Source organism: Lytechinus variegatus, chromosome 14 (genome assembly GCF_018143015.1).
Source record: "Lytechinus variegatus isolate NC3 chromosome 14, Lvar_3.0, whole genome shotgun sequence".
NCBI classification, from domain to species: domain Eukaryota; kingdom Metazoa; phylum Echinodermata; class Echinoidea; order Temnopleuroida; family Toxopneustidae; genus Lytechinus; species Lytechinus variegatus.
This window is the reverse complement of record NC_054753.1, coordinates 10,971,118-11,089,624: the sequence shown is the minus strand read 5'-3', so window position 1 is coordinate 11,089,624 and position 118,507 is coordinate 10,971,118. Positions and strand designations below refer to the sequence as shown.

General features: G+C 36.5%; 4 protein-coding genes across 5 annotated transcripts; 3 read left to right on the top strand and 1 right to left on the bottom strand.

Moving 5' to 3' along the window:
• Positions 1-1,345: 1,345 nt before the first annotated feature.
• Positions 1,346-5,469, bottom strand: LOC121427560 (60S ribosomal protein L22). The gene is made up of 4 exons (XM_041624014.1): positions 5,411-5,469; positions 3,178-3,297; positions 2,139-2,260; positions 1,346-1,684 (listed from the first exon to the last, which is right to left on the bottom strand). Exons 1-4 carry the CDS (start codon positions 5,417-5,419, stop codon positions 1,543-1,545), a joined length of 393 nt encoding a protein of 130 aa, XP_041479948.1. The 5' UTR covers positions 5,420-5,469; the 3' UTR covers positions 1,346-1,542.
• A 7,780-nt stretch (positions 5,470-13,249) lies between these two features.
• LOC121427421 (G protein pathway suppressor 2-like) lies at positions 13,250-47,382 on the top strand. Of its 2 annotated transcripts, none has more exons than XM_041623809.1 (12): positions 13,250-13,297; positions 17,201-17,346; positions 18,906-19,012; positions 20,318-20,439; positions 22,282-22,358; positions 23,234-23,325; positions 24,388-24,529; positions 24,898-25,176; positions 32,012-32,139; positions 34,407-34,520; positions 35,970-36,056; positions 47,268-47,382. In XM_041623809.1, the coding sequence occupies exons 2-12, from the start codon at positions 17,253-17,255 to the stop codon at positions 47,361-47,363; spliced, it is 1,338 nt and encodes a 445-aa protein (XP_041479743.1). In that variant the 5' UTR covers positions 13,250-13,297; positions 17,201-17,252; the 3' UTR covers positions 47,364-47,382. The 2 variants fall into 2 exon arrangements, with proteins under 2 accessions (XP_041479743.1, XP_041479742.1); XM_041623808.1 differs by having other exon boundaries at positions 24,385-24,529.
• A 5,934-nt stretch (positions 47,383-53,316) lies between these two features.
• On the top strand, positions 53,317-56,505 carry LOC121427928 (extensin-like). Its single transcript, XM_041624505.1, has 2 exons — positions 53,317-53,354; positions 56,043-56,505. The coding sequence occupies exons 1-2, from the start codon at positions 53,317-53,319 to the stop codon at positions 56,503-56,505; spliced, it is 501 nt and encodes a 166-aa protein (XP_041480439.1).
• A 795-nt stretch (positions 56,506-57,300) lies between these two features.
• Positions 57,301-58,080, top strand: LOC121427533 (agrin-like). The gene has a single exon (XM_041623977.1). It carries the CDS (start codon positions 57,559-57,561, stop codon positions 58,063-58,065), a length of 507 nt encoding a protein of 168 aa, XP_041479911.1. The 5' UTR covers positions 57,301-57,558; the 3' UTR covers positions 58,066-58,080.
• Positions 58,081-118,507: the final 60,427 nt, after the last annotated feature.

Here is a 118,507-nt window from a genome sequence, read left to right as displayed (position 1 = left end):
TATTTATGACAATTTTTGTGACAAAAGTTGATATCCACCAGAATACCAATTTTGTCATATCTCGTGAGAAAAGATAAAATGTGGAGAAAAGACAATGTTCAGAATACCACTCCAACATACTAACAGGAATGACTGACATATTCTTGGTCAAATTTTGCACAAGTCGAACAGATTTCCATGGTCCTAAAATATTTTTGACCTCTGCAAATTCACTGGTCTGTATTCAGTCTGTACATGGAAATCAGATTGATGAATAGAAATTTGCTTTTTCTTTGTATTATTGTGCTCTAATAAGATTTACTTTTTTTATGGAAATCAACTCGACATATGGTGGAGTACCACTTTGTGCCATATATTTACATACAGACATTTGCAACACATGATCATGCTCATCATCCAGCTTTATTGCACCAAAGTTTTCATGACATACTTCTTTTATTTCTACATTCTACATTCATCATACTGTGTCTACTTTTCTCCAGATAAGCAATCCCTATTCCTTGTTCAATCCGACACTATCATCTTGTATAACAGTTCACTTTGAGCGGTTCCATGGTAGAAAATCAGCCATTTTCATATTTTGCATCCTGCTGTCGAATCAAACAAGAACAATTTGTTTTGTGGTAATAATTGACTACAACTGGGAAGTCGTGTAAATAAATAACCAACAAGTCAGGATACGATGTCCACATGTGAATTAGAGGTGGAAATGTTGCATGTCGCACAGGACATTTCTGATATCCTGTACGACACACATTGTCACCTTTATTCACCCACAATCAAACATTTCTTGTTGGTCATCAGTTTTTCACATGACCCCCACTGTAACTTTATCATAGACAAAAAAGAAAATTTTATTGCTCAAGCATTCAGCCAAGACTAGAAATTGTCAAAATTGGTCGTACGACACATATGGAATCGCCCCTTTGTATTCAGTCTTCATCAAATATTTCAAATTTTCAATGAATATTAATCTCTAGGAAAAACATTTTTTTCCCCAGAGCAAATTGATTTGAACACACATCAGATCACCCTTTTCCCCTCCATAGAGTCACCTTTCCTCCATGCCTCACCATTTACCTCATTCAAAATGTTCTTGTCTCTTTATCTCCCTTAGAAGGAAGAAAATAACACATACATAATTTCAATCTGACACATCAAACCATCTTTCCTCCATGCCTCAACATTTTACCTCATTCATTATTCCCTTCACTTTTAACTATCTTCTAAAAGAATAATAATCCTTCCAATTCAATGTGTCTCCACAATCAACCTTTCCAAACATCTACTTCTCAACCCAAATACCAGACATGACAAAAACAAATTAGCAGTCAATGTGAGTTGTTGCCGTGCAAATAAATTCTTTTTATTTACACCTGTCGACCATCACATACGGTAGATCAGAAACTGGATGTCTCGTTTCCATAAGTCACATTGCATAAGTTCATGTGTGCCTGTGCTCCTCCATCCAAGAATTCATGAACGTTCTCTACGGCATGACCAAGGATGTCAGCGATGATCAGGGTGGCGTGGGCATAAGAGTTAGTCGTCCTCTTCTTCCTCATCATCTTGGTTGATCTGGAAGTATCGGAGTTCGTAGCTCTCCTTGTTGGCAGCAACGACACGAAGCCAGTCACGAAGGTTGTTCTTCTTCAGGTATTTCTTGGTCAAGTACTTGAGGTACCTGGTTCAACAATGACAAAAGTAGAATGCCATGGCTTCATTAATATTACACCAAAAACAATTCATCAGATCTGTCTCATTGCAGGTCTAAACTTTAACAAAAATTTAGTGCAAGGCCGCTTTTAATAGGACACTATTTTACACTACAGCACTACTTGAGAAAAGCAAAAAGCCAATGACAAAAGACAATTCACAGCTTATGACCTTTGATGGCCTTGATTAGTTTAGGCTCCGACATTTGTAACAGTTAACAAATATGAAGATGCAAGCAAGATAAGTCTCAAATAGAGTGAATACTAGATCAGTCTTGGTCTCTTTCGCCAGTCTTGCCTTGGCTTATCTAATTTCTAATGAAACTGTTCCTATTTAGAAATTATTCAAATGCATAATTTCTCTTCATCTTTGATTGTATCAAGCCCTGGCTGCAATAAAATTTCAGAGCGTTGGAGACTCACCTCTTGGAGAAAGCAATCTCAGAAGTCACAGCGACCTTGCTCTTCTTGCGCTCAATGACGATGTTGGTCGTCAGGTTCTTGGTCTTGCCGTTGACCTTGATGCGTTCCTGGAGGAACTGTTCCTGTTGTCATGAAAGTGAGACCAGGTCCAGCCCAGAGAGAAGACGAGAGAGATGATGAAGAGGGGAGAGAGAGAAGAGATGCTCCATGTTAGGGAAGATGGCCCTAACAATGATGAGCTCTTTGTTTAGGGAAGATGTCCCTAGGTAGGATCAGGGAATGTCACCCTGAACCGCATTTGTTGAAGTTAATATCGCTCATCTGAATTGCACAAGACAAGAGTTGCACACAATGTAAAGCAAGTACACAATTGTCGTGCTCAGATAGGCTTTGTGACATACAGAAAACTCTGCCTATATCCAACATTTTGAGACCACAGAAATCTGTTTGACTGGAGAAATTCAATTTCAAGAGGTATTTTACGTGTTTTGAATAATCTTGTCTGAAAAACTGCTTCCACTAAATACATGACTTGTGGAAGGTTGTCTTAGGCAGAGTTACCTGTACATTGCTTTTAACAGCTTCATTACTTCATCCCTGCTTAATTCTCCTTCAAAGGCATCCACACATCTGGAAGCCTACATACTATATGAGGACATTAAAACAAGCAGTAAATCAATTTTTCTAGTTTTGTGATAATTTGTTCTTCCATTCTAAAAATTATTCAAGTTTCTGGATTAAGATCAATTTCACAAGCAAGCTAATTCACAAATTAAAAGGGGAACGTATCACATTATCATTGAAATACCACCTGGATAACCAACAAATGTGCAATTATAAGGAACAAGATTACCTACCTCCAATTCCTTCCTTTACAATTATCATCTTCCACATAATTTTCAGAAAGTGGCTAAATGGGAGCTCGTATTACCTTTATTAACTTTTCTCCAAATTCTCGGATGGGTAGAGGCAAAGATAGAAAGGGGGAGTATGTAGAAAGGGAAAGGAAAGAGAGGGAGAGGATGTATCATAAACTTACAAAGTTAGATGCATCCATGATGCCATCTTCCACTGGCAGGGTGCAGTCGATAGTGAACTTCAAAGTCTGCTTCTTCTTCTTGCCCTTTCCGGTGGGGCGGCCACCCTTCTGAGCTGTTTTCTGTAAAATGGAAGAAAAAACGTGAAGAAAATCAGCATTTAGATAACCGTGAATAAGAAATTTGAAAAGCTAGAATTTTACATTTCAATTAAAATTCATATAACAGTTAGGTCTAGACTTTTTTAAGGATCAACTGTCAGATTTAACAGAAAAAAGAGACAATTCATGGCTATTTCCAGCATTTTAGCACACAAATCTGACTGTACTGGTTTCCCTACATGAAGCCTTAACTTGGGTCCAACAATAAAGGAGAATGAAACCTGTGGAACAAGATTGTGTGAAAACAGAAAAATCAAACAGATCAACAAAAGTTTGAGAAAAATCGGACAAATAATGAGAAAGTTATGAGCATTTGAATATTGCAATCACTAATGCTATGGAGATCCTCACATAGGCAATGCGACAAAGATGTGTAATGTCAACTCTCCCCATTACTTTAGTATATATATATATTTCACTTTAACTGCCTCTTCTATCACATCTATGAGTAGATGATGCATTCTTTCTATACAGGGTATGTAATACAGATTTTTAAATACAATATGGATAAAGAGTTTGTATCACCATAAGAGCAAAAAGAGACATTTGGGGGTATTTATAGTCCAAAGGGAAAGTTGTTCACATGTGACATCACACATCCTTGTCGCATTGCCAATTGGAGGATCTCCATGAACAGTGATTGCATCATTCAAATGCTCATAACTTTCTCATTATTTGTCCAATATTTCTCAAACTTTCTTTCTTCTTCTTTGATTTTCTGTTTCGACACAAGCCTACTTGTTCCAAAGCTAAGCAAGGGGTCTAACGTTAGTTTTCAAGACAATAAAATTAAAATTGAATGTCAGTCCAATATAATCCAATCCAATTTGTACCATTTTATGAAACAAATTCAGGAAATAAATGTGGTTTCCTTTTCAATCTTCTCCACAGAGCCTACTGTCAGGAGCTGCTCAAAACTCAATTGATTTCAAAATTCACATGTTGCGCCAGCACAGTCAATAACATCATCCCAGCACACAAGTCATGCATTACCCAACAGAGTCACAACAAGCACAGTCAATCACCGTAACACACATCGAAGTATAGGTGCTATCACTCACCAAAAAACCCGCCGAAATACAAATTTACGTCACTAAAATTGATTTTTCTGCGCCATATTTCCAAAGCATGCGACGGATTAGTTCAGATTTAAGAAGCGGGGTCCCCGAAAATGCACTAAAAATGAAGAAATCCGTGATCTTCCCCGAGTTTGCAAACTTTATTTTCTTGCTAATTTATGATGGTATCTTCAAAATTCCAATAGAAAACCAAATCAGAATTTTTTTCTTTCTTGCAGTTACGGCAATGTCGGACTTTGCAATTGTTTTTGAAGTTGCGAGAGAGATCCCAAAGCAAATGAGAGCAAATCGCTCGCCAATTTTGTGATTTTTTTTCTATTCAGCAGCCATAAAAATAGTAAATACCAAGAAAATTGATGCTGCAATGAAAAAGGGAACATCAAAAAAGGAACATCACGATTTTTTTTTTTTTTAGCCAATTTTTGAAAATAGAAAATATCAAAAATTTCCATGCGGTGGCCAAAATAGATGCGCGTGAAGACGATCAACTACTTTCTTTTTTTACTTGGCCTGGCCTTACATGTCTGTGGTCTCACTCAGATTCACAGAAAATCTCACGCTTAGCTGGTCTTTGAACTTGGCATCTCTGAATTGATAGGTGCGCAGAGTTCAGAACCAACATCATACAACATAAGCTCCAATCATATCACCACATGATCAGGTCATCAGATCAACTGGCACATGTACATGCACAGTACAGGCCAGCCACAGGCACAGCCCACACGGCGCGGCTAGCGCGCCCTTTCCACTCACGGTACACGTCTCCTACGCAATGCATGCCCACACACTACACGCACGGATCACGTTCAGCGGCTTATCATCAGGAGTCGACTGGTTATATTTATCATTATATTACTCTTATTCAACAGTAGATAACAATTATGAGGGAATCATTCTTCTTATATACTATTAACAAAATAAATTTCATTACTTTGAAATCATAATTTTCATCATTAAAGCCAAATTTAAGCGTTTTTAACGCCCTTATTACTTACACCAGGCATGGTTTTAGCAATGCAATTAAAAGAGGCCGATTTGGCAACAAAGATTTTGATTTCAGGTTTCATTTTGTCAAATAAGAATAAAACAGCCAAATAATTTGTGATACATTTTATAATATTTTATGTAATGAAAATAAATTGGAAAATTGAGTAAATTCTAATACTTTTGAAATATAAGATTTAAAATAATAAAAATAAAATAAATTAATGAAAGTAAAGAATTGAAGGTAGCTTCCTTTTGCTCGTCCGGAACCGTTTATTGCATTGCCAGTCTAGTAATCATTATTTTTGTTTGCAGATCCTCCTAAATATTCATTCGTGTACAGAGAGAATCCCCGAAAATGGTAAAGCTAACTTTTGTTAGATCGTAAAGAGTACTTTATACACTGAGCTCGCGTTCATTATCCAAACCATCTCCATCATGGGCATATCGATCCAGGGGGGGGCAGGGCAATCTCCCCTAGTGAAAAGTTTCAGGGCAAAAAAGTTTAAAGGGATGGTCCTTGCCCGGTCCATGCAGGCTGGAAATATTTATATCTCAATAAATAGAGTAAAATTCAAAGAGCAAAACGCTGAAAAAGTGGAGATGTGACATAATTAGCCCACCTCAGGGGTGGATCCAGGATTTTCCAAAGGGGGGGGGCAAATTTTTCGGGGAAAAATTTTGACACGCCAAAGAAAAAGAAGGTTTTCAACCACAAAATGAAGGATAGTTTGTACCCGAAAAAAATTGAGAAGCAAAAAAAAAAAAAGAAAACAAAGGTCTTCGATTTCCAAACAATAGGCGTTTCTGCTGTACAGAAAAGTCACTTTTATTTTCTTAGTTTAGTTTAGTTTAGTTTACTCCAACGATGTTGTAGGACGAAGCCACGAAGCCTGTTCATCGATCAAAGTAGAATTGCTGCTCTCCTTCAGACAAAATTAGATGCGCTACTTATGTTGGCATGGAGGGGTGGCAGGGGTATCGTAGACAGTGAAAAATTCCATGGAAACACACAAGAAACGAAAATTACTCAAAGTCATAGGCAATCTTCTCCCAAAGTATCCAGTCTAGTCTTAAAAGCAATCACTGAACAAGCAGTAACTACATCTTCTGGGAGACTGTTCCGCACAACTATCACTCGATCGGTTAGCCCCGGTTGCGTATTTTTTTTTTACACCACTGCTCCGCCAAAATTCCCAGAAAAACGAAAGAAACGGCTCGCGGGCAAGTCTAATCTGTGCGTTCTTGAAAGCAAAGCTCTCGGAATTCCGCGTGACTGTGAACCCGGTGTATGAACATGAAGTTGAATGACAAAACGGCCACCTGAAATCATCCCGTTACCACATTATTTTCTTAGGGTTATTGTTGATATTACGGAAAAGGGTTCTAAAAAACATTTTAGTTTGTAACTTAGCTGATTTTATATTGAAAATGAATATGTAAAAGATATTGTCTATTTAAAGTCTAGTGGCGAATTGAATTTGCTGAAAGAAAGTGTGAGGGCAATTTTTAGTATTTTTCCTACATTATATAGGCCTCACTAGCGTTCCTATAGGGGGGGGGGCAGGAGAAATAGAGATAAAGGGTGAGAGGAGATACAAGGAGAATGATTTGGAAAAAAATTATATTGTGAGGAAAAAAATGAAAAGAAATGGGCCTTAAGCAAGGGGGGGGTAAAAGAAGACGGTCTATATATACCCAAGCAGAAAAATCAGACGAACAAAACTAAAACGTTCACATTGGACAACTAAATAATTATTTGACCAATCACATGATTTTTTTTTCAGAACTCGAATCAAGTTTACATTTCATTGTTATGTATAGGCCTTTTTAAAATATAATGAACTAAAAATATTGAGCTTGAATATATTTTTATACCTTTAATCACTCAGTTATTATAAATATTGAATCAAATTCATATTTTCAAGGAAATAGAACTTTAAAGTCTGTAATAATGGAAACTATCATCTAGATATCCTGGAATAAGTTTTGAGGTAATCAAAATTTTGTAGTAATGAACTATGGTTAGTCGTGCATGCACCTATGATATCAGCAAGTTGGCAATCGCCTATATAGTGATATTCATTTCATTAGAAATTCATAACATCATTAGTTGTCCGATTTCCCTCATAGCCTTTTCTGTCAATCTGATTTTTCTTGTCCTGTTGAAAAAAAAAGTTATTTCGGGGTAGACTTTCCTTTAAAAAGAATTGAGAAAAAAAGAAAGAATTAATGAGGTGGAGAGAAGATCTTATCTGCCAAATAAGAATAATGATAATGATGATAATAATAATGATAATGATCACAATAATAATATAAAATCATATTTCTAGAACGCATATCAGTGCAGAAGTAGTCCCTATGCTTTGTAAATAACTAGAGAAAAGCAAAGGTATCAAGGTTTGCATATCAATAAATACAGACAAAATTCATCGACAAAATGAGAGGCTAATAAAGGTCTTGCAAAAAGCAAGAGGCAATGCAGAGACCACTGCCGCCCAAATACAGAACGGAGAATGCTGGAGAGAGAGAGGGTGAGTGCTGAAGATCAGAGAGGTGAAAGTTTTAGTCGACGAAGAAAAGAAATCTAGTCTACCTGCAGCTAATTATAAGAACCCTCGCTAGTTCTTTGTTTCATGCATCTGAATGTCTGGAGGTGCCATAACTGCGAACAGAATGCTCATACGGTGTAGAATTAATATGAAATGCAAGCAGATTAGGTCCCTACAAACTAAACGCTTTTAAAAAGCTCCGGAAAAAGCTATATGTCTATATTGAAATCATAAGGTTTGTGACTATTGAACGAAATCAAGATGTGCACGACGAAACGTGTCTGGTCAACGTGTTAGACTCTAGCGCGAGCCGTTTCTGCGGGGTTTTTCAATATTTTGGCGGAGCAGTGGTGTAAAAAAAAAATACGCGCCCCGGTTAGCAAAGAAAAACTTACGCACATCCAGACGCGAATATCTTTTTTCTCTAGCTTTAAGGAATGACTACGTGTTTTACCACCATGTCTCAGATAGAAAAGCTCAGCACTTGAATCATAGTAACCATGCAGATATTTGTACACGTCAATCATGTCACCTCTTTTACGTCTGTGACTGAGTGATGGCAATTTCAGGAGGCGAAGACGTTCAGAGTATGATAGGTGCTTAATACCTGGGATCAAGTTAGTAGCTCTACAGTGCGTATCAAAAAAAGTTTACACTTTGAAAAAATCCTGTAAAATTGATACATTTGTAATATTCTGAAGATTTTTCCTCATTTTAATATTGGTACAGATCCATTTAAGCAAATGACGATATAACTATCGAAAAATATTTCCGCTTGAGTGAGCACCAGTTACTTTTGAAAAGTTAGTGAAAAATGATTTGCGCAGAACTTTGAAATAGCTATGCGAATAAAAGTAAACCTTTATCATGAAGAACACGTAGAATTTAGCAAATAAAATTTATTTGAAGATATATCTTTGACCTCTTTTAACTTGTTTCCTTGCCCAATACACTTCAAAGAGTGCATTGCGCCCCGCCCCACTCCCCGGCCACACACCAAGGCCATCAAGACGATTTACACTGAGCTGTGTTTTACATAACCTGAATTAGGCTTGATTTTCATTTTGTTAATCATTGTTAAACATGGGAAAAGTGTGGAGAAACAAGTATTGAATGAAAAATTAAATGTCAACCCACTTTAAATAATAAAAACTTAGTGAAAAGGTGCTGGAGATTTTTGGTGTAAACTTTTGTTCAGATTCAGTTACGTCCTCAGATCCAGCTGGCACAAAAAGGGTAAAAGTTGTGCTTACTAAGTGTTGAAATTTCAATTTGGGTGGGAAATTTGATTGAAAATGCCTGAATGTATCTGTTTTATCTTAATTGACTAAAAGTGCAAGGGAAATGTAGGAAAAATGTATCGGAGGGTAAATTTGATTTCGCCCTTTTCCCTTGAAACTGGCGTGAAATCGGAGCATTTCTGCGCAAACAGATTTCTGCGAGCTTTACAAAAATGGACAGTGCTCACTCAAGTATAACATTCTGTCAAAACTTTTACTTTCATTGGATAGATGAGACCATAGGCGGCGGAAGCGGGGGGGGGGCGTGTCCCCCCTAAATCTATATATGAAAAAAATACCCACATGTTGTATATTTTTTAATTCCCAGCTAGAGCTTTTTCAAAGTGTAAACTTTTTTTGATACGCACTGTATATACGTTGGACACTCTCTAACCGCCTCTGCTGACCCAGCTATACGGTGACCACGCAGCCTGGCCATACTCTAAGATATGGCGAATAATACCCTTAAACAAAAGCTTAACAGAGATCTTATCCAAATGTACAAAAGTTCTTCTTATAATACCAAGCAGTCTATTAGACTTTGACACCACTTTAGAAACGTGCTCCTCGGAAAGAAAGACATGAGTCTACCTGAACTCCTAAATCTCTCTCACTCTCACATATAAAACAACCGATTGTGAACCTTTGGTCATTATGATACTCAGAGTCAGAACTACTTCTTCCAATCTTCAACACAGAACATTTATCTGGGTGAAAACGCAGTCGCCACTTCTCAGCCCAGGCCTCAAGCTCAGTCAAATCATCTTGCAATTTACCGATGGCCCCTGGAACATCAGAACGAACATCGTCAGCAAACAGTTTGGCTGAAGTCTGCACTGAATCTGGGAGATCATTAACATATACATTAAACAACTTGGACAAAATAGAAGAGCCTTTTCTCTATCAACTACATATAGGAAGAAGTCCTGGCACATCGAAGCCTACCCTCCTGCATGGGCTCTTGAAGTTACCCCACTTCTTTTCCGTACTTTGTCTATTTATTTGAAAATTTACCATTTTGAAGCCCCCATTGAAGCAAAAATGCGTTCCTTATATTTTCTTGAAGCCACTTGGACAGGAAAGAGGAGCTTTTCATATCGCAAAATATCTTGATATCCATCTTTTTCCCCTATATAACCAATACGGTTTCTATGAATAGTTGGAAATTGCAGTGGCGTAGCTAGGATTTTTTTTTCCTGGGGGGGTACTGGCGGGTCCTTGCTTTTTCAGGGAGCACCATTTTTTCCGGTGTGTTTGTATGTGTCACAAGGGTAGATCCGACTTTCGCCAAAAGAGAACGGGGCCCGAAATCATCTTCACCTATATTTTCCTCGATCAGTCACTTCTTAGTTTTATTCTTATAAAACAACATAAACATGAAATAATCTCATAAGCCTTATAAAATGAGTGCGAGCGCGAAGCGCGAGCGATTTTTTTCTACTTTCATGTATTTTGTCCTGAAAATGTTAATATTCTGGGCAATTAATGTTGTGTGATCCTGAACAAGATTCGTAAGCAACTAGATGGTTACCTCGAACACCAAGGGCGAGCAGACATTTTTATCAACTTTCTAACATTATAGAAAAGGGACCTCTTAAGGACTGCTTAAAGTTACCCACGAAAATGGTATATTTCAATCATGCCAGCGCGAAGTGCAAGCAAATTCTTTTTAACATTCCGACCTAAAAATTGTAATTCTAGGCACTTTTTGCATTTATAATAATATATCCGCTTAGATTTTTGATGTAACTTTTTAACCTTTTCAGGACCTTGATGTAAAACAGTGTTTTTATACCGATCTTGTGTTTTTCCTGAGTAAATATATAGCGTGAGCAGACACAATTATTGATATCTAATGTGAACTAGATATTTTAAGTACATTAGATAAAGAACTTGCAGGCTATCGCACATGTTTTAGATTTAGAACTAGAATCGGGCATTCTGAATAAATTTGTTTAATGGAACTTAATGGAACTCACATAGACAATAGGAACTTGGCAAATCAAACAATGTGACCACGCAGCGTGAGCTTAAAATGCTGACTCACATGTCATAAAACAGACATTTTACAGAGCACTTAAATTTGTAAATGAAACAAAAATAATGAAAGCTCGATGTCCGACCTAAAATATATTTTGTATATTGACTTTAAAACTTGCTCAGTATCAGCCTATTGAGCAAGATATGAATCTCATCGAACAGGCAATTCTGGCGCGAAGCTAGATATAGTTACATGAAAGATTGTTTTTTTTGCAAGTCTTCCCCTCACATTATTTCATTCACTCGTCTTCCTCCTCTTACTTTCCTTTTTTTCTGTTTTTTTGTTTTTTTTCCTTTTTTTTCTCTGCCATGGGGGGGGGGGGCACGTGCCCCCAGCCCCCCCCCCCGTAGCAATACGCCACTTAATTGGAAATAGATCAGGTCTTCGGTAATGCAAAGTAAATAACGCTCCCAGCTTCTTTACTGTTATCTTTACAGTCAGTTTATAGTCTGTCTCGTAAAAAATGCACATAAAAAGAAGAAAATTCTGGATTTGAAAAAAAATTGGGACAAAACACCACTGTGGCAGCTGGCAGTGGTCTGTTTCGAGGAGTTTTTAACATTTTTTTTTTTAAATCTCCTCATACACAGACGGCTCGCTATCGTGCAGCCACCATCAGGGGACTTGCAGTGCAAAATTCCCCCGTCAGGGCTCTTCAATTTTTGTCTTTAATGAATAAAAAAATTTGAAAATTAACGCGACCAAAATGCAAATTGATATTCCCTCTTGGCATTAATTGCCAAAAAACGGAGAAAATAAAGTTTAAAGGACCAAAAACAGTGACTTACCTCGGCTGTCTCGCAAATTCACTTCTCCGTTTTATCCGATCTTGAGTATATATACATAAACATATGGCCATTGAGTCCCTGTACAGATCGCGCTAGAATGTCGGTCTCTGTATTAGGTGATGAAGCCAACGGAGTTCAGCTGAACAACCAAAACAACAGAGACCGAAGCTTTTGGTCTACAAACAATGCCGATTCTAACGATGTTGAAATTTGAATGTAGAGGTGAGGGGAAAATACATATAATTCCTCTTGTTCCTAATTATGATTATAAAGCACAAGTCTAATATTAGACTGAATCATTTCTTTTGATTTGATTATTTTTTTTCAAAGTTACTTTTTCTCGAAAAAAATATTTTGGCACATTACTTTTTTTTTTTTTGGGGGGGGATATAATTATGATATAATTATTATATTGGCAATGCGCTGTCTTTTTTATTCACATATTGATTTGTTTTTATTATCAATATAAAAGTTAAAAAGAAGATACATTTCAACACATTAACTGGTATGGATTCCTTTAAGTTTGGATAAAATTGGTAAAAAGAATGGTAGATCTAAGTGATGCATCAGTCAGTCACTTAAAGGGGAAGTTCACCCTGACAAAAAGTTTATTGTAAAAATAGCAGAAAAATTAATAAAAAATATTGCCGAAGGTTTGAGAAAAATTAATCAAATAATTAAAAAGTTATTAGAATTTCAATTATTTGATTTGTGACGTCATATTCGAGCAGCATTCATACATAGCAAATGGTAAAAAATCAAAGAAATGTCATTTTCTCAGTAAATAGAAAATGGTTTTCGCTGTACCTTTTGTATATCAATAGACAAATCATTTCACACCCGATCATGAATAGAACACAAAATTAAGTAATCACGAACCATACAAAATTTGAAATTCATCCATTTTATATTACATAACACATGGGGCAGCTGCTCGTTTTTGACGTACGTCACAGATCCAAAAATTTGAACTCTAACAACTTTCTTACTTTTTAACGGATTTTCCTCAAACCTTCACCAATATTTTTTACTAATTTTTCTGCTATTTTTACAACAAAGTTTTCTTCAGGGTGAACACATTACTTACACTGGTCGTTACGATTTTGACATTCTTCAAATTGACATTCCTGCTTCGTTAATTCCGGTAGATCCTGCATGCCAGCTTCCATTGATGGTATTTGGTAGTAGTGTAGTGTAGTACTGCGGCCGTGTGTACATTCTGGCTTGATTTCCTGTAGTAAGTTGGCACTTTGTTTCTTTTTTCTTCTTATTCTTCTTCGATTCTTTAACATCTTGATGTTGTCACTTTAGATTCCGTGAGCGATTTGATCACGTCTTTACGCCAGCGTGGTAATACCGTACCGTAAGGGCACTAGTATTCAACCCGTTTGGATAGTTTCCTCAAATATATAGAAACATAGAATTTACCTGAATTTCAGACCCGTCTTATTTCTCAGAGCAAATGCTGGTTATTCTTTTTCCGTTATTTTTTTCTTCAACCAGTCGACTGTGTGCGCGGGCGATCGAATTATACGGCGACGGTTTTTTGCACTAGTATTCAACCCGTCTGCCATCTGCACTAGTATTCAACCTAGCGATGAAAGATGGTCCTGTCTCTCAATCTGCCCTTGTCCCATCCGACTATGGACTAGACCATTTGAGATGAGACCAAACAGGGAATTAATCAAAGCCAGATACCTACATAGATCTAGATCTAATTTACCAATATAAACCCTTTTGAGATTTGCTATCTATCCTCACTAGGTTGAATACTAGTGCAATTCAGTGCAAAAGGCCATCGGTGCATAATTCGATCCTACGCGCATACAGTCGACAGATTGATAAAGTAAATACCGACAACAGATTACCCTGGAAATAAAAAAGGTATGAAATTAAGATAGTTTCCATATTTCTTAATATTTTTGGAAATATGTCAAAATCTTTGAATTATGCCGGGTTGAATACTAGTGCCCTTACGGTATTTTATTTGTACGGTACCGTACCAGTGCAGTGCACTCATTCATTCAATGAACAAGGCCAAGGCCAGGTTATGATAACCTAACCCAGGCCCAGGGAACTCAGGCGTATTTTTTTTTTACACCACTGCTCCGCCAAAACATTAAAAAAACCCTTAGAAACGGCTCGCGCAAGAGTCTAACACATTGACCACGCAATACGTCGTGAACATCTCCTTTGAGTTGTTAAAAAAAAATAAGTGTATACAGCCACACGCGTGTGTCTTTACCATCCAGCCACACGCGTGTGGTTATATCCAGAACACTTATCTGTGGATACCGCCACACGCCGCCAGTAATAACAGTAAAACACGTACCGCAGTATGTAGGTCTGACCGTCTATATCACGATCAAAATAACCTCATTTCTTCATTAAATTCTTACATTCTAAACCCCTTTGATTTCTTTAAATCGTTTCAATTTCATTCTCACCGTCTTCTTTCCTTGCTTTTCTTGTCTTGTTACAAAAGGCCGCCTGTTAAATAGCAAATTTCCACACTTTCTACTTGTGTCGATTCTCTACTGAATCTAGGCTATGTGCGCGTACGTACGAAACCCAAACTGTGTATGTCTACTACTGCGCTGCCCTAACGCTGTATGGGTCTGCCACCGCGAAGCGAAGGAAGCCAGAATCGACACAAGTAGAAAAAGAGAATTTGCTGTTAAACAGACGACCGTTTGTAACAAGACAAGAAAAGCAAGGAGAGAAGACGGTGAGAATGAAATTGAAACGATCTAAGGATATCAAAGGGGTTTAGAATGTAAGAATTTAATGAAGAAATGAGGTTGTTTTGATCGTGATATAGACGGTCAGACATACGTGTTTTACTGTTATTACTGGCGTCGTGTGGCGGTATCCAGAGATATGTGTTCTGGATATAACCACACGCGTGTGGCTGGATGGTAAAGACACACGCGTGTGGCTGTATACACTGCCTACAAATAAACTAAAAACTTGTTAAACGCCACAAAACCATTCATTTTGAAATAGTTAAATGATTTAATCGAAAAAGGTTCTACCACGTCAGGCCATCCATAACTGAACTCATATTTGTTGTTTTCAGACCCCTTAACAGTTGGATAAATTCTATCTCTAATTTATGCATATAATTTGTCAAATATCGTATGTTTCGCCTTAAAAATGTTTCGTTAAAACTATATTTTGATGACATTTAGAATCATGAAAGACTGTATAATTATCATTTTATAAAGAAAACCATTATGGTTTACTTTCGTAAACTATTAGAATTGGATATCCCAGGGGTACCCATCTCAACGTCCACATGTGATTTTTTAGTCATGAAATGAATTATTCATAATTTAATTTTCTCTGCAATTGAATGCTCCAGTCTTCATGGTCTAAGTATGTATGATGCATAATTCACGTGTACTAATATTTTGAAAAGATTTATTTCCCAATTTATCACAATATTTGCAATTTTGTCATAATTTTCAATTTTGATAATTATGGTATTTTGTGACTAAGGCTACGTCTCGTCTGCTGTTTTTACCGATAGTATCGATATCAAGGTATTCTAGTTAGGAAGCCTTTCGAGAAACAGGTTTAGTAAGATTGGAACTAACTCCGTGGTTGGTGGATAAAGATATGACAAACTTGTCCATGTGTTGAGAAACGGGTCCCTGCTCAACATGCTCAAAAACCGAAAAGTTCTCTCCTAGTCCTACCCCTGTCTCGATCGGCATTTTGTTAAGAATTGCAACAAAATGGCCGATCGAAAATAAAATTTATGAATTTTTATGAATCAAATCTAGTTTAATTTACAAGTAAGAAGTATTTTTTTTCATGTCAAGAAGTATTACAGGGTCATTTTCGTGGTGCAGTTTGATTGTATTGGGGTACCTGGATATGTATTTCTCCTTGCCGAAATTAAGTGCACTGCAAGAGTGACCCTTTAATTTCATTTTAATCTTAATTCCTATGTTAATACTCTGTATTGCTTATTGTCTTGTAATTGTTTTTATCTGTGATTCGTGTTCATTTCAGTTTGTACTGCGAGACATGATGTTTTTAATAAAATCCATGTATCTATCTATCTTATCTTTATCGATATACAATTGGATATCTCCCTGGATATTATTGGTGATCGATAATGCCAATAAGGTATAAAAGTATACAAGTACATATTCTCAATTTCATATTGGAGAGGCCCGCGTAATTTCGATGTTCTTTCCCCGAACGGCTTCCTCGTGTTCTTGTCAGAGTAAAACTGAAACTGCCAACAGTCTTGAAGATCTTGTTTCAATGGATGATTTGGTATACTTTCTAGGCCTATGCATTTCTTGAGTCTTACTCTCACCATTTCACGTCGTATACAGGCATTTCTCCAAGTTCTGCTTGAAGAGTTCGAAGGGAAGTGCCCCTTTTTGCTCTCGCGCATATGGGCGAGTGCCTGATATTGGCAGGATTTAGGAATATTTTTAACATTTGTGGTTGCAGAGTCATAAGCCTCACATGAATAATCCATGAGAGACTGAATAATTGCCCAGTATACGTGAAGTAGTTCTCCAACATTACTTGTACATGCATTGAAAAGTTATAAATAATAATGTGGAGGTGCCGTGGCTAAGTGGTCTAAGGTGCCTGGCTATACATGAAAAAGTTCGGGGTTCGATCCCCGGCTGTGGCAGCTATGCCTGTGAGCAAGGCATTTAATCTACAATGCTTATCCTGCTCTCAAATAAATGGAAATGCTATGTGCATTATTGGTAACTAGGTGTGAACTTATTTTAAAAAATAAACAATTATAAATAATGATAATAGTGGTACATACTACCCAGGACAGTCACTTCAAGTCTGAAAACTGTTCTCCCAGCAGGCCCTGCTATTATTACCCCGGCTTAAAGTGTTGTGGTTTAGTGGATAAGTCTTCACACATTGAACCACAATGTCTTGGGTTTGAATCTCACTGTAGCACTCATGTCCAATGGCAAGGCATTTATGAATTGCCACTCTCCACCCAGGTGTAGTAAATGGGTACCCAGTAGGAAGAAATTCCTTCAATGCTCGAGCGCCTTCGGTAATAGTATGCAGCACTTAGAAACATATTAAGCACTGTGCTATATAAATGTTGCATTTAACTATTATTTGAATTCTCTTTCCTCAGATTGTTGCCACCCTTTACCGTTGACCTGGCGAACAACCATAACAAAAGCACCATGCCTGCTCTGTTGGAGAGACCCAAACTCAGCAAGGCTATGGCTGCAGCCCTCCGGGTGCATGTCGTCAAAGAGAGGGACAGAAAACGCCAAGGTGAGTCCATTAACCCACTACTCACCCATTGTTTTCCTGGGCATTATGTACCAAAGCTATAAAAATAGAGAATGTCACACTTGATGATTAATGTAAACTTCTGACATGCCTCTTTATCAGATGTAAATATCAAACATGTGGACGCATCATGGTCTAGTGGTTCTGACTCTTGCCTTTCAAACAGAGGGTTGTGGGTCCGAATCCTAGCCATGGCCTGTTTCCTTCAGCAAGAAATTATTCCACACTGCTGCAATCGACCCCGGTTAGATGAATTGGTACCCAGCAGGATCAATTCCTTGCAGCTGAGCGTGGGTTTGGTAGCTCGAGCTAAAGCTGGGTAATATTTGTATAATATTGACTGGCCTTGAGGGGAACATCAAATATATTGCCAGCAAAAGAATCATATTGGCCTGAGTCGTTAGACGAGGCCAATATGGGTCTTTTAAGGGCAATATATTTGATGTTCCCCGAAAGAAGAGCCAGTCAATATTTGTATTATCATCCAAATCAGATATCTAGAGCAAAAATCGTGATAATGGTGATATTTCTTTTTAAAATGGTTATATTGTGTCTTGTTAATATAAGGGTCTAGGCTCTGCACTTTACCATTATGATGTACTTGCAAGCGCTTGGATCCAGTGATGTCTTTATTTTGACGTATATTGTTGGCACGCACATCCTTATGAAGCGTATCTCTTTATATGCATCCTCAAATGCCCGGATGTGAGACCAGGGAAAATACAACTAGGTATATTTTGCGTCGTCTCTGCATGCAAAGTAAATATGCGCATTGAGACCGAGGAAAATACAAATAATATACCTGTCCCTTCCCGATATTTATGAATCTAGGGCAATACGTTTTTGTAAATGACCAGCTCAGATGTCTGATACGGGTGATAATAGCAGTTGTATCTTTGGGCAAAAAGCGCTTTGTATATCCAGCTGTTGTTGTTATCATTATTGTTTATTATGATGATCACTATTATCATTATTCATCATTGTGGTACAGGGATCCAAGACTGTTTAAAGTCATGACCTTGGATGCCGTATTGATTGATCTCTATGCCTATCTCATTGATCTTGGTCATCTTTTGTGCTCTTTTGAAGTTTTCTATTTGTACTGAGAGGTAGAAAGGTGCCCTATATAAGTGGTCCTGCCCTAGAGATATAAAAATTTAAGGCCTGGGGGATTTTTCACAAAGATTTAGGTATGACTTAGAGTTGCACTTTAATAAAAGCCTCGTTGTTTGCAGTATAAAAGGCATGACAGCATTGGTCAGATCATGCAAAGAGGAAGCGCACTACTGCGTATTGATCAATAAGATTGCACATGGCATATCTTGTATGCGTCGGCATTTACGTGCTACCCACGTGTAAGTCATACTTAAAATCACTGTGAAACACCCCCCTGGAATGAAACCAAGTACAAGAGTATTTCCCGAATGGATTATTTTCTCTCCAATGCATGACAGACAAATATCACATTTCTTAGGAATTTTTGATCAGTTGGTAAGGTTTTTATGAGAAGTGATTTGATCGAACAATGTTTTCAATTGCAGAGGAAGAAGAAGCAGACAAGGCGATAGAAAGAAAGAAACAAGAACAGGAGAGATTAAGGAAGAAACAAGAAGCTGAGACATTGTCATTGGAAGAAACAAAGGAACAGGTATATGGTCATACGATTCCAATTTTATGAAACTAATGTTTATTTTTTACCAATGAGAGAGGATCGCAAATAGTTGTAGAGGTCAGGAAAAATTGGAAAAGTCTGGTAATTTGAAAACTCATGGAAAATCATTTACTTGATATATTCCTCTGTACAGACAAAAATGATGTTAGCACTAACAATGCGCTAACAGAGGACCTGTTACAACTGTCAATGTGGCACCGATGCCTCATGTTACAACAATGCTTACTTACACATTGAAATAAAAGTTTTGACCTCACAATCCAAAAGATGTGACTGGGCTTACTGTTAGCGCTCTGTTAGGCTAACAACGTTTTTTGTGTAGCCGACACTGGTGACTTGTGTATTTCTGTGTTTATACCAGACACTGTCGTAAGTGCACAGCAGGGAAAAATTACACAAGGGTTCTAGTTGATTTTTGCCCTAAAAGTGCTCAAAAAAAATTCTGGGAAATATATTTTAAAAAGAGCCTTGGAAAATACTCATCAACTGGAATGTTTAAACTTAGCCAATTCAGAGGGTTTTGCAGATTTAGGCAGTACGTTACAGTGAAAAGTAGCCCAAGGAAATGAAAACAATTATGTATAATTTTCTCCGTGTTGCACAGGGTAGCATTATTTCCTCCAGGGCCAGATCTGCATGCATGATACTTGATAAATCCATAACACCCTTGCAATAATTATATTATATTGGATGACTCTGAAATATTCCAAGAATTTGGGCAAATATTCCACGAATCGCAGATGAGTGAAATATTGGTCTTAACGAGTGGAATATTTCTGGTACTCCATGAAATAAAGCCATCCAATATAATTATTATCATCTATCCCACCCGTAGCAATCAAAAAGAGAGAGAAATTTGATTGAACAAGTCATATCCACTTGTCATAATGGCATCATCACTTCATAAGAATTAAGATCAAATCTGGTCGTTGACATGCGACTTGCTTGTGGTTCATTATGACGTAATTGAGGGTCATTGTGATCGTATGCTGCGCATCGCATTGCTTTCATTGTTCTACGCGTTGTATATTTCACGCAAATTTTGTACAGGAGCCTATGGGATATTCTTCGGATTTTGGTCATTCTAGGGATATGCTCTAATACTGCACAGGCAATTGATGCAAACCAAACTACGTGTTTTTAATGTATGGCTAAAACGCTCTATGTAGATGATAATATGTATTCTTCAGGGATATCTAGTATCAGCTGACTGAAATTTGATACTTATGTTAATATGTTAGTAGTTACTGACCTGTTACATGAAATTTGCCTGATTTTCAGGTGAAGAATTTGGAGGAGAAATTGAAAACACTCCATCAAGAGAAGCACGAGCTCTTTGGACAACTCAAGAAAGTATTGAATGAAGATGAAAATAGGAGAAGACAACAAGAAAGCAAGAAGAAGTAAGTTCTAAATCACTGTCTGGTTTCTACGGGGACAGGACAGGCCTTGGGCTTGGTAGTGTGGTTTGTCGTCAGGTGAGGGATGGAGAGATTTTGAATGGTTTTATTATTCCTTTTATGGTCCAATGGCCACCTGTTACATAGGTCCGTATTCAGGGTCCCGTAACACAAAGGTTAGCGATTGATCGTACGCTTGATATTTACGATTGATTGTACATTGTAGTCAATGGAATCAATCGTAGAAAAATGTGTCCACGATCATTGCTAAGCTTTGTGTTACGGGCCACTGAAGTCAGGTTTAATTTAGACCATGGTCTGTCTCTGAGCTAAAATTATGGGAAGCCAAAAGTGTCAACATTTTTACTAATGCTCTTTCCTGATTATTCAACGGTGAAGACAATCATCTGTTTAGATTTCCTAGACAATTATGAATGATTTGAGAGCCAAATGAGCTGTTTAAGTGATTTATGTAACAATTGGCTATCCATACTTAAACCACAACCTTAAACCTGAGTTTAACTTAGACCTAGTTTCAGAATACGGGCCGTAGAGTGTGGTGGATCTAAATTTATTAAAGAGATCAGATTTTTAGACCAATCACAAAGTTAAATTTGATTGTAATCTATTGAAACTCTTTGTAAAAGGTAGCAGTGTTGGTGTTTTATAGCGCATACATTCGTAATTCCGAAGGTTCGTTATTCGGAAGGTTCGTATTTCCGAAGGTTCGAAATTCGAAGGTTTGAAACTCCCAAGGTTCGAAAACTCAATGAGGTTCGTAATTCCAAAGGTTCTTAAATCCGAAAACGAAATGAGGTTCATAATTCTGAAGTTTCATTAGTCCGAAAACAAAGTGAGGTCCGTAATTCCAAAGGTTTGTTAAATACGAAAACGAAATGAGGTTCATAATTCTGAAGGTTCGTTAATTTGAAAACTTAATGATTAACGAACCTTTTTCGGACTAACGAACCTTCGGAACAGCGAACCTTATTTTTTTTTGCATTATCGAATCTTCGGAATAACGAACTTTCAGAGTAACGCCACAAATGTGCGGATTAACGAACCCTTTTACGTTTTCGGATTAACGAACATCGAGGTTTAGGCAATTTACGTGTTTCGGAATTACGAACCTTCGGAATGAAGAACCTTCGCAATTACAAAGTGTAACCGTTTTATAGATGACGCACGTTTCCTCCGGCGACAATTACTCCAGGCTTCATTTTGTCTAATATATAGGGCTTGGGTTAAGGTTAGCAATTATGATAGGTTTAGGGTTATGTTAAGGATAGAGTATGGTGTCATTAATTCCAGGGTTGAAGTTGGTCTTTCCATTAGCTTGTGGAATTTACATCGCTGGAGTTAATGTAATGGAACTGTTTCATAAAGCTGTTTGTATGTTGTACATAACTTACAAATAACAATCCTTTTCTTTGGGTCTAAGATCCTCAATCATTTCATTTGTCATCACTTACAATCATGCATGTAGGTTAAAATTCATTTCTGTTAGTCATCTGAATGAAAAATTCAATATATTCAATGTTTGGTTATTTGATTGTAGGAAATGCATCCCATTAGATGTGAAAATAATTTGATATCACATTTAGCATGAGAACAAGTGCCAGTTGTTTTACAAGCAACTTTATGAAGTACTGGTTGCACCTGCTGTCCGTATTGGTGAATCAGTGTATAAACATCTCATAAAAATTGAAATATCCCAAGAATGTGAATTAAATCCTTTGTAATAATGTAAGATGTCAATAAAAATATATAGATTTAATTCCTTTTATTGCTCATCTTTTTAAATTTGGATGTTGATTTCCATGTTTATTGATATTTCTTTTTCAGTGAAATGCTTGTAGCTAGCATGAGTCAATCTTATCATCCTGCCATGCAGCTACCAGGCCCTCACATGCTTGTCCAGAGTAAGTCAAGTCTTTTTACATCATTGTCTAAGGAGGAGTTACAAGAAATTTGCAGTCACAAATATATTTTGCAATTGATGGAGCAATTTTAGCTTTGAAAAATCAGTTTACATTCCTTGTTGCAAGAAGCAGATCGCAACAAGACCCATGATTTATTTAGAGACCCCAATTAGGGCTGAGTTAAAACATTTAAACACAATTCAATTGACTGTTTAAAGTATTAATGTTTCCCTATTTTTGACAACAGTTTGTCCACACGGAAGAAAAAAGTCCCAAAAATTAGTTGAAATTTCACATTTTACATCCATGAAATGTCCATCTATTACCCATATTTTCTTTAAATTGTTTATTTATTTGGAAACGATTAAAAAAAGAAGAATATTCCATTCTTTCTTGACTCTGAATGATCCTTTTCAGTTGATGTCACTCATGATCTACTACATGAAAGTCTACATGTGGAACTACAATATTGTACATAATCGGTAATAAGCCATTGAAAGACATTAGTCATAGACAAACCCATGTGTATTATGATCAATGAAACGGGTTCAAAAATGTTGCCATTACCTTGTGTGTCACCAGTTGATGGTTAAATTCTTTATATTCCCTTCACCTGTTAATGGTTTATTTTACACTAGACCTCCAACCATTACTCGTTTCTCAATGTCTTTATTATAAAACAGGAATATTCAAACAAATATCAAGGGTCTTTGAGAGGTAAACATGTATGCAATATTAAATACTATATTTATGATGCAAAGCACATGTTTTCTTTGAAATGTCTGGTACTGTTAGTGTCTTGTTGGACAGGAATGTTTCACACATTGCATAATTTCGGAACAGCAATACTTGTATCTTTCTCTTTCTCTGATTAGGTGGAAGTTTAGCAAGACCAACTTTGTTAGGAGATGGACCCAAAGGTCATTACTATCGAGGAACTCAAACCCCACCTTCACAATCTGTTCAGGTAAGTCATTATCTCTATCTCTTACTGATATATTAGCAAGACCAACTCTGTTAGGAGATGGACCCAAAGGTCATTACTATAGAGGAACCCAAACCCCACCTTCACAATCTGTTCAGGTAAGTCATAGGCCCGTATTCTGAAGTCGGGTTTAACTTAAACTCAGGTTTAAAGTTGTGGTTTAAGTATGGGAAGCCAAAGGTATCAAATTTTTTATTAAATTGTATGTTTCTTATGTTTTCTGTGCTCTTTCCTGATTCATCGATGGTGAAGCCAATAATTGTTTTAGACTTCCTTAACAATTATGAATGATTTAAGAGCCAAATGAGCTGAAGTATGATGTCTCTACTGTTAGTGATTTATGTGACAATTGGCTCGCCATACTTAAACCACAACTTTAAACCTGAGTTTAAGTTAAACCCGACTTCAGAATACGGGCCATTATCTCTATCTCTTACTGATATTTTTTTAGATATCTTTAGTTGGGAGCTCCCATAATTGGAATGGAAGGTAAAGTGGATATATTCTTGCTCTGGTAATGCTGGAGGCTTCAAGGGGAAGTTTACCTTGACGACAAGTTGGTTTCATCAAAAGTAGAAAATTAGAAAAGAAGTACTGGTAAAGGTTCAATGAAAGTCTGTCAAAGAATAACAAGAGTTCTGAATCGGTAAGTGTCGATTTTGTGAGGTTACAGACAAGCAGCTCATATGTCATGTCATGAAAATCCCCAAAATTCCATTTTCACATACAATTGAAAATGATTTTATTTGTGTTGTGGATAATCATTTGACGCAGCATTTTAAAACGAAAAGAAAGTCAATGCTTGTTTCCATTTTGAAGAGCAAAACAGATTAATCCAGACCTAGGTCCCATTTAATAAAACTTTTTATAATGATAACAAATTTAAAGCTGTTGAAGCCTTCAAATTGGTTGGCTGATAGTAAATTTGTTATAGAAATTTTGCAGTACAACAGATCGTTATAAAACTGGACCCCTAGTGAAAGCTATGTTCCTCTACCCATTCCATATTTGATGGATAAATTGTTTTGTTTTCTTCTTTAGCAGAATGTGAAGCGATCGAGAAGTCCATCGCCTCCTGTGGTTGACCTGTATCCCAAACACCACATTCAAGGCAGTCATTATCCTCCGCATGCTGCTTATACACAGAGCCAAGTCAGTCATGCCCACAGCCCATACAGACAACAAGGTATGGTTTAGGAACTCATTTGGGACAAGGAATTATTTAGGAACTAAGTTGTTGAGCATCTTACCTTTTTAAAAATTTGGAATAATATTCTTCTGCAATTTACTTAATTTGACCTTTTTAAGTGTATTATCCACTTGAAAAATTCACAATAGAAATCATACTTTTCTGTCAAAGTCTATGAACTGTGTTTTGTCCCATATATTATTTTTTTGTATGATTCTCCTATAAAGAAACATTTTGGATTGAATGAATAGACTTTTAGTGGGAGCAAAAATTAAGTTTTGGCTGTTGTCATTTTTATCATGAAATTGCTATGATGCATCATGGTAAACATTCCATTTTTTCTGCCCTCACCTCCTAACCCCCAGGCCACATAGCGTACACAACAGCTCAGGCTCCCTCATCAGCCTTCATCAACCAATCAGCAAGCGGCTTTCCTCCGACGCAGCAACCGGTCCATGCCAACTACGCGTCCAGCAGCCAACCGAACCCTAGCAAATACCAGGCGAGGGAGTCGGCATTTAGTTCCTATGGCAACCACTTTGCGACGGCGCAGAAAGGCATCGGAGAGCAGTTCTCTCAGTCGTACCAGCAGCAGCAACAACAACAGCAACAGCAGCAACAACAGCAGCAGCAGCAGCAGCAAAGTGAGTCATTGATTAATATTAAAAGGGGCTGATAACACAAAGTTAAGAGACTTATTTTCCCATTGATTTGTATGCTTGATTGCAAGTAATAATCATTGTACAATGCCTACTTTTTGTACATGTGGGAGGGTGAATGTCAAACATTTGTACCATTACATTGCACACTTACCGTCCAAAGTGTACCATCCATAATGTTTTCAATTTTTTTCAATTTATTATTTTTCATTTTCAACAGAAGAACAAAGTAATGTGATCAAAATAGTTACAATGAACTTATACAGATAAAATAAATTCAGGCATGTACAGTATTTGATATTTATCTATAAAACGAAGTAAAGCAAAACAGAATATATATAAGCAAATATCATAACCATTTTAAAATAAAAATTCTGTGAAAATGGAGGGATCCACTAAAAAGCAGTGCTTGTATTGTGTGGACCCCTCTAAATAATTATTTTGTAACATTGCATGGGTCAGGAAAAGGTGACATTACTACGAAAGTATGATTCAACGTATTGCATGCGCTTTAACAGTAAATGCAGGTGCAAATACACGTAAGGCTGGGCTTACTGGCTGAAATGCACATTGCTGCTGCAGATCAGGGCCCTGTTGTACAAAGAGTTACGATTGATCTGATCAATCTTAACTCTATGGAAATCCATTAGTGTCGTAATTTTTTCTATGAAAATTTGCACAATGTCCTTTTTATGCAAAGAGAAGCGCCATGAATTTTCAGGAAAACAATGAATGCATGAATATACATCACAGATAGAAAATATTTTGCACAAGCATGCATGATAGATGTTGACGTTGCTGGCCATCCATAGTTGCGATTGATTGGAACAATCGTAGCTCTTTGCACAACAGGGTCCAGATGTGCATTTGAAGGATTTTCCTTTTGCTTTCAAAATTTTCATTCTTATTACCATAGATTTATGTAGGAAAAACACAGTAAATGCTTGTATTTTTGCTAACTTCCGAGGCGTTGTACAACACAAAAGCGATCATTCTTATTTGCGCAATAGTATGACATTTTGCATTCAGTGAAAGAGACACCTTATATTAACTCGGCTAGCTCCTTGTTTGATAGAGTATTTTTCTTTCACCCCATGCAAAATCTCACACCATCGCACTCGTGCCTATTTGTTATTTATATAATGTAATCTATTGTAAAAATTAGCCTTACAATCACATGCTTAGATTTGTGTTGTGGGGCATTGGGGCTTTATAAAAAAGGCATATTTTGACCTTCATTTTTTGCAATTCTTTGCAATTCTCTTGTAAAGCCATACTTTATGAATGTCCTTGTGAAACACCCCCACAAGGTCCCATTGAGTTACCATAACAGTTGATCAATGTGGTATTTGTTTGTGTTGATTTTGTTAAAAAAAGAGATGAAAGTTGCCAAAAGTCTGCCCTGAAAAGTTTATTAACCCACAAATTTAATTTGAGTGAATTAGATTATTCAAGGACAACATGCTTTGTGTACAACTTCATCCATCCTGTTTGCAATTGATTTATAGAGGAAATTGCAAATACTAAAAGCTGATGAGACAACAATACCTCTCCATAAAATTCACAACAGTTCTGCATGAGAGTAATAAACAAATTTTCAGCCCCTAGTACCTCAGACTTAATGAAAAATACTGTCTTTTACCCCTCAAATGTAAATCAATAAAAATGTCCAGAAATCTACCTTTTCTGTGTTAACCCTTATTAAACTGGGGGGAGGGGTCAATTTGACCCCCCTCGACAATTTTTTTTGACCACGCTTCTCGCTGACTTTTTAGTCTTGTGCATCTATTGAGACCAAATTTGCAACACCTGGATATGCTGTTGGGAAATTAGTCAACATTTTGTAAATGCATGTCAGACCCGAAGTTGCTCAAAAACGTGATCCCTTGTACAAAGTCAATGCAAACTGTGTTTTTAACCAAAAATCATAAATGTATGATTATTCTTACTTTTGTTGGTTTAAGTGGATTTATTTTTATGATCACAAAATGGTCTCTGACAAAGTTCATCAGAAAAAACAATAAAAAACATAGGTTTGAAAAAACAAAGAAATACATAAGAATTTAAAAAAGAATAAAATACGCAAGAAATTGATAATAGTTTTGTAGTTACTTGTTGGAAATGTAATAATTGATACTCCAACCAAACATTAGCATTCTAATAACTATATAAATTGAGTTAAAAGCAAAAACATACACAAAAAAAAGCAAATTTAAGGAAAATTTCATGTGCTTATTTGCATAATTAATGAAAATATATAAACAATTAATTTTTTGAAAATTTTACTTTACAGTCTTGTAGTTTACATCCGGCTCTACGCACATGCAAATTTTCGTGGTGATTGCGCAATCAGTGGCAGAGATATGAAGGGGGGTTTAAATTGACCCCCCCCTCCAGTATATACTGGTCCAAAATAGCCCAGTTAAGAGAGGGTTAACACTTACGCAAGTGATGAAACGCACACAATTTGGTGGATTTACAATACGGTGCACCATCCATCAGTTGCAGCGAATAGGCCGAAATTCGCAATGCATCATGGGAAAAAATTGATATCTTTTGCGCGTGTTAGTACTAAAAATGAATGCATGCGATTATTCGGTGCTGGCTGACATGGCTCGACCAGATATGCTGTCTATTAGGGTCCAGGAGGTAGGGGAGAAATTTTCCCGCATATTTATTTGCAAAATATACCGTTTTCTGGTGAATTCCTGCCATATGGTTTTCATTTTTGAAGCACTAGCACCATGCCCTGCCTGCGCCTGCACACGATGTTGACCCCAAAGTTAGAAATTTGCCTGTTCACTGTAATCGATAGATGGTGCTCCATAATGTGATTCCACCAAATTCATTGAGCGAGCAAAACATGGAGTGCTTGATATTTTGTACATGTGCTACATGTATAGCAGAGGGTTATAGAAAACCGCCCTGGGAGATGGGGCAGCAGACCTACATGTACATGTAGAATCTACTGCAGTATATTTATAGATGTAGATCACATTGCTTATTTAATTATTTTTCCTGAAGAGATCAACAGCTTAAAATATAAAACAAACAATTTGTAATGAATTAAATGAAATGAAATAAGGAAAGTGAGCAAGGTATCTTGTCCAAAAAAGTAAGAAAGCTTTTAGGTTACCCCATAACCATAAAAGTATGCATACACATTATAGCATAAAGCAGCAAAATCACAGTTACAAAAAAAAAGCAAACAAACCTTGCTGGAGAGAGAGAGAGAACCTGATATAAATCTAGGATTTGGATAATAAAAAGGTTATGCATATTTTTTTTTAAACAGCTACAAGAACGGCTTAACAGAATATGCGTAATGCTGTGCAAAAGTGTTGAATGTAGCTTGTAGAGCAAAATTGATGTCCATTCACACTGTGAGAACAGTAAATGTTCAATAAAACATTTTTAAAATATGAATTTTGATGGAAAAATACTCATTTTGGAGATACAAATTACCAATTTGCTCTTCAAAAGTTGGCAGCTCTGAATACAGGTGTTTTATTGATGAGATTGAAGTCTGTGGTTACACAAGGACTATAAAAAAAAAGAAAACAGGAAGAAGTTGATTGATTATTAGACCCTGTTCTCATTGCCATCCTAAAACTAGTTTATTGGAAACTTGTTTAATGTGTAATGAGAACGGTTGAAGGGGTCTTGGAAGCGATCTTCCAAACTGGTGCAGAAAACCACTTCACGATTTAGTTTTCAAGATCGCTTTGCCTCGTTAAACTGGTGTTAGCGTAAGTGAGGACACACAACCATTATTCAGGAAGCAATCTTCGCACATTTTGAGCGCGCTTCTACACACACTGTCACTGTGTGTCGAACGTCTACGCCGCGAAACATGTCACCCCACTGAGAGTGTTCCCGTAGCAATAAGACTGCTTTCCGTGAAGTGGTGGGAACACCACCAAAGCAATCTTCCAAACTGGTTTCCTGAACCAGTTTCAGGTATAGTTTTAGAAAGTATAGTGAGAACAGGGTCAAAGTCTGCCAGGTACCATTCGCACCAAAATTAATTGCTCTATCAAGGCTGCTGCAGAGACAGTCTTGCCTCATTTCTTGGTAATGTTATCAGATATAGCGTCACTTTGTTGATAAAGCTGATGTAATTTCAGGGGCAATACCACTGCATAGGCAATGAAATCCTGCTTTTAACATTTCTAGTGTCTTTTCTTGCTATTTTAAGTTGTGATGATCCAAAACTAAGTTTGAATGTCCAATGAAATGACACCCAACGTGTGGACAAGTATGAAGAAAAGATAAATGCCAAATGATTCTGGAAGAAACATTTGGCTTGCATTCCAAACTCCATTGCCTGGCATACTACACAGGCTATGGCATCCTACCCGCTGTCGGTTGAACACCTGGGTAGAGAGTGGCATAGTGTAGATTGATGACACAATGCCAATGTCATGACACTAGGTTGTGGAGTGGGATTTGAACACCTGACCCTTTGATTGGAAAGCATGGGTCAGAACCACTACACCATGCCACTTCCACTACTACACTGTTCATTTATAAACTCCTACACCCCCGGAGTGGCAATGTAAAGAGTTCTGTTTTTGTTTCTGCTGAGGTAACTTCCGTGGGGACTCAGCAAAGCAGCTTTCCGCCACATCAATGCCAAGCCAGTATAACTAATTTTACATTTTACGTGTAGGTTAATCAGTCATTGTCCCGTTTACAGCTGACAGAAATTAGCTGCGGGCCTTTCTTTTGTTAAAGGACAAGTCTACCCCAACAAAAACTTGTTATGAATAAAAAAGAGAAAAATTCAACAAGCATAACACTGAGAAATTCATCAAAATCGGATGAAGAATAAGAAAGTTATGACATTCTAAAGTTTTGCTTCATTTCACAAAACAGTTATATGCTCATCTCGGTTAGTATGCAAATGAGGGAACTGATGACATCACTCACTCACTATTTCTTTTGTATTTTATTATATGAAATATGAAATATTTTTATTTTCTCATCATTGTCATGTGAAATGAAGTTTCATCCTCCCTGAACATGTGGAATTCCATTATTTCAAAATTTTGTGGTTCAGGCAAGGAGGTCCTGATCGTCAAATTCGTAAAAATTGAAATATTGTATCATTCTAACAATAAAAAACAAAAGAAATAGTGAGTGGGTGACATCATTGACTCTTTTTTTGGGATGTAACTGGCTCGTTCATATAACTATTTTGTTAAAAAATAAGTGAAACTTTGAACTTAATTATTTTACATCCGATTTTGATAAAATTTTCAGCATTGTGCTTGTCTGATTTTTCTCTATTGATTCAAATCAACATTTTTCTGAGGTGGACTTGACCTTTAAAGTGGAGAGAATGCAGTGCTGGGTTTGGAACTCACAACCTGTCATTTAAGAGTCCAATGCTCTAACCACTAGACCACAAGACCCATCATTGATTGATGCCTTGACAAAGAATGCTAGGCCATCTTTGCATTGGAACCCATTACCTTCTGATTGCAAGGCGAGAGTCAGAACCATTGCACTTCCACCACTAAACAATAAATTTTCAAACACTCTTTTACCCCCCCCCCTCCACCTGCCCTCATGTGTGAATTCACTATTTATCCTTCCTATTTAGGAAACAGGAAGTAATTGCATGGTGACCTTTCATAAATTTAATCTCAGCTTGTCATTTACAGGAAGTAATTGCAGGGCAACCTTTGTATAATTTAGTCTCATCTCGTCAGTTTCTATCCTCTTCTATTTGCTGATTTTATGCTAATTTTGTGTTTACTTTTATCAATATCATGTTGATTACTTCTAATGATAGCAAGATTGGTTTTGTTCTATTGGGCCTTGCTTTGATTAAATTTATATTGTGGATTTATTTAGGTGGATGTTTAATTGATCAATTGACTTTGTTAATTATTTGAACAAATTTTGTTTATGACTATGTGGCCATGTGGAGGAGACTTTGTTTTCCATTCATCTCTGAATGCTTGGATTTTTGAAATTTTCTGCTTTATTGAATTCTGAACCTGTTGCTTACAGGGCTAGTACACCCAAACAAAAGTTGATTGAATGAAAAGAGAAAATCCAACAAGCATCATGCTCGAAATTTCATCAAAATCAGATGTAGAGCATAAATAAAGAAAATGATTACATTTTAAAGTTTTGTTTAATGTCATATAAACATTTAAATGCACATTTTGGTCAATCTGCAAATGAAGGAATTTATGACATCATCCTTTTATTATTTCTTTTGTATTTTTTTCTATAAAATACAAAATATCTTTTTTTTCTTATGTTAAACAAGGTTTGATTCCTCATTGAATGTTTGGGATTGCAGTTGTTGCAGCATATTGCGATTCAATGCAGACGCTGCCTTTTTGTAAAATTTTCCAAAAGTTGAATAAAATGAAAAATAGAAAAGCCAATCTTCTACAAGTTGGCCCTTAATAACTCTATTTGTGCAAAATGGCATGATTTCCCAATTCTAAGAAATTTTTCATTGTGTACTAGTGTACAAAGTTGGTTTATGAAACCATTGTGACATTCCCATCAAAGCCCTCTTTCTTGAGAAAAAAAAAAAAATTGACACAAGAAAAGTAACCGGAAGTTATGTAACTCAGGAGGCGTGATAGCTCAGTTGGTATTTTAGATTCTGTGATCTGGATTTGATTATTACTACCCTTTAGAAAATCCTCATTACCAGGTCCCTTGGAGAGAACCTTCAGCCTTTTGTCCTCTGTTTGCTTGCTTTGAAGCATTCATGCTTTCTTAGCAATTGGGTAAAAAATGACGAAAAAAATACACAATATAACAAAAATCATCCTCATTTCACTCACAGGATATCTGCAAGGTGCCCCTTCATCCAGCCTGCATTCTGCCTCCCACCATGGAGTGGAACCATCCAGGAAAGCCAGTAGTGAAGGTGATGACCAAGGCTATTATCAGGCCAAACTCCAAGGCCAGCAGGTAGGTTTAATTCATTATTTTCTGAGGGACTGGTACTAGCAAATAATTCAAGAGATCATCTGGGTGTGGAAATGACCCACTACGAGCCACAATAACAGTTCACTTGGGCCCTGTAATGCAAACATTTACAATCATTTGCAATTTTCAAGCAGCTAATCAGGGCCCCGTCTTACATAGAGTTAAAATTGATCCAATCAATCGTAACTATGGACGGCCAGCAACATCAACATCTATTATGCATGTTTGTACAAAATATTTTCTCGCTATGATGTATATTCATGCATTCATTTTTTTCTTAGAAATTCACTGCACTTCTCTTTGCATACAGAGGACATTGTGCAAGTTTTTTGTTGGAAAAAATTATGACACTGATAGATTTCCATGGAGTTAGGATTGATCGGATCAATCGTAATTCTTTGTAAGACGGGCCCTGATTGGTCAATATTAGGAATCTTTTTGTCTCGGATCCCACCAGAGGTGAAGGCGAGACTTAGGGATCAAATGTCGTCTGTCGTCCGTCCGTCACAAATCTAATGACACATAACTCCACAACCGTAAGTCGCTTTTCAACCAAACTTGGATGGTAGATGGACTTGGGGGACGTGCATGTTATGCTGCAGTTGGAGGTCACATGGTAAGGTCAAAGGTCATTTTCAGGTCAACGTTAAAGTTTACATGCAAGACTCTCTTATGACACCTAACTCTGCAACCGTAAGTCACTTTTCAACCAAACTTGGATGGTGGATGGACTTGGGGGACCTGCATGTTATGCTGCAGTCGGAGGTCACACAATAAGGTCAAAGGTCATTTTCAGGTCAACCTTACCTAACTCCGCAACCGTAAGGTGCTTTTCAACCAAACTTGGATGGTAGATGGACTTGGGGGACCTGCATGTTATGCTGCAGTCAGAGGTCACATGATAAGGTCAAAGGTCATTTTCAGGTCAACCTTACCTAACTCCGCAACCGTAAGGTGCTTTTCAACCAAACTTGGATGGTAGATGGACTTGGGGGACCTCCATGTTATGCTGTAGTCGGAGGTCACACGATAAGGTCAAAGGTCATTTTCAGGTCAACCTTACCTAACTCGGCAACCGTAAGGTGCTTTTCAACCAAACTTGGATGGTTGATTGACTTGGGGGACCTGCATGTTATGCTGCAGTCGGAGGACACATGATAAGGTCAAAGGTCATTTTCAGGTCAACATTAGAATTTACGTGCAAGGCTCGTAAGGCAAGTGTTATTCCATCCCAGTCATATTACAATGAAGTTTCGATACAATTCTGTTGCATGCCCTCGCGAATCACGATATTTCTGGTTATTTTCATACGTGGGCGAGACACAAAATCGCTTTTGCCTTGTTTGACAATATGTGTATGCAGTTTGATTGGCCATTGTAAGTTTGGTAATTGTTTGCCACATTAAAGATGCCTTGTCCCTGTAATGCCAATACAATCATTGGTTATAAAGTTTGCGTGTGTTGATTGCACCTAATCATTAATGTAATTGATTGTAAAGATTGTATTGATGAAGTATAGAAGTATTTGGTGTTAAAGGTAAATTCCAGTTTATCAAATATCAAAATGAGTTCGTACAGAATCCAATGAAATGACCACCAAAGTGTGTTTTTGTATAAATAAGAAATATGTGCCAAAGGATTCTGGAAGAAATTGTGTAGTTGCTGAGAAATTAGCAAATAAGCACAGGATTCAGGTCAAGCATCGGGCAAAACATTCAATGCAAGAATAATACACTGTCCCACGTACGCTTATCTATTTTGGTGATCTTCAGTGTGAACATAGATTTCAAGATTTCACAAAGTTCAGTTTATGTAATTGTATCCGATCTGGATCCTCGATGATATACAGACAATTAAGCCTGGTTTTACAGACTTTCTCATGAAATAGTGTTTACTGCAACTACTGGCACTTCTCTTGAAATGCCAAAGCAATCAGATCATGAATTTCATGTTGTAATTTCGACCAGTCAGTACGAACTAATTTAAGTTAATTTTTCTGCTCAATGTGGTAAATGTTTGTTCAACTTAGTCTGTTGCCAAAATGTTCGAAGCTTTTGTTCATCTTGCTCTTACTTCTTTACATCTGCTTCAGTTGTGTTCACACTTAGTAATATCATCCTTGGGTAATACCACATGTGTGTTTATGAGGGTGATAAGGTCAAACCAACTTTTCGTGAGGGTGAACTTTCCCTAAAATTTAGGATCATCTAGAATCCTCACAATTGTCATTTCTGTTTTATAATGTCCAGCACATTCGTCAGTTGAATTCTGGTCACGCTCAAGCCATTCATCATCAAGGGAGTCATCAACCTCTCCTGACACAAGGTCAAGTTCAAGGTCACATGCAACCTGCACAAACTAAGGTAAGGTTTCACAAATCATTTCATAGCTGCCAGCCATTACATGTTTGCCATAGTTATTAGGTTTTTCATAAAAAATTTAAGCGTTAGGGTTTTTCTCTCACCTACATAGCAGAGTGAGACTATAGGCGCCGCTTTTCCGACGGCAACGGCGGCAGCGGCGTCAACATCAAATCTTAACCTAAGGTTAAGTTTTTGAAATGACAGCATAACTTAGAAAGTATATGGACCTTGTTCATGAAATTGGACATTAGGTCAATCAAGTATCACTGAATATCCTGCATGAGTTTCACGTCACATGACCAAGGTCAAAGGTCATTTAGGGTCAATGAACTGTGGCCAAATTGGGGTATCTGTTGAATTACCATCATATCTCGATAAGTGTATTTGTCTACTTCATAAAACGTGGAAATAAGAGTAACCAAGTATCACTGAACGTCTTGTGCGAGTTATAGTTGTTTTAAAAGTCAGCTCTGCTGCTATATTGAATCGCGCGATGCAGGTGAGACCGCCAGAGGCATTCCACTTGTTTTTAATTCAAATATTTTTTTTTTTATAGAAAATAATATTTCGTTGAGAATTTTGTTTATCTATGTCTTTTGTTTTCAGGAAAGTAATAAATAAATGATATTGGATAAATGTTATTCAGGGAACTAGACCAAGATCAGGGGTCATTTGGACTCAATATTAAAGAAATTTTTGTTTATTCTCAGATTTAAGGAATTCCTCTCTTTTTTGCCATAATGATTCCTTTTCTTGGTTGCACATGGTTTGCAGGTCTATCAAGTTCTTTAAGAGAAATTCCAGTAGTTGCAGTAAACACTGATTTCATGAGAAAGTCTGTAAAACAAGGCTTAATTGCGAATTGTCAGTATATCATCGAGGATCTAGATCTGGTACAGTTACATAAACTGAACTTTGTGAAATCTTGAAATCTACGCTGAAAAAGTTCAGACTAAAAATCCCCAACACAGAGAAGCGCACCTGGGACAGTGTATGATAATTGCTTTGAATGTTGGGCCCGATGCTCTACCCGAATCCTGTGCTTATTTGCTGATTTCTCAGCAATTAAATAATTTCTTCCAGAATCCTTTGGCATACGTTTTATTTTTAACTACAAACAGATACTTTGGTGGTCATTTCATTGGATTCTGTACGAACTCATTTTGATATCGTTACCAAAACTAGCATTTACCTTTAATAATGAGGGTGTGTTTCACAAGGCATGTTCAGACAAATTTCTAGCCCTCTATCTGACATTCCTAAGTATCAGGGAAAAATTGCAATGGGGCTCGGGAAAATTTTGCCGCCAAACCGCTCAAAAGAGCCCTGAAAAATAAGGTGCCCATAGAATCCCCATTCACTGCTAGGTAGTAGGTGCAGCTCCCAGAAATAAAAAAAAATTGATGTTTCTCGTGCTAAGTATACCCCGTATTCCCTTCTAAATTTTAGTCGAGTATCCCAACATCCTTTGCTGCTCATGGACGAAGGAAGCCAGAGTCTCCTGTGTATCATAAGAAACCAAGCCAACAACATGGGGTAGGTCTTTATCATTCTAATTTCATCTCGTTGCATTAAATGTTTGCCAAAGCAAAGGAAACATATGAGTGTCAGTCTGTAATCTGTATTTCTTTTTGTTTAGTTACCATACGATATGAAAGTGCTCAGATATATTTTATGTCTGGGTAGTACTTTTACTCATACTTTATCAAATCACAATCAATTTATGTTATTATCTTCTCGTGTCCATTGCTGTATGGTTTTTAAGGATATTTTTTTTTTTTTGTGGGGGGGGTGAATCAGCTACAAGCAGCAATACTGAATGAAACTGAGTGAAATAAACATATTCCCATCATTGATGTTTTCTTCTGAATTTGAATGCTAAGTATTATGTAAACTTTGAATATGTAGAATGCAAAAGCAAAGAGTGTATTTTCTATACAGTGAATAGATGAAATGTAGTATGTATACATATTGATATTCATATTGGTGGATTTGAGTTCATTTACCACTATTTCATCCTACAGTATAATCATAAAAGTTGGTCTGTGAACTATAGGCATGTTGTAAACCAGACTGCATCAAAACTTTGCTCAAGTATGGTCAGCAAGACCTTCGACCGTTGACCTGAAAATGCCCCAAAGCCTGTCAGGCTGTAAGAAGGGTTCAGTAGGTGGGCCATGAATATATTATCATGAACACTACAAAAAAAGTAGAGAGAAGAAAAAAAAATCTGATCATGAACCTATCTAAAGATTTTTTGTGTGAGTCCTCGTACAGGGTGATTGAAAAAAAAAACATAAATGGGTTTCCTTCAATTGACGTATATTCCATTTTCTTAATACAGGTATGATACTGTCAGTTGTGCTACTGTTTTTCTGATGAAATTGAGCTTAAACTGCACACACTATAATTTATTTGATAAGAGCTGCGTAGTTTGTTCTAAGTCATTGGCAGTTCATCAAGGGAAACAACTTTAAATTTAATCACAATAAAGAATAAAACTTTTAGAATTATGTGACGCAATTGTGAATATGTTCCCTCCAGCAGCAATTTTCAGTATGGTTTTTACATGTTAGTAACAAATCTCAGTTATATGGAAGCAGCGTGGTGTAGCGGTTTTGACTCTCGCCTTGTAATCAGAGGGGCGTGTGTTCAAATCCCACCTTGGCCTAGCGTCCTTTGGCAAGGTGTCAGTCCACAATTTGCCACTCTCCACCCAGGTGCTAAATGGGTACTCGGTAGGATGCGAAAGTCTATGTAGTATGCTGAGCAATTGAGTCTTGGAACTCTTGTTGGAATGCTCCCCAGGGAGTGGAGAAGATGCATACATTGTATGTGGGCATGCAAGGATCCGATGACAGGGGTAATAATATATCTGTAAAGCGCTTAGAGACGTCGTTCCGATGTGTTAAGTGCTATATTAATGCGGAATATTATTATTTATTTTGGCCCATAAGAGTGACACAAACAGTATTTGAGAGGAAATCCTACAGGTCATAGGTCACATTTTCCGTACCTAAGCAAACTGTGGCTGTATGTGGTTTTCGATGCTTTGATTCCATGACAACAAAATACAATACCAAAAATTAAACTAAAAATTGCAAATTTATGTTGATATATATTTGTTCCCAACCTGCAAAACAGCAATTGCAATCAACAAGTTACCATTGGATATCATAACAAGGATGGTATGAATTAAAAATGACTGCATGCACCTTTTTTAGCCCCCTGGCCTTTTTAGTCCCTTTTAATTGTTCAGTATATACATATTTTTATGATTTGAATAGAATCGGTCATAAAAAGCACAATCTTCAGATAAATCTTTACAGCCCAACCAAATTCAAAAGTGTGTAATATTTGACAAACTACTGAGGAAATGGCCAATTTTTATTTCTTTATCACCTCTATTTATAAAATGCTTTTAAATCTTGCCAAAAGAGAGAGAGATAAGTAAATAAATAAAACCTGATTTATGATATTAGCACCATCAAAACTGTCCAGGAATATGACTGGGTGATGACATAGTCATTGGTCAATGGTCCATGTATAATGTGTTTACATAAAGCAGAATTTTTGGCTGATCTCTGCCCAAGAAGATAGAGTGCTTACTGAAGGAAAGTGAGATATGTAAACAGACCCTACTTTCAAGGGCAGCAGAAGACAATGACCTTCAACAACTCTTGAAATACAGCGTACATGTATAATCTGTTTCTAAAATTTATTCTCAGTGCTAGAACTTACAATGGTTTCCTATTCTGCAAAAGTGTATTTTATTTCATTACTTTATTAATATTTTGTAATGTCTCTGAAAACATACAGTATGTGTATTACATCACTGGGAAGCATGATGGTCCATTAATACTAGTTTATACAGAATATAATGAAACACATAGAAAATGCATGAAACTGTAAACTGCAAAAATATGAGCAAATGGGCATTTCCAAGCAAAAGTGGACATTTTCCAAAAATTTATATTGGCCCTATTTCAAATCTGGATCAATTTTTTCTATCAAAACTCATGGGATTTTATAAATACAAAAGGGGAACATAATTAGCCACAAATTTTTGTTCTTACGCATCTCCTTATAGGAGAATCCAAACCACACAAAAAATTCCATACATGGGACTACATTATTGTTTTTTTTTACTCAATTTCAATTCAACAGAAAACTATTGCTTGTTTTGTAAAATTTTCTTTTGGATAGAACTGCAATCGTTTCAGAACGAAGTGCATGCATTGACGGCTGTGATTTAATAGAGGGCAAGAAACAGGAGGAGATAGAGAGAAAACTATAGGTGCCATGAGCCTAATTACATCAGGAGGGCTCAAGATATTCGTTCGACCCAACCCATTCGAATTTTTTTCAATTTGATGTTGCTGATTGACAAAACTGTATGAATATGATTCAAAATCTAACACTGATTCTAGAAATGGTAACTACTGAACTTCCTTCGCCCAAATTGGGAAGATAAAAAAGTGACTTGGAACTATTTTTTTGACTGGTGGACTAATTTAGGGCTATTTTACTGTTTGAGTCGATGAATTTGATCCATTCATAGTTATCTTCATAAATGGCAATTTATTTTTAAAATGAGCTGGCTACGCTACCCTTTCCTGGTCAGATATGGAATGCCAGATATATATCCTATCCAATGGTAGTAAACATTCCACCCTCTAATTTCACATTTATTTTTTATGAATTTTTCAAAAGTGCCATTTTAACACACAAGTCTATGGGGAATGTTATACGCGCGTGACACCTATAGATGATATACATTTTCAAAATATTAGAGGGCGCTATTTATTAAGGTTACGATCACTGATGCGTAAAAACCATTTAAAATATGAGGAACAATACTAGAGGCAAACCCTGAAAATGTCAGAGCAAAATGAATGAAAACAATGAAGTTATGGCCATTTATAATTTCTTTAGTTTGCAAAAAGAGGACACTATTTCTAAATGTAATGGTCACTGATGCGTAAAAAAAGCATATGGATCATGAAGGATGATATTATTAGCCAGCCCTGAAAATATAAGACCGAAATAAATAATAACATCAAAGTTATAGTCACTTAACTATTTGTTGACTTTGCAATAGAGAGCGCTATTTCTAAAGATAATGGTCACTGATGCGTAACAAACAAGTGAATTATGTAGAATGTTACCAGAAGCAAACCCTGATAAAAAGAGGCCGAAATGAATGATAACAATAAATTTTTTGTCATTTTTCATTTTGAGACTTTTCAGTACAGGGCGCTTTATTGAGGTAGTGATCACTGATGCGTGAAAACCATTTGAAATATGAAGGATGTTACCGTTGGCAAACCCTGAAAATATTAGACCAAAAGGAATGAAAACAATGAAATTATGGCAATTTTACTATTTTGAATTTTTCAATAGAGGGCGCTATTTTTAAAGTTAATAGTCACTGATGCGTAAAAAACCAAGGAATTAGAAAACATCTTACGATTAGCAAAATATAAAAATATTAGACTTAAATAAATGAAAAAAAGTAAATTGTGGCTCTTTTACTATTTTGCACTTTTTAATAGAGGGCGCTATTTATTCAGGTAATGGTCACTGATGTGTATAACTACGTTCGAATTATGAGGGATGATACCCTAAGCAAACCCTGAAAATATGCGACAAAAGTGATTGAAAACTAGGAAGATATGGCCATTTTACTATTTTCAACTTTTCAATAGAGGGGGCCATTTCTTAAAGGTAATGGTCACTGATGCATAAAAAACATAAGAGATTGTGAATATTGATACAATAAACATACCCTGAAAATATGAGACCAAAATGAATGAAATCAAGGAACTTATGGCCATTTTAATATTTCTTTAGTATGCAATAGAGGGTGCTATTTCTAAATGTAATAGTCACTGATGCGTAAAAAGAATGTGAATTATAAAGGATGATGTCATAAGCCAGCCCTGAAAATATAAGACCGAAATGAATGACAGCAACAAAGTTATTGTCATTTTCCTATTTGTTGACTTTGCAATAGAGGGCGCTATTTGTAAATTTAAAAGTCACTGAAGCGTAAAAATTTGTTGAATAATGGAGGATGATACCATTAGTGAACCATGAAAATATGAGACAGAAATGAGTAAAAACAAGGAAGTTATGGCCATTTTACGATTTTCCTAATTTGCATTTCAATAAATATGAACATTTTGAACGTAGACTATCTTCGATTCGAATTTAGGGCAAGAAGACGGCATTTTGAAGGGCAAGTCGTATTTTTATATGAAAAGGCAACTCTTAAACAATTACCTGCAATTTGTTAGAAGTCTGTAGCATGCAAGATGCGGGAGTTACATGTAGGACGAAATTAGGAATGGTATGCAAATGGACTTGAAATTTACAAAATGGCGCCTGGACGGTCATGCATGAATGATCTGTTAATAACTCTATGGTTGGAAAATGAAATATGAGGTGCACAACTAGGGGTGCTGAACAACATGTCTACCAAGTTTGGAGGGATTTGGATGAGGGACGTGGCCTGGGCAGAGTTAACAAACTCTATGTGTTAAATGAATGGGGTTTTTGGCAGAAGACGAAGAAGATTGCGGAATAGGAATACGGAACAACAACAATGCATTGTCGCCGCAACTCTTAAACAATTACCTGCAATTTGTTAGAAGTCTGTAGCATGCAGGATACGGGAGTTTGGACGGGATTAGGAATGGTATGCAAATGGACTCGAAATTTACAAAATGGTGTCTGTACGGCCATGCATGAGTGATTTTGGAAAATGAAATAGGAGGTGCACAACTAGGGTTGCTGGAGACAATGCCTGCCAAATTTGGATGAATTTGGATAAGGGACGTGGCCTGGGCAGAGTTAACAAACTCTATGTGTTAAGTGAATGGGGTTTTTGGCAGAAGACGAAGAAGAAGAAGATTGCGGAATAGGAATATGGAACAAGAACAATGCATTGTCGCCATTGGGCGTCAGTGCAATAATGATTAATAGTATCAGTGTTTACTGGAAATAGCATTAGATTGATCAGGGGGATATGAATTATTATGTATTATTGATTTTAAAAGACTTATGGAGAATCTGTATTTTCTTTTGATCGGAAACAAATCTTAAAATATTCTGACGAGTTATTAACTTTCTAGCTATCCCAAAAGGAGAAAGTCAAATATTTCAACGACTACATTTTCAAAATTTTTCAGTTTTAAATGGTTGGTGTTATGTGAGTGTATACATGTAAATTTTAGCTCTGATGGAGTGCATGTGTTCGACATATGAGTGGAACCATATTGTTCTGATTTTTTCAAGAAGTTGTAGGGGGCAAGAAAGATTGAAGTTGAGATCAATTTGTATAGATTTGTTTATGATATAGAACTAGAAAATGGTTTAGGCTGTAGCGCGTTGTTTATGCTACTGAAGGGATGAGTGGTTAATGTGTAATGTATTTTCCATTGTCAATACTATGTTATTTAGCATAGCATGCCCTTGTAGAGAAGGAAAGATCCAATTAGAATGTATGATTGATTGAAGGAATTAAATGATACCCCTTTCACAAACCCATCCTCCAATTATCCGCCTAAGAGTAATGCGGATAATTCAATAAAAATTGCATTCACAAACTCGAAAATAATCCACACTATTTATTACGAGCGCGCGACCTGAAAAAGGCAGATAATTGTCATGGCAACTGCACATGCCCCCTCCGATGGGGTTGTGTCGGAAAAGGGTGACCTTTTTGATCGCACCATGGCAGTTATCCGCATTACTTTAGAAACGTGTGCATAAGTCAAAATCTGGTCCCGATGTCGCTATTATGCGGATAATTGCAGCATCAAAATAATGCGGATAACTCCGGTCCTGCTCCAATTTTACGACCAAATTATGCGGATAATATCCGCATAATTGGGTTTATGAAAGGGGTATGATATTCAACGGAGTCAATTAGGCCATGGATTGTAGATGAATAATTAAAATAGTTACATCAGCCTGGAAAATAGAATAGCTCTACCCAACATCCAACTACACACACAAAATGGTATGATTTGCAAAAAAATTGCCTACAAGCTAAAAGAAATCAATAAAATGTAAATAGATGGATGGATGAACAAACAGACAAAGTAATGAACAATTTTTAATGAATGATGAATTCAATGGGTAGAATAGAAAAATGAATATATTCATAGGTTGTGACACAAAGTATTAGGCCTACATATTTACGTAATGAGCTAATGGTCAAGTGAATTAATGAACAATGATATGTGTAAGCGAATGAGAGTATAGGCTTCATGACTTGAGCTCAGCTTATAGGAGGTCAACTGAATTTCCCCCTCTAAAAAAAATGACAGATTAATGACAGATTACAACAAGAAATTTATGTTGAAAATATAATGTTAAAAGTGTAGTCAAGGAATTGGAATTCCCTGGAATAGTAGCTTCAGTCAAAAGTACACATAAAAGAATCTGTTGAAAGTTCTTTATGAACAAGTGTAAAATATCCATAGTACAGAGAAGCCTTACATATCACAAAGACAATTTATTGGTAATGAAGCTAATCACAATGAATGATGGGGGAAATGGATATCAAACAAATCTCTCATTACTTTTATCATTCCTCACGTGCTTTAATCTCAAACCAAACCATTTAATTTCCATTGTAACCTGCTAATGAGCTCAACACATTTTCAATCGGTAATTGGTTCTAACTTCTATAGAGGTCAAGGGCTTGGCCATTCAATCCCTCTATTGGCGATGATTACTGTCGGCTCGCTGGGCTGTTTCCACAGCCAGAATTTGACGTTTAATTCTGCATTCACAAGGAAAACTTCATACAGTAGTATGCTTAATGCAGACTACATTGTAATGAGCTTCATAGGGTTTTTGTTCAATCCAGTGTGTGGGTTGATTTGTTATTTAAGTTAGCATTTACTTCTTTAAGTAATATCAGTGCCCTGTAAAATAAGAGATGTACTTGAGTATTCAATTAAAAGTCAAGTCATTAAAAAACAATCAAGCATAGTGCTGAAAATTTCATCAAAATCAGATACAAAATATGCAAGTTATGAATGACATTTTCAAGTTTTGCTATTTTTCACAATGCAGTTTTATGCTCAACTCACTGACATGCAAATGATGTCCCTAAATCACTATTTATTTTTATTGTCTGAATTACATACAATATTTCAGTTTTTACAGATTTAAGGCCAAGTCCACAAAGTTAATCACAAAAAAATTAGAGAAAATTTATATAATCATGTTTAGTCTGTTCTCAAATAAGACATTTACAATGTTTTCTAATATTACACATTCCCATTAATCAGCTAAAATTTTAAATATGATGAGCTTGTTTGATTTTTCTTAATTTACATACATGTAATACATTAAATTCACATGATTTTAAGATGGGCTTGGTCTTCAAATAAACCAACTCCAGAAACAAATATAAGAAATATTTACTTCCCAATATGCAGATATATAATTGTGATATGCCTGGCTATGAAGGTCTAAAAAATATTTACTGGTACATGTAGCCAAGGTGCATCAAACATGATATCTTAATTGGCTGCGTATATAAGTCTTGAAATATCTGTAAATGGATTTCATATTTGCCAAGAACAAGTCTGGTCCTGTCAAGGATTCAGTGGTATTCAAAAGCCTGTACTCACTACTCCATAGGGCCGTCTGCACCATCCCGAGTTTTCAAATTAGCGTGCTATTTCTTATCTGGCAAATTATCCCGATCTGAACAATCTCATGATCATTTACAATGGAGACGCAATTATCGCGCTAGTTCGTAGGATTAATCTCGAAATTGTAATCTCAAGTCAACTTGGGATTATTTGCAAAATAGCACGCTATTTTACGAATTATCGCACTAATTCGTAGGTGCAGACGCACTAAGGAGGATTTATTCCTTGCGTCAGACTATAATGCATCGATGCCTCACTCGAGTAGGAATCGCTCTTGCGATGGGGGATATGGGGTTTCTTGAATCTCGAGATTAATCGCGAAGAGGGCCGATCGGGTTAAAATCTCGAGATTGAGCAAACTCAGAATGGCACAGCACCGCCTTGTACTTGTAAATGGGAACTGACCTACCCAGTTTATACCTGGCCAATGCAGGAAAAAAAAGAGAGAATGAATAAGCTATAGAGGATCATGTGAAATAATTGGCAAGAGCTTGTGGGTTTTTCTCTGAAAAGGAAACAAATGTCATTATTCCCTGTGGGAGGTCAAGTGTACTTGCAGAGAAGCTAAATGCTGCCTGTGCTTATCTACACACCAATCATAATGAATAGTTAAAATTCAACAAGTTTCACCCTCTTTATAGGAGCAGTTTAACAACTGCTCAAATCAATTTTAAGAGAGATATAATCAATTTAATGAAATGTTATTGATCTACAGTATACCTACATAAACTTTATTTCAGATTTTAGTTAAACTTGCTGAAAAGCTCAATAGTTTTATTCAACTTAAAGGGGAATGAAACCTTTAGAACGAATAGGCTTGTGTAGAAACAGAAAAATCAAAGAATAAGAATAAAGAAAGTTTGAGAAAAATCAGACAAATAGTGAGAAAGTTATGAGCATTTGAATATTGCAATCACTAATGCTATGGAGATCCTCACATTGGCAATGCGACAAGGATGTGTGATGTCACTGATGAACAACTTTCCCTTTGGTGGACTATAAAATACCCTCAAAATGTCTCTTTTTGCTTTTTCTTATGATGATACAAACTCTTTATCCACGATGTATTCTTAAAAAATATGTATTACATGCCCTCATGTAGAAAGAACACATGATTTATGGATAGATGTGATAAAAGAGGCAATTCAAGTGAAATATATACTAAAGTAATGGGGAGAGTTGTTCACAAGTGACATCACGCATCTTTGTCGCATTGCCAATTTGCTATCTCCATAGCATTAGTGATCACAATATTAAAATGCTCATAACTTTCTCATTATTAGTCCGAATTTTCTCAAACTTTCGTTGATCTGTTTCTTTGATTTTTCTGTTTGCACACAAGCTATCTTGTTCCAATGGTTTCATTCTCCTTTAAGCTTCACTCTCTTAGTGGTGATTAAACAATAGTAAAGATAACATCAAATTCATGAGATGTAATTGGTCTACATCTTCAGAAAGCTGATTTTAGCTGTCTATGAATCACCCTCTGGTTGTCAGATGAATGTTTTTTTTGTGAAAAATAGAGACATATTTAAGATAGTTATTGTTGCATTATATGTATTGTGAGATTTTTATTTTGAGAGGTTATTGCAGATGTTAAACATTAAATTTGCATTGAAATACAAAGTGAGTGAATGTGTTGGGCTGAAATAAGAGCCTTTTCTTCATTTATTTTGACAACAGATACACTGTACTGATTTTCTACAAGCACCAACAATACATGTAACCATTCAATGGTCATTTGTTTTATTCTGTTATTATCCTTTTTGCGATTGTTATGACATCTGTCATTTCTCTTCAATCAGCGGGGTCCTATAGAATCACTGATACTTCTGAAAGTGTAATGTTTTTTATTTAAAGGGGAATTAAACCTTTGGAATAAGTAGGCTTTTGGGGGAAAATAAAAATCAAAGAAACAGATCAACAAAAGTTTGAGAAAAATCGGACAAATAATGAGAAAGTTATGAGCATTTGAATATTGCAATCACTAATGCTATATAGATCCTCCCATTGGTAATACGACAAGGATGTGTGATGTCACATGTGAACAACTTTCCCTTTGATGAAATATAAAATACCCACAAAATGTCTCTTTTTGCTTTTTCTTATGGTGGTACAACCTCTTTATCCATGATGTATTTAAAAATCTGTATTACATGCCCTTCTATAGAAAGAACACATGATCTACTGATAAATGTGAATAGAATTGAATTTATTACAGAACGTCACCGGCAATTGCCAACATTTTGTTCAAAACAAGAAAATATATACATAAACAGATAAACAAAGACAAAATAGTATTTTTTGTCAAAACAAAATCAAAACAAAATATAACAAAGCAACTTATATATAAAAATATACACTATAAACATAGGCATTATTTGGGTACTCATTTTAACAATGAGTAAAAAAGAAAAAAAAAAGCTGATGTCCAAGAGAGGACAAGGAAAACACAAGGAAAGTGGGAGAGGAGAGGGAAATAAAGAGGAAAGAAGTTCGAAAATAGAGAGGACGGGAGAGAGGAAGAGTGAGAAGAATGGCATTACATGTAAACTTATTGTGTAAGAATATTGCGAGTGTATTAATTCAAAGTGTTTGCCGTTTGATATTTTTAGTACTCAGAATTCCCCCCTAATATTAATTTTTGGACAAAAGAACAAAATAATTTAATCAATGCATAATTTAATCAATGCATCAATGTGATAAAAGAGGCAATCTAAGTGAAATGTATACTAAAGTAATGGGGAGTTGTTCATAGGTGACATCACACATCTTTGTCACATTGCCCATGTGAGGATCTTCATAGCATTAGTGATACTGATCGCAATATAACTTTTAATAACTTGTTATTAAAAAAATGGTTCTTTGATTTTTCTGTTTTCACAAAATCTATTTTATTCTAAAGGTTTCATTCTTCTTTTACATAATAGGTGAAGTGAAAGACATCACAGTCTTTTGATTCTTGGAACAGTAAAAATTGTCACTCTTTTAGCTAATGTGAGATGTTTATCTTTATTTGCAATTCATTTTTGTCTATTTATGGTTTGTTTTATGTTCTTTTGATTTCTAGACCAACTACCCACCAGGACAAGGAAGTGGAAGGTCAGGTTATGGATCTTCTCAAGGGCAACACCAAGGTCCTGGAAGATACTATCAAGGACATTAGTCACATTCTCTCACTTCAAGATAGTGTAAAAGGCACCACTGAAACTGTACCTATGCTCAAGGACATGGAAATCAAAGGAATGACTATGGAATATGCAAGGCTCGACATTAGCGGTGGCCCAGTGGCCCGGGGCCACCAAAAAATCATCTCGGGCAACCATTATTTAAAAAATGTTAAGTTTTGGTGGCCCGAATCGGGCAACCAATAATTTTCAAAGTAGCGCAATTTTTCTCCCGATTTTGCATGCATTTATCAACTTTCTACACTTCAAATTGCAAGTCAATTCGTCATGCGCCTTTTTTGTTAATCTACACACAAATACACACACACAAAGATTGCACAGTCATGAGTATGTAGGCCTACCGCTAGCATACAGTAACTATTATTCAGCCGGCCGTGCCGGCTGTCGTCTGGCTGAGCTTTGCATGCGTGAAACCACTGCAGCTGGCTGTGCGCTAGCAGACTATTCAGACTCAGGGAGCTGCGATGCGAAATGTTACTGCTAAGAAATCTTCCCCAGAACTTTGAAAATCTATGTCAAAGTCACATTTTATACCAATGAAATGCCCTCTACAGTCCATATTACTGAAACCTGATAATTTGCAAGCATTAAAAGGAGGAATTATGACTTCTCTTTTGACTCAAAAAGACCGATTTCCAAATGCATTAAAAGCACATAAAACACATAGGTGAGTACATCACAGTCCCACATGTGCATTTGTATGTATGTTGATATTTGGTTTATTTTCGAAGCTGTCTTGAATAGACAGCTTCTTTCTTTCTTGTTTATAAATGACTTCTTAAACCACTCTTAAGGAAGTAAATACTTTGGGAAGGCATTTTATTGATATGAAATGTGAATTTTTTCCATCATTTTTGTCAAATATAGGGAAGGAATTTTCTCACTATTTTTCCAGACAACTTGCCGTGTTCTTATTCTTTTTTCTGTCATTTTTTTACAGTGATGAAACCATTTATACCCCTTCCCATTGAATATGCCTGATTAAAGAACAAGTTTCTACTGAATAATAATAATAATTTTCCCCCATTTTTTCTGATAATTTTGTCTTATTCATTTTTCTTACATTTTCTTTTGTTTTTTCTCATTTTTTTTCCTGTTTGTTTTTTCTTACTTCATTTTTTTATTTGTCTTATTTCACTTATTCATTTTTACAATTTTTTTTTTTTCAATACACTATTCTAAAAATTATTTTTGTTTATTTCCCCCTTTTATACATTGTTCTAATTCTGCAGCATATTTTCTGTGATTTTCTCCTGCTATAATATGCTGGAAAAGAGAAAATAAACTGGATTTGGGGCCTGCATAATCTAGGTTTTACGATCAAAAAGGAAGGAAAAATCATTGTTTTGTAAATCAATCTGAGTTTGCTATATGCACTATTTATTTACTTTACCATTATGAGTGTGTGTCTATATGGAGATTAAAAGTCCACACAACCTGGGATGAACAATACAATTCTTTTATTCTCTTTCAATCATTTGATATTCACAATGATAGAACAATTTATATATTACCACAAAATAAGCAAAGTAAAATAACAGCAAGCACGATTTACATACAAGATGTACAAAGAATAGTGGTACGTGGTAGTGACTGCAGAATATTTCAGTTTGTTTTATTCATTTTTAATTAATGTTTTTCTTTATATTTTTCGGGCCACCAAACTTTACTAATGGGCCACCAAAAAAAATTATTTGAAGGTTTTGGTGGCCCGAACGGGCCACCACCAAAAAAAGTTAATGTGGAGCCTTGGAATATGGATTCTCTTGGGCCCAATAGCAAGGTCGTGGAAGATACTATCAAAGACATTAGTCATACCCACCACCTTTAAGAAAGTAAGACGGCACCACGGAAACTCTACCTATTCCCAGGACAAGGAAGGAAGGACTATATATTCTCTAGGGGACAACATCAAGGTCCTGGTAGATCCTGTCAAGGACGTTAGTCATACCCACTACCTTCAAGACAGGATGGCACCACTGAAACTCTACCTATACACACAAGACAAGAAGTAGAAGGACTATAGGTCCTCTAGGAGCCATCATCAACATCTTGGTAGATACTGTCAAGGACATTAGTCATACTTGCTCACTTGAATACAAAGCAGTATGACACCGTTGAAACTCTTCTGATTTTGCAAGACAAAGAGGTAGAAGGTCTGGCTATGGCTCCCCTCATTGCAACACTAAGGTCATGGGAGACTATAAAGGATTAGCCATACCCACCTACATGTACTTCAAGACAGTGTAGAAGGCAATCACTGAAACTCTAGCTATACCCAAATAGAAGGAAGTGAAAGATCAGGTAATGGATCCTCCCAGAGGAAACACCAAGGTCCCAGAAGATACTATCAAGAACATTAATCGAACCCACTCACTTCAAGACAGCAGATTGGCACCACTGAAACTCTTACTACTCTCAAGGATGGGGAGGAAGGCAAGGTACATTATTCATACCAATCTACTTCAGGAAATAGTGGAATGGCACCACTGAAATTCTACCTACCTTCCGGGATGAAAATGACCAAGGCATTTAGATTTTCTCTGGTGAACACCAAGGTCATGGGAGACACTTTTAAGTACATTATAGGCATCAACGAGAAGACAGCAATGAGACTCTCCCTACACTACTTGGCAAGGGGAGTGGGTAGTCAGGATATAGATCATCTTGGGGCCAACACCAAAGTCCTGGAAGATACTATCAAGGACATTGGTCATCCCCACCCACTTCAATAAAGAGTGGAATAGCACCACTGAAATCTACCACTCAAGAGACGTTATGAAAGACTGGCTATTGATCCACTTTAGAGCAGCATCAATGTCTATGAGTGGGTTCCCATTTTATTCCTGTCTTTGTGGGGGCTTTTTTCTTTTTATATTTTTTGGGCTCAGTTATGTAATGCTAGAACATTCCATTTGATAAGCATGAATGATTAATAATTTCAAACCCAGACCAATGCCTATGTTTCAGCTTTCCAGCAGTAGCCTCAATCTAGGTTCAAGAAATAGTAGGCAATTGTTTTCAAAGGTTTTGAAAGGTAATCATGCAGAAAAAAGAATAATTTGATTGTATTTGTTGTTAGCACTGCATGGCATCAGACTGAGTAATAGAATGTATCTTTATGACTTAAATATTGCAGCATTTTTGTACGTGTATCATTGTATGCTTTGGTGAAAGCACAGAAGTCATTCAAAATGATTTGTGCATGTCATTGATCTCAAAAGTAAATATTCATCAAATTTGTATCTGTGCATGATATGATTCATTGAGACAAATTGAGTTTGTTGCAGGATGGTTTTTCATGAAACTGTTTGTAAATTTTGCATGACTTTACATATAACAGATAACATTGAAATCCTACTTTTGTAAATGAAATTCTTGTTATTAACAAGTGTCTGATTTATTAGAGATTCAATCCCACTTTGTTAAATGAAAACAAGACCATATCTAATTTGCCACAAGAATAAGTAACTGATTATTTGTAAAGTTGTCTGTAAACTTTCAAACAGGTTTAATGAAACAAGTTCTGATACAATCACTGGATTATTGTGCAATTTTGGTGCAGAATTGAAATGAATCGGGGTAATAATATTCTGTAAAGCGCTTTGACCCATTCTGGGGAAAAGGCTATATAAAAACTAGCTATTATTATGATTATATTATACCAGGTGGGTGTTTCATAAAGCTGTTCGTAAGTTAAGAGCGACTTTAAGAACGACTGGTGATCCTTTCTTGTGGAAAATGGGGAAATGGTCCATTCATTGACGATGGTTACACGTTTAAGAAAGGTTCACCAGTCGTTCTTAAAGTCGCTCTTAACTTACGAATGGCTATATGAAATGCCCCCCAGAATTAAATGCATTTGTTACTTGATATTAGGAAACTAATGTAAACAGAAGCTTGTTCTGGAAGTTCCGAAGTACATCAGTCTGCATAGGGAGGAGGGAGAGTGGGAGAGGAGGAGGAAAGAGGAGTAGAAAGGGGGAGAAAGAAGGAGTAGGGGGAGGTGTGATCCTGATAGGTTGTAACAGTGAGCCATTTCATAAAGCTGTTTGTATAAAGTTAAGAGCGACGTTAAAGGGGAATCCAACCCAAATAAAAACTTGTTTTTATAAGAAAAAGAAAAATCAGACAAGTTAATAGGTGAAAGTTTGAACAATATTGGACAAACAGCAAGAAAGTTATGAATTTTTAAAAGTTGTAAATATTGGTAATCACTATACCCATGGAGACTTCAAATTGGCCGCATATGGGATGTCATAGTGATGTAAGGCAAGGACTACTCTTCCATGTACTCCAATACATATTATGGCTAAAATGTCATTTTCCCCAAAAGTTTTATTTCAAATTATATTTTTCTTTCATGAGGACATAAAACAATATACTACCAGGATTATATTTAGATTACTTCCCCAGGGGAATAGGTACTTAGGAGAAAACCACAAATCCCTGATAATAAAGTACATGGCCTATGGGAAAGTTGTCCTTGCCCCTTGTCATAATTTACTTACCCAGTTGCCAATTTGAAATCTACATACTATTAGTGATCTCAATTTTAAAGCAGCTATAACTCTTTTATCGCTTGTCCGATTTTTTTCAAACTTTCGCCATTCTGTTTAATTTATTTTTCTTCTTCCCAACACAACATTTTATGGCCAAGGCTGGATTCCCCTTTAAGGAACGACTAGTGATCCTTTCTTGTGAATAATTTTCATTGGTCATTATTTGCGGGTAAGAAAGGTTCACCAGTCACTCTTAAAGTTGCTCTTAACTTACGATTAGGTTTATGGAACTCCCACGCAATGTGTATATTGGGATGGATAGGAAAGTTGGTTATAGTGAAAAGTATCCCCGTCCCACTACATGTTCATGTACATGTAGCTCTCCAACTTTCTTTTTTTTCTCTCTCTCTCTCTCACACATACACACACTCCGTCTTTCTGTTTCTGAGTGTCTCTCTGTTTCTATCTCTGTTATAATCATGATAGTGTAATTTACTGAATGTCACTCTTTGTTTCACATTGCTATTCACAATACCAATTGTTTAATGAATTAGAAATGAATGGTAGTCACCTGTGAATTTGTAAATGGTTATTATCATGTAAAGGGGCCGACAAACCTGGTGATTGTTTCATAATGCTGTTTGTAAGATACAAATGACTTTACACACGACTGGTGATTCTTTCTTGTGCTGTGAGAGATCCCTATGTAATTGAGTTAGGACCCAAGATCGTGTTCCAGTCGTTCGTAACTTTGCGGACAGCTTTATGAAAAACCCACCTTGATGCTTTAGCCAGTGTATGTTGACATACATGTACACATGGCAAGCTATTTTTGTCATTTGATTACAATTTTTTGTATAAAGAATTGTCTTTTCTATCATTGACAGCACACATTTTTTTTATAAAGGATTTGATACTTGATCTTAAGTGATATCAAAAGGTTTGATATCAGGAATGAAATGTTTGATATTATTTGATGAGAAATCAGCGTACCATACGTATGCTGGTATGCACTGGTTAAAAGTCTATATGTGACAGCCCCTTAGGAGAAAAGTGTAAGATGTGCTCTATCTAGTTCAAAGTTTGACATGTTTTGTAATTTATCATGATAAAACATATGTATTTCCCTTCATTTTTTTCATGGGATCTTTGGATCTTTAGGTGCTTACAGACCAATTCTAAAACCATTGAAACCACGTGTTCTCTGATTACGAAATTAACTATGATTAACCCCATCACAGAATACTAGGTATTTTGGATAGTGTGAAAGCAAATTACCAGTTATATATTCTTGAGCTTTACAATAACTTAAATAGGGTTTTTGCCCTTTGTGTAGTTGGTCAATGATAGCGTAATGGTGGTGTTGGCCTTGCTTTTAATCAAGATGACAAGACAAGCAGGATATTACATAATTCTGGAGTGAATTAGAATGGCAGTCGGTGCAACCACACCCACCCAATTTCAAAAGTAAGAAAAAAAAAACATATTAACAATGCCAAAAAGAGTTGCAAGTTCTCATACATGCAGTTATGAGACAGCAACATAACTCTCTCTGATTCATATACAAAGGATTCCAATATTTCTCTTCACACCATGGGCCCGTCTTACTAAGAGTTACAATTGATCCAATCAATCGTAACTCTATGGAAATCCATTATTGTCATAAATTTTTCTACAGGATATTTGCACAATGTTCTTTGTAAACAAAGAGAAGCACAGTGAATTTTTAAGAAAATAATTAATGCATAAATATACATCAAAGCTAGAAAATATTTTGAACAAGCATGCATAACACAAGTTGACATTGCTGGCCGTCCATAGTTGTGATTGATCAGATCAAACGGAACTTTTTGTAAGACGGGGGCCCAGATGTGTGTGTATTTTGCTTTCACTCTGTTTGTAAACTTACCACCTTGTAGAAATCCCTGAAAATATCATTATTTTGAAAAGTACTTACTTACAGGTACTTCCTTTCATTGTTATGGATAATTTGCTTTCATGTTAGCAAAATAGCAGTTATTTTTTGTGATTATATAGGTGTAAAATGTACTTCTGTTACTCTTCATCAGATTTTGTTATTATTAGATGAAAACATAGCAGTTACAAGTCATGCACCTTTTCTGGAGTTTTTCTTTCATTTCATAATAATTTCTCGTATTCCTGATAAATGGAAATAAAAGGCCTCTAAATTTCTTTTAAAGCATAATTCACCTACAGTTTCTGAATTATTATCCTTGTATTCCAAAAAATTCAGAAAAAAAATCACATTGATCTAGACTTTTTACCATAGTCAAACTTGAACTAAGTTTTTCGTGAAAACACTTTGTTTTATAGTATGCTTGCCATGTCAAATGAAAAGACAGTTTGATATTGAGTTTGAAAGGATGCCCTCTATAGACCACTAGGAGTACAATCAATTTGTCATGAACCCATCATATGTTCTCAACAGGAGATGGGGCATTGACATTTGTACATGGTCTACAAGAGTATGGGATACATTCCCTCCTTTTATTGAAGTCATCCAAAACAAAGAAAGCTGTCAATAGAGCTTCTCACCCATATTTCTTAGAGAAAAAAGTAGAACTGATGCATAACTATACCAGTGTCACCAAGATTGTTGGAAATGTATACATGGTCTTCTGGTTAAGGCATTGAAAAAAAGAAGAAAAGGAAGGGGAGGGAAAAAGAGTGGGAGGAGTGAGGGAGTGTAGAAGTTGTTCAGTAATGTTTGTAATGAATGTGCATATGAATTTGGGAGTGGGTTGGAAAGTTGGTGTTAGTAAAAAAAGTAACAATTAATAAATACCCCATCCCAATAATATGTCTGTATTGAGGTCCCATATAGTCCTTGGTAAATATTGTATATTGTGTTTTGTTTTAAAATTATGTATATATATAGTCATGTAAATGGAAGAAACTATAATTTCTGCATGTTATAATGCACCATTGACTTGAATATATTGTTAATTTGTGAAATAAATCTGTATAATCACCATATGAAATTTGTAATTTTTAATTAATTTTTTTTATTGTATTAATGTAATTCCAGTTTACATTATTTGATTTCACTTCCTTCAATCTTATTTATTTCCTTATAACTTGTATTGTTTTTTCTGATTCTCTACTGTTTTCTTTCCCAAATTCTCCTGACTTTTATTCTCTAAACTAATTGCTCTGTCGCTGGTGGAGGTCACCTCTATTTTATGTTTTCTTTCTATTCCTCCACCTTCTTCACCAAATATTCCTTGATCTTTTTTTCCATCTCTAATTTCTGCATTTTCATTATATTTTCTTGTCCATGATTTCACCTTCTTACCTCCCCATCTCTATGACATTCATCATCTTCTCATCTTTCTTCTTTGGCTCGTAACACAGAGCTTAGCACTCATAGAACTTTTTCTACGATTGATTACATTGGGAGATTTTAAGTACGGTGTTGACCTTTTGGTGTTGGTGTTAAGTCAATTTTTACACGATTGTAACGCCAAACATAAAATGAAGATGGTCTAGAAAAGTAACTCACTAGTTGTTGAGGTGTTAATAATGTGATCTGGATCAGTTTTGCAAACTATGAAGAAGTTTTGGAGCCAGGGGAAGCAATCCAAATTTCAACACCAAGGCCAACACCGGACTTGAAATCACCCATTGACTACAATGTGCTATCAAGTGTACAGTTAATTGCTAACATTTGTGTTAGATGACCCAGATCTCCCTCACATTCATTCTCAACCATCCTTTCCTTCCTTACCCTTGACATTCATTTTCTCTTATTATTCTACCATTTCCCTTTCCATTTTATTCACCTACCATAGCGCCCTCCTTTGTCCTTCATTTTCATATTCCACTTTTCTTCACCTGTTTTGTCTTGTCTCTCCCTTCTTTCACTTTCTTTATCTTCTCATTCTCTAAATACTTCTCATATCTTACTCAATTCTTAAATTCTCAATCTTTCGTATGATTTTTCTTCTTAGTGTCTAGTCTTTGTAGTTTTCTGGGATTCTTCTCCACTTTTAATTGATTTTCTTCACTCTTAATTTTCTCTTCCTTGCTCTTCTTTCCTCATTATCCTCTCATTTCTAGGCCTTTTTCTTCACTTCTCAATCTTTTTTTATTTTTTGTATCTTCCTCCTAATCTTTATTATCCTCTTTCATCAGCGATAATCATATTCTTTCCCAACTTCATCCATCTATCAAACCATCCACCCATCCATCCTCAATCGAAGCCTCAATCCATCCACCCACCCAACCAACCCCTACACCACCAACAACCAAACCAAACCCAACTAACCAAACCCAACCAACCATCCAAACCAACTCAACCCACCCAACCAACCAACCGATCAACCAACCAACCCCTACACCACCAACAACCAAACCAAACCCAACTAACCAAACCCAACCAACCAAACCAACCCACCCAACCAACCAACCGATCAACCAACCAACCCAACACTACCAACAACCAAACCAAACCCAACCAAAACCATCCATCCATCCTTTCACCATTCCATCCATCCAGCACCAATCCATCCATCCAACACCAATCCATCCATCCAACCACCCATCCACCTCTTCACCCATCCATTCATTCCTTTTCAGTCATTCTTCCATTCATTAATACATTCATTCTTATAAATGTTTTGGGATGCTAGACTTTCTATAGTTTCTATACTCCATTGGCTGACTCATCGTTAAGATGATTTGCAGAAGAGATTAACACTTGTATGGTCTGCAGGAGGATGATGTCTCTTTATTCATTTTGATTACATAACAATAACTTGATTGTAGAGATGGAGGAAAGTAAGACCAGATAAAATAGAGAGAGACAGAGGAGGGAGTAGTCTACTTTGCTATTGGTTTAGTTGAAGATCCACTGTCTATTTTAATGAAAATATATAATCAATTATTTTAAATCCTTATTGCCCCCCCCCCCCAAAAAAAGACTGGTTATTCCTGCAGTAACATCCTCCGGTCCTATCCATTACTATTGATACAAAGGAAAAGATTCATAACTTGCATCATATTCACACAATGAACTTTATAAGATTATTTCTGGTACATATACATTATTGATATATGTTATTGATATTCCATTTTTGTCATATTTTTATATGAGCCTACATTGGTTACTTCAAAATTCAATTAATCACCTTCCCTCATTGGCCATTCCATGTCTGTAGCCATTGATAAATATGTATTTGAAAAGAAAGACTTCACACTGACATAAAATGAAAAACAAAAGTGCAATTTATGTTGCGCCATTGTCGTCAAACCCACTGAAATTGCACCATTCAGTTTACAGTACACCAACAAAATGCACTTTGGAACCCCTTTCTAGAACTTCGCCGCCTGTGCAAAAACTTACGCACGTAAATCGTACAGCGGAAGTTTTGTATTGTTCGATTACACTTTTGTGTACATTGATTATACAGATACGAGCCGCGAAACCGGGCGCAGAATTGGCGTAGATTTGGTTGCCGGTGAACCCCATAGGAAGATTCTCCTACCACTTAGGAGAAAAGGGCTTCCTATTTTCGTCTTTTTCTCGCTGTCTCGCCTAGGAATTGAGAATTGTGTGGAATATTCATACCCAGGATAAAATCATCTCACTTTGCGAGATAGTTTCATCCCTTTCTTTCGACTTGAAAGTGGTTTCAACTTCATTGGGACCATGCAGCTTTTGGCGTTTTACACCTCAGTGCTGGTGGCGGTCGCTTGTTTCCTAGCGATGGGCGAGCTTCGGGGCGTCGCCGGGGTGCAGATCCGGCGAAACGGAAAAACCTGTGAGGAATACCCAGTGGAAAAACGTGAGGAAATCGCAAACGTCGTCCTCTCTGGCTACATCCACCGCATCATGAGGAAGCCTAGGACTATCATGTACGATTGCGACATCGAAATCGTCCGCGTGTTTAAGGGTTACGAAGATTTGCACTCGAATGTGGTCCCGCCGATGAATGGCAACACGATCCAAATCGGTGGCTTCGGCGACCCGGCGATCTGTGACAACGCCGTCTCGACAGGAGACACCCGAATCTTGATGTTGAATAAAAATGGTGATGGGCATCTGATGTTGAATTCTAGTGTCATCAGGATCACCCTCAACAACCTGGTCCAGGCTGAGGCTGCAGTATTAGGTATGTTTCAAAGCAAGGGAATTTATAGTGGAATATATTTTTAAAATTGGTGATTCTTGGTGGTGGTGGTGATGGTGATGATGATGATGATCTTTATCTTTATACCTTTATCTTTATACCGCATCTACTGGAAAAATACAGTTGTTCCTGCAGTCAAGTTTCCAGGTCTAACTTGTCTTCCTAGCTTGGATAAGTTGATGATGATGATGATGGTGGTGGTGATGATAATGAGGAGGAAGAAAGGAGGAAGATGATGGTGGAGGTGGTGGTGAGGAGGAAGATGAAGATGGTGGTGGTGGAGGTGACTGAGGATGAAAGTTATGCAATGATGGTGGTAATGGAGATGAAGATAATGGAGGTAATGATGGAGATGATGAAAATTATGATTATGGTGATGATGATTCATTATGATTATGATGATGATGAATTTGATTGTGATGACGGTGGTGTTGGTGAGTGATGAGGAGGATGATGATGATTGATAGTAAGGTTTTGCCTATGATGATGATCGTGGTGCTGCTGCTGATGATAAATGCATTGATATTGGGCGAAAAATAAGTCCATTGAATTTTTAAATTGGTGTACAGATGCAGAAAATTACCTTTATAGAACTTTGGATTAAATAGTAGATTATTTGTTCAATAAATTGCTCAGTATCAGTATGCTTTTCTTGTTTGGAATACATTTGTTCCCTATATAAAGAAACTTTCATTTTCTTTACAAGTACTCTATACATTTATTGTCAAGTACATTTCCCACAGGCTGCATTACACTCGTTTTAGAAATACTGTTTTGATGAGTATGGCACATGAGTTGGCCTGGCCTTGTACATTGTAACTTGTGATCTCGGTAGTTCAGTAAGTAAATACAAATGTGATTCTCAACACAAGTGCAGTGATGCTTGGAGAAAATTTGGAATAAATTACCATTCATCCGAGTCTTTAAAAACATCCTGGATTTTTCCCCTTCAGAGTATTATGATTTAGAACTAGTTTTACATTATTCCATTCCAATGTAATTCTTGTTGGTTTGCAGTCCTTTTACAGTTTGGAAATGTTTAACCTACATGTATATCTGCTTGATAAATCTATCTGCATAACAAGTGAAATCATCAATCTGAGTCAATCATTGCAAAGTAATGAAGAAAAGACCTTGATGAAATATAGCACCTAAAGGTGATTTTGTATATCATGGTGTCAGATTCATCAACAACTCCAAAATATGTCCTACCTGTAGCAAAGTTTAATAGCTCACACTCAAAGTTGCAGAATAAAGGATTCTCAATGTCATTGGATGTCCCTCCATTGACCTCTCTTGAAAAGCACTCTGTAGAATGCAAGTTGTACAATACCCATCTTATTGTTGAAAACCTGACTGAAGAGATCGTGAAAATATGGTTCTATTTTTACACCCTTTGAACAGCTATTGGTATGTGTAGCAGTGCATAAGATTTCTTAAAATCCATTAAATCATTCTTCATGAAGACTCTGCAGTCTGCACTGCATACGTGTAGAATATTTATTCAATATTAAATTGCTTCTTTTTTGTGTAGTAAATGGTTGCAACTTGCAAAGCCGTCGCCAGGGGGGGTGCGGAGGGTGCGAACGCACCCCCCTTCAGAACCAAAAAAAAAAAAAAGACACACAGACACCGAAACTGCATTGAGGAACAATAGGCATGTTGACCAGTATGTACTTTCTACAGTGCGTCCCAGAAAAAACGAAACCGAGATTTAGCGATGATTTATCATTACTTAATCATTAACAAAATAGACAAATGACCTACCAATGTAAAGCTTAGAATCTCCTCTTTCATCTGATATTACTTAGATTATTCCTCATTCACGCATGAGTGAGCAAAAACAATTTGAAGAAAGGATACCAAAAACTCATTTGGCGGGGGGTATCTGAATTTCAAAAAGAAAACCACATGCCTAAAAAGTTCAATATCTGCTCTTTTATTTGATACCTTAATCACAGAAAATGGTCAAGAAGTAAGAAAGTTATGCTCCCTCAAAACAATGGTTGTATTTCCATAATTTAACCAAATAAACATGTTTTCACCTATTTTCCACAGAAGCTATCGCACGGTTAACAAAAGACTTAATGCATGGTTGATCGTCAACAAAACGGAGTGTCGAGTGAGTTTGAACGCTAGCCTGTAAAACCTCTTCATTTTATGAAATTATTGAAATTCAAGCCTTTTTTCAAATTACCAGAACTTTGTTATTTTACGACCATTTTCTGTAATTGAGGTATCAAATTAAAGAGCAGATATTGAACTTTTTGAAAATGTGGTTTTCTTTTTGAAACCCAGATACAGCCCGCCAAGTGACTTTTTCGTATCCCCTCTTCAAATTGTTTTTGCTCACTCATGCGTGAATGAAAAACAATTTAAGTAATATCAGATGAAAGAGGAGATTCTAAGCTTTACATTGGTAGGTCATTTGTCTATTTTATTAATGATTAAGTTATGATAAATCATCCCTAAATCTCGGTTTCGTTTTTTCTGGGACGCACTGTATATCCATTCTGGCCGGCGGGCTATATAACTGCATGAAATTGAGTTAATACGTTGTTTTTTGTGTTTTTGTGTTTTTTTTCATAAAAAGCACCCCCCCTAGAAAAAAGCTGGTGACGGCCCTGACTTGCAAAGCTTTTTTGTACCAATTCAAGCTATTATTGGAGAAGGATATAAGTGAGGATCTCCCGACATATAATGGAAATAAACAAATCATCAATTCTTTATTCTTATGTGAAAATAGTGAATTATCAAATTCTACAGCAAAAAAGTGTCTGTTTTGTCCCTCCCTTCCACTAACACTTCTGTTCAAATGTTTGCTGAATCCTGTAATGAATACTGTAACATGAAAGTACATGATTGATGATCTACAGGCTAAGTGAAAATCAATGTTTTATTTTGAAGAAAAGTACATTATCATACAAATGATTCTACATGTACATGTATCCCCCTCCCCCCACCCCCCCCCCGTTTACCCAACCCTACAGTCTCAACCCACTCCTGTTATTCCGAGCATGTTAGTACATGTAGGTCATGTATCATGAACATGATCCTTGGCTGTAGACTTGGGAGATTTATTTCTGTCCAACTGTGGCATTCCAAAGCTTCAAAGTTTTCCATTGCACATTCTTCTTTCTCCTAAAATCCACCCACTCGTATGCCCCGCATGAACTCCGTAAATGTTACTGGAATAATTTATATCACCGGTGTTGGCTCTCGAATCTCTCTACCGATCCCCCCCCTTCAGTATTTGGAAACCTAGACCAAACAACGAAGTGAGAAGTGAGAATTTTTTTGTTCACTTGCACAAAGAACACTTTGTAAATAGTTTAAGCTCTGCATCCTGTTGCACATGTATGGCACATCCATTGAAGAACCTGCAAGATTCTATGTGTTTTCCAGAGGCGAAGAGAACAAGAAGACAGGGTCTCCGCTCAAGAAAAACTGGAATTGACACTAATGTGAAAAGTGATTGACAACACTTCATGCGGAAGATGTTACAGTTAGTTGATATACATGTATGGTAGTGGGTTGATGAGATATTCAACAAATTCTCATTCTGAAGTGAGTTTTAGGCTTGGCAGCCGTGCTTCCAACACCACCCTTACAATGCACAACTACATCTATGAAATGGCACAAGATCTTCAGGGCTTGGTGAAAGTGACTGTAGTCTTGTGTTTTCTGTTTAAAGGCAGAAGCCAGAACTTGACATTAAATCATTAATTGTGTACCTTGCACAGCATGAGATGAGGTTTATTAAAAGCCTTCTGGCTCTGAACAGAGCTGTTCTACATGTCTAGTCTCACATTTTCTGTTAAGAGGCAGTTCATGGCATTGGTTCATTAAAGAGTTTCCTGCTCTGAACAGAATCAGTTGTATAACCTGTGCAGATTAATCACTTCTTACTTTCTACTTCTCTTTGTTTTGGTTTATTTACATTTGGTCTATGCCAATTCGTCCAATAGCCAACTCATCTACCATTACTTGGTCTACCATCAGTTCTTCCAACATCCACATGGTCTTCTTGCCATTTCGTCCCCTCACCATTTTGTCTAAAAACCAGTTGGTCCAATAGCCATTTATTCCATATATCATTTGGTCTAATTAGACTAAGTATTAATTGAGCAAAATGAATGAAAATAAAACGGATGGATATTCAACCAACTGGTTATGAGATGAAATGGTCATAGACGAACTGGTGATTAGACGAAGTGATGATTGGACCAAATATTTATTGGATTAAATCGTTGTTGGACCAAATGTTGATGGACGGAATGGCATTAGACTAAATGATGGTAGACCATGTGATGAGTGGACGAGTTGGCAGTAGACGAATTGGCAGTTTATACCTTTCTTTTGATTGCTAGGTCATCGGGTCATTCAGCCACCTTTCTGGGCAGGTTTGAAGTACTTTACTGGATTCTCATAAGATCATTGATCTGACACCGCCTCCCTTGATCCACCTCCATTGATGACTGTCTAGAAAGTCTGCCCTAAAAAAAGAATTAAGCCGAGCCCCGTTGTTTGAGGCAGACATAGCTATTTGCGCTCTTTCTACTATTTTCCTATTGTCAGTACACTGTGAAATTCCTCTTGTTGGGGGCTTTCATCGCCCGGTTATGAAAGAGGTTGCGGACTGGTTGTACATTATGTCGGGAATTAGGGCTTATTATCACTCATTTAATGTCCTTTTTCCCCCTTTGCTCTTTTCAACTCCTGCCTCTTTCTCTTCTATTTCTTCCCCAGAACATTCATACATTGTAGGATTCATTTGGTTGTACATTATGTTTGGAATTAGGTCTTATTGTCATCCATTATTTAACATCCCTTTTTAGCTATTCGGCTGTAACTTTCCATCCTGCCTGCTTCACCCTTGTTCCTCTCTTCCGCTCTCTCTTGTCGTGTTTCCCTCTTTATTTTGTTTCCCTTTTATCTCTCTTCCACCTTCGGATCCGTGGCGGGATCAAAATTGTTTTCTTTTTGTGATGCATCCATCTTAGGTAATTGAAATCTACAATGAATTTACAATTTGTGCGAATGAATGTTTGACACCCGACTTTTAGCTTATTGCAAATAAATTCTATTTATGAGAAAAAAAATCACAATGCTTTCAGAAGCAGTTCAGTCACTTTACTTACATATCAATTCAAACCTGTTTTTGCGATTTCCCTAGATAACTTGCGAGAGATAAGATAAAGATATTTAACTTGTCTTATTTGTTCAGGGATTGCATAATATCCTCTTCCCTTAGTAGATAGAATGGAAGGGTATTGCACTGTCTTTTGTTTAAGCAAATTATTGATTAAACTACAAATTAGCAAGTCTTTATCTTTGTATAGAGAGAAACTTTTTTTTGTCTTTTATCTAGCTGTTGCAGTTTCCTGTGAAAGGACTTTGCGCATTTAATACTAAAATATTTAATAGGGCAGTTTTATTATAGTTTATTTGAGTCAAGGAGATTGAATGATTTGAATCTAATCCTTCTCTGGAAAAAAGTGAAAAATAATTACTGTAGTCAATATTGTCATATATGCAATGCAGAAATCTTTGTCTTCTGTTTATTTAAACATTTACATGTAGAAACAGAAGGGTAGGTTGAATTTGAATATAACAGTAATATATTAACAGCCATAGGTCCCACTTAAAAAAAGAGAAAACAAAGTATATTTTTTCTACATGAAAGAACTGTATTAGCATTCACATTGTAGAAATCAATCTTCACTCAATTGGTTTAAACATTTACAAACACAAGTGTAGATTAAATTTGAATAACAGAAACAGATGAACAGCCAGAGCTCTTGCTTGAAAAAGATGAGAAAATGACTGAAAGAATATACATGTACATGTATGATAATTTGATAATTATTGGCATTTGCAATGTAGAAATTAGTCTTTCATTGGTTTAGACATTTACCAACAGAAATACATAAAGTGGATTTTTAATACAATTAAGCACACCTTTTCTTGTGACTTTGATCTTGATTGCATATACTTACATGTATAGAGACAAAAGTTTGAATTTAGGAGTGAACATGTGTTCACCATATATAAGGATGGATGAGCTTAATACAGGAAGTCATCACAACCATTAATGTTTTGTAGATTTATGTCATATTGTACTAGACACAGACTGTGAAGGTTATTCGATGTTGATTGTGTTTTGACATTGATTGGCTCTCTCCCCTCTTTCCTTCTCTCACTTATACCCTTTTCATAAACCTATCCTCCAATTAGCCGCCTAAGAGTAATGCGGATAATTCAATAAAAATTGCGTTCACAAACTCCGAAAATAAGCCGCATTATTTTTACGAGCGCTCGTCCTGAAAAAGGCGGATAATCGTCATGACAACTGGACACGCCCCCTCCGATGCGGTTGTGTTGGAAAAGGGTGACCTTGTGACCGCACCATGGCAATTATCCGCATTATTTGGAAATGCGTTCATAAACTCAAAATCTTGTCCCGATGCTGCTATTATGCGGATAATAGCAGCATCAAAATAATGTGGATTACTCTTGTCCTCCTCCAATTTTACGACCAAATTATGCTGCTATTAGCCGCATAATTGGGTTTATGAAAGGGGTATTACTTTTGCCACTCTCTTCTTTTCTCTCATTTCTTCCTTTCTTCCCTCATATCTTCTCAACACTTTACTTATCCCTTTGACCATGGATCATGGTGGTCTAGTTTGGTTTTAATAGTTCAACGTTGTTTATCGTAGACAGCATTGTTTATCATAGACAGCGCATGGAAGTATGTTTTGTTTATTCTCTACAAGAAGTGATAAAACATGACATAGGATGGATATTTTCCCTGTTTTATCCTTTCAATGTTCAAGCCCTAATTCACAAACAGACTTTGAGAACAATCCATTGTTCGTTTTTTTTAAGTTTTCCAAACCCATGAAACTATATTAAGTATCACATTTATAGCAAGTTTGGTTGTTCAAAATTAATTTGAATTTAAGGTGGAATAATGTAGGTCTAGAGTATCAATTTGTCAGGGTGTCCATTGCAGAACTATGGTATCTTTGCCATCCAATAGCATCTTCCATGGATCCTTGATTTTGATTGGCTCTCAGTTTATTGTTGCTATGGACAATCGGTTACATGTAGGATGCAACGTGACACAGAGTCCCAGATATCTCAAAATTTCAAATTGAAACTACCAGTGTGCTTTAAAAGTTACATTGTACATGTAACTAGGTTCTATTTCTACAGTGGTTCTGAAATTAAATAGGGCACCGCACAAGTGTACCCTGAATCCTTTGAGTGAAAGACGAACTCAGAATCCTTCTCATCATCTCCAACAAGTGTTGGTAGCATCTGTGTAAAACTTTCAAAATGAGATTACCCTGAACTGAATCACCAAATCTCTCATGTCCGTGTTAATTGCAGATTCTCAGCCAGGTTCATCCTTTCTCACACCTTTCCTATATCTTCAGTGAATCATTCATCTTATTTCCCCCTCCTTGTGGGTAGGGTGTGGGGGTTGGCCATTATTTTTTAGCATATAACTGCAGCGAGCAAGAACAATAAAAATCCTAATGATTTTGCAAAAGTAAATAAAGACTTTGTAAACTTGTTTTTCTATTAAGTTATATTTGTTTTACTCTGTCTTTTATTTTCAGAAATGAATCTACGTATATGTCAGTATGCAGTGTCACTTGAAGAAATTTACACAAGTTTGGAAGAATAATTTTGCATCAGTTCCATCTCATTTCCAGAACCAATGCAAGATTTACCAATGTTGAACTTCTTTTTTCTCAGCAATGTAGTCACCATAAATCAGTTTATTTGAGAGATGCACTTTTATTCCAACCACAGAAACAGCTGCAAAACTACCAGCAAACAACTTTTTTCCTCAGGAGTGCAAAAAATGTTAGAAATTGTAGGATATTTTTCTGATTTTGTCCTCTAGCTTTCAACCCTCAAGTACGCACCACGACTGACAAGTTGTGAATTGGTACAGTTTCTTGATCAATAAATCTTTCATTTTGCAGGTTGGAACATGGTCTAAGTCTAACTTTAACTTTTAAAGGGATGGTATGTATATAGCTTAATAAATAGAGGAGAATTCGCTTTTGCCGAAAATTTCATCAAAATCGGATAACAAAGTTATTGAATTTTAAAGTTGAGCAATATTTTGTAAAACAGTCGTCATGAATATTCATCAGGTGGGCTGATGATGTCACTTCTCCACTTGTTCTTTTGTATTTTATCATATATATTTTATTATTTGCTATCCGATTTTGATGAAATTTTTGGCATTTTGCTCAGTGAATTCTACTCTATGTATACATATACATATAAGGATGTTATGTTGACATAATTCATGAAAGAATGAATAAATAATTAGCAAAATATGTTCTTATTCAAGTTATTTTTTATAACAAATTATGAAGTACATGTGGAATGGACATGTTCAGAATAATAAACAAAAATCAAATCAAAAGTGTACCTACATGTAATTCCTAATTACTATGAAGGTTATGAGAGCAATAGGCTTTTTGCATGTATACATACGCACTTCATTTAGTTATCTCCACTTTCAATATGTTTTTGAGCCTGAAAGGATCAAATTGCTATTAATTGACATTTAAACACAGGTACTTTGACTAATCTTAATTAATTCCCAATCCTCCAATAAAACACTTAACCTTATTGTTTGATACTCTGTTAGTGATTATATAACTGAGCAAATGAGTCATTAACTGTCAAGTACATTGTACTTGCAATTACTCCCTAATTTATGCTAGGAGGGCAATTTTATACCAATGAGGAAATAGTTTTTATAGCCTAGATACCTTATCTTATAGGGCTATGTTTTTTTTCTTGAGAGGCAGATATTTTGTAACATGGTGACCTTTCGTTGTTGTATAAGTCAACCTTTGAATATACTGTCAAAATATGGTTATGAACCTACATGTACCAACTATTGGTTAAACTTAAAACATGGACCTACTACTCTGTCAGAGAGAGTAGTAACTAGTAAGTCCATGGTTAAAACAAAATAACATGCAAAATGAATGGGGATATGTGGTTGGTTCATATTTTATTCATTCTTTCGGGTAGGTCAAACAAATATATAGAGATTTTTTTCTCATTCACGTCAACTCTTTATAAGTTAAAACATGGATTTATGTGTATCATAAATCCAAGATATTCAAGTTATTCAAAGTCTAGATTGAATATGAAAGAAATAAAAATCGGTAATTTGTGCCTCTTGAGACAATTTTTTTTACACCTGGGACAATACATGTAGATGATAAAAATTGAAATATCAAATGTTTATAACCACAATGTCTATTGTGCAGTTGATACATTTTTGCTTAAGTTTAGGGGATGGCACACCTGCATACACAAATGAACATTTTCATAACAAATAACAGAGACATTTCATGATACATTTCATCGCACGCACCACGAACCGTCCTCTCTGCGCACTTCGATGTGAAAGTTAGTTTTGCAGAAAATGCATTTAAAGAAAATTTTTTTTAAACCAGCAATAAGTGCACCTACAAGGAGAGCAAATTATTTACCAGTGTCTTCGTTAAAAAGTTTAGGTTCCAAAATTTCATCCCGTATCTTTATATTTTCTTGAAGTCAATTATTTACGCCACAGCGGGCAACGTAACAGAGAGGACGGATCGTGGAATAGATACAGTGCGCTTAACTTTCGCATTGAAGTGCGCAGAGAGGACGGTTCGTGCGACAATTTTTTATAAGAGCTTCAATATAGGGCCTAATTGTCGGAGCTGAAACCATAAGTAATAGGCTAATAAAAACAAAAGTCTCAATTCTATTTCAAACTAAGCATATTGGCCTACAATGTAGTCTAGTATGCATGTTGAACTTGTCTTGCTCTACCGATATCAAAGCCAGAAAAACATGTGGCCGACACCAGCACATGTTCTCTGTGGGAGAAATGAACTTTTCAGCAAGGACCCAGAGTTCATGCGTGTATCCCTGACTTGAACTCGGGTCTCCTATTTTAATCAGTCCAACAATCACCTGGTTTTTATAAGATCTAATAACAATCAAAACTTCCTACGCCTGCAGGGGGCCCACATATTCTCCAATGTATACATTGTGTGAGCCCTCCAATTCGTCATGTGTGTGCCGGTCCCCCTAACAATTTTTTTTCTCTCTCTCTGTTTTTCACTCTTTGAGTAGAAAAATAAGCAGTGTTTGGCGGATTTGTTGAATTATGATTATTGCCATCTAATGAAATTGGATCAACTTGACTTGACAGGTATTGAATGAGAAAGTTTGTGAAAATCAGAAGGGGGAGAGAAAGTTGTTCTTTATCACATACACACTACTGAATTGAGCGACTAGAGCCCATAATTCCTTCTTTTTTTTGGGGGGGGACTATAAATTCTATCTGCAGCTATTTTAAAATTGTTGAATGAGATTCTCCGTTTGTGCAGAGAAGCATGCAATATTGTGTCAGTTAAGTACACTTTGCAGGCGAAAAAAATAGCCTGTCCATGTTTGCTGTTGAATAAAATTTATATATTTGTATGATGCCATTAAAGGGGAATTCACCCTAAAGAAAAGTTTGTTGTAAAAATAGCAGAAAAAATAGTAAAAAATATTGACAAAGGTTTGAGGAAAATCTGTTAAAGATTAAGAAAGTTATTAGAATTCAAAGTTTTGGATTTGTGACGTCATAAACGAGCAGCTGCCCCATATGTTATGTAATATAAAATGCATGAATTTCAAATTTTGTATGGTTCCTGATGACTTAATTTTGTTTCTATTCATGATCGGGTGTGAAATGATTTGTATATTAATATATAAAAACTGCAGTAAAAGCCATCTTCAATTTTCTGAGAAAATGAGATTTCATTGATTTTTTACCATTCACTATGTAGGAATGCTGCTCGTATATGACATCACAAATCAAATAATTAAAATTCTAATAACTTTTTAATTCCTTGATGAATTTTTCTCAAACTTTTGGCAATATTTTTTAATTATTTTTTCTGCTATTTTAACAACAACTTTTTGTCAGGGTGAACTTCCCCTTTAAAAGTCAGGATTGGAATCTCCAGGTCTTCTGTAGCCAACCCCCTGATTATGAAGCTAATTATTCAGTCCACATATTGTCCACACATGTATTGTATTTCTCTCTTTGATTTGAGCCAGGGAAATACAAACAACAATCCATTTGTGTGCCCTCTTTCAGTTTCAGAATCTAGCTTATCATTTTCAGACTGTTTATTGCGAATAAGAACCATCTAATCCTTTGTTTAACAAATACAAATTAAAAAAGCATGAACAAAATAACGAAAATTCCTCATCAGTTTAGTTTTATTTGTTTATTTCCAACAAAGATATACTAATTCCATATAAACATCATGAGCAAAGAAGACTTTTAGAGTGTGCATGGAAGTTAGAGTATAAACATTGTACATGTATGTTTAAATAAAAAGCTAGAAAAATATAGATTATTATTGCAATTTCAAAGTCATCATGAATTATGCACAAAGAAAAAAAAATGAAATGAAAATATCCCTTTTTTAAATGTATTTTCTTACATTTGCAGCTGTGTATCAATCTCATTTTATTGTTTCATCCTACAGCTCAAGATTTCAGTCTCCATTTTTTTTGAGCAGATAAAAACTTGGACCTGTTGCATAAAACTTTTTACCTGAGAAAACTCTGGTAAAAACTGAAAACCAAGGTTTGTCTGATTTCTGCCATTGACTTTAGGCTTGCACACAGGGCAAGAACTCAGGGACGGATCCAGCTTTGTATAAAGGGGGGCTTGGGTGGTATGCGAGGGAGCGTAGCGACCGAGTCCAAGCGAGCGGAGCAAGCGAGGGGGGAGGGTGTGGGAGGGGATTGTCCCCCCTCCCACAGTAGGGAAAGTATTTGAAAATCTGTGTGTGAAAATGGCATTTTCTTGCATCTAAAACTAATAATAATAATAATAATAACAAATGAAATAAATACATAGAAATAGAATAAAATAAAATTACAAGTTTAAAAAAAGATGAGATTTAAAAAAATGGTCCCCGGATTTTTTTTTTGGGGGGGTTTCAACCCCCCCAACCCCCCCCCCCTAGATCCGCTTCTGAAACTCCGGTAAAAGCAACCTGAGTTCTCTCAGTTAAAAAGTTTTATGCAACAGGTGTTAAAAGTCATCCTGGCTGGCCTCATCAGCGTGGATTTGAACCCAGATCACCTGATTGTAAGACCCATGTTTGACCAGCAAGCCATTTGTGCTCCCTGTGTTTAGTCTAGTCCAGTATTGAGGTCCAGCCAGGAGGCTAGACTTTATTGTTCTGTCCATGGGGGCTGACCAGTCTGACTCATACCTGATGAATGCAGTGAACCCACACCCCCCCCCCCCTCTGGTTTCAAGATTTGTAATTATTAACCATTGTTACAGAGTCTTACAAGGTATGTTGTATTGCAATTCACCAGTGAGTGATCTCCTAAGTTTTTTTTTGCAGATATTAGACTGCTTAAAATATATATAAAAGAGTCAGGAAAGAAAAAAGCTGACCCTGGAATTTAATTTGCACTGAGATGAGATGGCTGCTACAATTTAAATTCATATTCTGTATAATCTTTCTTTCTTTCTGTCTAACTCTGTCTTTCTGTCTGTCTGTCTGTCTGCCTGCCTGCCTGCCTATCTATCTATCTATCTTTCAATCTATCTATACTCCATTCCCTTAATATCCATCCACAACACCCTCCCAACACCATCTTCATACCATCATGGACACCAGACTGGTGCCTGCCACATCTCCGTTAGTTGAGGCAGATAGTCTCATGTGTTATTTTTAACAGGAAGTGGCCGAAAAGCAACATCATTCCCGGAGGTGTCAAGATGGACACAGTCCATACATTGTAAATATGACGGTTTCACTTTTTAGTTACATAATTATTTACACAAAAATGTTAGTTCCTGCAATTTATACAGCTCCCTTTTGATGACAAATTTCTTATATGATCAATGAAAATGTAGCATATAAAAAAAAATCGACCATAACATTTCATAAGTGAGTTTTAATTATTGGGTGTGAAGGGGGCAATTTAGCTTGCTTGAGGGTAACATTGCATATAAAATCTATTAGGATATGATTTCAATATTTTCAGTGTCATGGGGTATTTTCTTTGTCACTTTTCTCTTGAAGATGATATGACAATAGAAAAGGAGTTATAAATTTTCAATGTCAAAGTAGCATTTTCTTTGCAGTGTCACATATGGAGACATTGTTGCATGAGACTTTAGACAATACATTTACATGTAGGTTCAAGATGTTGATGTGAAAGGGGAATTTCCTTTGACGTCTGGCTTTATGAGAAAAATAGCTGGAATTATAGAACACATTTTCTTGCTCAGGATACGCCAATGTTATCAACCTGCTTAAATTTGAGCTGCTGCTCAGTTTCTGTGCTCATTCAACCACATAACATTGCATGATGCAAGATGTAATCAGCATATGTTTCAAGTGTGAAGGGGGTGTGGTGATGTCTGGGGCATGCATCCCAGCAGTGGTAGTTGATAACAAGCTGTGAGAAGACCCCATTCCCTCCTCCCTGTCTGCCTGTCTGATTTGGTTTAGTGTGAATGAATGCCAGGCAGGGAGCATCAGATTCCAGTTGACAAGTCGTGAAGCTGACACAGATATTAAATCAAATTTCGCGGAACTCTCTCTGTACGCACATATCCCTATAAACTTTTGTATCGTTGATAGTTACTGAGGCACAAATGCAGGGCCCCATTTTAAAATGAATTGTGATTATTCAGATCAATCACATCTTGATTTGAAAATTTCAAAAAGCTCTTTCATAACAAGGTCTAAAAACATATTTGCCCATATTCTGAAGTCAGGTTCAACTTAGACCATCTGTAATACATGTTTCTCTATCGTCTAACCATGGACTAAAATTATGGGAAGCCAAAAGTGTAAAAAAAAAAATAAGTTGTATGTTTATGTTTACTGTGATCTTTCCTGATTCATCGATGGTAAAGACAATCATCTATTTATACTTCCTAGACAATTATGAATGATTTGAGAGCCAAATGAGCTGAAATATGATATCTCGACTGTTGGTGATTTATGTAAAAATTTCCATACTTAAACCACAACTTTAAACCTGAGTTGAAGTTAAACCCAACTTCAGAATATGGGCCACAGTATATAAAAACTTATGAAAATAGAATTTGACTTTCAGTAGCAGGCTATGAAATTGAAATTAAATTGATAAAATGCAACATTTATAAGCACTTTGAACAAATGTTTCTAAGCTCTGCATAGGCCTTTTATTATGGCTTTTATAGCATAGCTGAAAAAAGGGTGCTTCAGTATTTCAAGGATAGAATTCCTACCAGTTACCCATATAGGCCCACATGTACATGTACTTCACCTGGTTCAAGCATGGTAAATGTAGATCAACACCAACATTGAACTAAATTACAAGCTTCCCAATTTCACTTGACACTGTATGTAGTTAACCTTCATCATTATATCTTTTTAATAAAATGTCCCATTGAATATTCTTTTAAGAAGTAGTTGAATTAGGGGGAGGAGAGTGAACTTTGCTCACAAAATAGAAATTAATATCCTCAACTCTGTGCCTTTAGGGACAAAATTTTCTGCGGTTTTATGCAGACCAATAGGGGCAGAAAAATTAGTTTGCCTTTTGTGGCAACGCTGGTCTGCTTGATTTGCATGAGAGGAACGGACAATACCTTGCTAATTATTAGACCCTGGCTCTTTCATGTGCTTCATGGTGTGAGTGTGGGATGGTGTGTGTGTGCGTTGCTCGGACTGTAGCATGTCAAAATTAACTGGTAATTAATGATAGGTATTTAATAATCAATATTCTAAATTGTATTGATCTGGACTGAGTGAATGCAAATTTGGACAGAAGGACAGCTGACTTTTAGTCTGTGTAATAGATATACATTTTATTTTGAAAATATCGATGAATTAAAAGAAAACACCATTCTTATTTCAAATCCTGCTCATTAAATCAGTTTTAAGGCTTACATATTCAATATAATCTAGCTTAGTGACATGCACTTTCAGGAGATTTCCCAAATTATAGAATTTAAGATTTTCAAGGAATTTCTCAAAAAACGTTGCATACATGTGTAATGTTTAATGGTAGTGTGAAAGCAAAAAGTGAAAACAGATAATGCAAGTTTGTTGCAGTGTCATAATTACAAGAAATTTATCTGAGAATCTGATATATTTAGGTGTGCAAGTAGAAACCTAGAACTCAGATTCTTGCACTACAGGTATTTTCATTATCAAGTGGGTAATAAAGCATTTATAGGACCAGCAGGAAATATAGAGAAATAGAGAGAGATACAGTTGAAAGAAAATGAAAGCATGCATGATATATAAATCATAATTTTTCATTTTGTGGTCTACTGCACATGTTCTCCAGTACCCAGAATAAGAAAGAAATGGAATGAAAAGTGTTTTCCCCAAACTTGTCATATTTGAAAGCTTCCTATATCCATCAAATAAGATAGGCAAACTTGCCTTTGAAAGGATGATTTTATATGATTTGTTTGCTCTTGATTTATCATTCAAGGGTCGAGAAATCCAAACTAAGTTTTTGAGCCAATACCATATATACTCGTCAATACATATAAAAGTATATGTAATTGTTCAAATATGAATTACTTTTTTATATAGATTATGATTAAATGGTGCATTTCAAATGTAATTAATGTATTTGTGATTTTTTTTGTGAATATATAGTATTTTGTGATTGTGCTACAAAACAGGAAATTCACAAGAGTTATTTTTGTGATCATCCATGCTTTTCCTTTCATTTTGTTGTGGATATGTTCATGTCATTTATTTTTTATGGATTAGAATCATAAACAACATCACAAATCAAATGCATGCACAAAACAATTAATTGGGGAAAGCGTTCTCAAAAAAGTACTCATTTATCAGTGTCCTTTGCAAGGAACAATGTGTCATTTTCTGCATCTGTTGACTGGTTGATTAAAATATGAAAAAAATGAATACACATGCATGAAGGACATGATGTCCAATACCAGTTCCTCATTCACACTTTGAAACTGACTCCAGGGGAGCGTTTCATGATGAGACTTTATCCGACAAGTCCCCTTTTATCCGACAGTTACCATAGCAACTTTGCTTCTCAGCCAATCAAAAGCAAGGAAAGATGTCAGATCAGGGGCCGTTGCAGAAAGAGTTGCAATCAATCGCAACTCAAAAATTCATGCGCAACTCGATTTTCAACCAATCAACAGCGCGCATTTGGGACTTGCGATTGATTTTTTGACTTGCGTTTAAACGCAACTCTTTCTGCAACGGACCCCTGACAACTTATCGGATAAAAATGTTGATGAAACGTTCCCAGACTTACAAATATATTTAACATTATTCCTAATAACATGCATGTACCATCAGTCCTTTTGGAGGTGGTTTTCTCTTTGATTAGGCTGTAGCATAATATGTAAGTTTATATGTCTTTTGTGTTTTATCAAGAAATTGTGACCATAAAACATATTTATCCTCTGTACTTGTGCTTTGCAAGCTGATATACATCTGTGAAAAAGAAACTCTTCGATATGCTTGACCTAGATTATGCAAATATTTGTTCTTGCGCATTCCGAAATATTTGAAATTGTTGCAAATATCTTGGGAGACTGTCAGACTTTCAATATGTTGCTAGTCTTTGTGTTTCTCTTTATAATGCCACTGTCAGCAATAGCATTTCTCTAGTTTTTCAGTGATTTATTCTAAAACATTCCTACTTCAATATTCTAAGCAAAAATTATTCTCTGCTGGTTGGTTAAAGTGCTAAGACTTTTTTTATAGATTTTTTTCCTGAAATTTAGGAGTGAATGAAAGCAAACTATGTCAGGGGCATGGCTGAATTATTTGGAATGAAAATATTCTTTATTGATTGTCAATTTAGGAAAAGTGGGTATTTTCCCAAGTTATTTATGACAGTTGTAATAATAGTTCATGCAAAAAACAGGACGTACCTAATGGTGTAGATAATGTTTGCTAGTTCCAGTGGTGACATAAACATACATATGAATATATGCATATTTTTATGTATATACAAGTATATGAATCTTATACAGGCCTGCACGTTATTCAATCTTTAGTTTATAGATACTGAGTTACAATTGAGTTCAGATTTGCAGCTCACTGAATTTATAAAATACAAATATTCATTCTGTACTTGTAGTTGTTGGGAAATATTTATCTCTCAATCATTCTGAAATTGAGTGTCACTATTCATACTTATTGCTCATTTGATAGATGCATATTTGTACGCTAGGAATGTATTTCCAAGAAATGAATGAAAGACCCAAGTTTCTAATATAGACCGATACTGCTTGTATACTCATGGTGAGGTACTAGCGTAATGCAGGTTGCCCAAAATTTGAAAACTTATTAGATTAGGGGGTGGGATTAACTATATCAAATAAATTAAATGTTAGAATTGCAGTTTCAAACAAAAATAAGAACTTTTTCAGGGGGGGGGATGGCAAATTAGAGTTCATATGATGTGTGTGCATTGCCCTGTTCATGTCTTGAACCCTTGTTCATTGATTGTTGTTGATGATGACTTCCTTCTCTCGCAATCAAGGTGGCCGAGGGGGGACATGTGATTCTTTTCACACCAATCAAGGACCATTGATTTTAGCCCCCAGTATTCTTACCCCAATTAATGAACAAACGTGACACCCAAAGGCATAGAGGGTGACGAATAATGATATATCAGAGTAAGGGGGTTTCACACCCGTCTACCTGGGAAAAACTCAGTGATTTTGGCAGCAATAGGTACCTGGCAGGAATTTATTCACTGGAATGCTTTTGCACTTAAAATGTATGCCAGGGTAAAAAACCTTGGTGATGATATCAGATATCTACATGTAGAAACGTCCCTTTGGAAGCCTATAGAAACGTTAATGGTGTGTGATACAGGCCTATGTGGTATACACAAAATGATTTGTAAAATTCTTAAATCGTGTGTAAATTGAATTGGTATGCAGATTTGGGGCAACAGTTTTATTAGAATCCAGAAATGTCAAATTCATATATTTTCCTATAAGTTTGATGTGATTTTGGGCACACTTTTCAGATCAGAATTTATTACAGTAACAATATCAGTTGAAACTTTTGTTTGCATCCTTGCTTTAGGAATGGGAAAGAGATGTTTCAGTTTCATAACTAAGATAATTTTATCTAATTGATGAAGGTGTGAATGCATGAAATCAATTATTTTGCGTATTAAAGCTGAACAAGTTCTTGTCTTTTATACATGTAGACCTAGCTATTTTTTTATGTGGGGTAGGTTTGAAAAAACCTAATGAGGCCTCTGAACATCTTTGGATGCAAGGTTACAACTCCTTACAGGGTATTCAATAACATGCCAGCCTGGAGATGTACAGGTATATAGAGCGGAGCTGACAATATCCCGATCCTTGTGTGGACAAATTAATTAGCGCAGTGTATTGATCAGGAAATACTGGAAAGGTACCGGGTTACCTCGCAAATGGTTGCGAATTCACAAACAAGTTTTCTGTTCTTTTGTGTTACCTGTCAGCCGAAATTCCACTCCCTCGATAATCATAATTCTGTAATTGGAAGTGAATAAAGCCCCAGCCAAGTTCGAGATGCAGATTTTGCTGCCATTGTTGCGATGATTTTATGTCCCCATGTTGAATGCTTGCTTCCCTTACACCTCTGACTGCGGGCTACATAGAAGTTCATTGGTGTCTCTGCGAGTGCAGAGGCGTGATTTATGACGGTGCATGCCGGTGTGAAAGGCATGGTGGCGACACAGAATAGGAAGTCTCAATTTGACAAATAGTGCTAAGCCCTTCTCCGACAGACGCAGCCTCACGTACAGGGCACCTTCAAAAGAAACATCGCGCCCATCGAATCTCCCCTCTGAAAGCACCGTATTGACAGGGAAAAAAAAATCATACCCGTATTTCCCAATATTGACATTGAGAATAAGGGGATTATGAAGAGAGGCTGGCGATCTTTTTGTCATCGTTTCTAAAGGAAATATTTTGCTGTAATTCTGCTTGATGATTGGAAAGAAATGACGGTTTGCCGGTCCATTGACTCTGAAGGACTCCCATAGATCAGGAATCGATGAGGAGTCTCATTCACCGCGGTTCAGTCAGTCTGCCAGTTCTGTAATCAAAGCAAAGTTCTGAAAGGGGAATAAATATTAGGGTTGGTCATGGAGGGGGGGGGCTGGCCTGTCTGAAGTGGTATTTCGGGTATAGAATAGACTTTGGTCTTTGGAAATTGTGTGAAGTTTGTGTACAACCGCAAGTACAGGAGAAGGCTATAATTTGTAAGAAGACAAGTCATAAACCTATGTACATCTAGGCAATTAATGTTGGTGAAATTATCTGGTACTTCTTGATATCTCCTGCAGGTTAAAGCTTCTTCCAAATGTTCATTGCGGCAAAATTACTACTCTATATATGCTCTAGGGAAAGAGTGTGCATATAGCTTAGCACAATGTTCAGCACCGTTGCATTCTCAGTGGCCGTGTTACTTCAATCATGGACCTACCACGCTTCAATCAAAAACATTTCTTTTGGGGCAGAACACGTCTTTTCATTCATGCGCTTGTGTGCATTGCAATCAATCAAACCTACAATGGAATTAATCATGTCTTATTTACTCTGATTAGATTGGAAAGATTTATTGATACGCATTTTACTAGCTCATTCTATATCCTCCCATTGCGATTGATGATGATTGCAGACAATTTTGTTTAATGAAGAATGAGTTTCCTGGTAATACTTTGTCTCTATCAAAAGTTTGGTAATTTAAATCTAATCTAGCTTGATCTGTAATCAGAGTTAAATTGCATGAAAACTCATGCATTTCATTGCTTTTCTTATTTTTGGCTATTATTGTATTGAATTTAAAACATCTCTTAAAAATCAAATGAAAATCATTCAAATGGTTGAAGTCTATAATGTCATCGTGAAAGGCTTGACTTTTTATAGGTATTCTGTAATTTTCCCTTCATCTGTTAAGTGTACATTTCAGTAATCAGAATGCAGAATGAATTTATATTTCATATTCAATTGCTTTAAGTTAATTAAAGAAATCCCTTTATTATCAGAGTTCATACTGTGTACAAGATCTTCTATTATACCTCGTCATGTCAGTGCAAGAAAGCCCTTTACACCACACTTTCACGCATTGTATGCATGCAAATGTGCCCTTAGCAGCATGCATAAGTGCATTGTGTATTAGGTACATTTCTGCACCAATGTGGTGTGTAAAAATGTTTTGCTAAGGACATTCTTGCACTGACACGACGACGACAACCTGTATGTAGGTTGGGCATTTGAGCTGTGATTTTGTTTTGAAACCGATCAAAAACGTGCATTTTGACTGTGCCGCACCGATGAACTGAGTTTACTGTTTAAAGATGCAATCATTTATCGCAGTGGAAAATTTGTAATTACAACATCATCATGTACTCATGTAGGCCTGCAGTATAAGCATCAGCCACCTAGCAAGTGATTTTATTCTTAGTACGAGATTGTCCCTAAAAGTCAAACACGCATGGTCTAATACGACCAGAGAGAATTAAAATCACCGCCCCTGCCAGCCCAGTACAAATACAGACTACATACTTATCGTTGTGCATACCAGAACAGCCATGCACTAATGAACCCTGGTTATAACTCTGTGCTGCACTCCTTGACTGGCTTATACCCCCTTCTAAAGAGATCAATAAATTCCGCCCGGCCGAAGGTGTAGCGAGACCCCGATGATTACTCAATATCGCAAGGCAAACAAGCGAGCGAGTATTGAGACAGAAAAGCCAAGGCAGTCAATATAAATATGAGGGAATGCAATTTGCTAAAATGCGATCTCATGTTCTCTCTGTATTTGTCCCTCCTCTCTCTTAAGTCATATTTTCTCTTTCGTTTGTTTCTTGCCATTTCTGTATTTTATCTCAGCTTTCCATCCTTCTCTCTCTCTCTTACTTACCTCTTCTCATGTTTTCTTATCTTCATTAAGAATTTTTTTTTCATTTTTTTATTGATAAAAAAAAAAATCTTTAGAAAACATGTTTTATGTCTATCTCTCTCCCTCTCTTTCTTTTCCTTTTTCCACCATTCCCTCCTGCACCCCTCTTGGTAAATTAGATTTTCTTGATGGGAAATGTTTCCTTCATTCTGGGTTCTGTAACCAAGGTTTGCAATCAATTGCCAAATGCCAATGGCCAGTCAAGATTATCGTTGAATGCGAACTTTGTTCAAAACACAGACCAGGAACCAATCAGAGTGGTCCTTTCATATTTGCAAACTTTCTGTTACATGGACCTGGGGAGCGTTTCATCAATATTTTCATCCGACAAGTTGTCAGATCTGACATCTTTCCTTAATTCTGATTGGCTGAGAGGCACTGTTCCTATGGTAACTGTCGGATAAACTGGTACTTGTCGGATAAAATGTCCGACAAGTCCTTTCATGAAACGCCCCCCAGGTCATTCTAAATGAATTTATTGAACCCAAGTAGGATTTGAAACTAGACACAATTTGGGGCTATTTAGGACATTTATTAGGCTTAATTGCCTGGGGGAGGGGGGGAGGGTCCCTTTGCATATATTTTTTTGTTCTCTGGCCTCCCTCATCCCTGCCGATCACTGTCTGTCTGTCTCTTCCTCCCCCCCCTCTCACATTGTTAATATGATCTTGCAATTTAACTTTCTCCCTCTCCGTTGTTGGCTGATTACATAGATTTCATGCCTGCTTTGCTTGATACTCTGTGTGATCTGTCTATTGACAACCAACACTGGTATATTTCTCATGGGATCTTGTTCAGACAGATTGCATTTGCTCTGTCATAGGCCCACTTGTTTATATTAGTGTTACCTCAAGTTAAAGATTTGTTTTCCTTTAGTCTAGTCAGGAACGTGAGAGGGAGTCCCTGGTCTAGTACACAAAATAAATGGCATTATATAGGGCCTACTAAAATGAAAATAAAGTATAAAGGACTCATAAATTATATGATATAATTATACATTTAGTATCCAGGCTGTTTTAATTTTTTTTCTAAGGGGGGGGCAAAGAAGGTTTGTATCAATTTGGTCTTAATTCATCATTATTTCAAGAACCTCAATGATATTTTTGTAATGATAAATTGTTATTGATTCATTAATGTAAACAAACCATAAATGGGTGCACCCCATCCGTCTAGTGCTCACCCCCCCCCCTGAAACTTTGACAGGATATCCTCTTATTTTGTCCCAACATCTATTATTTTGACATCCAAACTTAGCCGCCCATCTTGTTATCTACAATAGACATTGCAAATAATCCCTCCCTCTGTTATTCTGCCAGGCATGTCTATACAAGTCGTAAGTACCATTACAGTATATTTAGAATTCATTTGACTGAAACAGAACAATAAAATGCCATTATGAGATAACTCCTTACTGCAACAAAACAAGTGGAAAATCAACACTCTTTGTTACGGTCCTGTGCAGGTAGACAATATTTTTGGTGGAATTTTAGGTAATGGACATACATGCTCTGGAGCAGAACTATCTATTTGTGACTGAAAATAATAGGTGGTTATAATACTCATAAATTATTCAGATTCATAGTCTCCTCTATTGCAATGCTAGTCTCTCTCTCCAGACTCGCACTTAGCCCCAAGAGGGCAAAGCATTTTTTTTTAATATCACCTTTCCACCACTGTAGGTAAGGGAAATTTTAGGACAACAAGGCTCCAAGAAAATATGCTCCCTTGTCATCAGATAACCTGGGTTAACTTGACTCCTGTGTCATATATTCTTCAAACATGTATAAATGCTGTATAGTTAGAATAATAATTTGGAAATCAAGACCTTTGTGGTCACTCATGCAGATGGTTTTACTTTGTAAAAGGACGAATGAACCATCTAACAATTTGTGGGTGGTGTTTCGTAACTTTGCTCATAAGCTACACATGACATGACTGAATGGATAGTAAGACTGGTTACCATTAATTAGGCCTATCTCAAATTGTATTTCCATTATTTTTGAAACTAAGAAATTTGATCAAATTTTTTATGTTGCCACCTGTACCGAAAAGTAAATTTGTACATTAAAAATGTGAGGTTCTGTTTCATTCTAGATTGTTTTAATGGTATTTAATGGCGCCGCCCTGCAAGGGGGGGGGGGTGCATCCCCCTAGATTTTCTAATTGTGTACAGGGCCCTTAAGGAGAGGGTCATCCCATCTCACCCCCCCCCCCCACTCCATACCAAAAATCTCACGAAAATGCTGCCTGTTTTTGTATTGGAGACATGGCATTCACATGTAGCTCAAACACAAGCCTCAAAACAAAGCTTTGTACCCCCAATTAACTCTTTCCTTTCTCTCTCCATAAACCTTGTCTATGAAACCCCTCCCCTTGGCAGTTTCTGGGTTAAACAGCCAACAGGTAATGCCCAAGATGAAGGTTATCAGGATAAACAAGATATCAGTGTCAGTTGACCTTTGACATTTGGATTTTGGCAAAGGTGTTCTTCCTTTTAAACCTGCCTAAACTCTTGAGCAAATTTTTCATCTGATAGGGGCGATATGATCCCATTGATAGCTTTTCGGCTGGGCTTGGGCTTGTCTTGGCGTTGAAGCTAAGCCGGTGGTAGAAGTGCAAGGATTATGCAGGGATGTTCAAAGTATGATGACTTCACCAACACATACTAAACGCCCGGCACAGGATAGTATAGAAATAGAAAAATGTATGTGATTTATATTTAGAATACTGCTAACTTTGCCCAGTAAAGACTTAGTAAAATCTTTTGGGACCACAAAAAGCTGTTTTTTTTTTAGAATTTTTTTTACGTCATAGAAGCTTAATGTATCCCAATATTTTGCATAATCTGCTCTAAAAAATTGCTTCAACTTGGGCAACTTTTCAACTTATGGAAGGTTTCTTAATGCAAGTTTCTCTGTATTTACAAATTGGCATTTCCATGAAAAAAATCAAACTTCTGATACACCTGACCCTATTTTTCGAGATTTTTACTTCACTTTATAAACGTAAATTAGAAAAGTGAGACATATCATTTTATAATGGTTTTGCAGGGGGTCAGGTGAAGGCCTACAAAGGGAATTAATTGCCCTTTTTTCAAATTATGAAAGTTCGTTGAAGTTATTTGCATAGATTTCCATGACCCTCGTTGATCATACTTGTCATTGTTTGCAACATGAATAAAATGGGGACCTTGGTACGTTTTAAGTCTTGTGCAGTTTGAGTCATTCAAGTTCATTGGTATCTTCCATACCAATAGTGTAAACAAAGTTCATGTTAAAGGTCAAGTCCGCCCCAGTGAGAAGTTGATTTGAATGAATGTGAAAAAAAATCGAAACAAGCATAACTATCATAAATTTCATGAAAATCAGAAGGCCTGTATAAACTCAGAAAAAAGCTGTTAAGTGTGTATAATGTATGCAAAAAATTGATAGTATTCAAGTGAGAGAGCTGAGGATTCTTCACTCTAATTATTGTGACATTGTGATTCATTTTATTTTTGATGGGGGGTAGATTTGATAATAAAGTAGCTCCTGATTCAATTAAATATAGTTACAATAATGGCAATACCATATGTATGAGGCAAAGTCAAAACCAACTTAAGAGCTGAAAATTGTGACATTTCAAAATTCAAATTGAAATAAGAAATAGTAAATGTGTTACAGTATGTCATCGATTCCCTAATTTGCATAAAAACCCATGGGTTGCATAATTATCTTTGTTCTGTATTAAAATTGATCAAATTTTGAAATGCCATAACTCTTTTGTTCTACATCCAAATTCAATGAAATTATTGCTATTCCACTCGTTTTATTTTCTCTATTCTAATCGACTTTTTATTGGGGTGGACTTGACCTTTAAGAACACTATCACCACTTTCAACGACGGACGGACCGCGTTGTCACCGGGCTAGAGGGAAGAGTCGCTCCCGCTGGGCTAGGGTATGAAGAATTTATTTTCCTGGTTGGAATCGAGACATTCGTCAGGGGGGGCTGGCCAATGACTGTATTGTGTTAATATTTGTAAAGCATCCCCGTGAATGATGTTTAAAAAGATGTTACTATTTTCCGTTCTTGAGAGTGGTTGAGGTTGATGCCATGATTGTTGTTGTGGTAACCTGTCAGTGGTGTTATAAAAAGTTGTTGCTCTTTCTTTTTAATGAAGAGGTTGATGGCTTGTTGCGGTAACACTCCTGCTCTTCTTCTTGGCTCCTTCATTTATTATTTAATTCATTCCAGTGCCCTTTTAATCCTCTATTGATTGTCTTCACTGCCTGTTTGTATATCAGTTTTTCTTTATTATTCTTTTTTCTTTCTCTTTCCCTCCACCCTCTCTCTTCCTCATTGTCTGTTCTTTCATTTTTTTATCAGATCCCCTCCTTTGAGTCTTTTCTCGAACTTTTCTAATCCTTTCTCTTTAGGCGGTTTCAAACCGCCTCGATCACAAGAATCCCCGTTAAATTACGAGAACTTTTTAAGGCTACAAAATACCAGTTAATTATTCCTGCATTCACACCGCCCCGAAACACATCCTCCGGGATAAGTTCCCGAAGTTACGAGCATGCGCAGTATGGTCTGATAAGCAGGTAAGGCGCGAGATTCAAAATCACTAGCCCAGTAGCCACCCACGCCGTCGCGCCCAACGACACGCTGGGCTAAAAGTTCCCGTAATTTGCTTTCACATCGCCAAAATACCTGCGACCTTGGAAAAATCCCCACGAAAGTTCTCGTAATTTCGCCAAGTACCTACTATTTAGCGGGTATTTTCTTTCGGGGAAATTACGCGTAGTTTGCTTTCACATTACCAAAATACCTGGTATTTTCTGATCGGGGTAAATTTCCCGATCAGAGAATACCTGGAACTGGCGAACTTCGAGGCGGTCTGAAACCACCTTTTGTTAATGTGTGTATGAATTGAAACACATGACAGTGTATTTTTTCTATCTTGTCTATTGCTAGGATGTATCCATGTTATATACTTTGACATATATGCCTCAGTAGACCGTATTTCATATTTCTTTTTATCTTCTTGATTTTCTCTTCATTCTCTCATCCACCCCTTTCTCTACCTTTCTCTCTTTCAAAGCCTACATACCTCTTCTCCTCCCCCACACTCTCTGCCCTCTCTTCCTCCTTTCTTTCTTTTTTTGCAGTCCATGTTCTCTCATCCTCTTTTCTTGGTTTTCTCCCTCTTCTCCTCTCTCTTTCTTTCCATTTCATGTTCTTCTCTCACCCATTTTCATGTCTTCCTTTCTCTCTCACCCCCTCCCCCATCCATCTCACCACTTCTGAGGAGTAACATTCATGCACGGCCCAGATCAATCATTCACGTACCCCATAATGCCGCAATTAGGAGCCGTCTTGTGCCCCCTACGTCTCGCGCCCCTCCTGACCCCCTTCCCTCCCACTCGTCTGGCGCCATTGCCGGTGGAGGGTGCTCTCATGGGGTACAAGCAGGTCCCCTACTTTTCGGATGATGCTCCCATGTTTGACACGATTAGGGCGAATTTGAGAATGTAAGGCTGAATTTGATCATGTTCAACATGGGTGCTTGAATGTTCTTTCATGTTTGATTGTGGCTTTGGTTGCATTTAAAGGCAAAGTCTACTTCTGCTAGTCATGCAGTAGAAGAAAAAATCAAAATCTAAATTATATCAGATGTGGATATTCACTTCAGAATTATCAAAATTATATTTTAAAAATGTGGACAATCTTTCTCCATAAATCATTATGTAAACTTATGGTTCATGTACATGCTGTAAAGCAGTATTTATAATATGACTGAAAATATGTTAATAATAACTATGACTAGAAATATATTTTACAATATTGGTGGTAATAATATTTTACCTGGTTGCTAAGAAACCATGAATGTAAGCAAGCAACCATATGATTGAATGCTTAAGATCTTCTCCGAGGGACCTTGTCATGAGGGTAAATACCTACCAAAGGGCACTAGCACACAAAGTGGGAATATAATCCGGGTCATCTGAATTTGAAACCCACTTTCTAATGACCGAGATACATGTATCAATCTCAACAACTACTCATACTTTACAGGGTCATATTAAACTTAAAGTGACGAGCATTCTTATTTTCAATAACTTGCTTTAGCAAATTTAAAAGAAAACTGGTCTTTTTGGATGGAAGAAATAACCTAATTTGTGAACTATTCTCTTTCTCAGAATAAAATCTTCTCCTTAAAATGAAGGATCGTCTGCGGTATTAGCAGGTGGTGAATGGGTGCTGCGATGTCTCCGATCGGGCAATGCATCCTTTCAAAACCGATTTAGCCGGGAAATGAAGAAGTGGTACCACAACAATAGATATGAAGTTTTCATTGACTGTCATTTTTAATTTTGTTTTTTAGTTTCTTTTGAAACTTCAAAGTTCTAGCATGGAAATCTCCATCATTAAAGTCTTTAAACAATGCAGTGTTGTCTACTGAGTTTAAAGGTATTTAACTTTGTGAGTAGCCAATTGAAAAAAATTATCAAACCAAGATGAAACATGTGTACAAGTGCATGTATTAGAACTAATAAACCCTGAAAACAACCATTAGTGAGAATGAAAAGCTAAAATTACAAGGCAAATGCCGATTATGTAAATAGGCATCTTGTAGACACCTAATTATTACACATAACTGTATGGGATGAAATTAAGATGGTGTTTCTGGTCACTGTATATTTCAATTTTTGAAGCACTAAATAATTATTTTCGAATGCTATTTTTTCTGGGCTTCACTTTTGTAACATATCGCAGACACAGGTGACAAGTGTGACCTTCTAGCTCAGATTTTTTAAATGTCAAACCAATGTTAACCAATCACTTTAAGGGTTTTCATCAGGCCTTATGGGGTTCTATTAGAATTTACCGTCTCCGTGTTTGGAGGATGTGAAACTTTGAAGTACTGACATATCATCATAATATTAGAATATAATGAAAGAGAAGATAAACAAACCTATGGATTCACCATTTTCTGTATGAAGTACTATGTCGGTGGCAGATCCAGATTTTTCAAAATGTAGGGGGGCACAAATAGCATATTAGAAAATATAGGGAGCTTGGGTGATAATTAGATATAGCTATGTTCAGTGGGTGATCCTTAAAAATGTAGAGGGGGCCGGGTCCATCGCAACCCCATCTGTATCTGCCTACTATATAACCTACATATACTGGGGCTTGTAATCACAGCATTATTCTTTGGTATAGAAAAAAATATGATGAATAATTACACAGGCTAGTTCATATTGGGAGAGGGAAGTGATATGATGAAAAAATTAATATACCTTTTCAATGTACTTGCAAAGCATATCTTCCAAAGATTCATTTTGAATTTTCATAATTAGTCACCAGAGATGTACATAGACCCTGTATGCTTTGATGAAATCACTGTGCAAAATGCACTATTGTAAGAGAAGTAGGATCCTGTGTGGAAGGGATCTGGTTGGAATCAGCAAGATATGTGAAGGGCCAGTGGTATGTTATTCCTAGCGCTTTGTAACAGCTTTGGCCAACATTAGGCAGTGGGATAATCCCGAAGAGAGTTGATTTTAAAGCTCAACTTTAGACCCGGGTTACGGCCCTTGGGCCTTCCAGTGCACTCATTTTCAACAGTACTCTGAAGGCGGGTCATCATCAGTCTGAGTTTGCTCATTATTAAAGGACAGGTGCGGATCAAGGGGGAGGGATCACAGGGAGCATGTGCCCCCCCCCTTTTTGAGAAGCAAAATAAAAACATTTCAATGTAAAAATGTCATTTAAACAGAGTTGAAGACCATTTTTAAAAATGTATTTCTTGTCAATTTTGGGGGGTACGAAGTACCCTTAATATGTGGTTGAAATCCATTCCCTCCCCCCTTTTTTTGCTTGTCAAAATATTTACTGGTAAGAAATATCCTTTATTGATGGTTGAAACCTTTTTTCAGGTACTGATTTTCCTCCAAAAAATTTGCCCCCCCCCCCCTTTTAGAAAATCCTGGATCAGCCACTGTTGAATGGGGGAATTTCATCCTAATGAATAGTTTTTTTTGTAAAAATACCAACATGAAAAAAAATAATAATAGAAAATACTGGTAAAAGTGTAACGAAAATTCAACAAAGATTAAGAAAATCTTTAGAATTTGAAGGGGTTTTTTTTAGTCAGTATGCCCTGTCCCATATATTGATATGCATAATTTTCAATTTTATGCAGGTTCATGATGACTACATGTAAAGTTTAATTTTCTTAAATGAGTTGCTACTGTGAAATGACTCGTCCATTGATATACTAAGATACAATAAAAACTATTTTCAATTATTTGAGAAATTTTTAATTTCATTTCATATTTCTGTTTTCTACACCATTATATGGAAGCTGCTGCTCGCATATGACGTCACAAATAGACAAAAAATAAATTTCTTGTAACTTTTTTCGTTGATGTATTTTCCTAATCATATTTCAGCTATTTTTACAATTAAGTTTTCATCAAGAGAACTTCTTGAAAAATATGTTTCATCCATGTGCTGTTTTTTCCTCTTGTCCCCTCTTTCTTATATTCTGCTTAATAAAGGATATGCAATAGCGATGCACACACATGAAATTGTCATAAGAAATTGATCCCTGTCTGTGTATTTACAGTGCATTGCAAAAGCAGTAAACCAAGAAACCCGAAAGTAATTCCATCTTCAATATTTTTTTTTCATCTATGCTTCATATAATTTGATTATGTCTGAGCTCATGTCTGTACTGAAATATACTGATCAGCTAAGAAGCAATTGAAGCTCAAAAATGTATGGTGGGGGGGGGGGGGTAAGGAGAGATAATAAAAGAAAGAGAGAGAAGGGGGCACCACAATTTAACTGGTCATTCAAAATTACTGATCAGAAATTGATTTTTTACATAAGAAACCCCCTAGAAATGCCTTTACATGAAATAAATGCAATATCATGATGTTAAAGGGGGACTTCACCCTGACAAAAAGTTAATTGTAAGAAAAGCTGAAAAATAGTAAAAAAAAAATTAAGAAAGTTTTGAGAAAAAATTCATCAATAATAAAAGTTATTAGTATTTGAATCATTTGATCTGTGACATATGCGAGTCGATCTCCTACATATCGTATGGTTAAAAAAATTAAATGTAATTTTCTCAGAAAATGAAAAACTGTTTTTACTGTACCTTCAGTATATCAATAGGTGAATAATTTCACACCTGTTTCTAAAAAGAAAAAACAATAATAAATCATCACGAACCATTAAAAAATCGAAATTTATGCATTTTATGTTACGTAACAGATGGGGCAGCTGCTCGTTTATGACGTCACAAATCCAAAATTTTTAATTCCAATAACTTTTCTTAATCTTGAATGGATTTTCCTCAAACCTTTAGCAATATTTTGTATTATTTTTTCTGCTTCATTTACAAACTTTTCTTCAGGGTGAACTTCCCCTTTAAAACAACAGCAAAAAAGCTTCCCCATTGCACATGGTGTACTCTGTACATTTAACATGGCTGCTTACATATCACCTCCATCAGTCCCATCTGTTTAATCATGACTTGAGAAGAATGTGATGCATGTTTTTCCCAAAAGATTGCGGAAAATCAATATTTCTCGGAGCACTGATGGGATCCGAAATGTCGCCAAGGAAAGTGGAATAAATTGAATTGAATTAAAACCGTGATTTTGTCATGAACCAGTATTTCAAGGAGATCTTGCTGGAATGTAGTTATGTTTTGGGGAGCATATCATGAAACATGTTGGGTTATATTCACTGACTATTTGTTATAAGCTACTGAAATCCTTGCATCTGATTGGCTCAGAGCAAAATTGTCAGTAAATATCACTTACTGTTAGTTTCATGAAATGCTCCCAGATGCTTTAATATTATGTTGGTAAACAAATTGTGTGTATCTTATGATTCAATTTTGTTTTAAATCAATGATAAATTAGGAGAACCCCAAGACTGCTCTAGGAATTTTTTTCACATCTGTTTATTTTTTTTTTTCATATCTGTTTATTTTTTTATTGTCATTTTAGGCTGCGTTACTGCGTTTTGGGTTTCACCATGGACCTGTAGTAGGTCAATGGTCCATGCGATTATCTAAAGTCATAAAAATTATGTCTTTCTAAATACAAACAACACATTAGAAAAAGTTTGATCTCACAGCAATCTATACTAATATAAGGTGAAAATATACCCTGTATGGAAGTAAATTTATTTTTTCAGAAATATACCCTTTTCTTTGTATTTTGGCCTCTTAAAAAAATAACAATTTCCATGTATTTGGCCTTTTCCTATGTACATCTCTGCCTTTACCTATATACATTGTACATAGGAAGGATAAATACAAATGCAATTTCATTCTAATTTCATTACATGCTATTGCTGTGCATACAAATATTTTCTAAATAAATCCAATCTTTCAGCAGTTGAACCTCAGTTGTGCTGGATTCATAACTTGATTCCTATAAGAATTCCAAGTTCTAACATGATAATAAACCATACCTATAGAGATGAAAAAAGTACAGTGACTCCATTGACATATTTCTATTGCCTCAATCTCATCCCTAAATCTGCAATCAAATTACACTTCATTTGTGCACACAAATTTTCGGTAAATGCTCCCCGTCAAAATATATGAAAGATTGTATTTGTTGTGTAATCTTGATTGCCGCCACAAAGATACAATGTACTGCCTCGGGAATAAATCCTCGGGGGACTTGATAGCACTTCAAGGTTAAATTGTCTGTGAAAACTTTGATTTTTTCCCCCCTGAATGCTACGAAAGAAAGGAATTAAAATTAGGAGCAATTACAGCGGGGAGTTTGCAAGACTGATGGAATGTGATTTAATTCAAGTTGAGGTATTTTGAGGAACTTTGTTAGAATAGAACCTTCGTTTGGCTTCACAGAGCAACATTTGATTTCTTAAGTTTAACTTTATTGCTGTGACCTCTCGTATTTAATTTTGCATTTTATTTTGCAAGGATGGGCTGATTGTAATTGGAATTTGATGATATTTGAGAAGAGGAGTACAAAAGAAACAAGGGAAAATATACATTCTGTCAAATTGTGATTTTATTGGAATATTTCATTGAAACGCAGAGATTAAAATGTCAGTTTTGAAGATGGTAGGGTGGTGATAAGAACATGTAAGGGATGGTTATTGTGTTATCAACAAAGGAGATTAAAAATTGCCACTTGAAATGTGACAGAAAAAAAGAATTGTCTAAACTATGTAAAATAATATAATCGATTGATGATTAAACAGAGTTATAAACCAATTAAGTTATATTCCCAAAGATTTTGTTTATATGGTGTTATTCTACACAAAAAAAATATATGCACAGTCAAAATTTTCTTATTCTCACTTTCCTGTTTTTTTCAGTAGATAAGGCTTCTATTAGTTTTCAGCTAATTTCATTTTAACCATGAGTTGAGGATGGAAAACGGTCCCTTGATCACAACTGTATACCGTGTTTACACAGTGACATGGCTCGGGGGTTCGACACGCGAGCCGTGCTCAACACGGCAATTTTATGCTGTGTAAACGCGATCAGTGTGATCCGCGAGCCGTGTCGAACACGGCTTTTTTGATCTGCCAAAATCGTAGGTTTCAACCCGCGAGCCGAGTCAGACTCGGCAATTTTTTCGTGTGTAAACAGAAAGCCGTGTCGAACTCTCTTGACCAGGTCACTGCGCGCGCTTTCACTTTTGGCATTGTTGTTGTTCGCACGGACAAGATTCGATTCCGGCAGTGAATTTCCCGCGTTTATTTGCGACGTCATAATTCTTCTTCCGTTCGAGATCTGCGAGCCGTGTTGAACTCGCCTTTTTATATGTACGTATAAACGCGATCTCTGATCCCTTCTTCGCAGTGTTCAACCCGGCTCGCGGATTCAACACCCGAGCCGAGTCAATGTGTAAACACGGTATTAGTTACAAAACAGATTAGGAGGTATTAGTAGGAAAGGATATCAATTGGATTTAGGGATTAAGGATTGACGTCTTCAGTAACCAAATAGACAGGGGAATATGGAGATAAAGTTATGTGTTATGAATTGATGAATACATCACAATAGGGTGAGAGATATCTCGACTGATAAGATTGTGGGACAGGTCTTATAGTTTGTTCATAGACCCTTACTGGATTCTACACCTACTTGTTAGACAGTTGTAGAATCGGATTGGATTTGACGGGTTGTCAGGTAGAATACTGCTCTATGTGATATTGTGTCCCGTTTAGTATATTTTCTGTTTTGGTGATATTGTGTCCCGTTTAGTATATTTCCTGTTTTGGTGATTGTTAATTAATCATTTATTGAACTTTTGTGGAGACCGAAAGACCAAATGTTTAGAGCCCCTGTGGAAAGTATTTTCTTGTGTCTATCGTAACATTTTCATGTAGGCCTATTATTTTTAGTTCATATTTGTCTGGAAATGATGTCGCAAACCCATGGTTTCTATCTCAAGATAGCTGTGAAATCATTGTATGACTTCATGTGCCATTCAGGGACATTGCTTGAATGTAGCATCTGCACTCTGTGAAGAGTAAAAATTCATAAAAGTAAGAAGCTTTGTTGAATATATCATAGATTATTCACATCACATTGCATTTTTTCCCAAATGTTTCAGAGGTTGCTTCTTTTTTTTTTTTGGGGGGGGGGGTGGGAGTCCTTCAGATGCATTTCATAGAATCTATCCCATCAAAAGTCAATGATTCCCTCTATCATTTTACTCCATCAAAATATCAGAACTACGTTCATACACATTTCACAAGTAAAATATTGCTTTAGTTATGAGATGTTTTCATATGTTCATATAGGACACTTGTTTCACCATGTTCACTGAGATTATCTCTTTTGGGATACAATGTTTCTTTTGAAGATAGACAGTGCACTGGCGGGTCAGATCAGATTTTCCAATAGGCGCAATTTAGAAGGGCGAGGAAAAGAAAATTTGGTAATTGAGTGGAATGTGGTTGAACTTGTAAAGTGGGGTCCCAAGTTTGTAAGGATTCATGACAGTTCAGAGCTACTAACTGCCCTGTTGTTATTGGCTGTGATTGATAGTTGTCTCATCTCATTTGGAACCATATAGGCCTACATGTAGCTGAGATAGGGTGATGAACTGATGATTATTGTGTTGATGATGGTGGTGGTGGTAGTGGAGGTGGTGGTGGTGGTAGTGGAGGTGGTGATAGTGGTGGTAGTAGAGGTGGTGATGGTAGTGGTGGTGGTGGTAGTAGAGGTGGTGATAGTGGTGGTAGTGCAGGGGTGGTGGTAGTGGTGGTGGTGGTGGTAGTGGAGGTGGTGATAGTGGTGGTAGTAGAGGTGGTGGTGGTAGTGGTGGTGGTGGTAGTGGAGGTGGTGATAGTGGTGGTAGTAGAGGTGGTGGTGGTAGTGGTGGTGGTGGTAGTGGAGGTGGTGATAGTGGTGGTAGTGGAGGTGGTGATAGTAGAGGTGGTGGTGGTGGTGGTAGTGGAGGTGGTGATGGTGGTAGTGGAGGTGGTGGTGGTAGTGGAGGTGGTGATGGTGGTAGTAGAGGTGGTGGTAGTGGTGGTGGTGGTGGTGGTAGTGGAGGTGGTGATAGTGGTGGTAGTAGAGGTGGTGGTAGTGGTGGTGGTGGTGGTGGTAGTGGAGGTGGTGATGGTGGTAGTAGAGGTGGTGGTAGTGGTGGTGGTGGTGGTGGTAGTGGAGGTGGTGATAGTGGTGGTAGTAGAGGTGGTGATAGTGGTGGTAGTAGAGGTGGTGATAGTGGTGGTAGTGCAGGTGGTGGTGGTGGAGGTGATGATGATGTTGATGCTGACAATGCTGAGGATGATGATGATGATAAAAGTACTGATTAAGAGGAAGAGGAGGTTGAGAAGGAAGATGATGATGATTGTATTGATGAAGATTAAAGGATTGAGAGCAAAATGACATTGATGTTAAGGAGAAAATAGAAATGTAAAGAAGGAACAGAAAGAGAAAGGGGGAGGGAAAAAGAAGAACAAATGGGAGGAGATGAAATAACTTTCATTCACTGAAAAGTATTAATAGTCTTTGTTTGTAATCTCCCCTTTTATTCTGCATAAGTGGATTGAACTGTACTTGCAGTGATGCAAATGACAATTGACTGTCCGATTTATGAGTTCATGACTTGTCACACTCATTCATTATAGATTTTTCTTTACAGGACAGCAATTTAATTGAGAGTGTAATTACTTCCAAATCATTAAACTCCTTAAACTTACAATGTCACACATGGCTGCAAAAGTCCATATTACCAATCCCTTGACTAAAAACACAATTTTTTACAACTTGAATCCTTTATGCGCAAGTATTAAGTAAAAATCCAATTATTTCCCCTCCATTACCGCACCGATTAGCTGGTCAAAGGAATCTACCAGTGGACAGTTGCTCTATTCTATTTTTTTTTACATATTTTTAGTTACCAATGCGAGTCTTCTACAAAAGGTGGTTTCAAACCGCCTCGATCACAAGAATCCCTGTTAAATTACAAGAACTTACCACCTATAGGCACAATAATGAATAGGTAGAGGGAGGACATTTAATCTTGATGCCAAGCTTCCATTTTGTTTGTCTGAGATGTAGGTGAATAGTATACACTATGTCCCTGTCATTTCTCATTTTGTTCAATAGGTATTCCCTTCCCTGGGGTGGATATCCCTTTTATCACCCTTGTGGCAAGATAACCTGGTTATAACTTCTGCATGCATGTAACAATACTTGGTGGACAGCAGTTAGGAGAATTAGATGACCTGGTATTATTTATTAAAAAAAAAAAATCTGTTTACTCATTTATTTTCTTGCTCAAGATTTTGTCTGTTCTGCCAGACCAAAGTGAGCTCTGGTAAGTTTTAATAAATTTGTTTAAACAAAATGCTGTGAATTACTACATATATGCTGAAAATAACCAATGCAGATAAGCACACATGGGTCCATGTGTGCCTATCATTAAAAAAAGACTTATCAATCCAACACATTGCCATCTCTCTTTATTACCCAGCAATTACACCACCTTATTTCCTCCCAAGATGATCTACAACTTCAATTTCTTACACATTCAAATACAGTGGTGTGAGTGGGTAAACTACATGTATGATAAGGTAGAAGGGAGCGGATGGTGGTAGAGAAAAGATGTCGGTATAAATTTGTTGAGTCCAATTTATGATACTGAGCATAGATCAATAACAAGGTCTTTATCTCAGACAATATTGATGATACCTAGAAAATACAAGGTTACTTGATATTAAGAAGTATCATATCAATTTAATTTCACAAGAAAACATCAACCATTTTGACTGAACTAAGCACCTTTGTAAACCATGTTGGTTGAAACCCTGCTTCCTCTTTCAGACTCTCCATAAAGTCGTTTAGCATTATCTCCAAGGTCTCATCACAGTTGAATTGGAGGTATTTAGGAGTCTAAATAGGATGAGTGTCACTGGGAAATTACACTAGCATGCGGTCAATACATTCACACTGGAAGATATTTATCTGGATTATGGATATGCTCTATAGAAAAGAATTACAATCAATGGCATCTGTACATTTAGATTTCTATAGTGTGAAGGAGGGTACTAAAGATAGGTAGGGGTATTGTTGGTGTCTAAAGTGATTAAAATGGGGGCTTCCTCTCCTCATAATCCCTTTCTTTCATGTTATGGATTAGGGTGTGGAAAGGGATTAAATGTTATTCTTGTCTCCCTCCCCAATAGAGTGTAATGTTAGTGTGAAGTCATTGCCCTTTACTACGTGAATATAACACAACAGATGATGCGATAAGTGCTATTAAGTATGCAGCCCTCCTTGCATTATAGGGGTATATTTTTGTCTCCTTATAGAAACCAATAAGCCCTACCTACATGTACCTCATAGCTGGAATAGATCATTCTCATATAGCCTACATATACAATGTTTAATCTGAAAATTCCTCCATGCCCTATTATTACAAACCTTAATTTTATGGTAATAGATTGCTCTAAATTGTTACATGTTTAAGTGTAAATGAAAATGCTAATGAATTTCTTGTATCTTGTCTTTTTTTTTTACTTTTCATATGCTGTTCGTGATGTCCCCCTGCAAATTTCTTGGAATATTCCATTTGACAGGTACGTCATTACAAACTAATATTTATTTTCCTGAAAGTTTTTTTTTCATGTTTTGAGTTCCAATATGAACCTAATGGGTAGGTGCACATTACATGTGGACCACTTAAGTTTATATTGTTTGATCATAATTGGGGGTATTTTATTTGTAAATTTAAGAAATTCGAATTTTATTTGCATACAGCTAATGCCATATTTTTCAATACCTTGATCCCATTTCCCTTGTTCCTTCTCCATCTCTTATTCTAACCCTGGATGCTATCATCTCTTTCATTTATTTTCTCTATTCTTTTTATCTTCTTCACTTCCTTTACAACCCCTACCCCCCCCCCCCCGCAGTGTCTTTATAGTGTCGTTCTTATCCCCCTATCTTGTCTCTTCTCCAGGAGTTCTCCCCCCCCACTCTCTTCCTCTCTTTCTCCATCATCTCTGTCTCTCCCTTTCTCTCTCTTGCACTCTGTGGCGCTCTTTCCCACTTGAAAACAACTTCCGATTATGTGAAAGCAACATTCCATTCCAGAGAACATACAAATCCATATTGGTCCTGATGTTCCCTTGCTTTGCTCAATAACATTCCCAGTCTATTCTCAAGCACCCTCTAGTGTAAATTTAAACTGCAAACAATGTTTATAAAATGCGGAGACCTTCCCCTCTTTTCAAACAAGCTTTCATTCATTTTCCCCTATTTAGAATTTGAGGGAAGGACGCTGTGTGTGTTACAGTGTATGACCTAATAACAGTATAGGCCTAATCAGGGGTGTAACTGGGGTCTGTGGCCAGGGGGGGGGGGGCAAAAATATCCCAGTCATATCATGGAACACACAATGGCGTCATGAGGCAAAAATTTTAGGGGGCGTTATTGTGTATCGGGGGGGGGGGGGGGGAATGCAAGCAAGCGAAACGAACCAGAAAGAAAAATTGCCTTTTGAAATGAAATTCCAAGTATGTGATAAATTTTACCATCATAGCAAATATCATATCATATATATTTTTTTCTCATTCATCTCATTTCGCTGTCTCCTTTATTTTCTTTTATTTCGCAAAGCTTAATGCAGGGAGGGTCCATACATGGACTTGTTATAGAGCCCTTTAAAGGTTACAGATGAAGAGCCCCCACTGCATTAATACAGGCAAAACTGCCTAGAATTTTCTTTTGAGGGCAGCTCAGGGTAAATTTCAACAATATCAGGTGTTTTGAGTCTTTGAGACCTGAACAAGTTCTTATAATTTACATGAGTTTTGTGATTGGGTGGGTGTGAAAATGGAACTATATTTAACATTGAACTTCTACTGAAACAAATTGCATCACTCATAAGCTGTATAAGATAGTTCATTACTTGTATCTTTTTTAATAAAGAAAAAAAAACATTGTTCTGTTTTATTCCAAGTGGTCTATGTTTACAACAGATGGTCAGTACTGCACTGTACACCAATGTTGGTTCTTGAATTAAACCATTTTGCTTTGAGATTTTAGCTATTCAATGATCTACATTGAAAAAACCTCAATTTTGTAAAGGGCCCAGGGACCTTGTCTTGAATGAAGAACTACACAACCGATTCTGGTTATTCAAAAGATTAAGTAACCCAGTGTTGATTTTCGTCCTGCCCCACTTAACTCTCAACAACTTCACCAAAAAGTCAATCATCCGTCATTGGGACAATTTCTCATGACCAGTGTGGAGGGTTTTATTTGATTGGAAAATGTCATGAAAAGGGATTGGAGTGGGGTTGGATATTTGGATTTGCATTTTGAATAACGTGATGTACGGGTGTGTATGGTAGGGAGTAAAGATAATGTTATAAACGCCAAGTAAATTGCTACAAATTGCTCTTGAAAGTAACTCAGAAAATCACTGACTCTTTCATGAAAAGCTCCCCTAATGTGAAACCAGTTACGAGAAATTGCAGGTTTCCTTATTTTGCTACAATTGCATGTCATTGTTGCGTTGTTCAATTGTCATTGAGTATGGTACAGTACAATGAAAGGCGAAAGGATGTACTTTAATTGGAATGAACATAAAGAAAGATTTTAAAAACGGAATGTCGGTGTGAAGATTGCCTTCAATAGACATTGTGCATTTACGTCATAGCGCTGCCATCTCAGAGGCTGAAACTGTCACCTTGCATGTGTTGGTGATAAGCTGTCGCATCTCTGACAACTCTGTTTGTGTGTATTCCTATATCCTCTGAGGGAGGGCGCTGTGAGATTATGACATCACAAGCATAGGGTCTAAATTGTGTTTTAAGTACCCATATACAAGATAAAAGGACATTGGTGATCATGATTATTTCAATTAAAATTTAATCAAACCACTTGAATAGAACGACTATTGCACCATTGATTGAAGCCAAACTCAATGCAGTCCACCTCCAGCAATCATTTGTGAAAAAGTCTTAAAAATCAAGGTTAATTGTTACCTTCCAAGGTGCATGATTTTGGCAAGGAGAGTGAATTGATATGGTCAACTAGATAATTGGATATTTCCAGCCTTGGAGCTACTTGTAATAGTAGCTCTAATATAACTTGCTCAACTTAACTTATAGGAGGTGCCTTCCTTCGTGCATGCTCTCTGTCATCTGCAAATATTCAGAACTGTCGGCCTGCCTGCGATATCAAGAAGAGGGGAAAAAGACATGTTTTGTCACCAAATAGTAGTATTTTGGATTGAGGGCATATCGTTTGTGATCTCAAAATTGACCTCACGACACCAGATAGCCTGTCCATTCTCCATACATTGGACCAAGATGGTGGGGGAGGGGTTGAAAGTTCAACGAAAGTAAAAAGACGGTGGAAATGTTGACTTAGAATTTGGGATAATTTGCAGAGCGGAGCGTACGGTGCTCGCTTTGTGCGATCTGTCAGTGACCCCGGCGCGGGCGATGTTGACATTTTGACTTTTTTCAACATTTATATTTTCAGAAGTGGTTTGGGCTGATGGGTTCCAGTCCTCTTGGGAGTGTGTCACGAAGTGATTTGTCAGATATTCTGTTATAAGCTACTGAAATCCTTGTTTCTGATTGGTTGAGAGCGAGTTTGTTGGTGGTATAATGGCTGTTAAGTTGTTCTGTGAAAAGCCTCCAGGATGTCAGCATGGAAGAGTAGAAGATGCTGCTCCAGATGAGGAAGACAAATATTGAAATTACACTCTGTCTGTCAATTTAAGTTTGAGGTAGTGAGAAGCAAGGTGAAGGCCCGAAGCTGCACCTTTCCAATACCATACCAACATATCTGTAGTTCAGCATTACCTTCAAAAGCCAAGTGCACCCCAACAAGAAGTTGATTTAATAAAAAATAATAAAAACAAGCATAACACTTAAAATTTTGTCATTATCAAATGTAAATTTTTAAAAAGTTCAGTTTTACTTAATTTCTCAGATCGTTTCATATACATCTTACAAAGTTAAAGATTTTAAGTCACTGTAAATCTGTATTTTCACTTGCATTCTTCAATTATTTTGAATATTACAATTTCCTTTTTGTAGAAACAGTTATGTTCATTAAAACTGTAGAGTAGATAATTTCTGAAAATTGAAATATTTGGTGATAATTGCATTGTTTAATATTCTTATTGATGAGATCACAAGGTACTTGGTACTTTCAAAAGCTGGATAAATGCATTTAGTAACTCCTCAGAAACCTGTATTCCTTGAGTTGTTTTTCTTTTGACTTATTGGAATAAAGAAGTGTGTGTGTTTGAATTCAATACAAAAATAGGCAAAGACTTTGAGTTGCAAAAATAATACCCATGCAAATAGCCCCTTGTCATTATACCAGAAAATTTTGGGAAAGCTAAATCCAAATAACATGTACTTGGGTTTTATTGAAGAGATCATAAGCCCCATGTAATCTGGTTCTTCATGGTTAAGAGTTTGAGAAAGCTGACCTGACAAGGAATAGCTGAACAAACCTCAAATTCAAAGCTTGAGGTTGAAGATATTTGTGTTACCCCCACTTGACAAAAAAGCCCCCCATCTCCAAAGCCTCCCTCCTTCCCTTTTGTCATAGACTCCACCAACATTCAGACTGTTATTCAAGGGATAAGGATAGTTTTTCATAATTTCACTTTAATTTGGAAAGACTGACTGTTCGCTCTTGTTCCTGTTGCGAAGACAGAGAGAGTATAAGACTTGCATCCATGGCGAACAAGTTTTATACTTGTAAGTAAACTTGCGCAAGTCTACCTTCATTGTAGCAGCTCCGAATGGCATGTAAATGATGTAATACCTTACCAACATTTTTTGCATGCACATATTTATGAAAACTGCTGTACCCCATCAATTTGCTCCCATGGTCACTCTCTCCTCCAAATTTGTCTCTAGGTGGTTTCAGACCGCCTCGAAGTTCGTCAGTTCCAGGTTTTCTCTGATCGGGAAATTTACCCCGATCAGAAAATACCAGGTATTTTGGTAATGTGAAAGCAAACTACGGGTAATTTCCCTGAAAAAAAATACCCACTAAATAGTAGGTACTTGGCGAAATTACGAGAATTTTCGCAGGGATTTTTCCAAGGTCGCAGGTATTTTGGCAATGTGAAAGCAATTTACGGGAACTTTTAGCCCAGTGTGTTGTTGGGCGCGGGTGCCGTGGGTGGCTGCTGGGCTAGTGATTTTGAATCCCGCGCCTTGTCTGCCTATCAGACCATGTACTGCGCATGCTCGTAACTTCAGGAACTTATCGCGAAGGGTATGTTTCGGGCGATGTGAATGCAGGAATAAATTAATCGGTCCCAAATGGTTTTATGATCTAGAAATAATAACAGATAGTTTTAGTCAATGCAGTCAATATATTGAATTGCAATGTAAACAAAGTTTTTACATCTTTTGGTTAACAGTAAATAAAAGTACAAGCCATACAGCTGTGGATATAAAACCAGACTTAAGAATGCTATCCTAAGTATTTAAAAGAGTCCATTGAAAATTCTATAATGGTCTATTAGCATCATTTCTATGATTCATATAGCACTGTACCCCCAGCTAATTAAATCCCCATCCCTTTATACCTTAATCAAAGTGCTAATTGGCTTATCATGGCAGTGTGTACACATGAATAAAGTACTTAGGATTAGCCTGAGACTACCCCTATTAATCCTTTCGAACAATAGTTATTCCATAAGCCCCCAAATTTATGATAGGTAAGACCATGGAGAAAAAGGGAAGGAATGAGAAAACATGCATGTCAATTTGAAAGTCATAATGTTCTTCATTATTCATAGTGAGTGAAGCTTGGATCTCTAAAAGTTCATACATTTTTAGGTCTTTGGTGTAACTTATACCCTTTTCATAAACCTATCCTCCAATTAGCCGCCTAAGAGTAATGCGGATAATTCAATAAAAATTGCGTTCATAAACTCCGAAAATAAGCCGCATTATTTTTACGAGCGCCCGTCCTGAAAAAGGCGAATAATCGCCATGACAACTGGACACGCCCCCTCCGATGCGGTTGTGTTGGAAAAGGGTGACCTTGTGACCGCACCATGGCAATTATCCGCATTATTTGGAAATGCGTTCATAAACTCAAAATCTTGTCCTGATGCTGCTATTATGCGGATAATAGCAGCATCAGAGTAATGCGGATAACTCTTGTCCTCCTCCAATTTTACGACCAAATTATGCTGCTATTAGCCGCCTAATTCATTTTAATGGGGTTTATGAAAGGGGTATTAATGTTTGATTTCTTGTCAAGATGTTAATCTATGTTTTTTCAACTACATAAAAACATTCATTTTCAACCTTTTCTTGGAGGAAATTTCTGAATTTACAGTACTCTATGCCTCATTTTCCGTATGTCAGATATTTTACATTAGCCTCATAATTATATTTTAAAAACACAATTCCATTTTTATTTCTCAATGTGAACCTTCCACTTTGCGATTTAATTCTATATCCCAATCTCAACCTTCTCCACAACTTATAAATTTGTTTATTGAATTTAGTGCATGTATTTCAGTTATCATTACCATATTATTATTATAGTTTTTTATAAATATCTTTGGAAATAATTTTGTAACGTGCTCTCATCTAGAATTACCTTGTAAGTGCAATATACCAACATCAATTAATTAATTGTTACTTTATATTATTTGACTATTTCATTTCACTTATGTAACTATGAAATTTATGCTTACATTGTAATCTTTGTTTGTATCAGTCTCCCAACTGTTTTAACAAGGAAGTATTGTGTACAATAAAACGAAATGAATGAAAAAAAAAAAAATTATTAGACCTGAATTGTAATAAAAAGTGCATGCAGTGGCACAAGAGCTTGCAAAATATTCATATTTTCCAATTCATTATAAATTTATTGCAATTACGTTTTTATGTGTATTCAGTATTAGTCTCTAAATGAAGGTTGACAGAAAAGCAGTATTAGACACAGTCTCACGATTAATCAAACAATTCTTTTTGAAAATTTGCCCAAATTTGCCTTGTCAATTTGGAGTAAAGTGGGGAAGGGCTATAAGAGGGCGGATCACAAAACCCTGGTTTTATAGCTGGAGCATGGATCCTACTAGAACATGTAGTTCTATTAGGATTCATGGATGAAGCATGGAGATAATGGCCTATATTATGCAGTCGGGCTTAACATAGACCATGGTCTAAGACTCCTGTTACATCTGAAAGTTTCCTACCCGAGAGCCGACCGAGTCCACTTGCAACCTTGACTGGATTATTGGTGGATTAGCTTCGCGAACGGACAGAGTCTGAAGTGTGGTCTGTTTACATCACAGCGTTTATTCCTCCCCTATCGGTGCGGTTTCGAGCGGTATCCGATTGCTGACACCAAAGGGCGCTCTCGATCTAGGCTCTGAATAATTTGCGCGCATAATTGAAGTTGTTGCTGATCATTTCCAGAGAGTCGAAACGACTCTTCAGGTTTACCTTTACCCGAGATTCTGGAAGAATGCTAATGATCCCAGCAGTCGTTGAAAATATGATCGACTTGGAAAGGATATGTTTAAAATGTTTTATTCTTTCCACACAAATCAAAGACTTTATAAATCACAATGCCCATGTCGCATGCCGCAAAACATTCGAAGAACGACGGGGCTGGGGAGGGGATAGCGCGCGCAATGACATAATTTGACAGCTGGCGAACGGACCGAAATAGGTTCGAAAGCTTGTGTGCGTTTACATCTACGAATCGGTGGATCGGGGCAGGCCCGATACCTACCCGAGACTACCTCTGGATGTGGTCTCGGGCAGGTTCACTAAAAGGTGGCCCGAGGTAGGTTTGGGATGTTTACATCTGATTTCTTTCCGACCCGAGGTAGGCCCCGGGCTGGCCCGAGGTAGGGAATCTCTCAGATGTAACAGGGGTCTAACTCTGTACTAATATTATGGGAAGCCAAATATATGAAAAATATTCTTGACATTTTATGGTTCTTATGTTCACAGTGCTCTTTTCATTAATATGCTCCAATGGCAAAGAAAACTGATCCAGTTAATACTCTAGGCAGTAATGAATTACCTTGAAGGTCAAGTTCACCCCAGAAAAATGTTTGTTTGAATAAATAGAGAAAATCAAACTAGCAGAACGCTGAAAATTTCATCCAAATCGGATGTAGAATAAGAAAGTTATGGCTTTTTAAAGTTTCCCTTATTTTTCACAAAAAGTGATATGCACAACTCAGTGACATGCAGGTGAGTCGGTCGATGATGTCCATCACACACTATTTCTTTTGTTTTTTATTGCTTGAATTCTACAACATTTCATTTTTTTATAGATTTGACAATAAGGATCAACTTGACTGAACCATATAGTATTAGTCAATGCTAATTCTGTATGCTCAGGGAGGAACATAATCATTGTTTCCCTTGACAACAAGGGGAAAATCAGAATATTTCATATTTCATATAATAGAATACAAAATAAATAGTGAGTGGATGAGGTCATCAGTCTCTTCATTTGCATACTGACCAGGATGTGCATATTACTGTTTTGTGAAATTAAAGGTAAATGCTAGTTTTGGTAACGATATCAAAATGAGTTCGTACAGAATCCAATGAAATGACCACTAAAGTGTCTGTTCGTATAAATAAAACGCATGTGCCAAAGGATTCTGGAAGAAATCGTGTAATTACTGAGAAATCAGCAAATAAGCACGGGATTCGGGTAGGGCGTCGGGCCCGACGCCCTAAGCAATAATTATACATTGTCCCACGTGCGCTTATCTGTGTTGGGGATTTTCGGTGTGAACATTTTTCAGCGTAAATTTCAAGATTTCACAAAGTCCAGTTAATGTAACTGTACCAGATCTAGATCCTCGATGATATACTGGCAATTAAGCCTTGTTTTACAGACTTTATCATGAAATCAGTGTTAACTGCAACTACTGGAATTTCTCTTTAAGCAAAACTTTAAAATGTCATAACTTTCTTATTTTAAATTTTTTTTTTTTTGTTGGATTTTCTCTTTTTACTCAAATCAACTTTTTGTTGGGGTGGACTTGTTTCTTTCTACCTCCATCTCCATGCTTTAACTAAGAGTTTAGCTTTAACCTGTACTGCTAAAGACTTGTCTCAAAGTTGGCTCTCCATAGTTAAACAACTTAAGAGAGTTTAGATTAAACCTGGGATCAAAATATATGCATTGAATCAGTATTAAGTGAACTATATTCAACATGAAGCATTTGGATGCTTTAAATAAGAACAGGAGTTGAATAAAGATTTGATTTGTCTATAAACATCGAGGTGGGTCTAAACAGGATAGCCTTGCTTGTAATGAGTTCTCCCCATATCCTCTCTCTCTTTTCTTGTTCATGTTGTTTACTGGTCTCACAGTAAATGTTTACCTCAATTATTATCTCCTTTTCATGTTCTTCAGTTAAAAGGAATTGGCTTCTTTGGAGAGTCATTAAAATAGATTTTTATTGGTCCATTTGTCCTTGGTACTAGCATGGACCTGTAGTAGGTCCGTGGTACTAGAGTATAGGTATTCCAAAAAAGGGATGGATTCAGGGTTCTATAAAAGGGATTTAAATTGGACATATTGCTGAAGAGAATAACAAAATTTACACTTTTCTAGTTTTTTTTTTCAAGAAAGAGGGAACGTGGGGGCACTTTTTGATTTGATTTATTGTTTTCTTCTGCATCCATGGAACATTCGTATAATACATTTTTCATAACATAATAAACATAATATGTTAGCATTTTTGGCATGAATCATAAATAAAGTGTACTAAAAAACAATTCCAGACAAAAATGATTATCTCCCAAATTGTTATATGATATTCATAATTTGCAGGAGGATTGTCATCATAAGCAGATTGCTTGAAAAAAAATGACAATCCCAATGTGACTTTGTCTCTATCATGATGCAACGACCAACATAAAATTCGAACAAATAACTACGTATCTGCCGGAAGCGTCGGGATGACAGAAAAACATGTTTTGAGATAAAATCATCTGGTCTTGCAGTTTGGTTGCAATTTAAACTGGATTGATTAACCCCTTATCTCAGCATTTATGTACAGATGGTCTCGGTCTCTCGGGACCTATCATAGTCATCATCATACCAGACAAGATACAAACACATATTTTTTTTGCACTATTAGGAGTGGGAGGTTGGATACATAGTTTGGTTGCTGAGCAACCAGAACCTCATTCACATTTTGTTTAATATATTATAGGATGCATATATATGAGAAAATAAAACACAACACAGATATGACATAAGTGGCTCCTCATTAGCATACCACCTCTGCTGAGAACTTAATTAATGTTTATGGAAAAACCAGAACTTCAGGTGTTAAAAACTTTTGCATTTTATTTCTGGTGTTGATGAAAATTGTAGGCCTAATTGTCTTATAATTATTTAAATCATGGACCTACTACTCTGATGGTCAATGTTTTATTTTTTCATTCAAATATGTTGTTAGGGTGGACTTTGCCTTAACTCATATTATGGTTTCATTTTAAACGATAATTGATCATGAAACATCAGATCCCTATGCACTGCTTCCCTGCTTGTCAAACATGCAATGTCTGGAGTTCAATAAGCATGCCTTTCATGTATACTCTTTAGTGTTATTTTTTCAGAAATATTTCATTTAGAATTTGTTCTTTCATCTCTACCACCACCATCTCCAAAGATCAAAGGAAGAATGTTTTCATCAATTAATAGTGCGTGAAAATGGTTTACATAACATACTTTAGCAAACTGCCCACACATTCCCTCAAATAAAAAAAAAGTAGGAAAGCTAAGGTTAGAGGTCTCAATTACTGAAAAAAATCTCAATATAGGGAGTAGAGTGAAAGAAAAACAGGTTATAAAATCCCACGCCTGATAAATATTGGTTTTGGGGAAGAGATAACCAGGTACCCGCCTACACAAGAATTAAACAGTGTCCAAATTGACAAATAAGTGGAGAGGTAAGGGAATAGAATGCTTTACATATCAAGAGCTAATCTCTAAACAAATTTAAATCCCATGTTGACAAGAGTGTTCTACTTTGAGCTGTACTTCAGCAAGAATTTGTGAAAGGGGTAAAGAAGGATTTTTGGAGGGTAAATGGGGGGGGGGGGGGTATAGGAAGAGGGAGAGGGGTATTGTTGTTTGGAACTCTGGTGTGTAGCACTCGGATATTGCGATTTGATTATGTATTGATTAATTGACTAAAATGGATGAATTTATGACATTCATTCAACATGGTGGACAATATGTTTGATAGATTGATTGATGAGCTAATCAATTGATAGTTCAGTAATTAATTCATGATTTGATTAATTGTTTAATTTATTGATTCATCTACCAGTTGATGTGCAGATTGTTTCATAAATCAATTTGTTGGTTTATGATAATCAGGTAATCGATTGATTACCCAAAGTTTAGTCAGTTGATATGTTTTTATAAGTTAGTCACAAGTTGGTCATCAATTGTTGACTTATCATTGCTGCCCTTCAATTTGTTGATTACATTTGATTAATGATTTATTGATTACATTGAGTAATAATTAGTTAAGCCTAATTAATTGATAAAATTAATTGAATCATTTTAACAGATAGATTTATAGTGGTTTAATAAGAAACTGAATCATTCAGTGATTTAGCAATCACAGTCATTATTCAGGTTGGCATTTAGTTTTGTTTAATTGATTACTTTAATTATTTAATGTCCTAATTGAATGGTATGAATACAATCGATGATATGATGAATTGATATTGAATAATTTGATTGTAATAGAAAGTTGATAGTACATTGGACCACTGGCCATCGTAAGAGTGTCAACTGTAAAATCTCACCGGTTGGTGTTATGTGAGAACAACAACACTATCAGGTGTTAATAATACACCAGGGATATTGATTATAACACCAAATAGTTTTTAAGTAACCAACAGAATGTGTTGTAATAATGGGTGTTGAACTGACACCATGAATATGACACTGGTTTAAAGTGCTTGGTGCAGTCCTCTCACACCACCAACTGCTGTAATTTAACACCAGTTGGCATTGGACTAACACTGAATTTAAGTAGTGTAAAATGCTTGATGTGGCCCTCTCACAACACTGACAGGTGTAGTTTCAACACCCATGGGTGTTGATCATACACCATGGGTATAAAACTAGTGTTAAATGTGTGATGCAGCCCTCTTACAACACTGACTGGTGTAACACTTTTAAACTAACACCATGAATTTAACACTGGTACATGATCCTCTGTAAAACACTGAAGTTGTAATTTGAACACCATTGTATTTGCAGTGTACTGAGTGTAGTCTGAGTTTGTTATCATGTCCCCTAAAGGAATGATCCTCAGGCACTGTGGTAGAAGTTATGTAAATAGATCAATAGCTAGACCTAGCGATAAAGAAAACAGATTGAGATATGCTAATCCTATTGGGATTAAGAGTAATTCAGTTGACCACAGATGTGTTCTAATACCTCCCTGAATTAACTGTATATCAAAACTCTGAAAAGTACACATTTGAACCTACCCAATTACAAAAAAAGTAAAATCATAGTATTTTGATATCCATTCATGAATTTAAAACAGTTTTATTCTGGCTATAGGACTTTAATTCATTGAAGTCATCACATCGCCATCTTGCCGCCATCTGAACGGCTGAAGCCATTGCTTCATTGCATGCGTTGGTGATCTGCAGCTGACGAATCTCTCACAACTCCATTTACGCATATCCATATATACTCTGAGTGAGGGTGCTACAAGATTATGACATCATATGCATGTCTATGAAGTACTTTTTTGGCTATAGACATCGGCCATTGCCCTTTTTTTGTTTTGAATGACTTTACCAAGAAGTTTGGCACTTTGGGAAATATTTGTGAATGAAATATGTTCCCTTATCAGGTGGAATCTTGTCCAAGTCTCATCCTGTCTGAGGTTTGCATTGATAAATGCTTACATCTGGAGCCTGATTGTGGAAGAATACTTTTCTCTCATATCGGTACGATCAACGTTTTATGAAACGTCAAATTTAGGGTCAGGAGCGTAACAATGCAGAAATTGAACCCCTTTTCATGTGGATGTATAAGGAGGGATTTTATGGGATTTTCTGATCAAAATCTGTTTATCTTTTGTGATATATACCCATGTGTAAATTAATGAATAGTGTATGGAGTAGTCTTTTTTCCAGACATAATGTGGTAATTTCCACATAAAGGGGCATTTTCCGTATGTTTTCAGAAAGAATTCCAAGTGAGCAAATGAAGAATATCAAGATTTTGATCTTCGTAAAATAATGGACTTCATGTTATCATAAAAGAAATAAATATCATTATATGGTTTTAAAATGGTGTACAATGTTGACATAATAAATTGTATAAAAGGCTTGCAGTTTTTCTAAGTCATAAACTTCAAGAATGATTGATGTGTTGTGACCCTTCAATTGAATGGCTAATTTCAAACTTGTTCTCTGTGCATTGCCAATGACATTCATAGACTGAAATTAGCCACCGATTGTGTGGATTATTCTGTGGTGTCATTAAATAGGCCCAAGGGCATTTCATTGGAGTTTAGAACCATTTATAGAAGGAAAAGGTTTAATAGTTTGATAACCATCGGCTTAGTCAAATAATGAATAAATTATATGTTTTTGTATGATTTCCCCAAAGTCAATGACCTCATTTACTACCCAAATTTTTAAATTAAAGGGACACCACTATTTCTTGTTAATTCCAAATTGTCAATGTTTTCATCATTAGTCATTTCCAATTCTTACAGAAATTAAAACAATGGATTTACAACATTGCATTGCACTTCATGCTGAATTTAAATATTTAAATTAAACCCATATGAAATATATTTATAGCTTTAAAAAATGCACAGCAAATTATAGAAAATACTGCAATGCAATACAGGAAAATCTGAAAGAAAAAAACCCTTTCAGTTTTGTTACCAGTAATCAAAATTTAAGAAATTCTATGAAGGACTTTTTTATTCTAATTGATAAAACTTATAATTGACAAATTGATTTTGAGAACTTTGATTTGGTAACATTTTGAGACCATGCTTGTACATAATCATAACTATCAAGATGTATTTTTCAGCAAACAGTAAATCTCTTCAATATATTTGCAAGTCCTTGTTGTTTTGATTTATAAATCATCATGACATAAATTCTGCTCTTGCTTCTATACAAATGGACCGATCGGATATTCATTGTATATATAGGTTGGGTTTACAGGCCGTCCTGCGCAACGTTTACCGAATGTAAAGTGCAGGGCGTACTCCATTTAAAATGTCACTGTAAATAGACTTAAGCCGTGCCTATATTTTTCTTGACAAATTGGTCTAAAGCGAGCCCAGCATGGGGGGGCCATTAGTCGGTGGTGGTATACTGTCACATATCTGGACCGTATATATGGTCCATGGATGGACGAATAGCTTGGAAATTCCTCTAGTGATCTTGGGTGTCTGGTTGTGGAGTGAAAGTTTGTTCTTTTTTTGGAGAGAGGCCAAGTATAATACAGACATGGCAATAATTAGAGAGTTAACTGGTAGGATGTTTTTTTAAGACTCTTTTGTCATTTTTTGTGAATGAGGCGACTTGACACTTCAAAAGGAAATCATGATATAGCACCACTGAGGAGGCGAATGAGAGTGTACTACCGACTTTGTAGGGTCACAAATACTACCCCCCCACAAAAAAAATCAACTTGTTTTAGATTTAAAAAACTTTTAAGGGGCTTGTCAATTTTTTTTGCTGAATTTCATGTCAACACATTCGGCCTTCCTGATTGACTCTTAAAGGTATTGTTTAACTTTGTGAGCAGCCGATTTAAAAAAATTCTCAAACTAAGATGAGACATGTGTACAAGTGCATGTATTAGAACTAATAAACCTGAAAACAACCATTATTGAGAATGATAAGCTAAAACTACAAGGCAAATCCCGATTTTGTAAATAGGCGTCTTATAGACGCCTAAATAGTACACATAAGTGTATGGGATGAAAATTAAGATGGTGTTTCCGGTCACTTTATATTTCAATTTTTGAAGCACTAAATAATCATTTTCGAACGCAATTTTTTCTGGGCTTCATTTTTGGAACATATCACAGACACAGGTGACAAGTGTGACCTTCCAGCTCAGATTTTTTAAAAGTCAAACCAATGTTAACCAATCACTTTAATGTCTATTCAACATGCAGGGCAACACGTAATTAAAAAAAAAATAATTCTTTATTTTTTCACTGAAGTACATGACAACTGTTTCTTAGTCTGCTGGCACAGACCCTGATTGAATCTTCGATGTACAATTGAGTCTCCACGCAAAGACTAGCACATACAAAACTTGCTGAGCGAGAGGGCCTTTGTACACAAGGCATTAGTAGGCTGCACATTCAGACCCATAACTCGAGTGAAGGGTTTGAACAGCAGACAAACAGATTCTACCTTCACCGTTTTTGGCAATGAAAAAGCAAACTTGTGCATTACTGTTTAAAATATTTGTGTTGGTCATGCATATATATTTCTATTTCGGTGCTGGCGATTGGTCCAATGTCTCTCTTTATTTGCTTTGAATGTTTTTTAAACCATGAAGGGGAGGTGAAGGGGGGGGGTAGGGGATGCAGCTTCCTAAGTTATTGTGTTTCTGCTGTGACACCATCTCCAATACTAATCTGACACCAGTATGTTTCCCTGCCCCGCATTTATCATTATTCACATGCTTTTAAGGAAGCACTCACCCAAACAGGGTATGTTATTCATGTGATGTTTGCATCCTAATGTTTTTCTACATTCAAAGTACATTTCTATTGATTAATGTTTCCTGCGGGGCAGGGATAAAGAGGATAAGTGTTCATTGGACTAGCACCTCTTTTTATCCTCTCAAACAGATTAAAAAGGGAAAGGTAGTCCTATGGGTTCCCACCACCCAGGCAGATGCTACAAAGGATTTTGCAGTGGGTATTGTCAAGGAATTATTACTTTCTCATGATTTAATTCAAAACAATCTAACCCTTTCTTTGGTCCCATACTGCTTCTCCAACTCTGTGCTTCCTCTGACGTCCAACCCTTCTCCCACATTCTCTTTTCTGATGTCTTACATTCAGCTCTTCCCTTCTTTTCCACTTTCTGTTTCTGTGTATGGTAACTCTCCAAGAATCTGGCAGGACAGCTTTTTGTTTTGCGGGTACTAAACGCCAGCTGATATATAACCAGTTACCGAGGAAACATTTTACGTCTATAGGTTAATCAGTCATAGTGGCCATAGTTATAGACGACATATATTACTCTCAGATCTTTTTATTAAAGTGGAGACGATGGCAGAGTGGGGATTCGAACTCACAACCTTGCGATTATGAGTCCAATGCTTCAACCACTTGACCACACGAATTTAGAGAGTGACCGCCCCCCTTTCATTTTTTCATAATTGATGGTCTCCACTTTATTGTTCCTCCTTCCTGCTCCCTTTCTTATTCATTCATTTCTTGCCTTCTCCTTAACTATCCCTCATTCTGACACTTTCCTCTTCCTTCAGCCTCTCTCCATATCTACCCTCTATCCTTTTCTCATCCTCCTCCCCATCACAGTTCCTTCTTTATTTCTTCTCTGTTTGCACTTGCACAGTGCATCGAAACTGTTTTCAGCAGTACAGGATAGAAAGTCAAACACATTAAGAACCATTAATGTGCCTCCCTTTTCCTCCATGATTGCTTAGACATTTCCACAAAGGGATCTCTCCTAAAGACGTTTCTAAATAAAGAGTTTTCAAGTTAATTTGAACTTTCATCATAGGTAAAAACAGTGTTACATTAAATATCTCTTCAAAAATCATTCATTCATTATAAAAAAAATAAATGAAATGTGAAATTAACCCAAATTCTTTTAGTCATTTTAGGTAAAGACAAGTTTTATTTTAAATATATTTTGCAGGAAAGGAATTACACCTTACTTGACTGTATTTTTTAGAACGCTGAAATTTGCTCTAGATGGTTCACAGATTAACTTTTTACATTCCCTGGACGGTTCATCAAGTCTTTAGAGGTGTTCAACCTGAGGCTGAACAGCCAAGGTCAGACTGTCTTAGTACAAGGCCCAATTTCCCAATGTGAATGACCTCGACCTCCAAGGCCAATGCCAAGGACCAGACATCCTAGGCCAAGGCTATACACCAGCTTTGAGGGGTCCATCACTACAAATATTAGGCCTATGCAATAGATATGCAAAACAGAAGAGAGCCCATAATAAAAGATCACGAGAGACATCTCTGATCATTTTATTTTTATGTGTTTGGTTCAAAATTACCTTTCACAATGCACCATTTCAGCATTTCATGTCATCCATATCGAAAAGTTTATTCTCATGATTTGTGAAATATCACTTAATGACAACCATGGTTTTAACTAAATGCAGAGATGCGAAGTTCAAAGACCAGCTATGCGTGAGATTTTCTGTGAATCTGAGTGAGATCACAGACATTGTGTAAAATGTAAATGGGGATAGGCTGTGATAGTTGCGTGAGACAGAGATTTGAGGGGATGAACAAGAGTCCAAAATGCTTGAGTCTCACGCATAATGCGTGAGACTTGGTAGCTCTGTAAATGTGTTTCTTGTGTAAAAAGGTCTCATTTGAACATATCCTCGGTCATGTCAGCAAACAAAAGATACAGAAAATAGTTATTTGTATCATACATCATGTAAGCTGTGTGATTCCCCTAAGTGTCACAAACTTACTATTTTAGCAGCCATCATAAGCGACCATCTAATTGTCTCATCGCTAATCTCTTTTAAAATTAAATTGTCCTTTTAATGGTCTATAGGTCACAGAACAATTGTAGAATTAATCCACAATGGATAAATCCAAAAATAATTCAAATTTGTCATTTCTTGTAAGACAATAAAGGATATGTTTTGACGCACCGCTGGTGATCACATGTTTTCACAAACCTGTAATAACTTCCTGATATTCTGTAATACATCCTGTATTGTAGCCACCAACCCCAGAATCCTATTTTTCTTCTGGGTTGCACTCTTTGTTTAGAATAAATTGATATTGTTTGAATTGTTGGTTTGGCCTTGTCATTTCTGATGTTGTTTGCATCAAGAATAAGTACATTGTAATGGATATTCGGCAGGCAATTTAAAAAGAAATATTAATTCAGTATTTGACTGAATATTGAAAAAAATAAATTTTTATCCCATGTTTTCTATCATTCATGATACTGGAACATTTTGCATCTTATCTGAACTATCACAAAGTTATTGGACGATATTTATTGATACCATGGGATGTTCTTCATGATAATACTTATGTTCTAACATTCAACCCCCTTCTGAAGTATTTTTGTCAGTACTACAGATTCAGAACCATTTCATTATTACAATTTATGTGATTATTTTGGTGCTCCCATTTTGTTAGTTCTACCAAACATTTTGTTTATTGTTTTGTTGACTGTTTGTGACATTTTGTGATAAAAGTAAAGTTTTCATTCCCCTCTTCCTCACACTCTGCAAAATGAATTTTGTACTAGAACATAATTCTCAATCCAAAATGTTTTTGCGAGTGTGGTTTCAAGGTAACAAAGTCTTTTTTTAAAATAACCTTAGAGACATTTCCAGTCGATTAACTCGTTTTTGCTTTGTTTTCCTTTCCTTTTCTGCATGCAACTCACGCTTGGTCTCCCTACCTTGACAATGGCTTGATCACACTAATGCCTATACATGGGACTGCAATAACAGGTGAGTGATTTCTTTCTTACGAATCTAATTGGGGTTACTCGCACAATGAGAAGAGGGCAAATTCTTGATTGCTCTTCCTATCGAAACTGCCACATACATCACAATAATGCTTCATAAAATAAAGAGATAATTTCCTGCTTTTTCTAAATTCGTCAACAAAAACCATCCCCCCTAAAGCTGTCGTAGGCATGGAATTTCCTTTGATGCCCCTTTCCCCCATATCCAATGTTAAGTTCTCTTTATGTACTTATCATATATTCATTTATGCTCAGTCATTCTATTATTACCAATGCTATACCATCAGTCCGTATTGAGTTGGTTTTGTTTGTGCGACAAGGGTAGCATTAACATTGGCTGGTCTTTGGGCAAAAGCTGATATCTTGACAACTTTACTACCTCTGGTAAATAATTTGCCAGCATGCTTCCCTGGGTATATTTACTTTGATTGCCCCCCCCTTCCCCGCCCTCAAAAAAGTTGATCCAAAATGCCATGACGGTGACCAATCGGGCTTGTGATTGATTTTCTTAATGTGCTGTAATTAGTTGACAAATGAAATGGATCCAGCCGTGGGCAGGTGTTGGCGTATTCGGTGGGACTGCACAGGAACGGTGTCAATTACTGGTAGAAAGTTGAAATCAAGGTCAAAATGTGTATAGGAGTCAATTTAGGCCGTGTTTATGCTTCCACTTTTGAGGCCAGAATCAGCGTTTCCAAACATGATTAGTCCAAAACATGGTTGCGTCCATGCTTACTTTCATTTAAACGCTGTTTCAAAACGCCGATCGTAAACTCACAAAAAGGTGCGTTTGTAAACGTCGTTTGACCAGAATCAGGCTTTCTGGGGAAGTATAAACAGAACCACGATCGTAAACGTCTTTAAATGACATCATTTGGTACATGCTTCCGGTGAGATGAAAATCCGCGGGCAAATACAGTCGCATTGCCCCGTGTTATCTCCACGCAATAACAACTCTCGGAAAAAAAAACTTTCGAAAAAAGGCGCGCCCGATTTGACCTCGCTTTCCTGCGAAGCCAGCTGGAGATCGTGATTTCGCCTCAAAAAGTTAAGCATAAACAGCACTCCCAGAACCACGTTTACGATCGGCATTTGAAAATGCCGATTCTGTCCTCGCAATTGAAGCATAAACACACCCTTAGTCACTGTCCTGTTGATAAGGGATGCCTTGTGTGTAGAAAATAAGAATTATACTATTGATGGTAGTAAGGGTTATGGTGATGATGATGATGATGATGATAATTATAATGAGTGATTCATATTTGTTTTTATGATTCATTCCTTTTGGAAAAAAAATGGTTAGAGCTAAAGTCCATACACCGTGCTCCTCTACCAATGCAATTCATCAATAACTTTCCTTTGGCTCGCTATCCATATAGGTCCTCTACAGGTACCTGGGTAGATGGTACTATTATTGATAATGTAGGATTATGTCCACCAAACTCCAGTGTTAGACACCATTCTCACTACCTTCCTAATACTAGAAACTAGTTTAACGTGTAGTGAGAATGGTCGAAGCGATCTTACAAGCCGGTTCAGAAAACCACTTCGCGCTGTAGCTTACAATATCGCCTTGCCTCGTTAAACTGGTTTGAGTGTAAGTGAGGACACAACCGTTCTTCAGGAAGCGACCTTCGCACATTTTGAGCACGCTACTCCACACGGCAGGTGTGAATGGTGTGAATAGAATGCCTATGCTGTGGTTTCAAATTTCGCGCGAAACGAGCAAAGCGATCTTCCAAACTGGATTTTTCTGAACCAGTTTCCAGTAAACGTGTTTTAGAAAGCATAATGGGAACGGTATCATATTGATGATGCAGGATTATGGCTACCAAACTCACAACCTATCAAACAGTAGTTACTTCTATAAACTCCCCTTGTCTCCCGTATCGACTGGCCAGCCATAAACATCACCAGTCACATTCAGATGTGACAAAATCAATGTCGCTTTTGTGCATCAAGGAAACACAATATGATAATCCGATGGTATGAAAAACGTTGATGGTAGTAATGCCCCACTGATTCCCACTTACATATTGTGTATATACATACCCCCATCGAAGAGAAGTTGAATGAACTTTGCCTAACTTTAAATGAGTATCGAATAAGTTGTAGATCTGACTTTAAAGAGGGATAATAGCATTCTTATTGGGTAATTCCGGTATAGAAATGGTGGATAAAAATCAATATTTTTCACAAAAGTGTCGGGCTTGTGCCCTTCTCTGTTTTGGACTAGTATTTGAAGTGACACTTAATAAAAAGATCATCTGAATGAATAGGAGCGGAAGGAAGGGGGGGGGGTGAGATGTTTGGAAAGTTCATTTGAAGTTTATTTTTTCAAAACAAGAAGTTATTTTATCTCATACTATTGATAGTATAAGAAACCTAATTGAATTATCATATTTTTTTGTAAATTAGATTGTATGTCCTGTGAATTTATTTTTTTCCATCAATAAAAGATATCAAGATAAGTATTTTTCTTAATATTTCAATTTCAAAAATATGTCAGTATTACTAAATGTTGCCAATTTAATAACGTACTCATTATTTTTTATTTGTTAAATGCCTAGACTAATTTAAATGTGTGGAGGAGCCGTGGTGTAGTGGTTCTGACTCTCGCCTTGTAAAAAGAGGGTCGTGTGTTCGAATCCCACCGCGGTCTGGCGTCCTTTGGCAAGGCGTTAATCCACACTTTGCCACTCTAGACCCAGGTGCTAAATGGGTACCCGGTAGGATGTGAAAGTCATTGTAGCTTGTCCAGTATTGTGTGCGCCTCACAGGCGACTGACTGGAATACTCCCCAGGGAGTAGAGGATGTGCACACATTGTGTGCGGGAATGACTGATTGAATCCGATGACCGGGGTAATAATATATCTGTAAAGCGCTTAGAAACGTCGTTCCAATGGATTAGGCGCTAAAAGTGGATTATTATTATAAATGCAATCTTAGTTATGAAACAACAAAAATCCATCTTGCCACTTGTTGTCATCTGGATAAAAAGCTATATTAAGGCAAATCAGAAAATTTGGATCAATTGTGAAATAGTTCAACCATTATGATTATCACATTCATGCCTATTCCATGCCTATTGCTTTCCAGTTTGTATCACATCCCCGTGCTCATGTATTACCAATCACAAACAAAAATTGATGGCAGTTTCTCTCAGCCAATCAGAAAGCAGCATTCTAGTAGCTTTTGATATCAGTTTGTAATTTTCCATCAATAATAAGTTTTGTGAGAATGGGCCCTTATGGTCAAGGCACTCTACCAGTCTACCAACATGAAAAGGAGTATAAATTTAAAAGGAAAATTTGATATATTTTGTTGGATGCCATTTACTTTGAAACCACAAACAGGACTTGATATAGACCAAAGTCATTCAAAATTCATATAATTTGAAACCACTAAAACTCCTGAATAAATAGCAGTCAACTTTAAAAGCTATTAATTTTCATATTTTAATTTAATTGAATTTTCTATTGCTTGAGTTAAAACCACAAAGGGTCTGGAAATAATAATGCCCACAAATCATTAATTTTTCACTTTTGGTGGATACAGTTGAACGTAATTAAAAAAAAGTTTTAAAAGTGGTTAAAAACCACCAAATATAGGCTGTGAACTTTAAAATTCATTTGATGTATTTATGTATACATGGAGAAAAATACAGACTCTCTTTGAAGGAAGGGGGGGTTATCCTATTTTTTGTCTTCCAAATTTGAGCTTAAAAGCAATTTCCTAGCCTGTTTTGCAATCCTCGTTTATTGATTTTCCCTGTCTCTATGTGGTATTTGGATCTACATGTTTGAGAGCATTTCAGAAGGCGACTTTGTTAGTGATTTTTTCAGTGACAAACGTGGGCTGTAAGAAAAGGCAACATAAATTGCAGAAGAAAGAGCCAAGATTTTTCATTTGATTATATCTGTATACAAATATTCCGTGGAGGTATTGGACCAATATGGAGAGGATCGTTGATGCATCGTCTCTTTCATTGAGGTTCATCCTTAAGAGCATGAGAGCGGATGAGGGATGTAAATTAGAGAAAGATAAGAAGGAGGGGGAGGTACTGGTAGAAGTGAAGAGAAAGAGAGAGAGATAGTGTAAGGTTGGAATTGGATGGGCCCTATTGCAAATTGATAAGTTACCATGGTAACATTCAGTAATCAAGTTCAGCTAATCTAAATCAAGGATTCCATAAAAGGTTACCATTGGATGTGCAGAACCGGATGACAGAGGAATCATAAAATAATCTGTACAATGTTCATTGTTTTCAAAAAGGTTGGTTTGACATAAGCTTGTAATTTTCAAGATGAACTCCACAAAAATGCCCTCCTTTCTTGCATATATATTTTGAAGTTCTGTTCTTGATAGAGTTCAAGATTGGGGGGGGGGGTAACATTAAGAGATGTATTTGATATTTATCATTGATTGTAACATTATTTTACAATTTTCGTAGCCCTATATCTTGAATTACATGGCCCAGAAATAGCAAGATAATTTGAAAACTTGTGTTGGTTATATTTCTATAAATTCATCATGACCTTGTTTAGTTGATGACATTTGAATCCACCTTCTGAGTGGGAAGGGCGATCCAGTAAATTCTGCTATAACCTTTCCCCAGGTTTACCTCATATATTCACTTGTAAGAAGTCCAATTGCCAACACCCCCTCCTGATTTATCGCTTGCTTATTTTCTCACATCACACTCCATCATAACATAATTGGACATCTAAATCTTCCCAACAGTGGCTTGGCGTCATACGGGAATAACTCCACATTTTATGTACAAGGCATCTACCCTCTGCCACTGATTTTACCTCGTGAATGATAACTCAGAATTGGTTTACGTCTGAAGTGCATAAACACTGTAAGCGAAGAAAAGAATGAATGCCATAAATTCTTTTGTTGGTTTTTTTTTTATTTGTCATGATGTCTTGTAAAAAATGATTTACCTGTTACTGTACATTGCTGATATGCCATGATATAAGAGAAGAATTAATTATATGATCACGTTTATACCACATGCATTAGCATACTTGATGTGTGTGGATGTGTAACAGTTTTTTTTTTACCAATTTTGCAAGCTGATATGATTACTAATATCTAGATGTGACATCCAAAATATGGGGAACAGAGCTCAAACCTGGGTCCTGTTTCACAAATACCCTATAAAA

Bases quoted from the DNA above. Each gene is read 5' to 3' on its own strand.
- LOC121427560 (XM_041624014.1), bottom strand. The intron at 2,261-3,177 runs GTAAGTTTATGA...TCATGACAACAG, and splicing joins TCATGGATGCATCTAACTTT to GAACAGTTCCTCCAGGAACG. The intron at 1,685-2,138 runs GTGAGTCTCCAA...TTGTTGAACCAG, and splicing joins GAGATTGCTTTCTCCAAGAG to GTACCTCAAGTACTTGACCA.
- LOC121427421 (XM_041623808.1), top strand. From the start codon at position 17,253: ATGCCTGCTCTGTTGGAGAGACCCAAACTCAGCAAGGCTATGGCTGCA. The intron at 22,359-23,233 runs GTAAGTCAAGTC...TTCTCTGATTAG, and splicing joins CCCTCACATGCTTGTCCAGA to GTGGAAGTTTAGCAAGACCA. The intron at 25,177-32,011 runs GTGAGTCATTGA...TTTCACTCACAG, and splicing joins GCAGCAGCAGCAGCAGCAAA to GATATCTGCAAGGTGCCCCT.
- LOC121427928 (XM_041624505.1), top strand. From the start codon at position 53,317: ATGGCAGTCGGTGCAACCACACCCACCCAATTTCAAAA. The intron at 53,355-56,042 runs GTAAGAAAAAAA...CTCTTTCATCAG, and splicing joins ACACCCACCCAATTTCAAAA to CGATAATCATATTCTTTCCC.
- LOC121427533 (XM_041623977.1), top strand. From the start codon at position 57,559: ATGCAGCTTTTGGCGTTTTACACCTCAGTGCTGGTGGCGGTCGCTTGT.